This window comes from Pholis gunnellus, assembly GCF_910591455.1.
Source record: "Pholis gunnellus genome assembly, chromosome: 9".
In the NCBI taxonomy this organism is placed as follows: Eukaryota; Metazoa; Chordata; class Actinopteri; order Perciformes; family Pholidae; genus Pholis; species Pholis gunnellus.
In genome coordinates, this window is record NC_136535.1 from 6,629,387 (window position 1) to 6,751,780 (window position 122,394).

General features: G+C 44.5%; 3 protein-coding genes across 8 annotated transcripts; 1 reads left to right on the top strand and 2 right to left on the bottom strand.

Annotated features, from left to right (window-relative positions):
• Positions 1–10,925: 10,925 nt before the first annotated feature.
• Positions 10,926–38,782, top strand: axl (AXL receptor tyrosine kinase). Its single transcript, XM_079166336.1, has 20 exons — positions 10,926–11,485; positions 15,320–15,530; positions 15,974–16,074; positions 16,189–16,371; positions 20,085–20,165; positions 20,259–20,374; positions 22,582–22,780; positions 27,297–27,436; positions 27,559–27,703; positions 27,860–27,877; positions 28,776–28,905; positions 29,085–29,176; positions 31,138–31,233; positions 31,445–31,522; positions 32,003–32,095; positions 32,523–32,644; positions 33,288–33,397; positions 33,657–33,816; positions 35,079–35,215; positions 35,977–38,782. The coding sequence occupies exons 1-20, from the start codon at positions 11,332–11,334 to the stop codon at positions 36,434–36,436; spliced, it is 2,826 nt and encodes a 941-aa protein (XP_079022462.1). The 5' UTR covers positions 10,926–11,331; the 3' UTR covers positions 36,437–38,782.
• A 25-nt stretch (positions 38,783–38,807) lies between these two features.
• LOC306701095 (galectin-4-like) lies at positions 38,808–44,177 on the bottom strand. Its single transcript, XM_079166337.1, has 13 exons — positions 44,092–44,177; positions 43,215–43,303; positions 42,057–42,261; positions 41,819–41,932; positions 41,103–41,129; positions 40,939–40,986; positions 40,830–40,856; positions 40,654–40,689; positions 40,488–40,514; positions 40,368–40,397; positions 39,475–39,563; positions 39,220–39,385; positions 38,808–39,128 (listed from the first exon to the last, which is right to left on the bottom strand). The coding sequence occupies exons 1-13, from the start codon at positions 44,134–44,136 to the stop codon at positions 38,982–38,984; spliced, it is 1,050 nt and encodes a 349-aa protein (XP_079022463.1). The 5' UTR covers positions 44,137–44,177; the 3' UTR covers positions 38,808–38,981.
• A 2,418-nt stretch (positions 44,178–46,595) lies between these two features.
• Positions 46,596–119,471, bottom strand: ryr1b (ryanodine receptor 1b (skeletal)). Of its 6 annotated transcripts, XM_079166247.1 has the most exons (106): positions 119,275–119,471; positions 107,406–107,528; positions 107,192–107,293; positions 103,598–103,672; positions 103,402–103,480; positions 102,537–102,649; positions 102,321–102,420; positions 102,141–102,237; positions 101,978–102,052; positions 101,106–101,262; positions 100,798–100,962; positions 99,855–99,976; positions 99,501–99,687; positions 98,219–98,354; positions 98,027–98,122; positions 97,526–97,644; positions 97,170–97,303; positions 96,816–97,057; positions 96,537–96,729; positions 95,785–96,001; positions 95,591–95,695; positions 95,190–95,293; positions 95,005–95,088; positions 94,759–94,918; positions 94,401–94,548; positions 94,102–94,307; positions 93,595–93,769; positions 93,243–93,451; positions 92,812–93,158; positions 92,308–92,443; positions 91,930–92,090; positions 90,569–90,731; positions 90,349–90,435; positions 89,734–89,960; positions 89,155–89,599; positions 88,505–89,068; positions 88,168–88,368; positions 87,854–87,965; positions 87,589–87,735; positions 87,164–87,437; positions 86,132–86,249; positions 85,871–86,003; positions 85,516–85,610; positions 85,278–85,413; positions 85,012–85,195; positions 84,641–84,752; positions 84,425–84,545; positions 84,146–84,321; positions 83,810–84,030; positions 83,384–83,474; positions 82,966–83,106; positions 82,689–82,852; positions 82,307–82,385; positions 82,110–82,199; positions 81,791–81,928; positions 80,881–80,958; positions 80,705–80,780; positions 80,480–80,603; positions 79,696–79,811; positions 79,527–79,594; positions 79,316–79,437; positions 79,028–79,077; positions 77,159–77,219; positions 76,935–77,061; positions 76,735–76,843; positions 76,530–76,611; positions 76,189–76,319; positions 75,773–76,093; positions 75,421–75,661; positions 74,544–74,631; positions 74,348–74,440; positions 73,937–73,951; positions 72,140–72,310; positions 72,000–72,059; positions 70,943–71,077; positions 70,692–70,804; positions 70,502–70,598; positions 70,293–70,399; positions 70,146–70,197; positions 69,836–69,916; positions 66,012–66,111; positions 64,833–64,912; positions 64,307–64,383; positions 64,091–64,164; positions 63,652–63,669; positions 60,014–60,094; positions 59,783–59,871; positions 59,362–59,490; positions 58,917–59,021; positions 56,245–56,326; positions 54,834–56,146; positions 54,657–54,745; positions 53,766–53,940; positions 53,478–53,564; positions 52,468–52,734; positions 52,230–52,360; positions 51,203–51,245; positions 50,975–51,108; positions 50,829–50,889; positions 50,604–50,750; positions 50,385–50,519; positions 50,123–50,279; positions 49,447–49,511; positions 49,242–49,342; positions 48,381–48,432; positions 46,596–48,288 (listed from the first exon to the last, which is right to left on the bottom strand). In XM_079166247.1, the coding sequence occupies exons 1-106, from the start codon at positions 119,320–119,322 to the stop codon at positions 48,193–48,195; spliced, it is 15,240 nt and encodes a 5,079-aa protein (XP_079022373.1). In that variant the 5' UTR covers positions 119,323–119,471; the 3' UTR covers positions 46,596–48,192. The 6 variants fall into 6 exon arrangements, with proteins under 6 accessions (XP_079022373.1, XP_079022376.1, XP_079022374.1 ...); XM_079166250.1 differs by lacking the exon at positions 73,937–73,951 and having other exon boundaries at positions 69,854–69,916; XM_079166248.1 differs by lacking the exon at positions 73,937–73,951.
• Positions 119,472–122,394: the final 2,923 nt, after the last annotated feature.

Consider the following 122,394-nt stretch of genomic DNA (forward strand, 5'->3'; position numbering starts at 1 on the left):
AGTATTCAGTGACGTGAGAATCGCAAGAAGAAGTTACAATCATTAGATGTCTTGAATAGTAGGAACAAATGTGTATGTTTAGGCCTATATCTCATGAATAATTCATACATTTAACAGGAAGTTGGTAGGAGCACGACATTTTGTGAAAGCTGTACTGAGGTGTAATAGCATAGGTTTTGGTTAATTATGTAAAGTGAGAATATATAAGAATCTGAGCACAATATCAACTTTAAACTAGATTTGAATTCATTTTAAAGCTTTAAAGACAGAGACGCAACACCCACCCGTGCTTTAGTTGTGCACATTCTCAAACGTGAATTTTAAAAAAGTATTGAGCAACAAGGCTTTACATAACAGGCATCATATGAAATATACAAGTGATGTATGTGGTTAAAAAAAAGAAAAAGACAAGATGATCAAAAATGACTTCAAAGCAGAAATATTCATTGTAGGAGGGGAAATCTTCCCTTGTATCGGACAAAGGAAGACAGCAAGAAGGCTTGCTCCATCTTTCACTCAGTGGTTTGTGAGCAGAATGTTGATCTCAGCACTTATCGCCCATTCCGGTGTACAAACCGAGAGTGGATTCACAACACATATACACAAGTCCACGTCCAGCAGCACCTGGGATATAAACCCAAGAGACTATTCTTCATAGAAGCCATTCAGCCCCCCCCCCCCCTTCTCTATTGTGCTGGTCTGCTCCATCATCCCTCCTCTCCAAGCCTCAAATCTCGGCCCTGCCGTCTGCACGGGCCGCTCAGCAAACACCAGATGGATGTAGAGAAGAAAAAAAAAATGCACGGTCATGGTGATAGCAGGATTTATTTAGAGCTCACCTTTGGAATGCATTTCAGGTTATGTGCAGGCGGTGGGTAATGGAGGTCATTTCTGAAAGTGGGGCAAAAGCAAAGTGCCAATGAAATGGAGAGAATGATGAGGAGAGAATATTCACAGAGGTCAAACTTTAAAAAACAAACAAAATATAAAGTAGAAAATGAACACAGCGACGAGAGACAATGAGCGGAGAAACACAGCCTCACAAACATCTGTCACTAACGTCTGTCTGGAATCATTCCTCTGCTCCCTCAGCCGTCCTGTGGCATGGAAAGACTGACACTGACAGTGCTCGAGAGTCAAGGTCATGAATGATTACCTGAGGAGCATGGGCACAAGGCCAGGAAGAACACCTTCATTCATTTATAAACTAGACGCGTCGATAACAAACGAGTGATTACTTGATGCCCTTGTGTTATAAAAGGGAATACCACAAAAGGATGAGAAGAAAGGGTTTCTCAAACAGTCTCTCTCTCTCTCTCTCTCTCTTTCGCGTCAAAACTAAAAAGCAAATCCTCCACAGTCAAATGCATCAAAGTCGGAGTCCCCCTCGAAGTCGAAGCTGTTGAAGTGGGGGGAGTCGACGTCCTGGCTGCAGGCGTGGAAGGAGCCTCCCGCGGGGAGCTCGGAGAAGCCCCCCCCGCCGTGAGCGATCTCCGGGGCTCTGCTGGCGAGGGGGGAGGACGGGGAGCAGGAGTTGAGGTAGCCCAGGGCGGAGGAGGCCGCCGCCCCTCCCATCAGCAGGCACACCGCCCTCACCGCCCGGGCGTCGCTGCTGTTGCCGTGGCGAAGACAATCCGACGTGCGGTGAGGGGGGGCCCCGGAGACGCTGCGCAGGGGCCGCCGGGGTCCACCCACTGTAGAAGTAATTTGAAACAATTATGAGCAATACATATTACTGGATATAATTAAATATATGAATTCTTTTTTTTATTATTATTAAAAAACACAAAATGAGTGATTTATCCAGACTGTGTCAGCCATTCCCCTTTAATCTGAGACACGTGGGATCAAGTAGCAGCGAGCGACCGCTTTGGACTCAACATACACACTAATATCAGCCGTAATATATTAGTTCATCAACTAATGATGAGCCACTTTCCAATAGTGTCTGTGTTCATCAGATCACATCAAGAGCTAAGAGCGGCAGGTGAAGAGTGTAAACCCTTTGAAATAAAGAAGTAACAAAGTAAGTAAGTAAATAAATGAATAATAGTATAATGGTGATAATAATAATAGTATTTTACTAGTCCTTGTTAAATAAACTTCTGTGTGTTTCTTTATGCCATAAATGTCGCCAAATCATTGAATGTGTTTCTCTTATGTTCTATTTACATGTTGCACTTTTTCCCCCCTAAACGCAACCTTTGAGTTGTTTCAGTTGTTCTCTTTGTTTGCTTTTTTTTTCTCCCTCTAAAATGACGTGTGTGCATTGAGCTCTCTCAGCCACCGTACTACACGCCCTCATGCAGCTCTATGTTGGGAGTCGTTACATCTGGATGACCTGATGGCGGACCTTGGCTTTGGCCTCTGTCTTTGAAGGAGCCTCCCCGCTCCGTGACTCGAGACAGGGGAGGGGTGCCCTCGCTGACCCTGGGCGACCCGGGGTCTTTGTCGCTGGAGGAGTCGGGCAGCGGGTCTCTGTCGGTGATGCAGGGGGTGATGCTGCGCTGTCTCTGCAGGGTCAGGGGTGACATGACGCCCTAGAGAATATGAATAAGAACAGTAGATATTACACGTGTTGTGAACATTGTTTTTCAGATATTCTTAGAAACCGTATGTAGAAACACACTACTGGAACTGAGAGGTGAGGTGTTGGGACGATGACGAGGCTGAATGAGGCGAAAGCACGCAGGAGGACAAGAGTCAAGTCGAAACTGCCGACTCACCTCTCTCACTTTCCTGATCAAGTTCAGCCACAGACTGTGAAAGGTCAAATAAAAAGTGGGAGTCATTATGTTTGAACCAGATCCAGGCCTGCAGAGTCTTTATGGGGACACAAGAGAAGGTGCAGTATTGTCCCTGATAGCCCTGTGCAGTAAACATGTCTGATAACGAATGGGGCAAAGGACATGAATCCTGTGTGTGTGTGTGTGTGTGTGTGTGTGTGTGTGTGTGTGACAGAGCGAGAGAGAGACTCACTTGCAGTCCTCTGGGTTTTCAGTGAGAAGCAGCAGGAACTTGTTCTGCGGCAGGATGAGGGCGAAGCAGCAGTCCCTCCTGCCCCCTGGAGGCAACCTGGGCAGGTCGAGGATTTCCCGGCCCTCTGCGATGGACTCGCAGTTGGTCTGCAGTGCGACCACCTGGTCCGGGGGGGACTCTGCGTCGCGGCACACCAGCAGGCTCCCCTCCAGGGTCAGCACGAGGTACTTCTCCTTCCACTGCTTAAACATGAAGCCCCCTGCGGACACACAAGAGAAACGGAGGCCGTATTATTGTTTGTTTGTTTTTGCTTGTGTTATCTTGAGCGACAGAAGATAAGCTGTGGATGAAAGGTGACGTGAACATTTTGACTTGCTTTGAGCTCGATGCTAATGCTGGCATGTAGTGTGTTTGGTATCATTTTGACCACGTTCACTACACCGAGACAGCGAGCGACACGTCCAAGAAGATGATCGGTCATCTTTGAAATGACTGCCCATTTTACAGAAGCCTGTCCTGTGTCAGCATAGTGGAGACTTTGTGATTGTTTACCATTTTCTGTCATTTGTATTTTTTCGGCATCAAAAACATCTGGAATTTTGAAAGGTTCACTTGATGCTGAGGCCTCCTTTAGTTTCTTGTGAGTTGATAACATGTTTGGAAGCTGCTTGACTGCACTCTATAATGATAAAACATCATTATGAATACACATACAGTGACCAATACAGTGCACATTAATACAAAAACACAACAGCACAAACCACAGCCTCAAAAACATGACCTCACACTGAATAATCCCATCTCTGTCAACAACGGAATTTAGCATTTGTAAAATAGCAGTTGTTTAACACTGGACAAGAGGTGCTTCTTCAGCAGGAAATAATCTGTAGCAAACATGGTGCTGCTTGAATGTAAACTTGAATATGAAAATGACAAATAGGAAAAGGAAAAGGCAACTACACGCGCCCTGAAAATCCAAAATATCGAGCACAGAGCTGCGTGTATGAAAGTTACATGTCAATAATCATAATATAAATCTCCTTGTTTCCGGACCGTTTAGGGCAACGTTAACTTGTATCAATAAAATGAGAAGCCTCTGTTTTTAAAACACGATGCCGTTAGATTGTAAGTGTCCCAGACGGCCGTCCACGCTGTAATAACGGTAATAGATGGGCAGCGCACGTTGATGATCGGGGGAGATCTGCTTTATTTCTCCACACAGAGGATTAGAGATGAACAGGTGAGTTTCGTATTTCACTATTAGAAGTTCACAGTTAAGAGAGAAAGATTTTTCATTTTCAATCTGAACTGCTGACATAGAAAGCTGTATCTTCTGCCTCTGTCCCCTGAGCCCCCATGACGCCACTATCAAATAAATCCAATGAGATATGAAACAGATGTAACATAAGCACAAAGAAATTAGATGTTGGCTGAGTCCTGCAGTCTGACTTGGCTTTGTGAGTGAACATCTCGTCATTCTGTTAAAGAAAAGAGAATACACATCTGGGAGCGATGATATCACACAAAGTGACTCTCAGATCGGTGCCACTCCTCTTCCAGTTGGAGTGTTGATCTGAGGCAGTTTTCCTCTTCACTCATTGTTCTTCGAGGAATAAATACCAAATATGTATTAGTCCATGTGGGGGGGATATAACAAGCACAAGTCTAAAAGTGTCAACTGAAGATGACGTCCTTCAAGAAGTGTAATCATTTGTTTTCATTTTGGCTGTCGATGTTGGAAGAGAAGTACAACTGATCTTTAGCTGTCTGCTTGTGTTGCACTGTGCATTCCAGTAACCTATATTTAATGGTACAACAAGACAAAATGTATGTTATGGAATGAGCACAAACATGAAGCAAACAACAACGGCCCGTTGCTGAAGGCCGAGAAGAACTGCACACGGTTGAGGGAGTCAAAGCAGGCTTACCGTATTTCCTGAGGAAGCCCCGATGGATGCCCGCCGCACTCATGCCTGTGTTCATCGCAGCAACAGGGACTAAATGACAGGCAGAGCATTAGATACTGAAAATAGGATGAGAAAGAAAGAGGGGTGGGGGGAGAGAGAGAGAGAGAGAGAGAGAATAATCCCCACTATTTAGGCCTTCCTTCCTTAAACCCGGGCTGTTGTGACTGGAATTGGAACCGTCCCCGCTTATGCACACGTGAACATCATACGAGCGTAAAAGCCAAAATAATCATAACAGCGATGGATAAATCCCACCGCAGAGATCACGATGATTTTCGTGGCGGCCATCGCCAGATGTCACGCTAGACTCTTCCCCCGATTCGTCTCCTCTCTTAGGAAAAGCACGCGCAGACCTTTAAGCCTCTGTTTGCGGTCTTGCGCGCGACATATGGGCGATTCGTAATAACTTATCATTAAACTGCCATCAAACCGTTGTGTCCCAGTGTATCTACGGGACCTTGGACGGCCTCCAGACCAGGGCACGGGTCACCTCCCTGCTCAAGCAGATTAAAACAGAGGGATTATTATTGCTGCACAGCTGGAGGCCTGTTGTTGCAGTGTGCTGGATAGGCCCAACCAAGATTTGTAATCTACTCAGACCTGGGATATATGTGCCCTCACACAAGCAGCAACCGCCAAGATATTAACAAAATGTTTAAATCATGGATCCAAGCGGGATTAAACGCCACTCATTGTGTTGGCATGCGCTTGTTCATCATAATGAGGATAATATTATATAACACGAGGGATCTAGGAGAAACACCAACACACCAGAAGCAAATCCTCACCGAGGTCGCTGAACGGGATCGATACAGAAGCGACATACCTCAAGATCGTTTACTTCGGATCTTTGGAAGCACACATGTCCCGCCTGTTTACTGTAATCCAGTTCATTTTCTTTAGGGTTTGGGACATAAAAGTGCTGCCTATTATAACATATTTCCCTAGGACACCCCCAGAAGTGTCTTCAACAGAACGCAAATGGACTTTTTCTTTTGGACTTTGGCTTATTGTAGAAAATAATTGATTTCTGTGGGAGAACACAGAGGCCAAAGAACAAAGGAAAATGCGCCGGTACATGTAGTGAATGACTGACTGGGGAAGTGGGAACAGGTGAGCAGGAGGTCCAGACAGCACAGTGCTAGGGACAGGTGAAACTAGTCAGGGCGGGGCAGCCAATCAAAACCGGCGGGAAAACACACACACACACACACACACACACACACACACACACACACACACACACACACACACACACACACACACACACACACACACACACACACACACACACACACACACACACACACAAAGGCAGGAAGTGAAGTGATCTGAAGCGAGTGGAGAGGTGAGTAGTAAAATAATAATATGAATGAAACAAAAGAAAACATGTCAGCTGGTTGAGACAGAAATGCACTTCCTCCCGACGATGTAAAACATCCAATGAAATAAGGTACATTAAGTCTAATTTAGAAATCTGCTTTTATACTAACGAAGGTTGGTTTACTGGTGTCACAGTGTTAAAGGAATCATGCAGCACTCACTTGGAAACACTTTTAATAGACTGCGAACCATTTTATTCACCGCGGGGGTTTTCCTCATTCATTCAGGTCGGTGTTTACATCCTCAGGCCTGTGTGAGTGAGGCGCTCCAACACCTGGCTGAGCAGATCACCAACATGGAGCACAGACATCCGGACTCCCTGCTCATTGTTCTTGGGGACTTCAACAGAGCAAACCTCAGCAAAGAACTGCCAAAATACAGACAACATATTGAGTGTAGCACCAGGGACAAAAACACACTGGGCCACTGTTACACTGTAATATGTATATATATATATATATATATATATACAGGACTGTCTCAGAAAATTAGAATATTGTGATAATCCCCATACGTGTGATTTAGTTTACTGAACCAAGCTGAGTGTTTTTCAAGGCTCAGGAAACCCTTGCAGGTGTTTCGAGTTAATTAGACGATTCAAGTGATTAGTTGAATACCCTACTAGTATACTTTTTCATGATATTCTAATATTTAGAGATAGGATATTTGAGTTTTCTTAAGCTGTAAGCCATAATCAGCAATATTAAAAGAATAAAAGGCTTGCAATATTTCAGTTGATTTGTAATGAATCCAGAATGCATGACATTTTTGTTTTTTTAATTGCATTATACAAAATAAAGAACTTTATCACAATATTCTAATTTTCTGAGACAGTCCTGTATATAAGGATGCATATCATTCAGTCCCCCTGCAGCTTTGGCACTCTCTGATCACTGTCTGGTCCATCTTCTCCCGACCTATGGCAGAGATTAAAATCCGCAACGCCTGTGGTGAAGACTGTGACGAGATGGACCAACGAGGCAAAGCTGGAGCTACAGTCCTGCTTTGCCTGCACTGATTGGAGTGCTTTTGAGGCTGCTGCTACAGACCAGGATGGGCTCACTGACACTGTGACATCATACATCAGTTTTTGTGACCACATGTGTGTGCCGACTAAAACCTTCTGCACATACAACAACAATAAACCCTGGTTTAATGCAAGACTCCAAGGAGGAGGCCTACAGAAGTGGGGACACGATCCTGTAAAACCAGACCAGAAACACACTGACGAGGGAGATCAGGGTAGCAAAGAGAAGCTACACTGAAAAGCTGGAAAAAAACGTTTTCAGTCAACGACCCCTCGTCAGTGTGGAGAGGCCTGAAAGTACACCCCCCCCCCCCCCCCCCCCACCACCACCACTGACGACAATCACCAACTAGCTGACGACCTGTGAATGTGTTCTACTGCAGGTTTGATAAGCTTACTCTCACCCCCCCCCCCCCCCCCCCCCCACCTGCCCCATCATCAAACAACAATCTACACTTCGTCTTCCTCACCTCTCCCAAACGAGTTATCTCAGGAACTCCCTGGACAGACTTTCTTCAAACTTTCTTCAAACGTCCACCTGGACTCACAGATGAAGTGGTGAGATTTGTATTGTATTAAGTAGACTGACCTCATGTCGGCAATATCACAGGAACACTTTGAGGGAATTCCCTCAAAGTTGGCACACACATCCACTTGCACTGAATGTTGACCTGATTCGAATTTCACTGTGACCTCACAAAACACATTATTTGGCCATAGCTCAAGAATTCATATGTCAATCGTGACAATTTCACACAAACGTCTGAGAGAATAAAATGAAGAAGTGATGACATCTTGGACAGACTTGGATGTAAACTGCAACTTGACTGGCTGGCAGAGGCGTACAATCAGGAACCATTCTAGCGTTGGAATGAACTAGAATATGGCTTGAGCATATTTCTAAGAAATGACTCAGTATATAACAATCGTAATATTGTGTTAATATTCATTAACATAAATATTATTGTATACTTTTGTATTTTGATGCTTTTGCAACATTTAAACTCTCATGCCAATAAAGCCACATTGAATTGAATTACAGTTTGTACATCAGTTTTAACAGCTGTCGACTTGTGGTTTTCTATAGTGTAGAAACACTGTTTGTAAACCATGCATCCACTATCTTTTTGTCTGTGACTACTTTTATTGTTCTATATATGTCCCCCACCCCGCTTTAAAGTATACTCTAAACCAGGGGTCTTCAACATTTTTCAGGCCAAGTACCCCCAAACTGATAGAGAGATTGAGCAGGGACCCCCGACTAATATGTTGTATACAATTGTGTTTTATATTAAACTGGGCCTAGTGCAAAATTGTCTAATCAACCGAACATTTCACGACCCCCCTGCAGTGCCCCTGGCGGACCTCCTGTTGAAGACCTCTGCTCTAAACTATTGTTATTATGTTCCCATTTTCTATCCATACACATATTTATATGAATTGTGTTGAACTCCGTCCAAAAGTGAATTAGTTTTAACGTAACTGTGTATTTACTGAGTTATTGTAATTTCTGCCAGGGAGTGTTTGGTCTTTTTTGTAGTATGAGGGCTTTGTGTCACCAGCAGGGGGCAGAAGAGCCCCTGTAAACTTTAGCCGGTCACGTGTCATTGTAGTCCATAGAATAGAAGCAGTTTGTCTGGATGCAGCATGAAGACGATGAAGAAGAAGAGGAAGGTGTTAGCTCATTGTTAGCATGTGTAGCTGGGAGAGCAGGATGAAGGTGTTTCCCATGTCTGCCAGCCAATAGGGAGTCTTCTCCACCAACAGGTTGTTTTGTTCAGCAGGCAGTGGAGACTAATGACGAGAGTCTGCCCTAATAACTGGTGTCCATATGACTTGTTGGTTTTAAAACTGAAAGCAATAAACTCTGTTAATCCACTTTACCCAAAAGTCCCTAAGTCTTTAAGTCCGTCTGTTCGGTGAAAACAGGTTTGCTGGATTTCGGTGTGGCCTAAAAACCTAAACACTGCGGTGCTGCAGAGCCGATGCCCATCCCCCTCAAAACCCAAACACTCACTCCTTCCAGGCCCATCCAGCCCCAAAAACATTGTGTTTCAGAGTAGAACACCCCTCTTTCTTGTACAGGACCCCCTCGGTGACCCCCCCCCCCCCCCCCCCCCCACACACCCCCACCCTCTCTCTCTCTCTCCCTCTCTCTGTCTCTGTGCTTCTATCTGGGAGCAGTGAGAGCACCATTGCTCAAGCTCCCATTGAAAAGAGAGCACATACAATGGGGTCTTTCTCAGTCTCCCTCTCTTGTCTCCATTAAAGACCCTGGGAACACAACACTGTCCACAGAGCCACTCTTAAAGGGCCAGTGGGACCCAGGTCTTCGCAACCTGAGTCCCGGAACCTCCCATCGTTTTCATGGGAAAAAAACAGGAATCTACGCAGCAAATCAATTATTCATGAATGGTATGTGAACTCTCGCTGCACCACCTCCGTCCAAACACACACAATCACCTCAGACATCACAGTCTACAACAACACAGCGAGCTAACCACTGCTGATGGGAATCATTGGGGACAGCCTGCTTTTATTTAGACTACAGCTGATGATGCTTCAGTCTGTTATGGCTGAAACTGTAGATCTAACTTAAACTCTGATGACGGGATGCTGGTTATGTGGGGTTGCGCATGCAAACAGAATAGTTTGATTATCATTCCTATTACTTTACTGTAATACATTTTCCCCAGCCTCCATCACTGTAAATAAGACTGTAATAAAGGTTGGACCATTTTAAACAAAGTGACCTGACATGTTTTGTTTCTAGGCCAATGGGTGAAACCCATTGGAAGGCAGAGGTTATTGCTATAGCCAGTTTATTAATAAGCCAGTCCTTTCAAGGACTTGAGGAGCCATTTGATTTCACTCATTTCATCTTTTGTTTTTTCTTGAAAAATTAAAATCAATCAAACAGATTTGATCATCAACAGGATGTCAAATATGTAGAATAATGACAAAAGCAGAGGAAATAATGCAAAAATATGAATTCAGTGTCAAGACACATATAAACAGAGTTAACAACATACAGGTATTGAAACCAAATGACCCAGAATTAAACCTTGTGAGAATGAATGAATTAAACATGGGTACAACAAAATGAAGTTACTGCTCTTTAAACGACTAAGATGACAGATTTTAACTCAGTGTGTCTAATTTATTCTCAAGAATAATGGATCCTCTGCCATGACTTAATGTTACCTATCATGTTGTTGATCCACACACGGACAGTGCGCAGGTCCGTCTTTGCCGCAGACTGACACGCGGACTTTGTTTTCCAGCGGGAAACGGGGTGATAAACTGCGCTTTTTTACAACTTGAGGAGATTCAGTGTGTAATTAAAAAAGCTAATGGGGTGATTGTGCTGAGACAATCAGCATGCCGCAGGGTTTCTCACACCCCCTGAGAAAAAGGAGGGAGACTCAGGAGGAGGAGGAGGAGGAGGAGGAGGAGGAGGAGGAGGAGGAGGAGGAGGAGGGTGGAAAGAACTTTGAGTTGAGGAATTTGAATCCTGTTTGAAGAGGGGAGAGAGGGAATGTCTGAGGGAGTCTGAGGGAACCGGTGGGGCAGGAGAGACGAGAGGACGAGAGACTGCGGGAAACACTGTTTAAAAAAATACTCCCTCGGTTTGCTAGAAATAGATTTGGTGAAGTTTATCAGCGGCCGAAAAGTTCGGAGTGCTTTTCTTTTTTTTTAAGTTGTGCGCTTTTTCTTTCCGGGGGACGTTTAGTGGACAGTGTCGGGATCAACCAAAACAACAGCGGAAGAAGTGAAGACTTTTGAGCAGTTTTTACATTCTGTCTCCTTTTTAAAAAAAGGGGGAACCGAAACGACGGGATCCGGTTTACTCTTTGGGCTCATCGGTGGATAATCGTCACACACTTCCAGCATCGGTCGGAGTCACAGCCAAACCTTCTTCTTTTTTTTCCCACCGCACAACTTTGGCGTTCTCGGAGCTGCTGAGATGAGGTGATGGAGTCCGGGGACGTTTCCAAGATGACTGCTCTTCTTCTCGTGAAGCACATTCTCAGAGGAGGAAACACCATGAGCGGGTCGAAGTGGTCCTTTCTGCTCCTCGCCGTCTTATTCTCCGCTTGGAGGCCAGTAGCCGGCGGCACACTGACAGGTAAAGGTTTTCATTTGGCACCGAGCAGCAGCAGCAGCGGTCTTTCTCACAACTAACAATCTGTGATTAGTCAGCTTCACAGGGAAAACAAACTAACGAGCAATTAGCCCAGTCAGCATTCTGCTCTGAACTTTGCTTTGGGGTGGCTGCAGCTGGAGCCCAACATCTGGCCGACATTAAGGAATTCATTACACCCATAAAAAGGCCTTTGAGACAAGAGAACGATTAGTTTCATTGGCTCGATCAGGCTCGAGCTCCTCGTGATGGTTCAGTGACAGCACGTAAGAGGGGATGCAGGAGAGTTTGTTTCCTGGTGAAGAGGCTGGATGTTTGTTGTTTTCTAGATCAGGTGCAGCATGAACACTTCTGCATACTTTTTTTTTGGTACTCTTACTGGGAACAAACCAGTATCTACTACAGGATTCCAGTGGTGGTTTTGTTTTCCAGAATACTGTGGAATTTTCGAGAGATGCATTCCAGGCAGGGAAAGAGCTTAAAATAAATCCTGCTGGGAAGTGAGAGAATCACAACACTGGAAACTCAGTTCACAGGCATGTAGCAGAGCAACAAGGAGAGAGGTTTTGTTCTACAGAAAACCAGACTGTGGACTCCTGCTTGTCTACATAGTCAGTTGTGTGTAAAATAATCTTCACAAGTATGTAAATAATGAGTCATTTTTAATGCAGAAATGGCAGAAAAGGCTGTTTTCAGCATCTGAAACACGGAGATCTACTAGTTTTTCCTATTGTCTGACATTTTACAGAGCAAACTCGAGAAAATAACGGTCAGATAAATTGATAATGAAAATAATGGTCAGTAGCAGCCTCAGTGGTCGAACCAACCATCACTCAGAAGTCCTGATCTGTTCTTACAATCAAGTCAGGCGGCTACAACCGCAGTGGGTCGAAAACACGGGGCCCCCACAGGGGCCTCCACCTGTCGGCTCATGTGTTTTGACCATCACGGTCACGCTGTCTCTGCGGGAGCTGCGCTTCTGCCCTCAGCAGATGTACGACCGAGAGGGACAGACATTACGAGACACCGCAGAGATTTATAAGCTCAGGCCGACGCTCTCAAACTGATTTTTTTTTTACAGACGTCTCAGTTCCTATTTGGATGCAGGGATGGCTGTGGCCCAGGAGTGAGAGGGGATGTAAGGGATGAAGAGGGTGGGTGTGTGTGTGTGTGGGTGGGTGGGGGGGTGAATGCTTTGGTTTGTGAGTCAGAGCCGGTCTGACTCAGACCCAAGCATCGGAATGATGGATGGGGTAAAAAGGGGGCAAGAGCGGAGGGGAGGTGGCAAAAATGCGCAGCGATGAATCCGAAGAATGGCATGAAAAGGGAGGCCAAATGAGAAAAGGGCAGAGGCCCGGCAGTGAATGGAGGGGCCTGAGTTACGTATAGCGTTAAAAAGCCAGAAAGATAAAAGGAGTGAGAGAGGGGAGGATAAATGCTCGGACTGTGTCGGGTATTTTTGGTGTGTTTATGTCCACTGACATTTCACTTTTTCACTTTTTCAAGAGAGAGAGAGAGAGAGAGAGAGAGAGAGAGAGAGAGAGAAAGTCAGTAGGAGCAGAGACGGGGTGGAAGGAGGGAGATCATGAAAAAAGAGTGTGGGACCTCGAGGGAATTCTGGGGACAAAAGGGAGGAGATGGAGTAGTGAAGCACAAATGAATCACGGGAGACGGGCCACACACACACACACACACACACACACACACACACACACACACACACACACACACACACACACACACACAGAGTTTAACCAGGGCCTGCTCTCTCTACCGGCTACCTCTGCATTCTCATAAAAAGGTTTTAGGAGCTTATTATGATATGAATGCAGCTCTCAGAGACAGAGAAAGAAAGTAGGGCTGCTTTTGTCCAACATGGCACCGAGACAAAAAAAGACAAACAGAGTCAGGGCCACGCTGATTAATGAAAGGGCTCGGCCAAGCTTAAAAATAAAAGGGAGGAATGACTTTTAACGCCAAAGAAAATCACACAGAGGCGGAGAGGCGGTGAGGCAGGGACCCAGAGGGCCCCCTTCATCTATCGCCCAGAAGGAGCTTCTCTGAACGCTCATTTACAGAACCGAGGGCGCGTTCAGCTCACGGGTAAAACGAGTGCTGTCAAAGTGTGCTGTTTACGCTACATGTCTGTTGTCAGCGGCTGAATTATGTGTCTGCGTGAGATGGGCTGCAGCGGAGTCCTCTGGGGAAGGGGGGGGGGGGGGGTCAGAGGTCGAAGGTCGGCCATGAAACAGACTAGGAGGGCGGGTTGACAAGCTTGAGAAAATCTTCATGGGCGTCGCTCGGTGAAACAAGGGGTGATTTAGTGTCGTCCTGAACTTCACGATGCAAAGGTCAAGTTTGCACATTCTCCTAATATTTTATCGAGGAGTTAAGGAGAGCCTTGGCATGCTCTGTGGACGCTTAACATTTTTAGTTGATGCTGTAGAGGAAAGATTCCTGCAGGAGAGATCCATGCCCATGCCTCCTTGCCAACTTTGTGTTTCGGATCGAGGCCGTGGCGGCCTTTTGACAAAGCGCGCGCGCCTCAGCATCATCAGGAATGCCTCTCGTTTCTGTTGAATGTCTCAAAGTTAAGAAAAGGCACAACCTTTTTTAAAGGATGTTGAACAGATTCACAGGCCCATCTTTGCGGTTCGAGAGAAACCCTGAATACGCTCAGTGTTTGTGTTTAGCCCTCTGTGCTCCGACACTGAGCGAGCGGTCGTCCTCCAACAAGGAGCCTTTGTCCCAGTATCAACTCGGTCCTCCTCAGGTCAGCCCCTCTGTTAGCGGGCACAAGAGGACGGGACTCAGTGTGGCGGGGGGGGGGGGGGGGGATAAACACACCTGTCTGTTATCACGTGTTATCAAGTCAAACCTGTCCACCACAAATAAAAGTTGACGTTTTTAGCGACGAGGAGATCAGCTGGTTAATTGATGAGTCAACAACAACTTTGGTAATCGATTCAGCCGTTAAGCCGTTCATGACACCAACAGTGGGATGGTTACAGCTTCTCAAATGTCAAGGTTGGCTTCTTCTCTGTGTTTTTGTGTCACTATAAATCGAACAAAACTAACTATTTGATTTGACTGTGTTCACAAGAGTCCTTACGAATAAGCCAATGTTTTAAAAAATGTATTTTCTTTTTTATAATTAAGGAAAAAACACAAAAAAACTTGCTTTCCAGTATCAAATTTGAATGTCATTTCTACGAGCCAGCATAACCTCGGATCTAACAGCATAGGATTCTTTCTTTTCTTCTGCACATGAAGACACACATAAATGCATCGGCCCAGCCCAGTCACCCTCTCCCTCTGTCAGTCATCTTCACCTAAATGAAAATACAATAAATAATAACAGCAATAATGAAATTAACTGAGACATTATCTAGAAAGCCAAAGAGTTAAATATCCTCAAGAAAAAATACCACTACTTATAAAATCAAAAAATAGAAATTAATCACAATAAGTTAAATGGATACAAGAGGCATATTACATGTAAAGTGGTGAATGAAAAAGTTGGTGTCACTCTTTGAGGTCACCTTTTTATAGTAACAGGAGGAAATCTGGCTGTTGTTTTAAAATACGGCAGTAAAAAATGCTTCCATTATAAATGTGTACTCTGTATGTAAAGTTTAACGCAACCACTGACAGAAACAAGTCTTTATTTATCCTTTTAGTTAACCTCTAATCCTGATTCCTCTCTCTCTCTCTCTCTCCTCTCTCTCTCTCTCTCTCTCTTCTCTCTCTCTCTCTCTCTCTCTCTCTCTCTCTCTCTCTCTCTCTCTCTCTCTCTCTCTCTCTCTCTCTTAATCAAAGATCTGGAGTTCGAGCGGAGCCCCAAAACCGTCATCTCCTCGCTGGGCAAACCCGTCAAAATGCACTGCACCCTGAAGGGCACGGGGGGCGAGGAGGAGGACCCCCCCGATGTGCTCTGGCTGAGAGACGGTGTGCCGCTGCTGTACGCCGACACCAACCAGTTCCAAGTCCACACCGGCAGCGACAGCTGGACGATCATGAGCACGCTCAGGTAGGCGGCGATTCTTTACTCTGCTGTGCACCTCAACCCACAATCTGCTTTTGTCGTGAGATTCAAAAGATAAAGGTTCGTCCGTCTGTAAGGACAGCCACACCTGGCCTAAAAATGTCCCTCATGCCTCTGCTGTGATTAGATTTATTTCCTGTTCCTCCACCTTATCCTTTCAGCTAGCTTAACCAGTACTGTTGCTGGATTACATCACCACGTTGACTTCCAGCTGCTGCGGAGCAGTTTGAAATGAAGTCTGAAAGAAATGACATAACCCAAGCAAAAAAACACATATTTAATTACTCCTGGTACGATTGCACTGCAAAGAAAGTCATCAGGGTCTGACCGTGTTTCTGCCTCTATCATCCAGTTTTTGATCAGTTTGGTTTGTCTTTGCTTTATCTTTATATCACCTATTAAATCATTCCTTTTCGTGCACACAACAGTATTGAGAAGGTCCAGCTTCCCGACATGGGCGCCTATCGATGTGCTGTTCTATCCGAAAGCCACCAGACCATGTCTGAGGAGGGGAGCGTTCAGCTGGAGGGTGAGTTCATCTGGGGCTCTCTGGTGTACACAGAGACAGCTACAACAATAAGCACCACGGCTGTATTTGGAAGTTGAGTCGAGACCCTGATTCAGCGAATCTATTCTATCTCAGGCCTTCCTCATTTCTCCGTGGAGCCCCAGCACATGTCTATAGTGGCCAACATATCCCTGAGCCTGAGCTGTGTGGCCCACGGACCTCCAGAGCCGGTCAGAGTCATCTGGCTGCAGGACGGCGCTCCTCTCAACTCCCTGGAGGACCCGGTGGCTCTGTCGCCCTCCACGCTCAACCTCACAGGTAACGTCTGTCGCCCTCTGGTAGCTGAGCGGTCGAGTCACACTCATTAAAACATGCAGCCTCAATCAACTCCTCGAGGGTTAAATGATCAGCCAACAGTAACACAGTCCGGGACTGCGTTTGTTGAAACGAGATCGGGAGCATTTCTATTGCCTCCACGCGGCTCTCAATGTGGGGGCGGCTGAGCCGGCGGCTCGCAGCTAACAGCGCTAATTACGACAAAACATTGTTTACCTGAGGGGGAACCAGAGGGTGGGCGCCACCTTTCCGTGATGGCGCCGTTGGTCGCGACACCGTTATCAGCTGTAACCGTCGCCGGGAGCTCGCCAGTGGGACCCCGAGGATCCAAAACACAAAGATGTTCAGTTTACAATTAGGTTCAAAACAAAAACAAAGTTGGAATCAGAACGTTTTTGCTCGATAATAGAGTTAAACAATGAATTGACAATCAAAACTATTGACGATTACTTAATTAATCGACTCATTTCAGTACTACATTAGTCAAGTAAGACGTCGCTGTCAGCAGCTTGTGGCCCCAAGTAGCAGAGTTTTAAAATGACTAGAAACAAAGACAATTTCAAAATGATCGGTTTTTAATTGAATGTATTTAGACTATATCATAGATTATAAAGCACTGCCTCAAAAGCTACACAGCAACTATCCTCTATATAGGTTCAAACGCTTTCAAATCCCCCCCTCGCTGGTATAAACAAATCCACCAAAATAACCACCCTCCCACGGGGAGAGCCGGTTGGCTGGCACGGTGCCATCGGATCCATTTGGGGGACGTGTCTTGTGGTCGTGTGGTTGACGGGTTAAGGCAGAGAAGCGGGCGCAAGAGGGCCTACTGGAGGGAGATAAATAGATGGGCAGAAGGAGATAAAAGACAGAAGCTTGAATGCAAACAGCTGCCTGCCAGATAGCTGGCCTGTGTTGAGTCCATTGGACGGGAAGAGCGGGCTGAGTCAGAGGGAGGGAGGGAGGAGCAGGAGGCAGCGGTCGGTTGAAGGGTCTGGCTTGACTCATCGGAGCATCGGAGTGATGACCAGAGCCCGCTTGATGGTAACCTACACTCACTCACGTCTCTGGAATGGAAAGCTGCTCTGGCTGACCACAGGTCCAAAGACAAATAATCGTATTATGCTGTAAACCGTAAAAAGAAACGGCTCAACGTACATTTCAAACATTAATAAGAAGTCCAGGGCAACACTTCTCCCTGTAGCTTCAAGCCATACGGTGGTTTCCAACCACATCTGATGGACAGTGAAGCAACCACAGCTCTTTGTGTGCCTTGTCCAGAAGCTTTAGGGCAGAGAGCACGTAAACAACTTCAGTTGTACAATAATAGAGGGTTTAAAATCCCAGAGAAGCACAGATTCATCTGCATTTTGGTCAGAGTGACAACAATCAAGAACACAATGGTTTGGGCCCAAAAACTATTTTTGGGTCGCTGTTGATCAGACAAAACCAACAATTTGAAGACATCAGCTCTTGGTATTTGTGATGGGTGTTAAACTCACCGAAAAAATGGTTCAACTAAAGCTTGGCTCGTCACATTGGAGCAACCAGCAAGAGTTCGCTAGATTCTCTAAATCATCCATCTTAAAAAACACCCAGCCCAGTGTTGCCAACTGTTTTCCAATGACAGTAGCTACAGCAGCACTCGCTCCAAAAGTCACTGAATCTAACAAGAAAGTCGCCACGTCGGCAAAAACTGCCAGCCCGTCTCTTCAGGCCTCCCTCCAAAGCCACTCTCCCCCTGAAATCGTCATGAAAGTGAGAATGATGGATTTCAACAAATCTAACAAAAAACAGTTTGTAAACAACAAGATTAGTTGCAGCTTTGAATCCAATATGCTGGAGTACAGAAACAAAACAATGATGAGCTCAGTGAGTCACGGTCCCAATACGCTAGTCACGATAAAGGAAGCACCAGGCCTGTCGTCTGTCGTGCCCAGCTGACAATAACACCGTTGGTCACCACTGTGATGCTCGTGAGCTCAGGAGTTCTTCCCAGTGACCAATTATGACATGTTCAGCTGGTCGGGGGGGATGTTGTGTTGCGGTTTTTCTGATGGGGAAGGAAAAGAGTCAGAAGGGCGAGTGGCGCAATCTCGAGATGGCCCGATGAGCACTTCATTCTCCCACACGGCCAGCGGTCATCCCTCACCCCTCACCCCTCACCCCTCCCTCCTCTTCCTCTCTCACAATCCTCCCGCTTCACCCAGCGAGGATCGTACCCCCTGTTCTTTTTCCGGCCGCAGCACAATGGAGGCATGGTGCCGTCAGCGCAGAGCGACACACACTGTTCTGTGAGAGTCTCAGCTCGTGGCTGATTGACGATGTCGGCGTGTTAGATAACCAGTGGTTAAAAACATGAGTGTCACATGTTTCAGTATGTGTGTGTGTGTGTGTGTGTGTGAGCCTGTGTTGTGTTGTGGAAGGGTTTGAGTGTGTGAGCACGCTGTGAGTCACTTTGTGAGAGTACTCATTCACTGTTGAATGTCAGTGTGTGTGTGTGTGTGTGTGTGTGTGTGTGTGTGTGTGTGTGTGTGTGTGTGTGTGTGTGTCACAGTGCGTTTCGCCCCCTTCAGAGGAGCCCCGGCCTCACGAAGGCAGCAACTCAGCCTTTTTTTACACCTGGACCCTCAACACGACCGCTCTCTTTGTTCTCAAAAGCACACGGCGGGAAAAGATTCGCTGCAAGAGCGAAGGACCACAACCAATGCGGTGTTTTTAGGAAAAAGAGATTCTTGAGTTTAAGAGGGAGTGCAGGGCTTTTGATACAAAGTGAAGTTCGACATTCTAAGACTTTACGCGAAGATGGTTTAAGAAGACAGTCTTCTTCACCCTGAAAGGGATTTGAAGGTCAAAAGACAACTTCGCCCCAAGTTTGGTTGAAGAATTTGTAGACGTCGTAGAAATAACAATAACAATGTTTGGACAGTATGTAACAGAAATAAATAAATGAAATTGTGCTGAAACAACAGTTAAATGTAACCCGGACGAAACCGTTTCAACCAAATGTAGCACATTCAACCCAGACATCTTGTGATCTGCAAATCACCAAATCAGTGCTCACCGTGCACGCTTGCATCGATTATTTTCCAGTTATGTTTATCTTCTACATCAGTGTTCAGACAACGTAGCAGGATTTTTGAAAGTCTTAAAACAGTGAAAATGTGTCCGGATCAAGGCTTTGCATTACAGCTCGGGTGGGTAAGGTGTTTTAGAAATTCTCTTTACATCCCAACATCAAACGACATATCAACTGCTGTGAGAATATGTATGTTTTAATCTGCTATCTGTGACTGTTGTGGGACCTGTTGAATCACATGTTTTACAGAAACTTCCCAGGACAGGTCTCTTCCTTTCAATGACCGTGACTGCTCCGGTTTTGACGAAATGCCGGATTTGATATGTTTATTGTGCAGGAAAATCTCTCAAACATGCACTTTCACATCCACAAACGCACGCTGACGTCCGGAACGAATCACAACACTGTTGACAGAGAGTTCACCTGACCTTATGGAAACTGTTACCCTCACATTATTCTCACTCCAGTCTGAACTATCACACCGCTTCTCACGCTGACTTAGTGTGCAACTCAGCATGCTGAGCAAGGACTCTTGGTTTTAACCCCCCCCCCCCCCCCCCCCGCAATGTCCCCCGATTCACACACCCATGTTGTCTCTTTTTTTTTGTCTGTGCAGGTTTGAACCGAACCAGCACTTTTTCTTGTGAGGCCCATAACCGCAAAGGAGTGGCCACCTCTGGATCTGGTACCATCACTGGTAGGTGTCACAGCCTTCATTCCCGTTTGAACGTTGTTGTGGTTGTATCTTTATTTTAATTTTTTTATAATGTCTTTTCGTGTCTTTCTTTAGTCCTCCCGTCCAAGCCTCAGAACCTGAGAGCCGTGGAGATCACACCGACCAGCCTCCGCTTAACATGGCAGCCCGCTTTTGGAGGCGACTACCCGATAGTCCGCTGCACTGTCCAGGTGAGATGAACGTGAGAGGAGGAGAGAATACAACAACTAGCTGAGAAAACGAGTCACAGCTGAGTCTGACCTGCATGTTAAACTACCCCCCCCCCCCCCCCCCCCCCCCTTTATTTGCGGAACTCTCTGCTCTCTCTACCTTTTGCGGGCCCTACCTTTTAAAGAAGAGAGGAGCTTGCTTTTCTTTTCTTCTCTTAACTCATCCTCTACCCCTCCCTGCTTTATTCGTGTTCCAGTGGATCAGGTTTCGCTCTCAGAGAGTGGCCTCCTGGACTAATCTTGTGCACCACTCCCTCTCTCTCCCTCTCTCTCTCTCTCTGTCAGTGTCTCTCTACCACTCTTCTGCTCTGCGGCCACTGCAGCTCGTAGCTGAGAGAGAGAGGGGGGGGGGGGGCATTTTCCCCTGGAGAAGGGAGCAGTGCAGCAGCAACACCCCTAAACGTCTGGTTCTAATAAAGCTGCCCCCTATACCTCTCGTCTGTTCTTGCCCCCCCCCCTCCGCACTGGGGAACAAGGCGAGGGGCCGGCTTCGGCAGAAACGGGGAAAAAATCTGAATTTAACAGTTCATTGTGGGGCCGAGAGAGAGAAACGGGGGGGGGGAAAGCTACAGAGCAGAGAGATGTTACTGTGCTGCACAAAGGAGACATAACAAACAGAAAGAAAGACAATAAGAAGGAAAGGAAGAAGGAAACAGGGGAAGTGCAGTGACAGCAGGTATTGTGGGTCTGAGCCATACGAGGGGAATGCAGGCTCAAGCGTGACTCAGAGCCGAGCCGCACAATTAGATTAAACACACTTGTTTGCAGGCGGGACGGTGATTCACCGAGTCGGGAATGACTCGCTCTCTCGTACACACATTTCTTTCACAGTCCTCATTCACGCAACTTAATATTCCTCGGGACGTCACACCACCAAACTCACGCCATGTGTGAAGAACGCTCCCACCCGGCTCCCTCTGAATACTTGTGTTGTTTTCAAAAAGGCATTGTCAAAAGCAGAGCACAGCAGCACCAGCTGAACACACACCCACCTGATCTGTTTGTGTGGTTATTATAGACCTGTTCCCAGCTCTTACTGTAAAGCCCACCCTGTGAAGTGCAGCCAGTAGCCTGCAGGAGCCATAATAATGCTCCAGACCGGCAACTTTAATGTGGTTTTTAAGAGTGCTGCAATCCAGGATTTTTTTTCTCCCCCTTCTCCCTTTGTGTTCCTCTTTAAACATGTTTACCACAGTGAGTTTGCAGAGACAGCAGGTTTCTGACTGTGATTTTTAGCCGACGGGTTCTGCTTTCAGTGCACCTCACGAGCCTGGCTCACGTTCGACACAACAACGGGGCAGATTTTGCACTATCTCTGGCAATTAACACTCATTGACCATCACCCACCGCCATTAAGCACAGGGACTCCAACCTCCCACATTTCTTCCACAGTACCTCCAAAACATATTGAGCCTACAGAAACAGGAATTCATAGTTTCTCTTCACTATCAACGTAAATCATTTCGGGGACATATCATGAAGACCTCACTTATTTCGTGCTTATCGATGTACATTTGGGTTTCTGGAGCGCCTACCAAACTACAAACTGTAAAATAAGACGACCCAGTTCTCTTTGAACACTAAAGCCTGTTCTAGTAGAGACCAAAATACAAGTGTGAACCTGAAATGTGTCTCCTTTAAAAGCTGTGACATATTCTTTACAAAAATAAGTATCTCCTGCTGACCAACTCCAATCTACACATTTAGTTAAATATTATCAAATGTCGATTTCTAACATGCGCAAGTAATTTGAATTATATATTGTCAGCACTAATGTAACCATTTTTCAATGCAATTGTTTTATTGCTAATAAAAATAGTGATAATTAAGAAGTATATAATTGATGGTATTGATTAAGGCCACACTTTCCATTTGAATCCATTACAAAAATGATATTTCTACATGTTGCTCTGCTCAAAATGATGAACCAGTTCTTCTTCTACTGTATTTGCCTCTTACTATTGGCTCTTAAAAAAACAGCGTCCTCTTCCTGTTTGTGCCAAAAAGCAATGAAACCGATCACAATCATTATCTGGTCACACAATCTGAAATCCACTGTAACGGTTGCCCAACTCGCAGTACATAAGATGTAGCAGCACATTTTATATTAGGGGGTAAAGATTATTAAACAATGTAACAAAATTAAGTTTATTATCTAAATGTTCCAGGCCAAACATTCGGGAGAGTCCGCAGCAGCAGCAGGCCCGGATAAGATGATCCACAACCAGAATGTGAACGTCCCACCAGCCGCGCACTTCATCGGGGAGCTGGAGCCCCACAGCCTCTACGCTGTCAGGGTGGCCTGCCACAGCAGCCAGGGCCCATCTGACTGGTCGCCCTGGTTGGAGCTGCGCACCAAAGAAGGAGGTGAGGCCTCCGGCTGACTGAGGAGATGTTTGTTTTCACCCTGGAAGTGTGTGTGTGTCTGTCGGGTCACTGCCTCTGAAGTGAGTCCAGGTCAAGGCTGTGCTATCTGGCTCGTGATTGAGTCTAAGTCTCCTCCCACTCCTGCTGTGGACTGTAACCAGTGCAAGACACATGCTACGCTGCAGCTAGCAGGCACCATTGAGCTGCTTTTAAGGCCTTTTTGGCCCGTGCCAAGGATCATTTTATTGAACTAAGTATTAGGTACGCAGTCGCGTATCCTATATAAAATGGATGTACCATCTGCTTCTTCTCTCTTGTGTTCAGAGGCTAATTGCAACTGATGCAGCATTTGAACATTTCAAAGCTGTGTTAGTGTATTTTACATCTAAGACAAGTAACTTCAATGTGCAGGCCTAATGATTAAATATTACAGATGCCTGTTGCTTTCTTATTGCCTCCAGATTTTACGAGATCAAAATGGTGAAAGTATAAATTAAAGGGTAACTTCTGTATTTTTCAGCCTGGACCCTATTTTTCCATGTTTCTTTTGTCTCAGTGACGAATGGAGACGATAATGTTTTTAATTGGTCCAGTACTGCAGACGGCAGCATACTCACCCCATGAAACGTGCTACAATGTAATCGCTCGGGGGCAACTCCTCACCATCAAAGCACGTCCACTTTTTCAATCTGGACCCTATTTTTTGACTAATGGAGGCAACATTTCTTTAAATTGGTCCAGTTGGTCACTGGCAAAAACAAGCACGTTTGTACATTGACGACGGGGAGTTGCCCCGAGCGATTCAATTGCAGCCTGTTTAGCAGTTGTCGACCACAGCGTTCAATACTGGACCAATTTAAAAAATTGGTGTCCTCATTACTCTAATTCAAGCTTCCATTGGTTCCAAAAAGTCAGTGACAGCGGCCGGTCAGGGATGCAATAGTCTTTTCTTGTTTGTTTTTTGCCTAAAGGCACATATTTTCTGAGCTTGTTTTGAGGTGAATCGACTGCAGCTTTAATTCTTCCGACTGCTTTTCAGCTTGATTCAGCAGGATAAGAAAGGAGTCAGAGAGTCAAGTTACAGTGCACTGTTAGTCATTACGTTCCTTCCTGTGCCCCTTCAACTTAAGTCTGTGTTTATGAAGAATACCAGACACCAGTCACTGTACCTCTACGAGCTTTCAAATGTAAACTCTTGACGTGGAAGGCTGACTGGGACTGCAGGGACAGAGTAGGCGGAGACGGGAAGAGGGAGAGGGTGGACGTTAAAATAATCCTGAAAGGCCTCAGTTAGGATCGCAACGCTCCGTCCAAACTGGAACGCTAGGCTGCCGTGTGTTGGAGTTTAAACTGAGGTGGGATTTTCCATGCCAGCTCATGCCGTCTCTATCCCTGGATGAATAGGAATGGAAACCGCTAAGAGGAGAGATGTGCCACAGGAGGGATGATGGGGGCTTTCCATCATGGAAGCCGCTCACAATCCGAAAAGCACTAAGCACATAGTGTTTCACATAAATAGGAAAATGGAGAAGTAGCAACTCCTACTGTAAAGGAGAAGGACAAAAAGTGGTTTTGAGATACCCTGGTTTCAGTCGGAATGTTGAAGTTTCAGTTCTCTATTCTATTCGTTTCAGTGGAAAACAAAATCCTCTGCTTCGCCAATTTATGTAACATCCCTTTTGACCATTTGTGTTTCATCTCCGGGCAGCTGTCTCTGCACTTGTTCTTATGAGTCAGAAGATGAAAAAAAAAAAGCAGAAGATAAGATTCAGCTGGTGGTCAAAGATGGTTCAGGAGGCGTTGAAGGTCAGAGGGAGTGAGCGAGTGAAGGGGAGAGGTAGACTGCTCAGACTATATACCACGTCTCTCTCTTTGGTTTCAGGGCTGCAGACTGTTTGAACTCCCATAAGGCTCTACTGTCTTTCTTTCTTCGTCTCTCATGAAGAAATTGTGCAGACATGTCTCTTCACTATCTCTTTACGTGTCTCATTCTGGCACAGACTGTCCCCATTTGCTGTTCCTCCCTTAAATTCTCAAGTTTTTCACTTCATTACAGACTCTTCTCCTGCCAGCTCTTTTTTTTGTTCTCATACCCAACCCCCCATTTCCCTCAAGTAGACGCTGCTAGCATGCTCTCATTTTGTTGCAGTAGTCTTTTTCCAACCTCAAATCCTACACACGGCTCTGTGGAACTTATTTTCCTTCATCAAACAAGCAAACAACAAGTTTCTTCACTCCTTCATCTTTCATTCCCCCCCCCCCTTTTCTTGACCTCAGATGACCTCTGATTTCCCTTTCCAGAGCACACAGCAATAGGCACTGTGGGAAAAAAAAAAGAAAAGCGGGTTGATGGTGGGAGAAGGCAAGGAATGGTTAGAAGAGCAAGGAAACGAGGGAAGTGGGCGTTTTGAGAAAGCACTCATTTAGCTATTTTCCCAAAGCTCACTATTTTCCACGGAGGATGACAGAACATAAAGAGAAGGGGGGGGGGGGAGTGAGGACCTGTGTCACCCCCTAAATCCTAAAAGCTGCGACGGCATTATGTTTGATGTATTTATTCCGTAAACACATCCAGAAATGCCTCTTTCCATGAAACAAACAAAATGAATGGACAAAGAGTTATTATGTACTTTTTAAGTAGTTTGTTGAGGCAGATTCTCTCTACACATCTGTCTGCACCCCTGAAGTGACGCCAGAATTAATCCAGAGTTACTGGACACCCGAACCCACCGCCCTGATGGGAGTGAGTCACGACGACGACGCGGGACAAATGTGTCACATTTAATCTTGTTTAATAAGACTGCCAGCTAAAAAAAATACAAAGGACTCAGTTTGCCAAAGACAGTCTGCCATAGAAGTTTAAACGGGACTTTTTTTGATGACACCAACATTCGTGCTCTGACTGATCTCCAAAACATGTTTTTCCAGGGTAGGGCTGAGTTTCTTTTCATTTATGGAGACCAGATCCCAGGGTTATGAGTCAAGGCTTTTGGCTGAGGGGTGACCCTTTTCCAGGACGAGATGAAGCGCACAGAAAGAGAAGCGATGTTCTCCGATAGCTTGAAACAGCAGTCGTGAAGCCATGCAGCCGGTCAGATGTTAACCACGTCTGCTGTGAACTAATTGTGGCTCAAAAGTGTTTATTTCTCAGCCTCTGGCCAAGCGGCTGCTTTCATGTGGAAGACAAAGGAACAACAGGGTTTTTCTCTGTAGTTTCTGCATTTCAGAACCAGCGGCACACGTGTAGTTTTTGGGTTTTCCTTTTCAAACTCCCCAAATCTCTCAACTGGAGCTTTTTCAACAGTTTTTCCCCCTTTAATACACTAAGTTTTACGTCAACAGTAACAGATCTCTCATTGCTCCATGACAAAAAAAGAGAGAGAGAGAGGCATTACCACAGAGAAGGCAGCGAGGGAGAAGAAAGGACTTGGAAAGGAGGAGATGGAATCATGTTGGATGGGAGGGAGGGAGGGAGGGAGGGAGAGACGAAGAGGGAAGGAGAAAGGGGGAATGGGAACAAAGGGGTGGAGAAGGAGGCAGAGAGAGAGGGAGATGACGGATCATAGGTGGAGGCGATGCACTCGGAGGTTGTTTTTGCTGCTGCTGGCAGGCAGAGCAGGGGCCGCATGTGGAAACAATCATCCGCCAAACGCTTCCTGATAACATCATCCATATAGGCTGGGCCATGTTTCCCAAACTCACACTGACTTTGAGTATTTGTGTGTGGGTGTGTGTGTGTGTGTGTGTGTGTGTGTGTGTGTGTGTGTGTGTGTGTCCAGCTAGTTTGTGTGACTTTGTAGAGACAAAGACAGCCCCAACTCACACGGCAATAAAGGAAATTAGCGATGTCGTCTCCTCGCAAGAAGATTGTTGGATTTATGTGTTGCTCAGAGCGTCAATCACACACACCCACACACACACACACACCCACACACACACACACACACACACACACATTCCTCTCACTACTTCTAGCATTTCTTCAGCTAGGTTGTCTCTCCTGGGTGTTTCTGCTGCCAGCAGCCTTTTTTTTCACTCTCTGCTCCAAAGAGCCAGAAGAGAAAAAGCCAGACCAAAGAGAGTGAAGCAGAAATAGGGATGGACAGAAGAAGGGGGTCAGCATGAAGGAGGGGGACACAGCGTGCGTCCACCCGAGGCCGTCCAACCACGGCTTCTGAATTCGGCTAATCGCCACTTAGCTTTTAGTCTCTCTTGTCCTAATGAAGCTGAATTCCCCACATTCTCTGTTCATCTTCTCCCTCCAGCTGCTGTAGTTGTCCACACCCTCGAGGCTGCAGGCTGTCAAAACAGCACACGCCTGGCTACCCCCCCCCCCCCTCCCCCAGCCCCCCAGCCCACTGGCCCCGGGCCACCACAGTCACAGCACTGCGGGCTCCTCATTCAGAGTCTTTTTCGACACGTACGCCGCCACGCCCTGAGAGCAAGTTAAAAACCCATGCAACTGGGTGAGAAGTGAAAGGCCTTCAAGTTGTGCTTTTGCCGCTTTGTGTTTCAGTGCCAGAAAACCCTCCGGTCAACGTGAGCGCGGCGCTGAATGGGACGGAGGTGCTGGTGACGTGGGAAGGGCCTCCGGGGAAGCTGAACGGAGAGCTCCAGGGCTACCTTGTGGAGTACAGCACGCCTGCAACGCAGCAGGTCAGTCTGGGACGCTCATAAACTAAACACACGAGGCGATGGTGTCTTGACGTCGCTCCGAAAGATACAAAGAAAGTGTTTAATCTGCTTCATTACGACCGTTTCCCTCTTGCTGTTGACAGTTTATCGTGAACACCGCCCTGGACACAGAGCTGTCAATCAACGTGTCCGTCCCCCTCTCCAATGTGTCTTTTCGAGTGTGCGCCTATACGGGGGCGGGGCAAGGACCCTGGACCCTCACACAGACCCTGACTCTTATTGATCCCGGTGAGTGACAAGAAGTGTCAAAACTGTCAATGAAAGTATATGCAAAATAACTTTTTAAGTCTGACCTTAACTTTAGTAGCATTTTAAAATGTTTGTGCCACAAAACAAAAAAGTGCCACAATATTGACATGGGCTGTTTTTTTTTTACTCCCACAGAAATGGAGGAACTTAAGGGTGAGTAATGACCGGCTTTACACACACAAACCTGCTGTGACCTCTCAGAGTGACACATAATGACACAGTGAGCTCATGGCAGGTTGTTTTTTCACCACAGGACTTCTCTTTTCTTATTCTCTGTCTCTGGGTTCCTCCGTGAGCCTGAGAGTTCCTTCCTGTGTATCTCAGGGAAAAAAAGGGGAAGGGAGAGAAAAAAAGAGAAGAGAGGACCTCAGAGAGAGAGAGATGGGAAAGGGGGGGAGAGAGGGGTGAATGGGGAGACGCATCATAAATATTTATAACGGGCAGAAACAGTGCAGCATCTCTGTTTGCTTAGTCTAATAGAGCCAGACAGACAATTCAAACAACAAGAATGGCAGATAAAAAAAGGAGGCAAGGGAAGTTGGGGGAGGGGGAGGGGGAGGGGGGGGGGGGGATGTGAATTCAGAGGACAAGTTGAAAACTGTGGGTGGAGGTTGTGAAAGAATAGTAGCGGCTTTGGGGACATGGGACAGCTCGAAGACAAAGTACATGTTTTGAGAGTGAGGAAAAAAAGGATGATACTTTTAGTCAGTAGAGATTGTTTCCATGTAGCTCAACAAACATGGAGGGCAGGAATGACATCACCTGAAACATCATTTTCCCCACAATAATGCTGCGTATGTGTGTGAAAAGCACACGTTGTTTTCTTTACAAGCCTTGCGAGAAGATATCACAAACATGTAATAACCATGGAATGAAGAAAGGGAATTTATTTTCAAATTGTACACGGGCTCCGTGGAACCCCAAGAAGCCGTTCAGTTGATCAAATAAATCAAAACATAATCCCTTCTTTTTGTCCATCATCCTTAAAAAGACCCACATGACTAAACCCTCATCCGTCTCTGTCCACACGCCCTTCCCTTCCCCCCTTCAGGTCCATCCTCGCCCCCGGCCTTTTCCTGGCACTGGTGGTATGTGGTGATGGCCGTCGCCGGCGCTGTGTCCATAGCTGTGCTCATGGCCGTTTACGTGGCCAAGCTGCGGCGCAAGGAGACGCGTTTTGGGTGCGTATATGGGCTGCTGCTGGCGCTCCTCCTGGGTGAAAGGGAGGGACGCGATAGCAGTGCCAAACCCCAAAAAAATCAGTTGCCTCACTTTTGTATGCATGCTGATGCAGTAGAAGACAGCTGTGTTTACACAATCTGTCAGGAAGAGGCCTCTCATTGTGTTTTTGCGTTCGCAGGGAGGCGTTCGAACCCATGATGGAGAGCGGAGAGCTGGTGGTCAGGTACCGCGCTCGCCGCACCTACAGCCGCAGGACCACAGAGGCAACACGTGAGTTCCCCCTTTCCTGCCCCTGCATGTCAGTGAGGAGGACTTCTAATCCCTCCTGACTGTCCCTAAAGCAGCAAGAGACGAGTCTCTCAGCGTGCCCAAACCTGCCTCTGTCCCCGGGATAGATAGTGATACACAAAAACAAAGATAGCAGAACAGCATCATCTCTCATGCTCTGGGCTTCAATCTGACAGTTCAATGGAAGGCTCTCCTTTGGCACACAGTGACGGTTCTGTTCTCCGCGTTTCGAGACGGGATTTGCGGTTCTTTGGTTGATCAAAAGGCAGGAACGCGAACAACGCAGCCCCACAGCTGTGAAAGCAGCCCTGGAGTGATCAAGTCAGCTGATCTACTCCACAACAACACTGTGCCCCTTATGATCTGTAAAGCAACGTTTCATCTTTTTCATAGTCACATCGATTAGATGTGCAGTAAATCCATTGGTGGAGCTGTATGACCAGGCGTGAACGTTAAATTTGGCTACATTTTAGGATCTTTTACTGTCGGGGCTATGAAAGATGAAATGAAGACAACATCGACGTACCACTCCTGACATTTCAGATTTAAAGCAGCCTGTAACAACAGACGAGGTGGGACTTGACCTGCCATGACCGGAGGTCACGTCACCTCTGGGGTGGGTTTAAAGGTCTCGTCCAGGTGGAGCTACGACCTTGTACTGGTGGAGGAAAAAGCATGTGGTTCGTGTGCCATCGCCAGCAAGCAGGCCCCCCCCCCTTGCGAAGTCCTCGTGATTACAGACAGAGATACGTACCTGTGAACACAGCGCGCACACTCAAATTTCACACAGCTGGGTCACATTAGAGGCCGTGACATTGTCCCAGGTGTATGTGCAATATTTGTGTCGAACCTCTCGTAGGCAAGTCTCAGCTTGCCGCAGCCACAAAGAGGCCAGGGGAAAGGCAAAAAAAGTGATTCAGTGCGTAAAATGAGACCAGCCCCGAAAAAAAGAAAAAAAGAAAAAAAGAAAAAGAGACGTTGAGATAATTTGTACTCAGAGTGAATGGAGGGGGGTGGGGGAGCGCGCTGGGAATAAAAGAAGGGGTCGGATTGGAGGGATTTGGAGCGGGATTTACGCTGCTAATGTTGACCAGTGATTTGGGGCCAATTCTCAGGACACAGTCGAGAAAAAAACTCCAGAGGCTCCGGTTCATGGCATGCAACGGCTAATAACTGGTCGCTCCAGCATGTGTTGGAACATGCCTGTGGACTGAGCACATTGTTGTCGGGACGCATTGGCAGATTGATAGTGTAGCAGCAGAGCAGCAGCTGGACGAGGGATCTCCGGTGCATGTCGTTGCCTTGTCATACACCGGCCCAGATGTGGAAACAGAGCTAGCGTCTGCACGCCAACGTAGAGCTCACTGACAGCCAGCTGGTTGAAGAGAGCCAGGGATGTTTTCTAAGCAGCTCAAATCCTCTGACCTCAGCTCCCCAACCGGGTCCCCTGCGGGATCGCATGGTCACGTGTCCCGCGCCTCAACAGTCAGACACGCTCTGCACAATTGACTTTTTAAAGTTTTTGAGTTTGAGTTAGTCTTTATTTTTGTTTTACTTTTACAAAATCTTTGTTTGATTTTTTTAGTAAGATATAATAATTGACATTTAATTAAAGTATTTTTGGAACAGGACTTTGTGCATTAAAATACAGAATAATTTATTACATTAATAAAAAGCCAAATAATGTAATGTTAGGCCCACGTTAACCATGATTCTTCTGCAGTTAAATGTTTTACAAGTAGACAGGGTGGTTTTAGTTTAGTTATAGTCCTATTTCCATTGTTATCCAAGCTGCCAGTGTCTATCAACACTTTGTTTTTGGCTTAGCGTCGTGCATTGTGGTTTTACAATCAGGCTGTTTTTCTCTCTTTTCTGCGATGTTCATTAAATTGCTTCGAGTCTCACACACCATTAAAATTCCTCTTTTTTCCCCCTCTGCTCAGTGAACAGCCTGGGCATCAGTGACGAGTTGAAGCAGAAGCTCCAGGATGTGATGGTGGACAGACATAAACTAACCCTGGGAAAGACGCTGGGAGAAGGTACGGCTTTGTTCTGGTCGGTTGTGTCACACTTATTACAAGGAAAGACTGGGGTTGATATGTAACGTGGCGTAATATGTTAGGGTTGGTATATAGTCAGGTACTATCCGCCATAGCACTAATGTTGGCTTTCCACTTATCTCAAGTCATTTCCGTCTTTGATGTTGCTTCTAAACTGGCTGTTTGATTGCGTCTTCCTCTCTCTCTTCAGGGGAGTTTGGCTCTGTGATGGAGGGGCTGCTGACTCAGGAGGAGGCTGTTCTCAAAGTTGCTGTGAAGACTATGAAGAGTGAGTAGACAGTGAAAGTACTCAGCAATCACCACAATGAATCCCTTCATCTTGGGAAACACAGGCCAATTGATGGACATCCCCTCGGGTCGGAGATTAAGTGTTGGGGGGCAAAAAATTTCAAAACAGACAGCGATGCAGCTTGTGAAGAATATTGGCGGAAGAAAAAGTTGACCCCCACATTGACATTGAATCGCAGTGGAAAAGTAAAGACAATTGTGTAAGAACTCCAAAGTTGAGGGGGAAAAAGATAATTTTTTAGGGATAGAAGATTGGGAAAATTTGCCATTTCTGCCAGTTTCAACTTACTTCGTGGTAAAAACTACTAACAGAATTAGAATCAAGTTAAATACACTTTGCAGCCAAAACATCCTGTGAAATTAAAGCATATTTCTGACGCTGGCAACTTCACAGCCTGGCAGCGTGTGCAGCGAGTCATACAACAAAACTGTCTCACCACATATATCGTCTCTTCCCCAGTTGCCATCTGCACCCGCTCAGAGATGGAAGATTTCCTCCGCGAGGCGGCCTGCATGAAAGAGTTTGACCACGCCAACGTCATGAGGCTTCTAGGTGAGTAGGGATTCATTCTGCCCAGCACGGCATGGGTCAGCTCTTGAGGATTCTTCAGGTTCCCTTATAAATTACACTACACACTGTGAACAGTTTTAAATGGAACTACATTCTACCGAAAAAAATAGTCTCGGTTTGCATTTTCTGTAGATAATCGAGAGTAACAAGGACGCTGTCCGTGTAAAGACTAAATGTTTGAGACAGAAAGCTGGGCAAATAAAACCATAACTATGTGCAGGATTAAATACCACTAAAAGTAAGTGAGAACATGTTTATTTTTTGTAATTTGGGTGAACTGACCCTTTAAAATACAGACTTCTTTAATTAGCAAATCCAAGACTGAGCTGTTTTGAGACATTGTGTTAACTTCTATAAGCACAGAAGATGTATGCAGTGTGTATAATACTGAGCCGCTGTGTTTTCACAGGTGTGTGTCTGCAGACTGTGGAGAGTGAAGGTTACCCCTCCCCCGTGGTCATCCTGCCCTATATGAAACACGGAGACCTGCACAGCTATCTGCTCTACTCAAGGCTGGGAGACTGTCCCGTGGTAAGTCCAATCTCACACAATAAAAGCCATGAAAGCAGCGCACACACACACACACACACACACACATCCACACCCGTACAAACGCAGGCAGTCGCACACACACACACAGTCCCACACTAACAGCTTAATGGGTTCAGGGTTTATAAGTTCACATGAATGTCTGTCAGCAAAAAGGGATCCAAAGGGCAACAAAAACGTCAAGTACAGTATTTTTTTACAGTCCCCACATACACCTTTTTTTTCTTGGCAGCCCGTACGCTGTGAGATCATGAAAACACAAGATATGTGTCTGTCGTTGCTCTCTGCAGCTTCACTTATTAACGGATGAGATGGTTTTTTTGGAATGGAGAACTATTACACGCATTACGTCCCCGGAGAGCCGGGGTTGAGAAACACAAGCCTAATCAAAACAAGAATCCTGCAGAATGTTGAAACATCCATGCGTTTCTGGAATCGTTCACAAAACACAGCGGCGCCGAGCCTCGCTCTTCCCACAGGAGGCGGCTAGTACCCGGAGCAGAGAGCATTCAGTTCAGAGAGTCGGACTCTGGCTCCCTCTACTGTACAGGAAAGAAATGTCAGCTGTGTGTGTGTGTGTGTGTGTGTGTGACTAAAACCCTGTTGTCTCTGTGCTGTCCTGCAGTACCTCCCGTCTCAAATGCTGGTTAAGTTCATGACCGATATTGCCCGAGGGATGGAGTACCTCGGCAGGAAGAACTTCATCCACAGAGACCTTGCCGCTCGCAACTGCATGTAAGCACAACAACCTCACCCCGCTTCCACTTTTCTCTCGGTTCCTGTTTGTCTCATCACTTTCTATTTCTCTTGAAGAACTGATTAAACAGAACCAAAAGTAGACCCCCCCCCCCAAAAAAAAAGACTGTGTCTAAAGCAACATTTTGGGAGAAGCGAGAAGCGAAGTCGTGGCACTTTTGCGTGTACTATTTTATTTTCCACCATTCCTCTTTTCCCAACAATGCAGCGCTGTAACACTGCGGTTTCTTTGCCTCAGGCTGAACGAGAACATGAATGTCTGTGTGGCCGACTTTGGCCTCTCCAAGAAGATCTACAACGGAGACTACTACAGGCAGGGCCGGATCTCAAAGATGCCCGTCAAATGGATCGCTATCGAAAGCTTGGCCGATCGCGTCTACACAACCAAGAGCGACGTGGTGAGTTCACCTGCTGCGTGTTTGTTTGTGTTTGTGTGTGTGTGTGTGTGTGTGCGTGTGCCTGTTTTAGACCCAAAATCAGTTCAACATTGTGGGGACTCCCCTCCCATCAGGGGACCGGTCCCCACAAGGTTAACAATATATTTTAGGCTTGAGTTTATGGTTTATGGTTAGGATTAAGATAAAGTGACTCTTCTAGCAAAATATATCTTTTGAGGTTCAAAAAGACCTGACATCGTTGCTAAAAGTGGATTGTTTTAGTGGTGGTTCATTTCACAGCTGAAACAAAAATCAAAACCTCCATCTAATGGTTTTGTAGGTTGAAAATGACAGAGTCTGACAGAGCGTTTAAAAAAAGAAATGTGCTCGGCAAAACACCGACTTAGTGCTAACATTAGCTTAACACAAGCCATGAACTGTTCGTCACCTGATGTCCCACTGTAACTACGGTTGGTAATCTCATGTAGCTCCAGGTATCCAGCAATAATCACCACAATGTGCACAAAACACCAGTGACTTCAGCTACTTCTCTGCTCCGAGTTGAATTGTTTTCAACTGGACGTGTTGCGGGGCGCTCTTGCTAAAGCATGAGACGCATAGAGCGGATAAACACGAGGCGCTCGGCAGCGCATAAACACTTCACTCTCATTTAAAAACAATGACCCGCCCCCAGGCTGCTAGCATGTGCTCTGTCTGAACAGGGCCTAAAGCATCCTACTCTACAGCTCATTTGCACGCGGTATTGTTTCCTAATCAATCATTATTTCACCGGTACATGATTAATTACATTACTTTCAGGCAAATATTTGGAGTTTCAAGGAGAGTGACAGCACCAAACGGAAGCACTGTATTTTATCCATATTTTAACCACTAGTGTTTTAAACATAGAGCATTTCTGTGCAAGTTGTTTCCACTGTCACAACTGATATCTATTGGAATAGTTCTCTGACATGGAAGAAAGTACTGTGCAAACCTTTAACAGCCACCTTTCATGTCTACAGGGGCTGAGTGTAGTACAAAGAAGACGTTGGGTGACTGTTGCTTCAAGGTTACAGTGATGTTAAAGGGATAAGTGAGGCATGAAGCTGTTATAGTAAAGTTTACCCTCCAGAAAATCAATGCAAAGTTACAAAAACAATAGAGTTTGAGTCATTTTTACTCTTTAAAAACTGAGAAGTGTGTGGCAAGGTGTGTAAAAGCTAAAGGTAGCTCAAACCTCTTTAACCCTTCCCTCTCCCCTCTTCACTCTCTGTCTCTCTCAGTGGTCGTTTGGAGTCACCATGTGGGAGATCGCCACGCGGGGCCAGACTCCGTACCCCGGCGTGGAAAACAGTGAGATTTATGATTACTTGAGACAAGGAAACCGTCTCAAACAGCCTCCAGACTGTCTGGACAGCATGTGAGTGTCGCCTCCTTCACTCTCACATTCCACACAAGACGCACTCTGATAGCTGGCAGCTGATAATTAAGTACCTTGGAAATCTTTTGCCTTCTGATTAGAAATACCCTTTTAAAGCAGTCATGGCTATAGAGGCTAAAAACAGTCTAAAGTCGCTCTGCTCTTCATAGATGATGCTTCGTAAAGATTCTTTGATAAACACTTTACTGAACCATTTCTTTCAAATATCGATTCTTCCAATTTGAAAATCTTGCACCCTTCCTCATAATATGCTTGAGACTGGTATTTTAATGATTTTGTTAAATTACATTTTGAAAATGTATTTCACCTTAAACTGTTAAACAGCACTTTGAAAAGCAGCTTTTATTAACGATGTCCTCGGAATATTCCGGAGAAGGGAATATGTAATTTGGTGTTAATTATAGGAAAGATTCAGGTTACTTTCAAAGCCAGCAAGTTCCTCCCCATACATTTGTGAAGTTTGTAAAAAGCATGAAAAGATAGTTAAAAGTAATTAAAATAGAAGACATAGAATTGGTATTGGAGAAATCCAGGTATATTAATAACAATAAATCGTAATAAATTTGCAATAAATAATATATTATTGGGAAGTTTGTGAAAAAAAAAAAGATGAACTATAATTTGTGCCGTCTTGTCCAAACAAAATTCCATACAAAATATTAGGCAATGACTGGACCAACACAGTGAAGTGTTTTTCACATGTTTTGAGTATGAAGTTAACATTTCCTCGTCCTCTCCAGCTACGCCCTGATGTTTTCCTGCTGGCTGCTAAGCCCCAAGGACCGCCCCTCATTCGAGGCCCTGTGCTGCGAGCTGGAAAAGGCCCTCGAGGATCTGCCGGACACTCAGGACCCGGACGAGATCCTGTACGTCAACATGGACGAGTCCTCCATGGAGCTAGGGGCCGTCGGCGGCCGCGACCCTGTCGGAGGGCCGTCCCCTCTTTGCCTGAAGGGCCTGGACTCCGTGACCACCGTGGAGGTCCACCAGCCCAACCGCTACGTCCTCTGTCCCCAGCACGAGACCAACCGAGCCCTCTCGGACTCCCTGGAGAGCCTGGACATGCCGGTGTCGTCCTCCACAGCCACGCTGCCTCTACAACCATCCTGCCACTCCACTCCCAACCCCACGCCAGCTCCCACCCCGACTGTGGAGCTGCTGGAGGACAGGGAAACGTCCAGGAAAATGCCCTGGCAGTGACGGCTCCACTCTTCAAACATGAGTCGTCACTGCCAAAGCGTGCGGTCCCTTTACCCCTAGTCCAAGAACCGAGATCCAGCCTCTTGCTACTGACTGTAAGAAACCCCAATGTGCCCCGACGTAGAGATTTTTTGCACAAATGCACACACAGCTGAAGGCATTCCGAGGAAGTGAAGCACATTTTCTAAGTGGGTGTAAAAGTAAGTCATAGTGGGTGACCAGGTTTAAAGTACATATTGTTGCCCACGAACACTGCAGCACAATCAGAGAAATGCATTCCCATTCGCTATAGCAATAAAAGACCGGATCTGCACAGCTACTGCAGATCGATCTCCTCCATGTGATTAAGCTACAACAAGTCTCTGTGAAACCAGCTCAGACACTGCCAGGCTGAATCCACAACCAAACACACTCAGAGGCCTGAACGCTAACGCGGAGGACTCGCACCGGCCGAGGAAAGTGTTCCTTTGACGGAGAACCCTCCACCCATCCGAGCTCCTGCTTCTGTGCAACTCAAAAGCAGAAAAATGGCGGGAAAAGACAGGAAGAAGCCGCAGAGTCTCTTTCACTGACGATGTCATCATCTGATGAAGACCACTGGCTGCTCTACGGTTATATTTCTTCATGAAGGACAGTAAGAAGAGTTTAACGACAGGAATCCCTCAACTGAAGTTCACTAAACCTGAAGTTAGAAGACTTTCCCCCGATAGCAGCAACAGAATATGAATGAAATTATCTTTTTTTTAAATAAGAAATAACAAAAGAATTAAGAGACCAAAATGTACAAAGATAATACCATTCCACTGCAGGCTTTTGGGACTTTTTCGTTTGAAGCCGTTTTGAATGAGGAGTCTACCAGCCACAGTAGTTTGTATGATAGCCTAGCATAGCGCTCTGGGTCGTACTGCTAGTTGCACATTAAGCACAACGAGCCGTTTACAGGTCACACAAGGCTTTCGTCCCGAGCAGGAGAGACGCCTGTGAAAGTCCTGATTCAACCAGTCTTCACTTCTTTTGTCATAACTCAGGAACCTGAGACGTTGCTCGACAGGGACAGAGGTACTGTTCTAACAATGAGGGACAGAGGTACTAGTCTAACAATGAGAGACATAGGTCCTGGTCTAACAATGAGAGACAGAGGTACTGTTCTAACAATGAGGGACAGAGGTACTAGTCTAACAATGAGGGACAGAGGTACTAGTCTAACAATGAGGGACAGAGGTCCTGGTCTAACAAAGAGGGTACGAACAATCAGAGGCAGGAGGATGGACTGATGGACGGTACAGACATGGTGGAGTAACCCAGGGCAAACGGCAGGATAAGCTCCTCGCCTTTGCTTTTGGCTCAAGCACAGTGTTATTACACATTTTGTAATTATTTTTTTTAATGCTGATTTTTGTATTTCTACAACTTTGCACTAATGTTTTTTTATATATATATATATCATTGTATGTTTGTTTATAATTTGTATATCTTTTTTATGCTTTTTTTTTCATTTGATGTCATAAATACTTTCTGTTCAGTCCTGCAGACGCCTCTCATGAAATCAGTTCACAGGGAAGGACTTGCATATTCATAAAGGCAGAGAATAAAAGCCTGCTAAAGCATCGCAGGGCGTCCAGTTCTCCGCAAGGGAGGCCGGGGGGGCGGGGCCAGGGAACGCGATGCACTTCGCCACCTGACGTCGTCCTGCCACTCTCTCTTATTCTGGGCTGTTCTTCTTTCTCGAGGTTTAGCATTGTAAATACAAGTCTGGCACCAGCAGAGTCGAGGAGGAGGAGGAGGAGACAGAAAGCAGCAGCGAGCGTGATCTGCTTTCAGGTTCACTAGCTGCAACTTTGCATCATGCATGCACTTATTTTTATGTATATATATATATATATATATATATATATATACATACATCTTTGCTTTAGTTCATCCTTTTGTCATTGGAATGGAATATAGTCCAACACACATTTTTGGGAGATCATTTGTTCCAAATAAGGCGCCGTGTTTCTCAGATGTATACATATATATATATATATATATATATATATATATATATATATATATAAAAAATGATCCTCCGAGCAACTCCCTCTTCAGTTCAGCCTTAAACCTCAGAATGTCACAACTTTACCTTCAGTGCCTTTCAGAGAGCCAGTATTTTGCATTCCAGTAAATGTGTGTGTGCGTATTCCCCCGGTGTGTTGCATTGGGAGAAGACTGTACTATAACTGCCTTTATACTGTCGCTCATTTGTAAACAAAAGTTTTATACAGTACCCACAGTATTTTGTATAAGAAATAAACGTGTTCATCGAGAATGAGCTCTCTCCCTGAGCTTCGATGGAGCCAATGTTAATCTCATCCGCATCACGTGTGTTCGTTCATGTTTATTGAGTCAATACAGCCGATGATGAGATAAATAATTCATATTCATGATCAAACAGCAGGCTGACATATCCTTTTGAAAAGATCATCCCGCAGCTGGAAAAAAACACATGAAATAGCTGAGTAATGTACAGAATGTATAGTTCCTATAGGGGTGTGTGTGTGTGGTCTCAGAAGTGGATGTAGGAGATCTGCACGTCGCCGTCTATCTCCAGCTTGTCGATCTCGTTGAAGGACTGCAGGCGGTGGAAGAAGTCGAACAGGTGCTGCCCGTTCACGAACACCTTGAACCTCTGGTCCCCGCAGCGGATGGACATCTGAGGCCCCGAGGACAGGGATGTTAGGGACGTCAAGACACGGCCGAGTCGAAATGATTTGAAACACACACGAAGGACGGACAATACTTACGTCGAAGTACTGTCCCTCAGTGAAGGGGCTCATGCTGAGCTCTCTGTCCTCCTGGCCCCAGTTACCTCCGATCAAGCTGTTCCTCACCACGACGCCCTCCCTCACCCTGGGGTTCATGTGGAAGGCGATGTCCCGAGATCGGCTCACCACGAAGTTGATGCTAATTCTGCAACACACACACGAAGGAGGTGTAATCCGGGTCTGTTAGCAGCATTCACACTATAGTGATGGCGGTGTATGTCTACACTCACACACCTGTCTGCTCCATAGGGCAGCATGCCTCTGATGATGATGGTCCTCTTAGGGTACATCCCTCCTGGGATCATGTTGGAGTAGGGCACCGGCTTTAAACACACAACACACACAAAATAAAAGCAATGAGACAGGCGACATCATAACAAGACTGAAACTCCACTCTTCCCCTGTGAGGAACTAGTACTTTGTTACCTAAATCCAAAAGCGTTTGAGAACACACACTCATCTTGTCAGGCTCAGTTCTACGTTGTTAGACTCAGCTTAGCTCTAAAGTGCAGCTGTGCTTGGAGCTGAATGTTAACATTCCTGCTGTAGTTAGAACAGTTAAATGAAAAAACAAAGATCTTATCCCCTCCATTTTTAAGTATAGGTGTATAAGTATAAGTGTTAGTTTGGTAGCATTGATAACTAGGCTAACATAATCAGTGTTCATTTGACTACTGCTTTTTTTTAACCATGATTTCGCCAACAAAGCAGATTTTGATTTGAAAAGCTTGCCAGCACCAGTGGTAACTTGTAATTAGTGTCATGGAGGCCTGAGTCTGAGAAGCTTGCTATCACTTTAATTGTGTGTTTTTTTCTTTTTGGGGATCAAATTTAATGTGTTGCAGTTCCTCTTTGTGGCCACTAGATGGTCTAAATCAACTCTACTCAACTCTAAATTAAAAAAAACTCGCTTAATAGTACAAAGTGAGGATTTAGCAAATAGTGCTAATACTATGAGAACAGTGATGCGTAATTTATCTATTTGTTTACCCAGAATCCCCATTACTGTCAAGATAGAAATGACTCTTCCTGGGGTTCAAACAAAAACACTACATACAAATGGGAAATAGAAAAAAAAAACATTAAATTAAAATCCAAAGCAAACAAAGGGAACACATTGTACTTACAGGGTTGTAGACCGGCTGCCCGCCCATCCCCTACAATCACAACAACAGATTCATATTGGATTAGCAGACAGTCTCACACACTGAGGGCTTTATGAAGGTGTAGTCATGCAGCGTTCTCACCGGCAGGGTTGATCCTGGGAATCCTCCCTGACAGGAGAAGAAATAAAGCTATTTGTACAAACACTGAATACACACTATTATTTACATGCAAACTAATGAGCTTGGCTTAGTTAAGTTTAGAAAAGGTGTGAAAAACACAAAAGGACCATTATAACAGGTTTCATACCTCCATACCACCTCCCATGCCTCCTGGATATCCACCCTGTGAAGAAGCACAATGTTTCATAAAGAGAGACTTTATATATGATTTTGTCATTTATTGTGAAGTAGCTCGTCCTTGGTAGGCGTCATTTCTTTTAAATTAAATGATTGAATACAAAATAAATAGAAGACTTTATTCACCCCCGTGCCACCTCCTGGACGTCCTCCCTGTTAAAATGGGTTGAACATGTTAAATACTGTTTAATGATGCCGTTAACTGAATTTTGATCGTCATCCTAAGTATACTTACTCCCATGCCTCCTCCCATGCCTCCTCCCATGCCTCCTGGGTATCCTCCCTAGGTATCATTTAGAAGGAGCAGGCTTACAGTAAATATGTTCAATGTATTTCACTATATTTTATATTTTAAGTAACATTTAAGGGAAACTGCACTTAAATACTAAAACAACATACCCCCATGCCACCTCCTGGATATCCTCCCTGTTGAAAAGAAGTGACCGTTTTAAATCCTGTACAACGCTGTGTTGAATTTCATTGTTATTTTTAAAATACGCATACTTACTCCCATTCCTCCTCCCATTCCTCCTCCCATTCCTCCTCCCACTCCTCCTCCCTATAAACACCAAATAGAAGTGTAAGACTAAACAGATGACAAACCTCATTAACATACATTCTATTCAGCATTGTAAAAAGTAGTTGTACTTTTTTAACAGAGCAGATGATGTTGTTGTTTACCTACCAGGAACAAACACACTGTTGCTGATACCACATTACTACATACTACTGCGACTTCTACCACTGGTACTGGTACTAGTTTTGGTTTTTATTACAGCTTGTAAAAACAAGGTAATAATAGGGTAACATCTTGTAATAGCGGTGGAATAACGAGGTAATAACAGGTCATTTCAAGGTTCCTGGTCAAGTTTCAGGTTTACTCTCATGTGTGCTGTCTTCATTTCCACGAGTGAGCGACACCCTTAGCAGCCATTAATAACACCCTTAGCAGCCATTAATAACACTCTAGTAACTTATAGTAGGAGCCCAATAAGGTTTCAGCTGTGCTCAAGCTTAAAGTAATAAACATTTTTTCAGAAAACATTTGAATCCAGCAAAACCCTCAGCAAAGCCCAAAGCATCGGGCTGACAGCTTCGGGGTCGGTGAGCCTCACCCCGATGATGTTGATCGTCTGGATGCAAACGTCTCCGGCGATCTGCATCGCACGGACTCTCTCCAGAGGGAGGCGGTGTTCGAAGGTGTAGAAGTCATTCCCGTTGACTTTGAACTGCAACGGGATCACGTCAAATGTCAAGCAGAGTGTGTGACATGTGTTCCAATGATGAACTATTGTGTATACGTTCATAGAATATTGTTTGCAGGTATATGCGTGGACCTCTGGTTGGTCTCACCTGGTAGCCCTGAGAAGTGGCCATGATGACCATTTCAAAGGCCTGGCCCTTGCAGAAGGGCATGTCGCGGATCTTGTCCTCAGACCCCCAGGACCCCTCCTGACAGGAGTTGAAGACCACCTTGTCCCTGCCGTCAAAGCGAGGGTTGAAGTGGAGGGCGATGTCGCTGGACTCGGACTCATCGCAGAGCAGGTTGAGAAAGAACCTGCCACAAGTAACAGCAGGTGAACCTCAGACATTACGGGTAAAGCAAAGAAAAGCAAACAGTGCAGGTGGGAACGATTGTAAAAAATGTTTTAAAAGAGTTAAAGGTGTAAGGATAAAGTGAGGTATGTGCAGTGTTTGCTTTGTCCGGTAATGGCCTGTAAAAGTACCTCAGTATGTTGCTACGGGGAGGGTTGGCTGATAACAATGGAGCTGTGTGTTTCACACATGTTCTGATATGCAACAATACAAAGAAACCTGCTCCACCCAGATTTGAGCTTACACAAGGTGTTCCCAGAAATGTAATAAAAGTCCCATTGCTAATAGCTCACACAAGTGGACCTTGTGTTAACATGATCCTTTTTGTGGAACTATTTTAAGACAAATATACCGTTCAGAGGTTTGGGATCGCCTTGACTCGCTTCAGTCAGATGTCTCGATGGTCTTTTAGGCTTTTAGTGTGTAGAAAGTCATCTTTACAAATAGATGTTGTGCTATTTTGTGCGAAGGGTTTGTTTTGTACACGCAGATTGACAGCTGGAAGGGCAGAAAGAGACAAAGATCTCTCAGAGCAACAGTTGAATGAGAACAGAGGAAATCAGCAGTCATTAGTGAAAGAAACTGGAAGCTTAGCATCAAAATGTGAGCAGGTTCAAACAGGAACCGCTTCCTGTTTCTGTGTCGATGGTTTCAATATAATGCAGCTTCAAAAAGCTGGAATATTAACAGGCGTGTTGCTTAGCACTATGTGAACGTCAGCTGGACGTACTATGGACGGACAAGTGAAAGTTTAAACGGCTTCCCCAAAGGAATTAGTGGTCCAATAATGATTGAGGTTCACTTATGCTTTTCTGAACAAGAAATAGATATTATTAACGGAAAGAAGTACAGCAGTATATACTGTGTATATACATATATATATATATATATATATATATATATATATACACTCACCTGGTAATGTCCTCAGGAATGGACCCCTGGATGTAGATGGACACTCCTTCCCTCAGGCCTCCATAAATGGGCCCCAGGTAGGGAATTTTCTGTACGGTGCACAAAAAACATTCATCCATCCACACTGCACCACAAAGCTCACCACACATCTCATGATTACACAGCAAATCAAAGATTCACCAAGTCAGCATCTGGAGGATGTTATTTAGATAAAACTAAGTGTTGATTTCACTGTTTATACCCTGGGATTCACTGGTGGGAAGAAGTATTTACTCAAGTACTATTTTTAAATCACTTCTTAAAACACATTTTTACAGACTGGCTTTTATGTGATGTCGTCGCTTTTCTGTTTTATTTGTATTTGTCGATTTTACTAAATTCATTTTCTTTTCTTTATTTCTCAGTTTATTTCTATCGCATCGACTGTCTCACTGAGTTTTCTGTTATTATTGCCTTGCTTTTGCTGCTTTGTCTGTCAAAGCACTTTTATAAACTCTGTTTTTAAAGGTGCTATATAAATTAAGTTATTATTATTATTATTACTACTGTGCTGTATTAATGAATGCACTGAATCCTATAATGGTAATGAAATCGATGAATATCTAGAATCCAATGACGACTATCCAGAATTATAATCAACCAAGGAGCTCACACAATTTTGAAATCTTGATACGTTCATTAATGTGGACAAACACATCAGAAATGAGACATCTGAAATATAGATATTTTCATCTGGCGTATATGCACAAACAATATTCAATATGTGTCAATTTTAGGTCATATTGTTGTCCAGAGTGCAACATAATTCTGTACCAAAGTGTAACCCCTCTGCATTAGTGCAACGCATGACCCAGCAGCAGTCAGGGCAGATACTCACAGGGCCGTAGACGGGCTGATAGCCAGGAGGAGCAACAAACGACATGACAGCAGCGGTGTGAGACGGACGGCCGGACGGAATCGGGAGGGTTTTGTCAGGAAGTGGTCTCTGATGGAGGCCCAGTTTTATACCAGGGATGAGGGAGGAGCAGAGCAGCGGACCCAACCCAGGCCCGCATCACCGTGTTGACTTTGGAGGCACGAGATGCACACTAACTGTTGGCCCAGCAGAGGAGTGGCACGGTGCAACAAAAGACTGGAGCAGCTAATGAAGCGACGAGGAGAGGAAGTACTCGGATGCTTTAAGTCAAAGTAACAATATATAAATACTACATTACAAGTAGTATTCATATCACTTGAGTAAAAGTACTTTTAAAGTATCAAAAGCACTAATACGACAGAAACAGTGTCACACCAGTAGTGGAATTTTATTAACAATGTATGAGACTGGTCCAGATGGACATGATTTGAGCTGGTTCATGGGGAGTTTAATCTACGAAAGCTCATAAACAAACTCCCAATCTGTACAGTAACTAGTACTTAAAGCTGTCAAATGCGTGTAGTAGAATAAAAACCATCCCTCGCAATATTAATGGAGTAGAAGTAATAAGCATGAAATAGAAGTACTCAAGTAAAGCGCCTCAGATTTGTACTGAACATGTACTTTACTTTCTTTACTTTCCACCACTGCTTTGAGATTATTTCTTCATTCATAATTACTGCTTTAGAACACTTCCTTACTCTAACACAGTAACCCATTCTGACATGATACAATCTGTACGTTACCACTGTCCGTTTACTTCTCCTTGGTGGTGGAAAAGACGACATACATATGTTGTATTTTCTGAAGTGTGTATCTGTGTAGATGATCTCAGCACATTAATTGAGAAACCAGACAGAATTGTAGGAGGGTCTGTCTATGATTCATAACATATCTAACCCAGCCTGCCTATCTAAGGCAAACAGAAACACAAGTAACCCTTATCTGGCACTCATGCCTGCGAGCATACACTAACTTTATATACATATTTCATGGAGGCCAGAGGTTACTTCAACAAATGCTACAGAGTAAACATACACGTTCATATACCCACAGACACACAATCTGTCAGGGGGACAAAGGCTGTTTCAGGGATACATGGGTGTTTCCTGACAGGCTTAAAGCGTAACAATGCACTTCTGATATTTGATTAAGATTAAAATGTTGCCTAAGCCGCCAAGACACTGCAACGCAGACGCCTGATGGGGGACATTTGATTCACTTAGTTCACTATCGAGTGCAACAGCAGGCGTCTTCATAATGTCATTTCAAGAGGAGTGTCACAGTCAGTGCTGTAAAGGCCCAATAACCAGCTAAAGATATATATATATATATATATATATATATATATATATATATATATATATATATATATATATATACAGTTTAGAACGGAATCATACCTCGAAAGAACATTTTTCAGTGACACTTTCTATGCGGCCATGTCTATAATGCATTATAAACATATTTATAGTGTACAGTTCAATAAACAGGCTATAACTGATTATAAGCACTCTTTAACACTCATAATGCTTTATAACAACATATTATAAAGCATTGTATAGTGACTCAAGGTCAAGTATGATTCCATGATTGTTTTTTGTGAATAGATCATTTTAAGTCCCATGGTTGTAGTACATTTTAGTTTTTATAATACATTATAATCACTGTTATAATCCAATTATAAGTTACTCTAAAAGGTCATTACTTGCTTTACGTAAAGTTAAAATCAGATATGTTTTGCATGTTGTTCATAGATTTAACCACATTTTACTGATTTATTATTATCACATTATAAATGATTTATAATACATTATAATGTCTTAGTTTTATAGGAATAATAAAACACTATTTTTGGAAAAAGACAAATGTCAGCGAGTGACCAAAGGTATCTTGATACTTGACCTTATCAGTCATTATAAAATGCTTTATAATGCGTTTGATTGTTATAAACCACTATCAATATTTAGGAGTGCTATTAATTATGCAGTGCTATAAGAAGATACCGCATTATAAATATGTTTATAAGGCCTGTAGACATGGCCGTCATAGAAAGTGTAACCACATGTTCTTATTTATAGAGGATATTATGGGGAATTAAATCCTAATGTAATTTTACTTAAACTACTAAATATTATTGTTTGAATATACTGTAAATGCATTTGAAAGATGTCATTGTGCATATAAATGGAAATATTAAGGGACAAATTTGTCAGAAAAAACCCACCATGCTCACAACATTTACAATACACCTCAGGGACGCAATATCTTCATACTTAAAACTGGTCCTCATAAAAGATGGAACAAGCGCGCGCACACACACACACACACACACACACACTCACACTCACACTCACACTCACACTCACACACACACACACACACACACACACACACACACACACACACACACACACACACACACACAGTGAGCATGTAAATGAGGACACATGTCCCAGTTGTCCTTAAAATAATCTGTTTATTCTGTATTGAAACACAGGGTTCAGTCAGAGGACACTCAGTCAGGTGGAAAGTCGAGATCTCCAGTCAGCCGCCTCCGCGTGGACCACAGCGGCAAGTACACACTTCAGAGTCATCGGCACACAAAACACTGCTCTGCCTCTGGCAGAGTGAGTCGAGACATATCGATGCGAGATGGAGAGTTTGTATGCGGTCCGTCAAAGGATTAGTGAGACAGGCCTGTCTGAGATCGACGCAGCGCACGTGACCCGGAGAAAAAGAACCGATCTATCATAAAAACCTAAACTAGCAAAAACAAAAATGTGCACTTCTGACTGCAAACTGGGCATTAACTTCAGTGTGAGAACGAGTCTCTCCACCGCTGTGGGTTTTTCACAAACAGGGACACGCGACGTGTTCCAAGTCCGACGGAGAAGAACGATCGCTCAAATTCCCCAAAGCCCTAAAGAAAAATAAATATATGTATTTATGTAAAATATGTCTTTTCATCAAAAGGCCTCTAAGCAGCCCAGACGTTACTCCGTTATACACATGACACTGTGGCCAAGATGTACACAATAAATACATTCACTAGTTATTTCAATGCACAGACAAAAACTTATTTGTGCATAAAGTGTCATAAAACAGACTGTTGGCCAGAAATACAGACGGGCTAAAACGGTCGTCTTCAGAAGATCTGATCTGCATATAAAGAAGAAATAAATACCCTTGGCATCCTCCTCTACTGCACGTGTGTACATCATCACTGCCTTATATGGCACAGAGACACCAGTGGAGAGAGGGGACCACATACGTCCAGGGACGCGTTGTAAGACTTCAGAGTGCAAACTGGGTTTGTCTATACAGCCGATTCACATCGGTATGCGTCGCGTACGCAGAGGACACTTTATTATCTCGGTGAGTTTTCGTTCACGATCGCTTGTTTGTCGACTGGTTTTCTTTCGAGAGGGAGAGAAAAGAAGAAAAGGAAGCGAGACGGGGCCTAAAAACATTCACTGCTCCCTCGAGGATCTCGGAGGTACGACCGTGAGCAGCTGATTTATTTTAGTTTCAGAACGCTCGCTCTCATTGAAACTCCAGAAATTTAGAAATGAAATATCAAATGGCAACAGCCACATACAAAAACACAAACAACTCCCAACCTTACAAACAATATAAATAAAACGTATCCACTCTAATCTCAAATAAAAGTCTTAAAGCTAAAAAGCAGTGACATTGCTATAGGCACTAAAACGTTTACAGCGGTAGCGACTGAAAGAGCCCGTTTTGTATAAATGCACTGATAACAAGGCAGTCTATGATTATTTTACACCAAAAAGGCCTTGTAGTGTTTTCATAGCGCGGTAAAAAGGCCCCGGTCTGTTTATGCCTCTTGATATTATTCTTCTGCTTTCCTCAAACCTCTCTCGTCGACGTCGTGCTGCGGGTGGTACAGCAGTGCAGTCAAAGTGTGCATAGCTTCAAGATAGGAGAAACTAAGAAAATAGATGTGTTCAGAGTCTACATTTTGTATCTTTCCTCCCTCCTCTCCTCTCCTCTCCTCTCCTCTCCTTCTCCCTCAGACGTTAAGGATGCAGGACGTTATTGGAGCTGATCCTCATACTGCTTCCTGAAGCAGTCTCCAGCGGGGAAGAAGTCCCAGCATCGCTCCTGGTACAGCTTCCACACGTAGGACTCCTGATACACAGAGTTGTAAAAAATGTTTTATGATTTTATGAACAAAAAAAACAATGTATGCCAACCGACCTTATGCATGTCTGTTTACTGACCTGTCCTGTGTGTTCTGTTTCATCTTTATTGATGAGATACATCAGGAAGAACCTGAAGGTGAAATAGAGAAAACAAGTCAAACATGATAACAGGGTTATTTCCACCTACATTTTAAACAGTAAAGGTGCACTAAAAATAGGCGATAGACTCCTTTGCCATCGTCCGTAGACGAGCGTGCCTTTTTCTGGTGTCGTGATTGACGTCATGAACACGGTGGTTCACTTCTTTTTATATCTGTCACTTATTCAGTCTCTCTTTCAAACTCTGAAACCAGAGTTGGAGATTGTTGGAACAGCAGTAAGACAAAACACTGTTTTAATGCGTTTTATTTTATTTCTGTCACGTTTGTTTGTTTCTATGTTTCCATGATCAGTGAGTTAAAATGACTGTTTTTCTGACTGGAGTCTGGTGGCTTTGTACATCAATAAACTATTCAAACTGCCGAAGTCCCTGCTGATCATATATATGTTGTCATGTATTCACTTTAATGCATGTCGCATAGCAATGCACTGGAAAAGGGGGAATAAAGGAGTGTGTCCCCCGGGTGTCATCTGTCCCGGAAATGAACACTGACTGAAGACAAGGCCAGATGTTGGTGTGTGTTAGAAGACTGAAGCCTCTTTCCCACTGGACAACAACATTAACACTGCAGATGTCTGTCACACCGTTTTTTTCTTGTCATGTCAAGTCATGTGTCATATGCTGCTATGTTTTAATAATAGAGGTTCAATACTCGTTTGATGCCTATTTCTAAAATGATCAAACCCTCAGGGGGTTTCGAGGACATCTGGAACTTTGGAAGTAAAAGGTAAATGAGTGGAAACAGGAAGGTCACATCTGCACTCTGCCAGGTAACTCACATGTAGTTGGCCAAGTTATGTTCTTCTAAGGTGTGCGTCTCGAAGCCGTGCGGCGTCGTGTCAAAGTAGTCGCTTCCAATTCCACAGATGAAGCACTTAGTCTGGAGGGAGACGGGACAGTTCAGGTGAAACACGCTCTCGCCTTGTAACCGAAGGAGAATAAGTGAGGTGAGGTGTTAAATCCCCCTGAAAGTCATCATCTTACCTCCATGTCCTCTCTGACCTGCTCCTGCTGGTCTCTCAGCTCTCCAAAGGCATCGATGATCAAACCTGAGAGACAAACACAGGATTTGTTACGAGTCTGAAGATCAGAGGTCTTCTCAACAAAGTTACCATTTCTAACGAGGTCTGTGTGTGAGCTTTTGGACGGATTTTTTCCATCAGATTTAGAATTCGAGACGGTGAACTTTAGGTCACAAAAAAACCTCTCTTTTCCAGAAATGTCTTCTCTTATTTCTTAGATTTTCCAATGTTTCCAAGTCTCTGCCCCTGTTCACTCAGTCAGGAGGCTTTCCTCACATCACATCAGAAAACACAGGACATTTTTCGGAGGTAGCTCTCTATTATGTGTTTAAATCTGTGATTATAGCACTTTGAAATGATTCTATTGACACAAGTTTTTGTTTGAGACAATCCAGGTGAACACTGATGCAATCTTCCTCCAGTCCCTCACTGCTCTCTGCCTCGGCGTACACGACCACAGGCAGGCACCGAGTAGTGACTTTCAATTGAACTTTTTTTGTATTTCTACAGCGACATTTTACGACACAAAAGAACCAGCAGAAAAAAATGTACACACCAAACTTTACTGTATTGGCATTTTTCTCAGGTTTTGCTTGTATCTACACTAAAGTTGTGTGTAGTCAGTCATATAAACATACCCTGGATGATAGCCAGCAAGATGACAATGACGAAGAAGAAGAAGGTGATGTCAAAGACCACTCGGTAGAGCTCGTACTCGTCACCGGCCGGGTCCTCAATTTCATCTCCGATGCCACCACCAGCGCGCACGCCAACGTACATGTGGAACAGGTAACACTGCGGGAGAGAGCGGCGAAAATCATGTTTCATAACACAGAGTAGAGTGGACCCCTCCCGATACCACGGTCCTACAGGCATCTATCGCTCTGCCCCGCCACTCACAGTCATCATGTCGTCACACTTCATGTCCGGCTCGTCCTCGTCCTCGCTCATGTTGTAGAACTTGCGGAAGAAGTTGAAGGCCACCACGGTGTACAGGTACACCACCACGGCCAGCAGACCCACCGTCATCATCAGCTGTGAGGGACAAGGTTTATGGGACATTAGTGTGCGGTGTGCAGAGAGCCTCGTCACGCGTCATTACGGTGGAAATGTGCAGACCTGTTTGCCGTTGTGAGTAACAGAGGACAGGATGGTGCGCAGGGTTTTGACCCCCATGGCGATGTCCAGAAGATGACAGGCAAAGAAGAAGTTGTTGTAGTGTCCGAGCAGAGACATCAACGTGTACCAGACCAGGTAGAGGAAGGTCTAAATATATGAGAGAGGGCTGTCAGTCACACTCAAGTTCTCATTGTCATCAAACCTTGAGCTGCTTCCTTAACTCACATTGTCTGTGAAAATAACACCAAACTTCCAGATCTGGTACTTGATGTCAATGGCGGTCATCCTACGGAGAGGAGGACAGGTTTGTTCTCTGATATTATGCTCTTTAAACCCTGAATGGCTCATGTAGAGAGTGAACAGCAACATACCAGCTCAACATTGAGGTGTCTGGTTCAGGCTTCTTTTCATGAGTCATGGCGCTGACGTCCAGAGAAGCCAAGTCCATACCGAGCAGCTCCGCAATCCTCTCTCTGCCGTAGATGTCCCCATATTTATCCAGCACCTGGGTGTCACACACACACACCGATGTCATTCCACTGCAAGAAAATATCCCTGACATGTCAAATCAAAGCTGTCAGGAAAAAAAACCAACTCACCTTTCTTTTCACAAACTTGTCCCAGTAATTGTTCGGGAAGGATCTGCATTGAGAAACAAAAAGCATTTGCCTTATATTAGAAGTCTGCAACCTGACCAGAGCGTGAGCTCCCTGCAACATGAACCCTCCAGGCTCCATCATCATCGGCAGTACAAAAACCGACATAAGTGTGTGTGTGTGTGTTTGATTTATAGGACAATATTTTAAGCGCTGTCATCTGATGTTATTATACATTTAGTACTTACTTTGACATGCTATCGTGCTGCTAACATGTAAACTAACATGCTTTATCTATATACTTAGATGTTACTTTTAATCAGGTTTCACATTTTTTATTTTATTTTAATTCTGTTGTCATCCCTTTAAGGCTTATTTTAACTAATAATAATAATAGTGTACAATCTGTGATACCCCTAAATCAAGGGCAATATGAAGAGTTAAAGGTGGAGTAAGCAACTTTGGAGAAACCAGAATTAAACCAAGACAAACATAGATTTTGAAAGTATCCAACTGAGAAAACCCCAGCCCCTCCCTCAAGGGCTCCCTTTGAAGCCACTCCCCCAAAACACACAGCGCACACACAGCCGGACTGCTGCCGGAGAGGAGGTTAGCTCGTCGTTATCGGTAGCGTGTCCAACTAACTCATGTTTCACATTTATGAAAACGCCAAACAATGAACGTAAACAAACGTGGCTATTGTTAGCACTCCCATCTAGGAGCAGCGAACAACCACATTTTGTTTAGAAAAACAACATTTCTGGTAGACAGGCAGTTCTAAATGATTGGACGGGCTTATTTCAGGCCTCTGACAGTCACAGGTACAGGATATGTTATATCTTATTTTGTCAGAGCATTTTGTCATCATGTCTTCACAGAACGAAGTGGTGAGTCAGTTTCATTAAACAGGTGTTAACAGGTCTGTTATTCTGAATATCTTAGGAGAGAGAGTTTGATGCTGAAATGTCGGGTTTGGGCTGGAATGAATCAGGAGAGTTGATGAAATCTGATGATGTAACAGGGCTCTTACGGAGTGTTGAGCACCAGTCTGTCCCACTGGCCCTTGATGTCGTCGTCCTCAGGCTGCTCAGTGACATAGACGCCATCAAACTCCAGCTTTCTGGCCAGCTCCTTCTCTCTCTTGAAGATAACCAGAGGGACCTGAAGGGTAAAGAGGGAAAAAAAGACACGCTGCTTGAAACCCACAATCGGACACAAAATATCCCCACGTGTGTCTTTTTTTTTTTTGTGGTGCAAACACCGCGTACCTTGAGGCAGTTGTAGCCGATGATGCAGAGGAAGGAGAGGATGGTGTGGACGATACCGAAGAAAGCCATGGCTGGCTCCATGTAGCCTGTGCTCTCTTCCAAGAAGTAGTACAAGGGACTGTCCTCTTCGTCATCTTCTCCTCCGTCATCTAATCCGGACCCATCCTCCTCAGCACCGGAGCCTTCAAACAGGCCGCCAGAGCCCTCAAACATAGCAGAACCCTCGAACGGTTCCGGGTCCACCATGCCTGGAGGACTTTCAGACACCTGGACAGGTCAGACACAGAATGAGTCTTTTAATTGTTGGTTTAATTGCGCAGCATGAAGGCAAAATTAAGAAAAAGTCAAGGGCACAAATTACTTTTCAATACAGTACGGTGGTAATAAAAAAAACATTTCAAATAACTTGCAACTTTAGTCATTATACATTAAAAACTACCTCCTGGGGGCCATTTTTTGTGATCACATTTTTATTGAGATAAGGATATGCATTGGAAATGCAAATAAAATAAATCACAAATAAATCAAATAATTTATATACCCAATCGTCAGTAGATCCACCTCAAATTTGAACATTGAGCCCATCTTGGGCAAGAAGAGTTCCTTAATAAACTCTTTAAAAACATGTGCATGAGCCATCTCTTTTTTGGAAAATAGTGTGCTCCTTATTGACTGAGATCTTGACTTATGTAGTGCCGTGTGCCTCAACTGTATTATTGCTCCTGAATGTACTCCTAACAGCCGCAGAGAAGATGCTAGCAGTGTGTTGGAGTCCTCCACACACGCTCACACAATGTCAGTGGTTATGTGTTTCTCTATGTTGTTGGTATGGAACTTTCAGCAGCTATATGGTGATTAAGAGAAAACCATCTGATCCTGGACAAAAGAGTTTATGTAACTTTACTGTAACACATGCCTCAGTGTGTTTTATGGAGATTTATTTGGGGGGTGGGTATCGCCATGAGTTGATACCGTGTGTGTCGTCTAACGTTCGTTACAGATGCACAGACCTTGTAGAAGAGCAGGATGAAATTGAGAGCGAAGGCGATAAACAGGGCCAAGAACCGAAAGTTGTAGAAGTTGCGAGAAAGGTAGTTCTGTGAAGAAAACAACGGTACAGCCTTCTGAGTGACAATCATCCGGTCCAAACCAAATGAAATCAACATCTCAGTCTCCATTTCTACCTCACTTCAATACTTAAAAATACCAATATGTCACAGAACATGTCAGACTGCAGCCCCATGTGGTGGCGAACAAGAAAATTCCTAAAATATTGACTGTAATAGAGAGCTCCTCACCATGAATTTAATCCTCTGAACCTCCAGCTCATTCCACAGCTCGAAGCCCTCCTCGGCCGGTTTCTTTTCCTTCTTCGACTTCGTCTTCACCGTCTTTTCCTCTTTCACCTCAGGCTCCTCCTCCTTTACCTCTGGTTCAGGCTTGGCCTCCTTCTCCTTCTCTCCATTCTCGGTGCTGGACGAGACACATCAGGTGAACAACTTTATTCTCTGGACGGTTCAAACATGATAAAGCTGCCTGGATATGTACAATGGCGTATTAAGGGTATTGTAGTAAATAGTTATTATTATTGCAGAGCTGTGGGAGGGGGGCTTATATTCCCCAAAACAAGATTCAGTTATAAATTCACAAGAAAAAAAAAAGTTGCACACATTGCATCGTGTTCATAAAATAACAGAAAGAACATGAAGCATAGCCAGCATCTATTATCTTTGTAATCTAAATTTCTTCTTGTAAATTTGAATTTCTTTCTTTGGAATGAACCACACGAATCACAGAGAATACCACATTTTTTTCTCATAGATTTACAACTTTAATTTTGGTTATTGGAGTTTTTTTTCTGAGACTATGAGCTCTCTCCCACAGCTCTGTAATAATAATAATTATTTTGTACCTACAGTGGCCCTAATACATTGTTGTACTGTAGATATGTGATCATGTGAACACTGAAGATGTCTCTACACATTTCTGTACAAAAAGTGAATTCAAGATGATTCATAATTACTGATCAAATTTACTCTTAAATGTGTGAACTCTAAATGTACATTTACTAAATTTGTCAATTAGCTGACATGGCTGTACATCTTAGCTGAGAGTGAATCAATATTCGCCTCATCTTTAGCAGAAGCAGCTCAGTTTGGATGTTGATTCTCAGCAGGCAGCCAACTTACTCTGCTTTCTCGGTCTCCAGAGGAACCTCTTCTTCAGGTTGAACAGGTTGAACAGGTTGCTCTTCCTCTCCTCCCACTGTGGCTTCCAACTGTTTCAATAATTGTGTTGCGGTTAGTTAACGGATTAATGGAGAGCGTGCACGTTAATAAACAACAGTAACAGACACAACGCCTCACCAATTTCCTCTTCAGCAGCGGCGTGCCCTCTGGAGTCGGAGGCTCCTCAGTTGTCGTCTCGCCAAAGTCTCCGAGTCCTCCAGGAGCACTAAAGCCAGGCAGGCGTCCACCTTCCCCTCTCTCCTCGCTATCCTCCTCTTCCTCCTCTCCCCCCACAACATCCAAGAGGTCCGACCCTCCTTCTGCGTCTTGGAGCTCTCGAGCCCCCGGTTCGGGCGGCAGGTCCTCGTGAACTTCGTCCTGCGTGGGATCGGGCATGCTGGCTAGGATCTCCGTCACCGTGATCTTCTTGGCGCCCTCCACTAAGCCTCCGCCGAACAGCGCCTTCCATATGAGTGTGAAGAAGCCTTTGCATATGCCGTACACGAACATCAGGATGCCCATCACGACGGTGTAGATAAACGTGACCAAGCCGATCACCATCTCCTTCACCGTCATTTTTCTTAGCTTGCGGTACCGACGCCGCAGGTTACGGAAGGTGAACATGTTGAAGAAGTCAAGCACGCTCCGCAGGAACTCCGCAAAGGCTGAGGCGGCCTCTGGAGGTGCTTCTTCTCCATTTTCTTCATCGCCCTCCGCAGACTCTCCCTGATCTTCCACGACCTCTTCTTCCTCCTCGTCGTCCTCCTCTTCCGCGCCGTCTCCCTCGGGCTCGGAGATCGACGCGGCGATGTTCATCTCAAAGATGGTGTCCTCGCAGAAGTTCACGAACATCTCCATCTTCTCGCTCTCCTGGCCCTCGTTGACCACGTCAAAGATGAACTGCCGCTTGGACTCTCGGACCTGCGGCATTTCCCACTGGTTGCGGTTCGCCTCGCTGATTTCAAAGTAGATGCGCTCGATCTTCCTGCTGGCTCCCATGATCTCAATTCGGCCGAGGAAAGGGCGGAAGTAGTTGATCACGCTGTCGGCCTGCTCCAGGAAGTTCTGAAGGCGGGTGTCGTGGGGCACGTGCTCCGACAGGTTCGTGAGCAGGACGGCGATATTGAAGCCGATGTCTTTGGCCGGCTCCTGGAACCGATCGGCGAATTCCTCGAAGTTGATCATCTCGTTCTCGTCGGCCTCCGAGCAGGAGAGGAGGAACTGGATTTCTGAGGGAGAGTACTGCTTCTGGCTGTCCATGGCCTTGGAAAAGTCCTTCTTGGAGATTAGCCCGCGGGGGTCGGTCACGTAGTCCCGGAAGGCGTCGGACGCCACTATGTCCTTGAGCTTGAGGAACATGTCGAAGAACTTGAGGATCATCTCCACGTTGCTGGAGGACTCCACCAGCATGTCAACCATCTGCCTGGCGATGGTGCCGTTCACCACATTGCCTGCAAGGAGCGGAACAAGGACGAGAGGAGATGAGAAATGTATAGAAAGCACGCAACGGAACGCAAAGGACGTCACTAGACTGGGACGGACATCGTACCCTCAAGCAGAGACAGAAGCATCACCACCATGTCCTTCTGCAGATCCAACAGCTCCTTCAACAGGCCAATTTGACTGGAGTCCTACAACAAGACCAAAAACACAAAGCAAAACACAAAGAGTGGAGAAATATGTTCTTAACATGTGTGCTGATGGATGATATATTACAGTTTGAGAGGATATGTGCATCTTTCTGAGACAAAAAAACGGGGAGAGTAGCTACCTCAGAGTGTGCTCTACTCCAAAAATGATCCTGGGTTTGCATTTTTAAATAAAGAACATGCATTTTTATCATCACAAATAGTACACTTAATGTGACGGACAGTAAGACAAACGCATTGGAAACACAGGCAGGTATGAGAGGAGGGAAGAAAAAAAGCCTCTGCTAGACAGCAACACCTTTCCCCTTCATCTGAAAGAGCGGCTGCAGCATTAGAGCGAGGAAGACGAACAGAACTGCAGACGCTGATCTTAGCGCTCCTGAAGACCGCCACCAGTAGATAACAAGAGCTGCTAAATTGTTTAGACAGTCTAAAGTGGCAGTCGGGCTGATGAAGGTCTAGAGGAACAAAGCTTTCGGGACGTGCAAGCATCAGCCACCTGCAAAATGGCATTGGCACCTTTTAATACCTCTACGACAGAAACAGCAGAAATACAGCGAAATGAAAAGAAGCAAAGCGAGACATTTAGATGCTTAAGGCAACAATGTGAAAGGAGTCTCATAAATTAGGAAGGAATAATTAACTAGCGGGTTTTTTTCATGAATAAATTGGTTATATTTGTTGTATACCACTTTTAACAAGGGAATAACATCTAAGAATGCGATTACATTTACCTCGTCAATCTTTATTCAAGCCGTCTCTGAACGGACAGATATCAGGGACAATATCTACGGTAATTGAATTTATGGCTTGTTAGAACACCTAAACAATATTACGGAGGGAAATGGAAATGATTTGGGTATTCAGCTGCGTAATAAATGATGTGATGAAGCATAAGATCTTAATAAAAATGTTTTAAAAAAAAAAAAGCTTAACGGGCCTCTAAATGAGATGGCGCTGGCAGAGAGACACATTCTTACGCCATTTCGTTGTCCAGGATCGGGGTGCATCTAACAGGGTTACAGATGGAAATAAAAATGTTATCCATCAACATTTTTACTTTGTTTTTGTATTTGTCTAAACCTGGACGGGCCAAAATGTTCTGATTTGACGCTGCTTCTTATCCAGTACAAACACATCAGACAGGACACATTCAGTGCAGATGTTAAAGCTCATTTTTAGTCTCAACAGAGTTTCTGAAAATGTATTTATAAACCTCAGATGAGTTCATCTGAAAGTGCTGATCCAAACGTTATTATAGCTTACCTTTTTAATAAAAAAAAACTAATAACCTACCATTTGAAAGATATTCAAGATATGCAAATACAAAAATGCATTTTAAACAGCAGCATCAGTAGCAATCCACACAGACTGAGCAGAACACCACGGCTCTTTGTTAGGTCAGACAAGTTACAGACCGCAGGCACACATTATTCAAAGCAAACACACGTTCAACCCCTAATCACTGGTCAGTACTACCACGTGAATCTACACGTAGATAAGGTGAGGTGGATTAACTGTATGATAGACAATCACAAATAAAATGAGAGAACTGTTTTTCCTCAAATTGTTTCTGCCATCTGAACTTGAATTCATGTTGTTGACAACCTGAATGCGGTGAACTGATCAGTTTATGAGGGACACGGTGACAGTGTGCCATCATTCAGCAGCACACTGATAAATTGATATGATGTATAAAAAAAAGCTAAATTTAAAAAAGACTATTTCAAATCAATTAACATAGCTCGTAAAAACAACATGGCTACAGAGAAATGAAAACAGTATTTAGTGAGTTGATATAAATTCTACATTATATATTTGTAATTGAGTGTCTGTGGCGACATTTCCGGACAGAAAATGCTGTGTGAAGTTACTGCTCATGCAAACTTTCCTACTGCTGCAGCTTCACATTAAATGCATTTAACCGGCGAAACACGAGTTGACTTTTATTTTGAAGTGGCCACGGGCCGCATCGATGCACGGATTCCTCATTTAGTTAAATTTGGTCATGCCTGGTGCAGCGCAAAAACGATCACGGTGGCTCACAGTTGGTTAGAAAAACTTTATTATAATGTCTATAGTCTATAGTTTGTTTTGCTGCCCCCCCCCCCCGGCATTCTAGGACTTGTAGTCTTAAAGCACATTTGCTGTTCCATCAGTAAAATCTTTAGGATTACCACCGTAAACATCAAACGGCTGAGCAGAGAGGCAGAAACAATCGGACAAAGAAAATAGGGGAAAAGCTGAAGATATAAAAATGAATTCATTAAACAAAATAATCACAGATATAAAAAAGAAAAGAAAAGAAGAATAAAAAAAAGACATACTTTACTCTGCAGGAACCATGAGAGAGACAGTTCACATAATTAGTATACTCAAAGAGGACTAACGAACTGAACTATATCCTTTTGAAATGTGTACACTTCTATTTGATATTGCTTTCATCTTTTGGTCAACTGAAACACAACAAACACATTATTCTTGATTCTCTACAGGAACGATCCATGATATACGAAGGGAAATACATCGGAAGGCCACAAAAAGGTTAATAATGAGTCGGGATGTTTCTTACCTGAGCAAGTTTCATCATCATGTGAGCAAAGACGTGCAGGAAGCCCACCACAGCGTCCCACAACCTGCTGTGGGCCAGAGACTGCTGGTTTCCAGTACAGGGACCCTGACAGACACAGAAACAAGGTGGACAATGGAGATGAAATCCCAGTGCTGACATCATGTTAGGAGATATATTTTAACATACTGTTTTTCAAAGTAAATGTTCTGAAACAAACATCTGGCTTTAAAGTAAAGGGTGGATAGTTTCAGTGTGGACAGAAGTTTAAATTCTAGCTTTACGGTTTCATTTCATTAACTACAGTGTCTTGTTTTATTTTTAGTTAGTTATTATTCTGGATGTGGAGAAAGTAGGTTTCATAGTTTTATTTTTAAAGAAAAGACTTCCTGCATTTCCTTTCCTACAAAGACGGCGTTACGTGCACAGTGTTCAGGGGCTCTCTCACCTGGATGTACTCAGTCAAGCTGTTGAAGACCTGCTTGGCCACAGTCATTGCTTTGGAGAAATTCCTCTTACCAGGATCATCAATAATGTCTTTTCCTGAGTAGTACCAGTAAAAGTCACTGATCGACTCCTGCACACAGGAAGGAGGAGGAAAACAAAAACTTTGAAATTCTACCGTATTATTACATTGACTGAAAAATGTAGTCTTAGTAGGACATTTGTACAATTAAAGTCATCTTTACCTCACTTGAGTTAGTATACCAAATAAAAAGACCATATTTTCTGAAATAAATGTATGTGTACTGGTTGAGTAAACCTCTCAGTGATAATAACATGAAACAGAGCAGGTATTCACAAAAGGAGCTACAGTCTGGAGAAAGTGGGACAAAGATCAGAGAACCACAGTCGGTATTCAGAGTGACCTGAAGTCTCAGCAGGTAGTCCACCGTGCAGATGATGATGTTGATGGTAGTGGTGCTGCCAGTCTGAGTTCTCAAGTAGTTCTGAAAATCTGGAGACAGAAAGAAAGGTGCGCTTCAAATGGAGTTTTCAACAACTGAAACGTCATAATTTACAGTGCTATATAAATGAGCAAGCGCGCTCCTATAGCTGGAGCTTCATTTGAACACACTCTGGCTCCAGCTTTGACTCACCGTTGTTGTGGCCCTCACAAAGAAGCTGCAGGAAGCGGAAGATGTCACACGTAAATTCATCGTCCGCCATCACTTTCTCATCTGGCAAGAGGGACACAGGAAATGCAAATGATTGATGTTGAAAAGTCTTTCTGCTGTGTTATCCTGTTAGAATACACAGCGGCAAAAACAAAGAGAAGCACAAGGTATTACATGTGTTAAAAGGAAACACCAGTGTATTTAACTTGTTTTTAAACTGAACACTTCATCCCATGATTTAACATTTTCATTTTCATTGCTTCACTGTCTACATACACACTCTATCTATGGGCACAGCGACATGACAAAGATCTGCAGAGACAAAACATTTCACCAATAAAATCGAGTGCAAATTATGATTTACTATTCCCTTGCTGTTTATTAAGGTATATTAAGTTATTACTAAAAGGAAGAAGTAATAGAACAATACACTAGTACATGTCTCCATCTGAACAAGTCATTTTTTAAAATCTATTTTTGAATCTAAAGGCAAAATAATTCTGCTTCTCAGGCAAAACTATTTCACCAGTTCCAAAGACAAAATCAACTTTTTACATAATAGTCATTTTATTGAAGCTAGCGCAGAGATCCTTCCCCTTTCTAAATATAACAAATATATATATATAAAAACTATTTTAACAAGCAAAACTGCACGGGGAATTAGAGTTTAATTATCGTTTTCATAATGTTATAAAACAAAAAGGCTAAATCTGAAAACAGGCGACGTGTTAAAACAGAATAATCAGTATTCAGATTAGGCATCAACTGTGTTATTCTGGTGAAATGGTGATTATGGTTATCCAATATAACGTCACACATCACATTACTGATACACACTTAACACTGCACAATGTTACAGAGGCAGATTTAGTAGTGAAATATTATCGATAAGCAACAAAAAAAAAACTTACCTGCAACAGTAGATGAAACTAAAGCAGAGTGTGTGGTGACGCTGATTAGTGCAGCGTGACTGTACACACATGTGCATTGTAAGAACAGTAAACGTGTAAGTACCATCACTTCACTCCCCTTTCATTAGAATGAGTTAGAATGTGTTTGTCAGCAGGAAAGGGAGGCCGAGAAAACGTTACCTCCGTCTAGCACTCCAGATAGTGTTTTACAGAAAACCTCTATTCAACAAAACTCAGACACGGACAGCAGATCAAACACCGGTCATCACGTTTAAATGGACATGGGATACACAGATAAATGTCACCAGGAAACCAGGGAATAATAACAGATACAGATACAAATCACAAATGAAGACGGTGAACACACAAATACAGAGATAAGTTCAAGGCACTCCGGCATGCAGGACAGATCTACTGAACTCTGCATGTATGGATGTGTATGGGTGTGTATGGGTGTGTATGGATGTGTATGGGTGTGTATGGGTGTGTATGGGTGTGTATGGATGTGTATGGATGTGTATGGGTGTGTATGGGTGTGTATGGATGTGTATGGATGTGTATGGATGTGTATGGATGTGTATGGGTGTGTATGGGTGTGTATGGGTGTGTATGGATGTGTATGGGTGTGTATGGGTGTGTATGGGTGTGTATGGGTGTGTATGGATGTGTATGGATGTGTATGGGTGTGTATGGGTGTGTATGGGTGTGTATGGGTGTGTATGGATGTGTATGGGTGTGTATGGGTGTGTATGGGTGTGTATGGGTGTGTATGGATGTGTATGGATGTGTATGGATGTGTATGGATGTGTATGGGTGTGTATGGGTGTGTATGGGTGTGTATGGGTGTGTATGGGTGTGTATGGGTGTGTATGGGTGTGTATGGATGTGTATGGGTGTGTATGGGTGTGTATGGATGTGTATGGATGTGTATGGGTGTGTATGGGTGTGTATGGGTGTGTATGGATGTGTATGGGTGTGTATGGGTGTGTATGGATGTGTATGGATGTGTATGGATGTGTATGGATGTGTATGGGTGTGTATGGGTGTGTATGGGTGTGTATGGGTGTGTATGGATGTGTATGGGTGTGTATGGGTGTGTATGGATGTGTATGGATGCGTATGGATGCGTATGGATGCGTATGGATGCGTATGGATGCGTATGGATGCGTATGGATGCGTATGGATGCGTATGGATGCGTATGGATGCGTATGGATGCGTATGGATGTGTATGGGTGTTGGAGGAACAATAGATGTCGAATTGTGAGTTAACCGCTGTTGTCAGGGTGGAAGTAAAGGATGTCAACTCATCTCACAGGACGCGAGTAGCTTTTTAAGTGTGGTCATTTCAGAATCTTTTGACTGAAATATGTTTTACTTCATTTGATTTTAAATCCCATCCATTACAAAATACACACTTTACAGCTCTCTATTGGCATGCCATCAGAAAGTGCATACTTGGAAAAACTGTCTTAGTCAAAAATGCACAAGCATGCTCAGATGTACTCATGACAGAAGAACAGAAACGTGGCGGTGGAGTAGGCAGAGTACAACAGAGTACACAATGCATACAGTAATTACAGGAACATGAGTCAGCAATAGTGCTTGAAGCTCTTTAAAAAAGCAAAACTTGTTATTTCATTACTCTAACAGACTATTGCATATGAACAAGTATGCATATATATTACACTTTTAACACCCGTCTCAAACTATGGCTGATGGCATTTGGTCTTTTCTACTTGTGTTTTACATGTTTGTATCCGTTTGTGTTGCTCTTTTGGTTCGCTGCCTAGATGGATGTAAATTTGTATTCTTGGTAACTCTGGCATGTTCACATCTTGTATTTTTTAACATGCTCTGTGCAAATCAAATAAAAGACTAAATAAATACATTTAAATGCACTAATACAATTACTATTACAATTACAATTACTAGAAAGCATTTTGTTTTTCTCTCTTATCTCGACTCTTTTCTCATTATTATCCAGTTATTTGTTCCCCTTATGATCCACTCTTTGTCCTGATGGGACAAAGGACTGAGGAGAGAGCCCTTCCCATCTTCCGTGTAATAAAACGCTCTGCTGGATCAGCAACAGGCTTTTAGTTGTTGCTCTTTTTTTTTTACTTCAATGTACACTGGAAAGCTGTCGAGTTGAGTTTTTCCAACAACGAGGCCACAATTAAATGTTGCTGTCGTGCAAAAGCAGAACTCGATGAGAACATTTTAGGGAGAGAGAGGATTTATATGCAGTGACTTCACACAGATGGTCGAGCTGTGTGGGTCAAACTACATTTAAATGATGTGAATGAGAGCGATACAGGGCTTAGAGAGTCCCTGCTGCTGCTGCAATTCATTTCAGAGTTTCTAGGACACAGGGTCAGTGTAGTTCTCTACGTTCTACTGGAGAGAACTGAGTGGGAAAGGAGGAACGAGGTTACTGCCTCTCCTTCCCAATGATCAGTCACAAGACTGAGTGTCAGAGTTACAGTAGATCTGTGATTAAAAACACTCAAGGACGAAAATCAAACCTTACAAGTGACTGTAAAGTTTGACTTCACTCGGTCCTTGAGTGTGAAATGAAATGCATATTAAAGGTCACAGCAAGGAAAAGACTAGTCGGGTGATCGAGAGCTAAAGAAAAAAGAAAAAAAAGGGACAGAGAGGACAGAAAAGGAGGGACAGAAAGAAAGCAAATATATGAGATCATTTACCACGTTCTAGCTTCTTATCTGAGAACCGTGAGAACAGCAAATTGACGGGTTGGGAGAGAGACATGAGCATGGAGGGGGAAAGGGTCGAAAACGGGCAAAGTGAACAAGATGAGGGAGAGAGAAAGACAAAGAGACGCAGTGAGTCCAGGAATCTCAAGACTGTCCGCGGCTGATAAAACAGATTCACAGATCAATAGTCACAATGCTGCGTTTAATGCTCCAACACTCCTAGAACACACGTTCATGAAAACATACCTGCATTCTCAAACAGGCAAACTCAGACACTCACTAGAACTAGAAACATGTCACAATATGTCTCAAACCAATGCACAATGACGTAGGAGAACAGGGATGTGACAGTGTGTGTGTGTGTGTGGCAGTCTGTGGGGCAGTGTGTTCAGATAGTGTGTGGCAGTAAGAAGCCGTAGACCATACTCACTAGTGCCTTCCTCTGAAACCATCCCAAGTCCCTCGGCCTTGTTTTGTCTCTCAAAAGCATTCAAGTCCAAAACGCTGTGAACATGAAGTATTCGGTCAGTTTAGGACGATGCAGTTCTACAAACTTTACTCACAATAAGCCCTTTTACTCTAAACATTGTTTAGAGAGCAACGATCAAAAAACGAGAGAGGTCAAGAACAGAAATCCACGACAGACCTGCAGGTCTGCATCAGAGCCTGAACGCTAAGGAAGAATCCCACATCCTTTTTATCCTTCAGATAGTCCAGCATTCTCTGCACACAATCAACAAAAGAAGATTAAGATGTTGAGTAGCATCCTAGTAGAACATTCAGTTGAGCTTTAGTCTTCACGCCATCTGAGAAGCTGTCATTGCAAACTGTTTGGAAAACATATTTTTTCCCTCTCCTGTTCAGATGGAACTGATGCTATCGCACCATCTCCGCTAACATCTTCAGGACATTGTTGTGTTGAACAAACAGTTCCCTCTCTGTGTAGCTTCACATACACCTAAATCACAGCCGGAGCTGCCAGCAGCTCTTCACAGGCCTCTGATTGGTCCGGACACAAACTCACTACTTGAAGATTTTCGTCCGATATGTGATCCTGCAAATAATCGCGTGACCTCGTGATATCGTGAAAATCCAGCTGCCGTGATTTATTCCAGCTGTCTAGTGAAAGATGTAATCGTCTAAAATGGATGTAAAACTCTCAGAGTACTTACCTGCTGTACGTCACAGTTGCCTCCATTGAGGATGGAGATTCCCAGTTTGAGTGTGGAAGAAACCATGACTCCAGGTTCACCTGCAATCAGACGAGACATCAGTGGTGGAAGTAAAAGTACCAACACAACAGTGTGCAAATGCTCTGCTACAAGTAAAGCATTCAACATTTGACTTCAGTAGAAGTACTAAATATTAGCGGCAAAATACCCAAAGTAAAAGTGTTAATCGTGCAGAACGGTCCGTTTCAGAAGGAAATATGATTTGTTTATTTTGACGCATTAATGAGTTTCACCTTATTGTTGAAGCTGGTAAAAGTGGGTCTAATTTGTACTACTTTATTGTATATTAGGATGTATTTGTTGATTTAATTAATTAATAACGTGAAGCTGAAAGTACATTTTATTATTTCCAGCATTTCATTCAAAAAACAAAACCTTTTTCTTGTCTACTTGCAATAAAAAATTAAAAATCGGTGGTGGAATGTAACTAAATACATTTACTCAAGAACCGTACTTGAGCACAATTTTAAGGTAATTTACTTGAGTATTTCCATTTTCTGTTATTTTATTCTTCTAATTTACGACCGTTCAGAAGCAAAGTTATTTGACAGCTTTAGTTACTTTGAAGACTCAGTTTAACAATTATAAAAAATATATAAAATCAACTAATAACTGATGCATGTTAATAGATTAAGCTACCCAGCAGTATATAAAGTGATTAAAATGACCCCGACCTTTACCAGCTACAACATGATGCATATTAATTATAATCCATCTATATATTATTCTAAAACTGTCCATTCAGCATAATACTTTTACTTTTGGTCCTTTAGGTATCCTCTGATGCTAAATACCTTTGTACCATTTTGAATGCAGGACTTTGACTTGTAACTGATTCTCACTCCTCGAGGCAAAGTGCAGCATCAGCATCATTTGCTGTTCAGTGTCTCAAACACCACTCTATCCTTGAAGTCAGTTAACTGGCTGAGGGGAACTGTAATATCACACAGCTCCAAAAAATAACTATTTATCACCGATTAGCCCCGATCGGTCATTCATCATTCTGAGATAAGGACGGCCTATAGTGACATTATTTAAAGTCAATATAATATCCGCACAAGTGACACAACCATGTGAGTGACAGTGTGTGAGTGTGTGTGTGTGTGTGTGTGTAGCTACCTTTACAGGCACTGATCATCTGCAGCACCATCTCTGCAGCCCCGCGGTTGTGCAGACGCGACTGCTGGTACAGAAGCCGCTGTTTCTCCATCTCCTTGTCCTGTGGAGAGCAGAGCAAGAGGGACACAGCTGTAACCCTGCCAACTGGGACTGCACTGCCCCCCGCACTCTCTCGCACATATACACACACACACACACACACACACACACACACACACACACACACACCCTTATAATTCTATCCTAATTATGACCATCCATTGACTGCACAGAGACGTTTCTAATGGAGCTAAAGCTGATGACGACATACAACACATCCAAATGAACATTTCTGTTCGCTACAGACTAGATACAAAAAAGGTAGCGGTACATAAGTAAGAAAATATTTTTGAGAAATAACTACTGTATCTCGTCAGGCCTGTCCTTTAAAAGTCTTTAAAAAAAACACTGTCTTAGTCATGAAAAGATTTGGGCTCAGGCGCTGGCTGCAGCCCTGGACCTTTATTTATCTAAAATACTAAAACTACTATTAATTCTCACAAAGATAGAGATACAGGAACACACACACACACACACACACACACACACACACACACACACACACACACACAGTCTCTCTCTTTCAATGGAACACAATGTGTGTTAGTGATGGAGACAGTTATTCCAGCTCTTGACATCTTCCAGAGGCAGCAAACCGTCGATGGCAGCAGACATTTCTTCCCCGGGCATCCCACAACACACCACACATTTCACACATTCTTACGAGGAAGCAACAGCAGTCGTCTGAGTAACACAGCATGCAGATCCCGCTATCCAACAGTACAAACCCAGAGCCCTTCAGTTGTGCTACCTGCAGCAGCATCATGTGGTTCCTCTCGGTCTCTAAGTTTAAACACGGGACACTAAGTCTGTAAACCTGAGCTGAAATGAACTTAATTGACTAGGAGTATCATAAAGTTTAAAAAATATATTTGGGATTTCAATAGTTAATGTTCTAAATTTGTGCTTGCAAGTCTGGGCAATTTTCAGATGAATGTCTAATAAATCAACTAGAGGTTTTGATTTGATAAAAAGGATGATTATTAGGATTACCAGCCAGAGGAGAAGGGTCACATTCAGTGGGAAAAAAAACAGATATTTAGTAAATTATAAGGTCATACATTTCCAAGAAATAAACGTTTTTGTCAAACCACCTCACTTCCCCTCAATTTGCAAGGTTGGATCAACCTCCTCACACCACAGACGCCACCGTTTAACACTGTGAGCCAGTGAGTGCAAAATATAATATATTAGTATCTATTCATGTTCATATATTTATCTTTCAGTACCTTCGCCTCGCTCAGAGGCTCCCTGACCATGATAACACTACTTTAGGCCGGGCGGCAACCTCCGGTTCTGAAAAGTGAAGCCAATGCGGATGAAATGACTCAACTTCTCACTTGATTTATTACCCCAGTAAATATTGTTGAGTTTATGGTCTCAATCTCTAGTTTCAAGTCTTCTTCATTACGGCATGATGTTCATTTAGCAAATTAGGGTCCCATTTAGAGTAAAATAGACCATAAAGTGGAGTTTGATTTAGGGCGGGGCTACCTTGTGATAGACAGGTCATTACCGCTACCAGAGCCGTATACCGCGTCTCTACGTCACTCCTCCTCAGTCCAAATATGGGGATAAAAAAATCCCACTTTTATAATCTCAGAGAATATTTAAGGTTTTTTGCTCGTAAATGTGAGTTTTTTTCTCAGAATATTACCCCGTCCTCTGGCTTCATTATTATGTTTTTTAACCTAAAATGGCCCAAATATGTCAGCTTATATATCAAATAGCAAGAAACAATTGAGTTTTTCTTTATACAAAATAAAATCATATTATTGAATACGTTTGCAGATATTGTTTACTGTTGCCAATATAAAGTACATAACACGTAGACCTGATTGAAATTGAAAACTGTACAGTGTCATACTATATTATACTACTTTAATACTGCTACCTAGTACTGTATTCTACTTCACTGCAATACCCACTGTACTGCACTGTCCTATTATACTACATTAATCCCTTTGTTACAAATAAAACAGTACAGCTGATACGAACAGCTATCCTCTCAACACAAGAGGTTAGATTTGACCCTCCCTCTTCACACCATGCGTAAAGCCTCCGCCCAAAGCACCCAGAACGGGAGCTACCCCTCCCTCTGCCCCCCCCCCCCCCCTCCCTCCTAAGCCTGACTGTTTTTAAAAAGAGTGGAACTTTTCTCTACTTACAGAGGTTCTGCTCATCTTTTTTCGAGCAAACTATGTGTCTTTGTGATGAGTGAGAAGAGGTCGAATGTGGCTGAGGGTGTGAGTGTGTCTGCATGCGAGTCAGTGTATGATTGCATGAGTGGCTTTGGGACAGTGTATGTACGGCTGACTGTGCAGGCTTTTACTGTAGTCCTTGGTGAGCACAGAGAGGGAGACTTGTTAACATCGTCCAATTCAAAAATAAAGACAAACAAAATCGGTTACTTTGCCGGTTAGATTTCAAGTTATTAGGCGAGTCCATAAGGGTGAACGCAGCCCGATTAGCAGGTGAGTACAGGAGGGTGTGAGTCAGGAAAGGGTGGTGCAAGCCTGGGGGAGCCTGACCACGGACACACAAGAGAGCTGGTTCCACTGTCAGGAAACCTGCTGCGTGGCTTCATAACTTATCGGTTTCTAAAAATAGCTGCTTGTCTTGGATGACAACATCACATCTCTGAGCACATATCAGCTACCATAAGAGGCTCTTATGGTAGCTGATATGGTTCACTCTTTTCTCATGAATATCATGAAGGAATAGAAATGAAAATAACCCTGAATGAGGATCAACGCTGAACTCATTGAAGAGGTTCTTGTAGTACACTGAGGCTGCTTTCACACCAAGTCGGGCGTTAAGTGGACCATGTGAGTTTTACCCACAACGCCTGATTTGGTGTGAAAGAGATTCGCAGTGCAAATGAATGTTATGCTGCCCTCCAGGAAAAGCCATCGATCTCTATACCTACAGCATCAGTGTCCAAACCTGGCTTTTGAAGCAAAACAAATCATTGAGCTGCTCAATTCAAATGACCAGACATAGTAAGGGGTTGATTTACCTTTGGGTGCTGCTGAGCACATTTGTCCATATGAAATGTGCAGTTAAAATATATTTTGTGCAGGCAAAGTGATAGCGGCACTGCTAAATGGTGGCCTTACTAGATCTGTTAACAACAGACATGAAGGTGTATTTTATTTTGGAAAACTTTAAACAAAAAACCCCGAACAAAATTTGAGAGATTGCTTTTTTATATATCCAGGTAGGCATTTCAAATTCAAACATTTTAGGATTAATAATATCCTGTATGTTTAGATATGTTTTAAGTAGATGTACTAAACCGTACTAGGATTTGGTCATTTGCTGTAAACTTCAAACAACCCCTAAACAAATTGAGAAGCACATCAGGCTTGGAAACTGTGATTCTATGACACCTAGCAAAGACTCAGTGGTCTGTTTTGACCTCTGTTTCATTTTGTTGTCTTTAGCTGCACCGACTCTCTGCACCCAAGTCATGCAATTTAGGAAATATAACAACTCAAGTCCACAACATTGAACCGACTGGTGGGCAGAGTCCAGCAAAGGCATGCACAGGTCAGTCCACAATAGCAGGAAATACACAAGTGTTGTGAGTGGACGAGAGAAAAGAGAAGATTTGTGGTGGGGGGGGTTGTGCCGAGTGTGTTTTCAAGGTGTGGTCACTCAGTGCGTGGGGAGTTGCTTCTCCGCTGACTCCCCCTGCCTCCCTTCCCCTGGTCTCCCCATACCATCTCTGTCTGTCGCACCTCAAAGGCTGGCTCCTCCCCCTCCTGATCTCCCCCTTCGTCCTCCTCACCAATGTGGCAGCTCTGGAGGGAGATGACAGCAAGTGCAAGACCACATCAGATTTAGCAATCACACATTCACAATAATTGTTGTTGAAGGCAAATGTAACAACCAACACCAGACTTTCTGTTGTGCAATTCCAATCTATTATTTTCAGCTGTATGTCATTCAGTTGTTCTTTCTATCCATTTATTCACATCCACACAATTCACATCCAGAGCATTTAAAGATGCTGCTCACTGACTGTCTTACCTTTGCCATAATATCAGCATAAGACATATAGAGATGGTCAACGTCAAGTTTACTGTAATGAGAAAACACAGGACAGAACTCAACGAGAGTCAGTGAGGGAACGGGTCATTAAAGAGGCGAGTCGCAGACGCAGCAAAACGCCCTCACCTCTTCTCTGTGAGAGCTGTGCGGCTGAAATGAAGAATCAGCTGATGAAGGGGGTCAGGCTTCGTCTCGGTCTCCTCTTCCTCTTCCTCCTCTTCCTCCAAGGCTTTCTAATTATTGGAGTTAACGTACGACCGGCATTAAGGACATATTGCCCACAATGTGTAGGTTGATCTTGTGATTCACGCGTTTAAAAAGGGAGGATGACTTACTGACAAGTCGTCGATCATCTTGTCCTCAAATGAGTAACCTTCAGTCTCTAACCAGTTACGTTTGTAGGCGTCCAAGAACATGTTGGTTGCCCTGTGCCTGTGAGAGGAGAGGAGAGGAGACGGTTGTAATGGCTCATGTAAAGCCTTCAGATTATTTTATTGAGCGTTTTTGTTTGAGGGGAATCATTACGCGGGGACGTTGTACAGGGGCGTCATCCTGAAACAGGCCACCACGGCCCTGCGACGCTGTTTGGACAGCAGCTTGTGCCACACCATTTTCTTTGACTTGAAGGGATGCTCCGTCTAGAGAGAGAGAGAAAAAAGCGTTGACCGAACAAATCCTCATTTTTGCAGCAAAAGCTTGTCAAGTCAATGCCTTCAATGTGTGTACAGTCATGTGTGTTTGCTCGCAGAGCACTTGAGCTTGTGTCCTTTACTCACCACCTCAATGTGGTAAAGGACAGCAGACACCTCTTGAACCCTTTTCACCACCTTCTCAGGGTCCTCAGCATCCTCAGCCTTTCCGGACAACTCCTTATAAAGGGACATCTGCCAGCGCATAGCCGGGTCCTCCACCTGAAACCAAAGGGCAAATATGTAGGCTGCGTGTTACATAGCCCAAAGGGATGAAATCCTATTGTTTCTGAGCTTAGTTATTATTATTACTAAGTTGAGTCAGGAGGACGATGCATGATCAGGCCTGTAGTTATTTCTCATATATCCTGCTAACTCATACTTTCATTGCTGTCATTGTTTGGGTTGTCAGTCATGAAATCAGCTGTTCTCATCATCCTTTGAACTCACCTGACTATATTTGCCTTCTGAAACACACGTTTCGACATCTCCTGAACTGTAGGTCTGATTGCTACAAAACATTTCTGTGGCTCATTATTGGACCAAATTTTGCATAAAGCTTGACACACAGAAGTCTAAAAGGACTCAGCACATAATCGACCTAACTTCACAACCATTGGGCCAATCATCGCAAAACTGGCAGGATGTTTCCACATAAGTACCTGAATCGTACCATAAGGAGTGCTATGAATGCAAAGAATGGGCGTGACAAAACACAAATCAGAAAATATATCAGAAATAGTTTGTCCAATCATTACAAAACTCGCAGGATAGGTTTCCTCACAATGTTGACCACCGCGTGTAAAACCATTATGAAATTGTTCAATAGGGGTCACCACCAGTTCCAAACATGTGCAAGGCAAACATTAGTTTGTCCAAACATCCCCAAATTTAGGGAATGTTTTTAATCTGTTTAAAATGTCCCCAAAATTTCGACATTGACCAATTGGGGGTGAAGGTCGTGGCCCAGCAAAGATTTTGACAGAAACAAATGAGCGCCTCATCCAATCGTCATAAATCCTGTTAGTTATCTTTAATGTAGGAGTTGGAAAGGTGTCTGTATTGGCCTGAACCCCGGAATTGCCGCTTGCGGTTATTTTCACTATCATCTTCAATATGTAACATAATTGAATGGTCTACTCACCTTGCCTTGCAGATGCAGATTGTTGTTCAAGAACTCCCTCACCTCTTCATCTGTGTCTTTCTACAAGGGAAGAGACCAAGATTCAGGCGACATTCAGAATGTATTTGTTCAAAAAGTTGACTTCGAACACTTCAAAGTACCAGTGAGTATCTGAGCTTGGCGAGGTTGATGAGCTCCTGGTCTGCCGGAGAGCACATGTTGAGGCCGATAGGAAGCATCTTTTTTAACGCTGCAACGATAAGAGAGGTCTGCACGGAGTAGCGATCCCCCCGCCGCTTCTTCTTGGTACGCTCCTGCTCTGAGCCTCCAGACTAAAGACAGAAAGAAAAGTTCAGACCGATCCATCACTGTTCCACTTACAAGCCCCTGCGCCTCAAACATTTCCTTTTCAGAAAATATTTTTGTGACATCGGAGGCTTTTCGAGAATATTAGACAAAAAAAAATGACGTAAGACTACTTCTAACACAAAACATAACAGAAAATGGACACAATGAGAAGCCAAGAACCAACTGTCGAGTAACATTTTACGCACAACATGCTGATGAAGTGAATCGACAAGTGAAAGTAATTATTCATCTGCTGAAATCAAACAACACGTTTTTCTCATGAATATCAACTCGTGGCGGTGCTTCAGGTGCTTCACTGCTGCATCAGCTGCAGTCCATACACACAATGCAGCCTCACTGTTAGTAGTGCAGTGGCCAGACAGGGCACATCCTGTTCCACTGGACAGCACGCAGAATAGCACAAGTCTATATGGGGGGGGGGGGGGGGGGGGGTCAGCTCCGTCGCCCTGGAGCTCTTCTCACACGCTCCTGTCCTGCTGAGGCGGCCAGCGCTCATTACCGACTGTTGCCTGGCCTTTACAGCAGCCCCTCTGCCCTCAGCGCAGTGTGCCTCTGTGGGTCCAAACTGCTCTTTGGCCAGAGAGAGGCGTTGTGATGATCAGGCAACAGAAGCTCACAGTAATGCCCATCTGATAGCCCAGGAGAGGAGGTTTTTCATTTTCATCTTACAGCAACCACAAAAAGGAAAAACATGAGATACTTAACGATTTAACTTTTTAATGGTGTCAATGAATTAGATATGGAGGGACGAGTCCAGTTAGTAAATGACTGGTGATGTCGAGCTAGCTTCAGTTTCCCCTCCCCGACACACGCTGCTGATGGATCAAGCGAATGGTGCCAGTGAAGAATGGTCGTTTTTTTTTTGGGGGTGTAAACAGGTAGTGAAGACGAAGCCGCCGATAATATTCAAAAGAGAAGAGTCCCCCTGCGCAGGAATCTTTACCACAAGAAGCTGAAAGAAATCCAACGTCAATAACAACGTCTCAACATCACAGATGGCACAGTAGCGTGGGCTCCACGACTGTGTCCAACGGGGACGATCTGAAGGCAAACTGTTTATTAATCAAAAAAGACAGGTAGGGGGTGATGGCGCTCAGCTGCAGGAGTGCACGCTCCAAAAAAAGACATACGCAGCAGCTCAGCCGAGCGCCATGAAACCTCTCAGGCCACTACGATCTACGGCAAAGAGCTTTCATCAAGCCGCTCCAGACCCCTACTCACACATATACACAAACATAAAAACACACGCGCTCATGTCGCTAACACACGCCCAGTCACGCTCAACATCACTCAAATATGTCCCACTCGCAGAAAACATTCATTACAGAAGCAGTTTCAACTAAACCTACATCTACACACTATCATCTCACCCATTGATCTGCATTATCGGAACATTGCTATTACTGGCTATTGTTCTGATTCTTCCACTGATAGTGTTTATAACCCTATGTGTGTCTGTATGTGTGTGAATATTGGGGTCTGTGCTTTTAAGAAGTGTGGAGGTTCCATGGGAGCGCTTGATGAAATGCCTCCCAAAACTCAGGGTGCCATGCGATCAGCACAGCGCTCGTGCACAAACACAGTCTAACCTCTCCATCTCCGGCCTAGAGGCCCAGCGTCCAACCCCGACACAGGATATAAGGAGAAAACACAGTTAGCAACACTCCTGCTACTGCCTGGACACTACGTACTGCCACTTACATGGTCCTGGAAGAGGAGGGTATTAGTGACGTAAAGGCAGAGTACTCTAACAATTCTAGAAAAGGATTATTATTTACCTGACGTTCTTATCCATTTAAAGAAAGAAAGGAAATAACAGCTGAGAATGGATAAAGAGGGGTTTCATTTAAAGTCTTACCCGCTTGGAATGGGTGGTGTTAGTGAAATATGAATTATTAGAGTTTGTGTTACAGCTCAAGATATGGAGTGAGTGAATAAAACATCTTATTGAGTAAAAGGCGATGTTCTTCTTGGCCATTTGTCTGCTTGTCCGCTCTCACCTTGCTCATCTTGCTCTTACTGTCAGCGGTCAGGAAGGACATGTTGTTGATCTCATTCATCACCACAAAGTTCTGCTCCTCCCTCTTAAAGTTCTGTAATGAATAACACAAAGGAAGGTGGTAGACGGCAAAGGACAGACACAATTCACCAAGTAGAAAGAAAAAAAAAAAGACCACGGAACACAGAGAGACTCACATGGGATTTGGACCAGAAAATGAAGACTTCTCCCACCATCCTGAAAAGCTCCTCAGCATCTGGGTCTGGACAGGTCAGCCACCTCGCCCTGCAGGCAGAGACAGCAATGGATACATTCAAGCACTCGAATCAAAGTCTGCAAGTCCTACTCAAGAGATGGGTAAGGGTCAGACAATGGACCAAACTGGATTTATTTGTACTAGATAATATTTTACTCTCTATTCTGCAAACAAGTCAAATGCCTTATATATGTCCTTTTCACAGATAGGAGTTGAATTACAATGGAAACCGCTCAGTTATAATATTGATCCGCTTAGAGCTGCAGACGTGATTTCTATGAGCAGTTTCCACAGTATCTTTAAACTTGCTTCAGGGAACCACAAGCACCACCAACTGCAAATACTGAAAGTTTTCCCTTTTTGTACTTTGTACTTAAACATGCCCATGACAAGGTTGCTCAATGTGGTTTCTTTTTTGTGCTCTTGGACAGAAATAATCTGATCACATACATGATTTTTGTAAATATACCTAGAATAATTTATCTAAATGAATCCAGAATAACTACTCTACTTTGGTAGATATATTGTATTCCAGGTTTTCCATTTGTCTGTTTAAAACTGTAATTTGATGAAGTCTGAAGCTTTGCCACTTGTCGCCATGCTGATGAAGCACTGAACACTAATACATCTTTTTCAGTCAAAGACGTGCTTTAGTCTCCAAATTGAATACAGTAATAGTATTCTTAAAGAAAAACAATGCTCATTGATTGTAAGTCACTCAGGACAAAAGTGTCAACTAAATCTCAGACTGTGATACTAACGATATACAGCAATAATGCGTTTTACACATTAATCGTGTCCTCGGTGAGTTCAGCTACCTGTTATTGTCCACGTAGCGGATGAGCAAGGGGTAGAGAGCATACAGGTCCCGACACAGCACAGCGAACTCGTCTCTGATGGTCCCGTTTTCGCTGTCCACCTCTATCTTGCCCTCCATGCGCAGCTGATCCTCCTCCGCCACCACCTTACCTGTGCGCTTCTTCAGCTTTTCCATGGTGGGGATGAAGTGGGATTTAAGCATCTCTGGTTTAGCCCTGCTGACAATGGGCTGGGCAAACACTGGACAAGGGGGCGCACAGGAAACAGCAGTAAGAGTCTGCATGGTCTTCTCCAAATAGGAGATGAACAACGTGTGAAAAAGAAGATGTTTCGCATCTTCCGCCCACTGACCTGCCAATCTCTTCATCCAGGAGGCCTCGTCTATGCCCAGGTTGTTAACCACAATCTTCATGATGCTGCCCAGCAGCTGGTTCAGCTGCTCGGAGGTGATGGAGGTGCACAGCTGGCCCTCCATGTCGGGGAAGTTCTCCAGGCCCCTCTCCCACCAGCGTGGGAGGTAGTTACACAGCATGGGCAGGGTGATCTCAATCACGTGGGGCATTTCTGTGTAGCGAGCCCCGGACTCAGCCAGGTCATGGATCTCCTTCATCAGGACCTCCAGCTCTGGGATGTCCGTGCACAGCTCCTCCACTTGGTTGGGAAGACCCAGAACTGAAGACGGAGAGAGTAGACGGACGAAATACAAGGTAGGGAAACCAATTCTGGGGTAATGTTGTGCTGGGGAGGAAAACAAAGCGAAAACTCACTGGTTCTCTCTCTGGGAGTCTTGGTGGTATAAACAGAAAACATGTTGAACTCATTCAGCGATGGCTCAAGGAAGGCCACCGGCATAGCAGCTGCTAAGTGGGCCAGACACTCGCCGAGAGCTGGTCGCTGTCTGCAGAAGAGAAAGATAATATAATCTTTGAAAGCATGCTATTTTTTCCCTGTTTAATGATCTTTACGCAGTTTTTCCTGTGAATGAAGGGAATCAGGATTGAGGGCGTGTGGATTTTGTGCCATTTAAATTATAATCACTTGACAATCAAATCCTATAGAAAAGCAAATTGCTAAAGACGCTTTCATAGATCCAGAGGTCTCTACTCACTTCTCTACATGTGGAGTCTTCACTGTGCCCAGAGAGTAGATACTGCACATCAAACGGTAGCAGGATATTTGCAGGTCGTCCACTGAGGATGCAGAGAAGAGAGGCATTGCATTAGCTACGAGTCGCCCCTTTGCGTCGCCGAGTCAAGAGCCACGACGGGCGAGCCGTGACCCGTTAACTCAACGGAGAGGAGCGCTTCACTCACACATGACGTCGTCCCCAAACTGGTGCTGGGCGATGTGGTCGAACAGTGAGGTGAGGACTGGCAGCAGGGCATTGGTGGTGTAGTTGATGTTCTGGGACACACCCTTAACCTACAGGAACACACACACACATATACACATATCCGCTCAAAAGGAAGATTAACATGTAAAAAAAACAAAGCGGATGGGAGCCGCCTCTCACCTGGTTCCGACTGGACACTTTGCCCAGTTTCAGATTCTCAACCATCTTCTCAATGTCATCGGCAGCACTCTCAAAGAACTGGCGCAGGACGGCCTTGACAATCTCAGGGCCCGATTTCATAACGGTCCTTAAAAATGAGGACACAAAATATCAGCATCAATCAGATGGTTTGTTTCCATTTTCTTTCTGCCTGGGGTTTGTGATATGGATAGCTTGTGAGTTACCTGGCATCCAGCGACCGTGAGAGGATGTGCAGACAGTTTACCACTGCGCTTGCATCTGTTCCTGAAAACAACAGCGCAAAGATGTGTTGTCAGAGACGTCCACCTCCTAATAGAGCTCAATGTATTGTAAAGGACAGATTTATTCATAGAGTTAAGAGTTAAGCACTCCACTAATAACAGAAAGCACAAACAGTTACACTACGCACGTTAAAAATACAACAACCAAACTCAGAATTACATTAAAACCATTCATTTTTACTCATTACATAACTGAGACAACTTAAACACGTAATTATGAAACAGTTGAACCATACATTGCTATAGTGTGCTATGCGCTCCATTTAAAACTTTACAGTTCGTCTGCAGTTTTGCATTGACTATCATGTACTTGCGAGTGTCTATTAGAGATGCATGGTGGTGAAGATGGAGAATGAGGTTAAAGCACACACTGCCTCACATAAGCCGAGCTGACAACACTTCACAGAGCTGCAGCGCAATGCTGTCCTACCTGACACCACTACAGACATTCATGCTCAAATCCCTCTCAGTTATGAGTGACACTCTGGGGTTTGTTTTTTGCTCAGTGTTGTAGTCAAGACAAGCTAAAACAAGAAAGGTTTAAAGTCTATCGTGACCAAGACTTTGAAGGGTTGAGACCGAGTCAAGACCAGTCCCACACTAGCGTGACACACTTCAGATAAAATGTTGAATAGGCAAACCAGAGATTCCTCAAATGTATCTAAAAGATCCACATTTCTGATAAAAACACGCACAGAAAACACCTCTTTTGATGCCACATGTACGGTCTATGTGTGCATGTATGAGAGAACCATAAGAAATGTCTTGATAAAGTCATTAAAAGGCATCTTCTTTGTTTTCTATGAGCAATCACAGTAATGACGTTAACTAATAAATCAGACAATGCTCAGGCAGTTTTGTCATATCCCTGAAGTTGTGGTCTTAAAATAAACAAGCAAGACTTTCAAAAAGAGGTCTTGAGACCAATCGAGTAATACAACACTGAAAGGTACAACTGTATAAACACCTGGGCCCAGATGTGTGAACGATGCGTACGCACTAAAAGCATGCATACGGCACTTGGAATTTATAAAAGAAGAAAGCGCGGCGAGAATGTGCCTCACTGCTGGTGAAATGATAAGCTGGACATGAAATATAAGATGATGTCACCTTATAGTGAAACATTTTGTAGGTTATTTTTCAGTTTTCCAATTTTTTTTCTGTAAAATGTCAATCTGAGGCATCCAAGCCATCGTCTCAGTTAATGGTCGTTTAGCTTTGTCCTGAAGATGAGCTCAATGAATTAGTCATTGGTCATCTGTGAGGTGTTCAATAATGAAGACTGACGTACCACCACGATGATTGTTTTCAGATACGTGTGATTAATGTATGCTATTTGCGCTATAAATAGTCATAGCCGTCTGTAAAGGTCGCAGGTAACTGGAGAAACTTGACTTGCACTACTTTGCTGTTCTTCTCATTGACGGATGTAATAAGTGGTGGAGCAGGCTCAAGAATTACTCCATCCATTCATGGCTACTCGTATGAGAACCAATGAGGCTTGTGCACGATTGAGATTTATAAAACACAATCAGGCTGAGCAGAAGTTGAGCTTAAGACAGAGCAGCATTAGATCCTGTAAGCAGTAAGGGAGGGATGAGAGTGTGGGGAGGACAGAATGTGTGACACAATGTACGGAATAACATCATGACATATATAAAGGGCAAGGTAGGAAGGAAGAGGGAGTGAAAAATCATCTGACGAAATAAAAACTATTCAGAAAGGGAAAACTGATTCAACAGAGGGACAGAGATGGTGAGAGGGCATAACGCCACCATGCAGGTTCCTTACCAAAAAGAGAAACTCTGTGCCTCACCAAAGCCCCCAACTTACAGAAGATACTGAGGTCGGAGGAGAAAAGGTGGAGAAGGAGGGAGAACGGTCGAGGGAAACAGGGCAGGAAAGATGTTTGAAGTGACACAGAAAGCAAAAGGGAGGTCAAGGATTTTTAACTGGATATTGCACAACAGGAGAGAGATGGAGACACAGGGAAGAGGAATCGACACAGTCACAGTACTGTACTAGAGGAAAGCTAGAACAGGTCATTCAGAGAACAGACCAGTCTTTTACCGCACATACCTTGCAATCATCTCCTTCTCCTTGTTGGAGGAATGCCCTCCACTACCCAAGACTTTAGCGGGAGTGGAGAGGAAGTACAGGCAGTGGTTCTTGAAGTATTGATTGACCAGCGGCAGGAGGATCTATACAAAATAACCAGGTGAAATAAGAACATTTCACCAAGACTGCATCCCTACACAGGTTAGCTTCTGTACAGTTTCAAACAGCTCACCTTGGCAAAGAATTTGATCTCTTGTTCATGCGGCGACTTCTCCACTCTACCACTGCTGACCACAGCCTCTGTTCAAACAAACGGAGTCAGAATCAAGACAGCCCTCAAAAGGTGCATGTTGGTTAAACAGTGCGCAGTTAAAAGTTAGAAGTCTCTCAAACCACAGTACCGAGATGAGCGATGAACTCCTGGGCGATGTCCATCCATTTAAGAAGCTTCTGGAGGAAGCCGTAGGCGAAACGCTTCTCAATGGAGGAGATGTCCTGCTCCATGTCCTTCAGTCCCCTGAAGAGAGAGGAATAATGAAATATAGAGAGAGGGGGAAACATGGACAGAACTGGGGCGTTCCTGTTATGCAGCAACATTTCTGTCCCCATGAATTACTACGTTACATTTTCTTTAAAACGTGTCAAATATTTATAATAAAATTATAGCTGCTGTTTGCTTGTTTTGACCATTTTACTTCATTTACTGTGTGTCTCTGAAGTAATCTCATCAAAAGAAAGAAAAGACGACGACACTTGGGAGGGAACTCAAAGGTGTAAAGTTGGGTGAGTATACATTTTCACTCATGTCATTTTCCCCCATGTTTCATGGTGTTATCTGTTTGTCGCACTCAACAATTTCCATCCTGTTCGGCTAAATTATGAAGAAAGTTACATCTGATATAGGCCTAGTTATAAAAGTTCTGTTGATGTTTAGACGGCTAGCTCGCTAAATCTAGATCACTCACAGAGCTAAGGCTAACTCAGCTCAAAATGTTTAAACCAGTAATAGTCATTATTATTTGAGCGATATATATTGTTCCTATATAATGCAAAACACATGAAAAATCTCTTTTCTCCTAAAGTTATGTGGCCAAAATGTTGCTGCACAACAGGGAGAACCCTGCTATCAGAGGAAACCGTTCTACGCTCTAATCTTAAATGAACTGGTGAGAACATCCTGCTTACCTCGTCACAGAATATCCATTGAGCTGCAGGAACTTGAGCAGGTCCTGGGCCTTCTCCCTGTCCCTGGCCTTCTCCTTAGCCGTCAGGGTGTCATACGGCACGAGCAGAGGATGGGTGCCACCACCTAACAGAGGTCATTTTTGGACTCAACAGATTGCAAACTAGCAATGATCACTCAAAACAAACTCTTCAGATGAGGATGTGTCATAGAAAACCCCCTCTTACCTTTGGACTGTAGCTCCAGCTTCTTCTTCCTGCCCCAGGTGTTGTGGTAGTTCTCAGCCAGCTGCTCGGCCATAGACTACACGGTGAGGGTGACAACATTATATAGTCAGGCTCCTGACAGTCCAACCGAACTATGAGACCTACAGTTACCTGTGCTGTGACAGAAAGATACGCACCTGCAGCTCTCTGGACAGGGCCATTCCTGCGATATCAATTGGCTGAGGGTTGTAGCCGTGACTGGGATCATAAGTGGCCTGAAGACAGAAAACACATCATACAGAGATGTGGTTCTCCGTGTGAGGTTTAGGGACCTCCAGAGGACTCCAGGAGGTTCCCACAAAAAGACAAGTGCTTTAATTTTGTTTCCCCCATTTAAGTTATGCACAAGTGCAGCACGTTTAAGAATACTGATTTCAATGGGTCACAAGTGTGTACTGTGAACAGATAGGTCGGATTATTTTCACCCCTTTTTTAAACCTGGAGGGACAGCTAAGTTTAACATTATCACAATATTCAAGCCAATTTTATTGATATAGTCCAATGTCACAAATCACAAATCTGCTTCAGGGGTTTTACAGTCGGTACAACATTAGACATGTTCTGTCCTAAGACCCTCAGAGCAGATAAGGAAAAAAAAAACAAATAAACCCTTAAACAGGGAAAGAAAAAAATGGAGGAAACCTCAGGAAGAGTAATTGAGAAGGGATCCCTCCCACAGGAAAGACGTGCAATAGATGCCGTGTGTATAGAGTAATATAATCAAATTACAACATAAGCAACTCATATGACAAATGACACATATAACAGAACATGAATGAATGTATGAACAGATAATACAGGAGGATGTTAAGCAGCTTCCTGGTGTCACCAAACAGATGGAGTCACGCAACCTCCTCACCGCTATGCAGCCTGGAAAGAGGACAGGCGACACAAAAGAAACGTGGCTTTCCAGAGCCACTTACCACGTATGATTCCAAAAAGGGAACAATAAGTCCAGAACAAAAATCCATCTCAAAGTCAATTCCTTTCCCTTCAGGAACAGCGTATTCTAATACCTCGTGGTCTTTTCACTCCTCTCTCTTGTACCTGAGCAGTTTGGGAGATCTTGCGTGTGGCCTTCTTCTCCACTTCTCCCTCCCCGTCCCTGGCTTTATCCAAGGTCCACTCCCAGGCCAGCATGGCTTTGACGGATTCTTTGAAGGGCCAACGATAAATCTCCTTGTCCTGAGAAACAGAGAGAAGAGGGTCTGGAAATGAACAGTGAGCCTGTCAACAACACACTGTATGTCGTGAATCAAGAGATGAGACGTTCATGGCTCAGGAATACTTGTTTAATCCTGCTTAGCTAAAGTTCAGTACCCGTGTGCAGATGATCAGGATTCAGACTAGACAGAAGAATCGTTACCTTTTCAGAGAAGGTTTTGTATGGCCGCAGCATGGGGTGAGTCTTAGCATTCTCATCCAACACCTCTCCGTAGGTCCAGTTGTTCTGAATCTGAAAATAGATTTAACCATTGAGATAATTAATACAAAGTGTAAAACCATTTCAAAAAGACAAACGGGCACTTCCATGTCTGGTGATTTACATGTTTCGTGACTGACCTTCTCAAAGGCCCATCTGTCGTGAGTGTGCTCTGCAAACTTGTTGATGAAGGCGTCCAGCCTCTCTGGGATGATGGTGCTGTGAATGAGTTGTATTCATATTTAGTGTGAGGTCATGAACACCATCCACTATTGTGGATTACGTTTGTAATTCCCTGTTCGTGCTCAGGTCCTGTCACCTCACCTGTCTTCCTCACAGTTACTTCTTTTTATTTTTTTATTGTGAGAAATCACATCAAATTGCACAAAAAAAAGTTTTTCTTCAAGGTAACCTGCGGTGAATATTTGATTAAACAAATGCTCATTGTGTAACGTATTCCTTTAAAGAACGATAAGTATTGGAACTTGTGTGAACTATTTTTGTACTGTCTTGTCTGCTCACTTGGTGGTCTCCACTGGTTTGGGGTCGAAGTTGCCTTCAGCATCCACAGAGGCCTTCTTCTCCACGTGAGAGGAGTAGGTGGCGTCCACGTAGTCGGGCGGGATGGCTCCTGCTATGGCACAGAGGCAGGGCATGGCGATCTTGAAGAGCTCTGCGTCGTATTTCTGGAATTTCGGATGACAGCGGAGACGTCACGTTGATAATGACACGAGCTTTAAACCTGCGCGATCACTCGGTTTGAACACTGTGCGCGGACACCAAGAGATTCCTCTCTCACCTTGTGCGCCAGAGACTCAAAGATCCCCCAAAAGAGTTTACGAGACAGATGCAGCTCCTCCTCTGAAGTCACCCCGAAATTAGCCCATCCGTTAGGCAAGCAGTAGTACTTCCAGCAGCGCTCATAGTGATTGGTCAACAGCTGAAACAATTAAATTACAGACCGAAATAAAATATATATTTAATATATTCCCAAGGAAGCTATTTACTGGTAATTACTGTAACAACTGAACAAGAAAATGCAATAATCACTGTGATGTAGTCTTTGCTAGTAATGCATACATGTTTGTGTTTGAATTGATTGTTTGTTAAACTCAGATTGGGTGTATATATGTTGCATTTCTTTTTGTTTCTATAAAAGTTCTAATAATATAAGTTTTCATTGTTACAAATACAATAGAATTAAATGTCAGGCCAACCTTGAGAGGCATCTTTGCATATTCGTTGAGGATGGGCACATCAAATACCAGCCGTCTGAGCAGATGCTGCAGCATGGAGGGTCGAAGGTACCTGTGAATGTCACCACAGTGCTTCATGAGGAATCGAGCTGTTTGGAAATGGATGTTGTTTCTTTCGGGGTTCTATATTTATTGCGAAAGATGTTTAAAATTCAATCTTTTTATTGTTAAAAGAGTTGGGTACCGATCACATTTGAACCAATATCTGGAATTCGGTACGCCTACCCAGTGGTGCTACGGTACTTTACTCTCTCTGTAATACCGAAAGATATAGATTTAGTTGAAAGTTTGGTTGAATTCTGTACCCAACCCTAACTATTACAACCATTCAGATGCCCAATTATCATTCACGTGTTTCCAAACAGAGAGATGGGTTTTGGTACTGACTTGCAGAGCGACATGAGGCACTCCTCGATGACGTCCCTCTGAGCCTTGGTGAGGGCTCGGCCGCGGGACAGCCGGTAGATGGTGTGGAGCATGGAGTCGATCATGATGGCCCGGTGGTCCGTCCCAGCAAACAACGGGGCGCACTTGGTGAGCAGAGGCAACACAGCCGAACAGAGGTAGCGGTTCAGGGCCAGGGCCATTTCAGTCGTACTGAATGACACCTAGAATCACAGAGGGAGACAGAACAGCCATTTGTGACCCTGTGTAATACTTTGGAGACGGATGGAGTAGTAAGTAACATCTCTTTGCTGTTTCGCTGTGTCTTGTCATAGTCACCGTGTCCAGAGAGGCTGCAGCTCTCATGTCAGGCAGGAAGCCAACCTCCAGCACATGAAGCAAGAAGTCCTGGTTGTCGATACCGTACACTCTGTCGAGGAACAGCACCATGGAGGCCTTGTGGTCCGGCACAAAACTGGCGGACATCTTAGGCTCAATGATCTGCCCGTCTGCGGCTTTGGACAGAAGAAATCAGATGCAGGAGAGTCACAAAACGTGTCCCAAATATTGCACACTTGCACAGCGCATCCATACATGACTCCAACTTAAGTGTCTTACCTTTCCCAAAGGCAGGAATCTGGACGGATAAGCTGATGACTCCCACCAGATCCTCTATGGGCACCAGAGACCTCAGGATGGCCCTGATTCTGAGCGCTTCACCTTTGCCTGCTTGGATCAGCTGTAGACGTGAACATTTACGACACACCGTGTGAGACCAACCGCCGCTCTGAGCCCAAGCGCCCGGAGGAAATTGTGAAAAGCCGCTCTACTCACGTGCATCTCGGGGGCGCAGCGACCCAGCAGATCGATGAGGGCCGAGTAGAAGGACATGATGGCGTTTCCCAGATGGACACGGTTCTCCTCTTGCTGTTCCTCACCACCGAACCTGCCAATCAAGAGAACATGATTACATAGCTTTATACTAATGTCCATTAAATCATTTGTCTAAATTGTTATTTGTTGAGTCAAACGGTGCAGCCCGTATCAAGGGATGTTTGGTTGATTTTGCATTTGTTAGCCCGATACTCATTAACCGGTGACTAACTAAAAAAAACTAAAAAAAACGTGACATGAAAGAGGTGCTTTCTTTTTACTCCGGCGCTTCACTGTGTAAAGGGTTAATGCTCTCTTGTGCCGACACTTACATGAAGCGTCTGTCTTTTTTGACAGTGGGTCCGTCCCTCGCCGGGTCCTCTGAGATCTTGATGGCCTCCTCCATGGCAGCCAGCAGACCATTCCCACCCTCTCCTCTCAGGGCCGGGCCGAAGCACTCGGGCCGCCGGATGAGCAGACGCACCACGACGTTGGCATTCTCCTCCACGCTCTCTCCTGTGAGGGCGTGCGAATGTCAGTGACGGTTACAGTCAACTCAAAGCAACAAATGCAAATCGGTACACGGACGGTTGCTGACCGTTAACGAAGACAGCAAAGCGGAGGAAGTCCAGGTATCTCTCTCCTCCACAGGGGTTCCAGCCGATGTCAGGGTAGCCCTTAGAGAGGAGCATTGGACACATCTGCAGCCCGCAGCCCGCCAGGTATGTCACCACCTGCATCACCGCGCATGTGAGGAGACACAGAGAGAGGCTATATGAGCTAACAAGGCCATTCATGCGTTTCTTTCTTGTCGTCTTTTTTTGATTTTCTCATACCATTTCCAGGTCCTGCTCTTGTAGAGCCAAGGCCAGCTCATTGTTGTCAATGCAAGAAGCCGCAGCCACATCCAGAGGCGTGGACCCACGCATGCCTGCAAATGTAAAACAAGGAAGTCTGCATGTGTTTGTTCTTAAGATACAGGCTCGTCATTCTATCTTGTTCTATATGTTTTCTACTGTCAGGGGAAACTTTCACAGGGTTATAAAAGAAAAAACTTTTAATCTTTTCCTTACTTTTTTTTTTACATAGTTTTCAAATATTCAACAACCAATGAATTCATATTTCCAAATAGAATCTGGAAGAAGTTGCTCTATCTACAGTACAGTCAACAGTGTAATAGCAGATACTGACCCAAGCCGATGCCGCTGTTCTGTAGCAGGTAGCTCAGATGGTCAAACATGGAGCGCTGGTTCTGTCGGCTGATGCGACAGAAGTAGCACAGGAAACGACAGCAGTTGGTCACCATTTGGGGGAATCGAATCTCCTGGAGAGAAATGGTGAAAAGATCAGGTCAGTCTAGTCTGGGCTGTAATTAATTAAAATGTCCAACAGCACAATTATACCGTTTAGACTGAATAAGAAGATAAACTAAGACTGAAAATCATCAGTTACCTTTGAGTCTCCTCCTCCACCCAGCACATTGACCATCACTTCCATGACAGTCTCATGCATACCAAGAGCTCTCATCAGATTGGGGTGTTGGTAGAACACCTTGTTGTTCATGATGTTCCTGAAAGAATAACACAAAAATAATTTTTGGTTAAATTCTGATGGGTAACTTTTTGGGAGAGGCACACATAAGCAATGAAAAAATCTGTCGGGGGGGGGACTTAAAAGAGAATGGAATAGAAGTCGATGAGGTTTGCTGAGCTAAAACAACGTTACAGGTCATTCATTCCATATCTCCACAAAATTAGACCGTAAGGGTTTTACATATCTGAACCACATAGACGTCATTTACTATATCTATCCACTCTTGTATCGTGGAGGGGTTCAGGAATCAAGCGGTTATTAAAATGCCAAACATGTATTCATCTGGACGCCTTGTTTGAAAATCTATTTTTCCTAAAGATAATGTAGAAAATAACAGGGGGCAGGTCAGTGTTAGGTATGCTTTTTAATGCTTTGTAAAACTCTGCCCAGAAAGGTTTTATCACTGGAAACTCCCAAAATATATGCCAGTGATTTGCTTCCCGAGCCCCACACCGTCTCCAGCGTGTGGCATCGAACTCCAGCAAAATGTGCTTTCTGCTTCGGAGTAATAAAGAAACGAATAACAAATTCCCCCCACATGTGAGAGTTGGTGCATTTCCACTGAAATGTACACACATCCAACCAGTCCTTATTTGACATTAAGAGGTTACCTTCTCTTTCCCATTTTGCTATAACATATTCTAAAGTGTAGGATTTTCTTGTCATAAGGCCTTTATAGAATCTAGAGAAATCACCCTTGTTTGAATGATTTTGGTAGGCACCAAAAAATATTCTCAATATTGGATCATCAAGGTAATGTTATGTTCAAAATGATTGCGTATCTGGAGGTAAATATATTCTAAAAGTTACGAAATAGGATATCAAAACAATGATATCCATATCACATGTGCCATCCTGATCACAACTACTGATGCATGAGCTCATACTGACCCGATGCTCTGGATCATGAGCCGCTCCTCCTCCGGGCCCATCTGGACAATGAGCAGCGACCGGATCTGTCCCAAGCACTCGAGTAGGTCCATGGTGTCCTGAACGGACACGGCGTTGATGGCGTAGGCTTTGGGCAGCGCTCGGATCAGCTCGCCGAGGCCGTCGTACTGCCGGTGGAGCAGGCTGAACATCAAGCGCACCAGCTCGGGGTTCTGAATGAACGACTCCTGGGCCCAGTGGATCATGGTGTGGGAGATCAGTTCCTGAAGGGAGCCTTATTGGAGTGGACACAAACAGGTACAGTGTGTGTGTTATGTAATATCATGTGTTAAGTTGTTATGGATTCATAAAAGGCTGATTTTGCTAATTTTTTGGGACTGAAGTTGCCAATTAATCGAGTCCGTCAATTCGGCTGCTCCTCTTACTGGGCTTTGCTTCCTCCTCGACCTCCTGCTTCTCCTCCTCCTCCTTCTTCTTGCGCAAGCTCCGGATCATATCGACCAGACTGATGAGTCTGCCCCTCAGCGAGGAGTCCACCTCCTCTTCCTCCGTCTCCTCCTCAATATGTATGCCTGAGAGTGAAATGGGAAGTCAGCACTAAGAGCTCAAAACACTTAAATATTAAAAGTCACACACACCTGCAGAGTAAAAAAAAACCAAAACACGCAGGCTCTTTAAAGGACTTCTCACCGCAGTGAAGAAGGAGGTCAGTGTGGAACTCTGCCAGAGTGTCCCGCACCTCCTCGGGCACTGGACTGTTCTCATCCTCTGGACTGTGCTTAAAGTTGGTCAGCAAGAGAACCTTGAGAAGGAACACAGTAAGATAACCCCATCAGCATATCTAGCCTCCTCTGGTTTTGAACGAGGTACTTCATTTCATACATCTCCAAAGGTCTCTTAGGGTTAAAATACAGTTCTCACTTTCCTAATAAATAACCTGTCAAAAGTAAAAACTGTACTTCAAACCCCATGGCTCACAATGAATAATTGTGGTTCATCAGTACCTGGTCCTGTGGGGGTGAACGGAACTCGCGTGTCTTGCGTGCAGTCTCAGCAGCCGACATGGTGAAGGCTCTCATTAACAGGTTGTAGCGAACGCGCTGGTTCTTCTGAATGTCGTTGACGAACTGGTCGGAGTAAGCCACGATGCCCTCCACTCTGTGTCGCAGCTCGCAGTCACAGAAGTACTGCAGGAGTGTGCACATCTGAGAGAGGTAGAGGAGATGGGACGAAGGGTTTAAGATGTAGAATACGTAAACATTTAACAGACATTGTAAGGATGTGAGTACTGTGCAGATGCATACAGATGAATAGCAGTGTTTGAATATAAAATATAATGACCTGCAGTTTGACAGACTCCGGTAGCTTCATCTGGAGCAACCCCTCCTCCAGACCCTCCTCTTCTTCTTTCAATTCTGCCTCCAATGCCTCGGCCTCCTTCTCTTCCTCTGCCTTCTCTACATCCAGCTTTACTCCTTTGGCCTCTCCCTCCTCCTCCTCCTCCTCCACCTCTCCTTCCTCCTTAGGCTCAGCATCCGCCTCCTTATGCTCTCCTCCTACATCTTTCAGCTCCTCTTCCTCGTCACCGACCCCTTCATCCTCTAAATCGGCATCGGCGTCCTCCTCTTCCTTTGCTTCATCAGCATCTCCACCCTCCTCAGCTTTCTCTCCCTCCTCCTCCTCCTCCTCCTCCACCTCCTTTCCACTGAAAACATTTGGATCGATCATCTTGAGGATGTGCTTCGTGTCCTCGTCGTTGAAGATTCCCATCATGAGCAGCGTACTGATCAGCTTCAGGATTGGGACGAAGTGGAACTCCACGCTGCCTCCTACTGGATCCCGCATGGCCTGGCTCCCATCCAGCACGGCCTCTGTTAACATGCTAATCGCTCTGGTCTTCAGCTCCTACAGGGGGAATGACAAGAATATCAGCAAAATGCAACTGAAGTTTCATTACATTTGTCCAACGCATCCCGTCTCTTGTCTCTTACCTGCAGGGGGAAAACAGGACTGAGGGTGTACAAGTCAGGGTCCGTGCCGACGAAGTTGATGGACGAGAAATGCAGCTTGGGCCGCAAGCAGGTGGTTAGGCCGACACCGGGGAGAGAATGGGCCCTCTTCGCATCGGGATAGAGGTGGATGCTGAGCGTCTCCGCAGACATGGGGACGATAAACTCCCTGTTGGTGCCCAGGCGTGCCCGCTTGGCCGACTCCAGGTGGATGCTGATGAGCAGGTCGTAGTAGCCGCTGCGGAGGGGTCCGGGCAGGTAGGTGTTCTCGGTGGAGTAGAAGAGCTGGGACTCATCCACGTGGCTACACAGCGCGTGGGCCACTCGGTTGTTGCCGAGTGCACACACGGCGCAGTAGAGCATGAGGGTGTGGTAGTGGAACTTCATCAGATCCTGACGCTCCGACAGCTCCAGGATGTCAATACACCTGAGAGACAAGGACAGACTCAAGGATCAAAACTGATCACGGTGAGCAGTCATCAAAACCCTGAGAAAGAAAAAACAACAACCTGCTATTTCCCCCCCTATAACTAACCCGCTGCCGGGGCTACCGTCTCTGACCTGTTCTCCTCTGGGATGTGCAGAGCCATCATGATGAGAGGCTCAGTACACTCCACCATCCAGCCCAACCTCTCGCTCACTCTGCCCACCTCCGGGTTGAGGAAGTGATTGGGCATACGACTCCAGATAACCGGGGTCAGCATCTGGACATCCAGCCTGGGAGGGCACTGGGGGACCGGGTTGTTACGCTCGCTGCGGAACATGGCGGCCGAGATGGGCATGATGTTCTGAGAGGGAGAACGAGCGAGAGGGTAGGAGGTACCGATGATCATAGAGGAAAAAAAACAGTGAGACTTTAAAAGAAGGAAAGAGAGAAAACGCGCCAATTAAACAAACGCAAGAAATAAAAGAATGGGGCTTTTGGGAGGTAGGTTCAAACTGGTTAGCAGAGACTCGTCAGCAGCGTAGTTCCATGCACTTTACTGATACATCTTATAATTACACATATTAACATGAAAAAGAAACGGTACATTTCACTTCTTTCCAGCTACCTTTCCGTACGTCTAAAATCTATATGATTACATTAATGAGATGCATTGTCCATCGCGTTAAACCATGGTCGAGGGTCGATGACTCGCGTGTTTCTGTAGTGCGTGAGCAAAGGTAGTGTCGTACCTTGAGTTTGCCCAGCTCCAGCTGCACCATGTTCTGATTGGAGGGCTGAACGAAGACGGCAGGGAACAGCTTGGTGTTGGGCTCCACCTGAAACAAAACATCTCTGGTTTTACAGCTCCACAGTGCAAAATAACTCACCCGACTCATTTGAAGGAGAGCTGGAAAAAACAGATAAAAATACACACACGCACACAAACTATGCTGTGTAGCCTTTCCTTACCTGGTAGAAGGCGTTGATCTCTTTTCCGTTGGCTGTAAAGGTCATGAGGCCTGTTGCCAGGTCGACCAAGCAGCCAATCACCATGTCCTCCTGGCTGAAGCGGGTCTGCTGATTGCTGACCAGGTCTCCTCCCCACACCATGTAACAGTTACTGTGCTTCATACTGCAGAGAAACAGCAAACACTACGTTAAAACTCATCTCGTTTTCTTTCTCTCATGCAGCTGACACATTATACAGATGACCCGAAGTGCCCAGTTACACCACAGACAGACAACAACAAAACAAAGGTGAGAATCAGTTAAGTTGAAACAGGGTTTCCCCTCCATCCTCCTACAGAGAACTTATAATACTGTAATACTTATAAGTCTGTTTGCAGTCTGCAAATGAATCAGGCATTTCAACAGGAGAAGCAATTAAAAGCTTATAACTTCCCTTTTTAACCAAAGTTTGTAGCTATCAAAACTCTATTTAGATAACTTTCAAGATATTTTTCTAAATAACAGACCATTTACTGTTCACTTTCTTGTACACACACAATGGACTGCACAGTGCACACCAATACAATCTGGAAACTTCCAGCTTTGGGGCTTCAGTTGCCTGATTATTATTGTGAATAATCAGAGCTGCACCACTTTTCCAGCACATGATTTGGTGAACAAACGTCAATCAATAAAACAAACAATCAGCACCATAGAACATAGAACAGTCCCGCCTCCTCATCCAGTGTCCTTTCCTGACAATGCCTATGTGCAGAGCGTTTTAAAACATTTTTTTGTGCAAGTCACTAAAAAGCGCACACTACCCTCAACCGTCATTTAAAGCTATGAAATAGAGTGCTGCAGGGATGACGTGTTTTTGTAGGGCAACTCAAGAAGTTAGCATCGCACTGGTTCTCTTGGCAAAAAGCAAACATCATTTTTCTAATGGATTTTAGATGATTGCAGAAAATAAACTCTGTGGCAAACACAATTTTATGATACTTACACGCTTTGTCGTCCAGCAAGACAATCTGACAAACAAGACTTTTATGATTTTTTGAAGGGTGAATGCAATCACCAGAAGTAAAACACATCGTAGAAAGAGACATGTTTTGTCCTTACTCCAACCCGCGTGTGAATGAATCACATTACTCACATTTTATAAAATGGGGCAACGTTTAAGAATTGGACACATGCTCCAAATAAATAGGGGACGGCATTTCACCTCTACTGCTGGGTCCACATAATCCATTTTCCAGTCAGCGGTTATAAACAGCGTAATAATAAATATAATAATAATAATTTGCTAAACTAATTCGCCCACAGGAGAGCAGCAGCAGCTCCCGTTAGTATAATACCATTCAGATGAGGGAAATACTAACCTGTCATGTATGTTGCCTTTGTCATCTCCCACGGTAACAGTGACACTGCGCACTTTGGTGAGGTCAAAGGTTGGATCGTACTGGTGGTAGTCAGGAGTGACCCAGCCGACCCACACACCAGACGGCTCCTGCCCAGCAAAGATCCTCAACGAGTAGTAATACTGGAAATAGAGTGAGACATTTAGGAGCAGTAATATTGGATTATCTAGAGATCCTAAGATGACTTTGAATAGAATGATGGTACCTAATATACCGTTAGGTCCGTATGAGCAGGCTCAGCAGTTTGTGCCAGCCTTACCCAGGGACTTTGCACAAACAGGAGGGATCATTTTAAAGTGCTGTAAATCCAGCATTAGCAGTGGATAGTGTTCAGCTTACAGTGGTGGTATTCAGGATGAACTCAGGGTCATCTCTGTCATCAGGGACCACATCTTCCATCAAACGGGGCACCAACGCAGGAGGAGGAGGAGGGGAAAGAGGCGTCATGGCAACCTTCTTGGCCTTGAAGAAGAATCTAATGTGCAAAAAGGATGACGAATATTTGGACGCTCACTGTGAAATGTTTTCAAAGGTAATGCTTGAAGAACTGATCTGAAACCACATAATGTCACATCAGCGAACTGCACGTAGCACAAGCAACAGGATCAAAAACAAAGGGAAAACAAGGAAAAGAGGAAAAACTGTAGATTGTTGAGTTTGTCATTTTATATTAATAGCAAACTGAGCAACTCCACAGAGTCTCAATTAGTGGAGAAGGGACGCTCCTCTCTGGCCCATGTTTTGTCTTTGTACAGAGAAGATGGATGAATTCTTTCCATAATAACCTGCACCTTTAATGCTCTGCCGGCTTGTTCCTCTCCTCTAAAAAGACTCCACACTTACCCTTTTTTCTTTCCCTTTTCTGACATTGTGTCCTTCTCGTTCTCCACAGAGAGCTCCTTCGGTACAGATGGCTCCTTCTTTTCATCGTCCTGCTCCTTGCGGCCGGCCGACTTCTTCAGAACCTCGAACTCCGAGTCGGGCTCCACCACTGTCACTTCCTCCTCTGGTATGGTGAGGGCCCGGGTGAGAGGGGTCGTGCCCGCCTGGAACTTGAAGATCTCGTGGAACTGGACGGGCATGCTGAGTCGGAGGAACATCATATCTGTGTTGGCATTCTGCGAGCCAAAGGTCCTGTGGGTCAGCTTCAGACAGGGGGCGCTGTCCACAGTCCCGTCCACGCGGGAGACCTGGGAGAAAGCATGTTTAAAAGATGGATAAATGATCCGGTTTTATTTATTCATTAGACATTAAAAGTGTCACTGAGTAATCACCTCAATATGATTGTGATCGGTGGGTACAGGCACGAACTGGGGCAGACTTTTACTGAACCACATGGTAATGTCTCGCTTCATGTTGATGGCAAAAGGTTCGAATCCTTCCTGCAGGCCACAGATGGCAAAGTAGCGCAAGCTGCTGACATTCTGCCCAAGATTAATCCTTCCAACCTGAGACAGGCCCAGGGTACACACCGGTATAAAACCTGAGGGGTATAAACACAGGAAGGTTATTGTAGAGTATTTACTATGTAACTGTGAAGTTGTGCTAATATCCTGTAAGTTTTATGTCAGACTGATACTTCCTTTCCGTTACTGCTACTAATGCTGATCGCATAGTGACTCTTACCTTCCCCAATTTCAATGTCTTTGAACGCCATGTCCGAGCCCGAGTCACTGATCAGCATCTCTCCGTTAAGTGTGAACATGATGTTCATCTCAGTCAGGTCGATCATACAGCCGACTACGTCACCAGACAGCCACTGGCGACCGAAGGAATCATTGCCAACGTGCCATCTTTGAGCCTGGAAAGGGTTCAATAAATGATTTATAAAATACTACTTCAAATTTCCCTTCAAAAAATAAAAACCGAGACATCACTGTCCGGCTACGGTGTGCTCTAGTAATCCTTAGACCTGTCTTGGTGTTGCCCAGCTGAATGTTGGACTTGATGACACTGAGGTTTGGTTTATTTTCAAGCCACACGTACAATTTAAGGGACTGCACATATTCAATTCTTCTTTTTAGTTTGAACCGATGAGATATGAATCAAAGTTTTGGAAAGAACTTTAGACAGCTCACTATCTATTAAATCACACGGACACTGATTTAATTTGGGTGAAAGTAGCGGACTGACCTTGTTGCCGTTGAAGACGTAGGCCAGCTCGTCTGCTCCCAGCTCGGTGTCAGAGCGGACACTCGGACGGGCCCAGCCCACTCTCATCTCCCCCGTGGTCACAGCCTCAAACTCAAAGTACCACTTCCCTTGGGTGACGGCGTACGACCTCTCTGCCCTGAAGATCCGTACCTTGTCCCCGCGGGTGTTCTCCAGGCCGTGGCCGGCTGCAGGGGAAAGATGACAGGTAAGATTAAGAAGGATGGAGATATTTGAGGCGTCAATGAGATTCAGTATTAAATAAACACATGTCGACTCACTGCTCTCCTGATCTGGAGGCTCAATGTTGTAGCCATAGCCGATGAGGGTGCGGACGGCGTTGTTGACGCTGTCCCGGTTGGTTTTCTTAGTTCTCTCGTCCAGCAGGTTGTAAGGTACCAGACGAGGGTTTCGCTTATTCAGGATGTCCTGAGAAGCGTAGCAGAATACGACTTGATGTAAAAACAGAACAAAAATCTTTAACACTGGAATGGCACCAGGGCTTAGCCTACATTGGATTCTACCCATAAATGGACATGGTCTTAAATAAGAGAATTAAGAGAATTGAGGTGATATAAATAAAACTCCAAAGACTAAAAGTGAAAATAAAAAGATTGATTACAATTTTGAAGTTGATACCTGCACAATACTGTAGGTCCATCCTTGTCGTACCCGGTCCCTTGCCCAAACGTTATGCCCATTTTCTGCCAGTTTTTCTACAAGCTGGTTCTGGTTTGGCGTCAGTTTGACATGGTTGAGGTCAAGGGGGGCAGGCTTGAATGAATTGCTCATCACATAGCTAGAGGACAGACAGAAAGTTCATATTCAGACAAACAGAAAAGACCACGTGGAACGTTTATACAACTATAATATCTGTCGTCGTACGTCTTGGGCAGCTTGATCTTCTTGAGATTCTCCTCTGCTTTCTCGTCACCCATACCAACGTGGCAACCCAGCGCCAAGAGAGTCCTGTGGTAAAAACAAGGCACAACATCAACGATTGTGAGGGTAGGAGGACACATTTCATCTCTCAGACAGAAACCTCCACAGAACCTCCATCACAAACTCACTTGAGAGTCTCGCCAGACATCTGCAGGTTGTAGTTCCTCTCTGGTTCAGGGAGACTCTGGAAGTCCACCAGACAAGGATGGAGTTTCTTATTGTCATCTCTGAACTGTGGAGGAAGATGAATGTAGATTACTCACAACGAGATATTTGAAATCATTGTTCTCATCGTCTATCTGAGTCCTGTGTTTATTTGTCAAACTGTGAAGCCACACTCACATACTGGGCCCCTATAGATTATAAACTACGGTCTGAACCTTTATTGTAAAATGAATACACACCGTAGCATTTTGAACTATTACTCCCACATTACTCAAGAGCTCCAAATCATCTAAATGTGAGGTTGTAAAATCAATACTCTAATATTCTGTTTGCGTCTGTGCCGCAGTGCTGGCTCAGTACTCACGTTCCCATAGGTCCAGCCCTGCTCAATGCGGGTGACAGCCCAGAGCTCGTGAATGTTCTCTGCCAGCTTCTCTCGGATACGCTCCAAGTGGGGTGGCAACACAATCTAAAGGACAAAGGAAAGTCAGCAAACGCAAAGAAACGATTACATTAGGCACTCTAACGACAGTCTCATTTGAGGTTTGGAGCCGTTACCTGAACAGTGTCCACGGGGCAGGGGGTGAACGAGGTGTGGGTGAGGGACAGCGTGGGACCCAGCAGGTTGCGCACGCCTTGGAAGTCGTGCTTGTACTCCTTGATGGGTTCAATACGCATCCTGTCTCTGGGCAGCAGGGCCTCGTAGCACGGGGCGTAGCCGGGGGGGGGCATGAACTTGAAGTCGCCATGCCGACCGCCGAGGAGGAACCGAGCCCTGAGGTGACAGAAGTAGATATTTATATGCTACTTAAACCCTTTATGGCAACAGTGCCCTGATCTTTACAAGACTCGTAATGAAGGAATAATTGATTCATTCTCTGTGTCAATTCCTGAGCCTGTGTTTCCCTCCCTGCTCTCGTCAGTCAATTAACCAATAGCCCCATGTCAGCACAGTGACGATCATCACACACACACACACACACACACACACACACACACACACACACACACACACACAGCAGCTGTAAAATCTCTTCTGTGGGACACTGCAGATTTTAGAGGGATTATTTGAGAGATCATTTAGAGGATTTAAACAATTAATTGAATTAGAGGTCATGTAAAACATTTTTAAAAAGGACAACCTGAGAAACTGCATAATTGCATTGCATTCATATTTGTTACATTCATTTACTGTTGTACTGGTTAAATAAAGACATTAACATGTGAATCGATAAAGTTAGCAAGTAATAACCCAACACAAATGAGAAATAAAATGTATAGGATACAGGAACGCAATCTTTATTCCTTACTTGACTCCAGCAGAGAAGCTGATGACGGGGAAGAAGAGGCCGTCCACGTTGAAGTTCTCAAACATGCCCTGGACTGGGTGGCCGTTAATACGGAAGGAGATGCTGGGCACGCTCAGATCCAGACAGCAGCTGATGACGTCGTCTGCAGCCAGGGCGTGTGCGCTGGGCGCAGCCACCTGGCGAGGTACGGTGCCTGAACGGCAGAGAACGAGCGAGTCAAAGAACCAGACGTACAGCATCGTGGGAAATGGAGTGAATAAGTCAGGGGAATCATCTCACCTGACCAGAGATGCAGTCCATCGTAGCCATAGGAGTAGAGGTCATCTCCCACACCGTTGCCTCCCCAGCCTTCTCCTCCTCCAGGGTAGGGGCTGTAGCCCTCGGTCATAGCCCAGCCCACACGCAGGTGGCTGGCCTGCGCCGTCACAAAGGGTTCCACATAGTCTACCATCATCTCAAAGTACCACTTCTTGTACTGCGTGGACCCCTCGCATGTACCCAGGAAGATGTTGGGTCTCAAACTGAGCGTAGAAGAGAAATTACATTTACTTTTTCAGACAACTACCATTTGGCTGAGGGGTTGATGACCTTGTTTTCACAAGAAAAAGACCCCGACAACTAACATTCAAGTACCTGGTGACATAGTTTACGATGTTGGTCTGCAGCAAGAGGTCACGACCCGGCAGCAGGTTTTCAGTGATGAGGTTCTGGTTGGACCTCACAGCGACACCATTACACACACACAGAGAGCGCAGGACATCCAGGACCTAAAGACAGGCATTACAATCACCTCTATGTTTAAATGTGGTGTTCACTGGCTGCAATTGCTGAAGGAATTCCACAACCAAGAAGGGTTTTTATGAGTCAAATACGCTTTCAGGATGCTATAACTTTCTAAATCACCCGCCTGCAAAAGTGTCGGTTAAGTAGGCAACCGTGCCAGAGACGTTACTCCCCCGCCCGGTTCCTGGCAGTGAGAAGAGACAAACCTTGTGGTTCCTTCCGTGCTTGTCCAGGAGAGAGATGATCGATTTGATGTGGTTCTCCTGGATGATGTTCAGAACCTCAGGGCTTTCAATTAGCACACAGTACAGCACCTCAAGAATACCTACGTGCATAGAGAGGAGGAATATGATCAATTATTTTTGTAGATCACTTTATAACAGCAGTAACAGTTAAAAATAGACATTAATGAAGTAATAAAGCTATTCAATTAAAACACATCACTAATGAGAATACGGTTCAAAAGAAATAAATGGCTCAACCATAACAACACTTCCTAACTAAGTGCATACAAGTCAAGTCATTATCTATTCTGTTAAGAATTATATTTGTTTTTAGGATCTCATTAGCTCACAAAAGTCTACAGGTTTAAGCTGCAGTAATAACTACAGGAGGTGCGGCCAACCCCTTAAAAGCAAATAGCCAGTTCTAAAGATCATCTTTAAGTTGGGAGGGGTATCAGTGAACATGTGAGGCACACTGGGTACCTGAGGAGGCCTCCAGACGGTCCAGCTTGCTGACCAGCCAGTCCAGGTTGTCACAGAACAACGCGCAATTAGAGCGGTTCCCCCTGATTAGAGAAGCTGTTCAGCAGGAAACACAGAGTGTGAGTTCATGTTACTTTACTCAGCACGGATAGCATATCATTTGTACTTTTACGTTCATAGAGATTGTTCTACCCAGCAGCTCGTAAAGAAGGTTGACAATCTCCTTCCAGGACTCTGCAGCTTCCTCCCCGGCAAATTCAGAGAAGTGGGCGGCGGTGTTGTACACGTTCAGCCGGTCGATGCACTCCAGCACGATGGTGATCATTCCCTGAGAGAGAAAAACACAAACACGAGGGGGAGGGCAGAAAGGTTATGCACATCGGGTTTTTTATATATATATGTGTTTTGTTTATATTGCTGGCAGTAGTGTGGCTTTAGTGTTGAGGTTAGAATTAGGTCTATATTAAGGTTAATCAACTGTTGGGGTTTGGCATGACCTTGTGATGTTCAAGTGAGGGTAAAACGCTGATCATTATTTCAATTAGGGTCCTCACTAGGTATTATTTTACCCAAAAATTTGACATTTTCTGAGCACACCATCCCAGGACACTGATTTTTAGGTATAACTTCAGCTCCAGTCAAAACGCATCGGTCATATTTCAAGCAAAGCTAAATGCAACAAGGAGAAATATGCATAAACCTGTGGGTCCCCAAACTGACCACTTTAATGTATGATTTGGTGGTATGAATAATCATTTAGGCAAAAGAACACCATTGATGTTAATCAACATTAGAATGATCATAAACTTGGCATGCAGCTTGAACTTTGCTATAGCTGTTAACTGTCCGCTCTGAACAGCCTGATGGATGTGATATTCAACAATATCTCATTGTATTGACAAACGAAGTTCGTTAAAGCAAATTATAAGGCGTTTTTTTTAAGTCATTCTATTAAGCTGAGACGGATTGCGTATTCTGTTGGCGTTCAGAGGCTGCGGATGCAGAGTCCTCTGTAATAGCCGAGCAATGTTACATACTGTACAGAAATAAAATCAATCTCTCAAAGTTAAAACATTTCTGTATTCTAACTTCAGCATTTCAAACATTGTGCATCTAAACCAACACAATGGGTTAAATATAGAGCAATATGCAAAACGTCAGTGCTAGTAGAATAAATCCATTTGGTTTGCCAAATAGTTTTGCATCCCTGCCACTTGAGTTAAGACTTGGAATTTGGTCAAAGTTAGAGTTGCAGGTTAAGGATTTGGTTATGGTAAACCTCCAGGGATTAAATGTAAGTGTTTGGTTAAATAAAGTTAACAAAACTGCATGAGGGCATAAAAGTCCTCAGTGCTGTCGAAGTGCAAGTTCCCCTTTGCGAAGTGAATTTATTTTAGTTATAGGAGCAGACGGTGAAATCATCAAAGACTTGTAATAGTGCGTGTGAGGCTTTGCAGATAGCTCGCAGATTAACCTCCTCTTGGAAGAGGTTCTGTCGGTTGCGGAGGGAGCGAAGTTTGGTCTGCTTCTCCTCGTGCTCCAGCTCCTCCTCGGGAGGACGAAAGTAGAAGATGAGATCCTGAAGAGAGAGGATGACCCCCTCCAGAGGAAGAGACGCAGCCCCTGGTGACTTGTTCTTCCCTTTCAGAGCATCCAAACCCCTGGAAGAATACAAACAAGAAATGTCAAACATTTCTTTATCCCACTTCATAGTTTGCAGGTTTCAGATCAAAACATGGTCACATCAACAATTATGAACATCACTGTATCCTGTAGAGAAGAAGAATGTTCTACTCACCCCCCCTTATTTGAAAATGTATACACTTACTTGTTGAACAGCCTGAAGAGGCCCATAGTGCTGAAAATCATTCGAGCAGCCTGAGACTCTTCAGTCTGGGAGCGGGACACAGTAAGGGCGTCGTCCATATGGCCCTCCTGGTGCAGAATGACCTGGGGACACGGACGACATCATCATTAAAGTATCTCACGGTGACTGCTGATGTGGAGAGTTGAATCGCTACAGGCCGCCCGATGACAACCGGCACAGTCGCTGTTACTTAGTTGAGCTTCAATCACACACACTCTGCCATTTGTACAGCATCATGAACCACGGCAAATAATAACAAGTTATCGAAGAAATTATCATTATTTCACTTTGCTACGGTTTAAGTGATGAAAAATAAAGAGTTGGACCACAACTCACATAACCCTAATTACTCAAATGATCTATAATCAAGTCAATTTATTACAATGTTCTTAGACAAAGGACTGCACACCAACTAAATCCAGAGTCTTCTCACTCGGTGGCCTTTTTCAACAATTATACCTCACAGTTCTCTCCGTCCTTCTCCTACAACGTCTGTTTCTGGTGGCTGTGTCAATTAAGTATGCTAATGCTGTCCTTAAGACACTCAGACAGTTAGAGAGCTCTGCTTTATGTCATACATCCCAAAGATCTAGGTCCAGCTCTTGCATCAGTTTTATACATGTTACTAGTCATTTTGTATTCCTTTTCTACATCATTAAACAACACAGCTTCAGCCAAGAAACCTCAAAGACAAATATCTGTTTCATGCAAACTCTTCCGGTGTTAAGGTGGTACCATTACTTTAGTTTACTTCTTACCTTTATTGTTGTATGACTATCAATGTTATTAAAAGTCTGGACATAACCATTGCAATACCGTTGTACACATAATCAGCACTAACTTAGTTTGGCTGATACATTGAGACAGTTAAACTGTATTTTTGATCCCCAGTGAAGATCCTGACCTTTCTCTTCATCATTCCCAAACGAGCCGCTTTGGCATCCAAGGCGGCATATGTGAGCCACAGGGCTGTGGACACATGCTGGACAAAGCACATGGACTCTCCATATTTTATCTCTGGAATGCCCATCCCCTCAACATCACGCTTCTGAGCCACCTCCACCTTGTCCTGCTCGGGAGAACCAAAAGGGGGAAAAGAGGGATGGGAGGAAATCACAGAGAGGTCAATGAGAGAAGAAATCAAAGCCAAAAAAACAGATGGACAGAAACCAAAGGCAAGACACCAGAGAAACTCAGAATGTTAATTCTGACCTTTGTAGCACGGAAGCAGAAAGCGGAGTCCTTGGTTTTGGCCTTCTCTGGGTCGACCACCAACAGACCCTTATCCTCATCCAGACACAGGTACCGGCCTGTTGTGATGTGACGAATACGGAAAGACTGACCCCACTTCATGTGGCTTCCACTCCAGCTGCAGGAAGACATCAGGGGGGGAAACAACATATTAAAAAGCCAACAAAGTCTTCCAATTACTGTGATATCATTATTATCATTCTCTGCTGTCTGTTGTTAAAAAGTGTGCTTGTAGCCTAGTAGTGTAAATGTCACCACTACATCCATGGAATCAGTTTGATTATGTTAGGAGACTTGTTGCATGTCATCCTCTTCTTGCTCTCCTCACATTTCTTTTCTTTTTGTATCTTATATTCTTATGCAGATGATACCCAATCATGTCTATTGATCAAGCCAGATGAAACCAACCAGGTAGCTAAACTCCAAGTATGCCTTCAGGACATAAAAACTTAATGACCTGCAATTTTCTTGTATATATTGTACTTTGCACCAAACACCTCCGAAACAAGTTGTCTTATGATATAGTTCCTCTCGATGGCATTGCCCTGGCCTCCAGCACAACCCTAAAGAATCTCAGAGTTATCTTTGATTGGTGTATGTCCTTTTACTCCCACATTAGAAACTAAATTAAAAGGACAGTCTTTTATCACCTGTGTTACATTGCAAACATCTGGCACATCCTGTCTCCAAATTATGCAGAAATCCATGCATTTGTTACTTGAAGTGCCAGACTCTCTCCAGTCAGAAGAGAGCTTTCTCCCATATTGGCTTCTCTGCACCAGCAAAAATAATTCTGTAAACAAAGTTTTTCTGGCATAAAACAATTAAACCACCTGATTCTGAGAGGCTCCAACCTCCACAGGGAACGAGCCTGACTGCACACAGCACCGCCTTCATAGCTAGCCATCCTGTAGCAGAGACACATTCGATCATATGGCATCAGCTTGACAAGATATTTTGCTGCTCAGAAACACTCCCATGTCCTCTTCCGCTCACCTGCGCTTCTCCTCTCCTTCCTCTGGAGTAGAGATGGCCAGACACTCGTCCATGTGGCCGTGGAACAGCCTAAGAACGTGACCTCCTGTCAGGAACCCTGGGAGGAGGAATACGCACCACAGTGAGTGTGCAAATGTCTCTTTGTTATCTTAGAGCAAAATGTGTGAAGCAGGTTTGTACCCTCAGCAAGTTCGCATCCTGAAGTGATCGGATTCATGTTCCACAGAGTCTGCATGAAGGAGGCGTCCACCATCAGATCTCCACTGGCGTAGGAAAGGTGCTGAGGACGGAGGAGAAGAAGAAGAGGAGCGGAAAAGATGGAGTTTAGCACAGATTAACCACGTCTTAACCTTCCATTGTTTAACATCACAGTGGAAGGAGTATGAGGAGTGTTACCAGGTATCTCTCAGAGGACACGCTGACCAGGATGAGGTCGTCACCCACCCGGACCTTTTCACCTTCTGACCTTTGCTTGGAGGCTGGATGGATGGTCCACCAACATGCCTCACCTGCAAGAAGAAGAAGAACAAACAGAGATCGTGACTTGCAACTGATATCCTCACTCAAAGTGTATTGAAACAAAAAACAAAGGCCTTGACAGTTAACCTACAACATACTGTAAGCCTGTCACGATCATTAGGTTAGCGACTTATTGTACGATATATGGACATGAGCTCAATCATTTTTGCTGACTTAGCTATTGCCCGTTGTGTTTACGTGTGTGTTTTTTTACATAAGAATGTCGCTAACATTTCAGCCAACATGATAGCAGAATAAACGGGGTTTTCCCTACAATTATAAGACTTGAGCCGAAGAGTCCATTTTATTTATTGTTGTGGTTGTGTGATTTGATTTAATTTAAGTTTGATTTATTTGGGGATATTTAGGAACAAAAATACATTCCAAATATTTTAACATGTAAGAATTAAAAGTCCAGTGCTCTTTGCAAGGGTGTCCTTGCATTGTTATGAAACTATATATTGTCATTATATCAGTGGTATAAATGGTCTTAAATTGACTTCTAACACTGAGACAACATGTTGCCCGACAAAAGTAGTGATCATGATTTGTGACAGGCCGTATGCACTGCAATAGAAGATTATGCACTGCTGGCTTCATTTGTGTCAATAGTTTAAGTGGCCAACTCGGCGAAATTCAAAAACCATATCATCACCAAAAAAAATGTAACAACGCTACCGGAGGATAGTGAGTTTCAGCTCAGAAAAAAAGCTTGAAAAAGAATTTCCAAATGTGGTTTTACCAATGGCGTCTTCTTGTAAGCCCACGTCAAAGGCCAGCTTGTCCGTGAGAGACCGAGACGAAGTCAAACAGCTCAGGTACTGGGGAGAAAGTTTATATTCAGGACATCACCACTACTTTGCTACAAAAAAAGCCAAATGAGGCTGTAAACCACAGTAAAGAAAGTGGAACTAAACCATCCTATATTATTTTCTTACCATGCTTGAGTGGTAGTGTCTCAGAAGGATGGCGTGACCGTACAGTAAGGTACGATGACCCCCACCTTGGGACGACTGGAGGGGAAGAAGATGGAGAGATATTTAACAGACCATCCTGTCAAGACTGACTACACAGTTTGAATATAGGAGGGAAAAAATGATATATTTTAGAAGGTGCAGAGATCGGAGGAGCACACTGAGAGTCTAGACTGTAAATAACTGAAATCATAACACATCATGACCAACTTGCACCGACACTTTTGTTATTGAGGCTGTATTTTTTTGTTCTATGTTGTATGTAGCACAGTATGTCAAATATAACATATGTTGCATGTGACATAAAACAGACCGATAAAACATCTACTGTCATTTTATTGTAGAGACGGAGATACAGGAGAGATTAGAATGGGACGGATGGGAAGGATGGGCAAAGTGAATGTAAACAATAGTGGCAATTTACAACATTTACCGCGGTAACATCCCTGAAAAGAATACTGTAGTGAGTCACTTGTGCACAATAACTATTAAACAATTTCATTTAACAGCTCCACGTCGCTGAACAATGACTCTTTCCCAAAACAAATACCGTACAGGACGTGTCGGGGTCCATTCTTATGCAAATACAAGAAAAAATAACAAGAACCACATCAATAGCAAAGCAGTGTGGAGACATTGCTGAAACTGGGAAGATGCTCTGCTGAAAAATCATAATTCTCAGAGAAGGCATCACAATGACGGGACTGACAAAGCAAAACAAATCACCACAGATTATAATCTCACATAAACAGCAAACATAACATTAATCCATCCTACCTTTTCTCAACATCCAGCAAGGATGGAACAAGAAAACACAATTACTGGGAGAGTTATAGATAGATTAGCCAAAACAACCATTTAGTGGAGCCCACAGGAGGAGAATGCTAAACCCTTCTGTAGGGTTAAGCACCCATAATCCACTGGGACGAGTCGGGGGCCGGTGTGTCAAGTGGCAACGCTATACCATTAGCCCTGGTGTGCATAAGGACCGGGTGGTGGTGGTAGCGGTGTGTGTTAAGGAGGGGGATAGGCCTGTCCAGTGCTCTGGGGGGTGTCGGGTTTCCCCATCCAGCCCTGAGAGAGGCGGGCGGGACCCTCCACTGGGCTGCATGCCACGCAATTCTCAATCCCCGGCTCACCAGTTCAAAGGCCTGGCTGGTCCACAACTCCCAACTCCTGTGAGGCCAGGAACTGACCAAACCAGCCACCATAATGAAACTAATAAAATGCAGCAACTCGAGAGCCTCTCTAGAGTTCCATTAGCCTCAGCCAGAGAAGGTTTCTGTCATCTATCTTGTGAAAAAACTGAAATATGACATTTCTGTCCACATTTTCAGTTAAAACTGTCTCTATTATTATACGTTCTAGACTTTCATGGCGGGGTCCGCCCCATGTTCCCTCAGCATCACCCTGGGCCCGTGTTCAAATCTGTGCATTACTTTTTGAGAAAGATCGCGCTAACGATATCCGATAAGAGACAGGTCTGATTATTACTCGTTGCCTTTGTTGGTCGGGTCGGTTAGGTTTAGGCATGAGGAGTGAGATTGGTTCGGGTTAGGGATGAAATATCAGGGTGAGCCAATCAGAGGCAGAGTAGGGCGGGTCATGCCTTTGCCATAGTAGGGAAAGAAAATATAAATACGGTCTGGTGAGTTCATTGTGCTTAATAATTGGCCATGTGCTTCTGTTTGTTGCACTTTCGGAGCAATGGGCCTGCGGAACAATGGCCATTTGTTTTCGGGATAAATGGGCTTTCAGTCCAATTGGACATATTTAGGACTATGTCAGAATAATGAAAGAATGAAACCTTTTTGCTTTAAATTATAGTCTTTTGTTTTAGAAAAGGGAGTGACACTAAAAACACAATAAGTCTTGTCTTGAGGTTGGTGTCAATTGGTAAACTGATAAATACGTAAACTTTTGACAAACAATCATTTAGTGAGAAAATCCTTGAGATTCAGGGACTTGCATTCAAAGACAGATAGCAAATATATCAGAATTACATGATTTTTAATATGTTTGGCAAGTTATCCATCGGAAAAGAAAAATACACCAACAAACAAACAAACTTTTTGCCATATTAAACTGGGATTGCTTGGATTTCCATGTTTTTAAAGGAAGCTAAGTTGGAGTCATTTTCTGCAGCAGTGTGAAAACATGTTCTGTATACAAAGGGGAACAGAAATCAACTCGACGTCGACAAAGAACAAATGTGGCTGAAACAAAAAGGAACATGAAGCAGGGTGAGCTACCGTCACGTGTATGAGGCAAGAAGACAAATGTGCTGGTGATATTTCTGCATGAAGCACAAATGAATGATGCATTGTGACACCTCGCTAGATCAAATGTTTCAATTAAGCTTCTTTGTTGTTATTTCCCATCTTTCCAGGAACCCGTTTTTAACATCAGCATAACAGACGTATCTAAAGACAGTGGACGGGTATGAGTGGAGATGTGTGAATGACACAGCACTACTTCATTCAATAGGACAGTGAGTGGGGCAACAGGAGAGGAACCAGGACGAGTCGCCGGGTTGGTCGGCACACACGTGACAGGAAGACACACACATTAACAGACATACCCATTGGTCCAAATCGACTGCCTGCTCGGCAGAGAGCAAGAAGGGAAGCGGAGGGGAGGGTGTCAGATAAAGGTTTTTAAGAAATCATAGGAAAATAAAAGCAGAGTTCATCTATGGCGCTCACATAGACTGAAGGATCATGATGTACAGGAAAATGCCCAATCTGTGATCCATATTTAAACAAAAAGCCCCTCCAAACAAAACACAGGGCTGGAACCTGAAACCTAAATCCTTTAATCCATGTTGGTGCTGGTCCAGGTTTGAGTACAGTTAGTAGATATAATGATAAAGACAGGCATACATTTTAAATTATAAATCAGTTGAAGGAACACATTAAAGTCTTATTTATCATCTGTAAAGCAACATCTTCTGTGTAAACCTTGTATATGTAATGTATTGGAATATTAGTGGAATAAAATTGGGTTACAAGTTGAAGCTTCATAGCTGGGGTAAGCGGATTAAAGCTGATTAAAAGTAAAAAATAAAAGAAATATGCTTGGTGGCCCTCTCACCAACAGTCACATGATCAATAACAAAATTATAAATCTGATATGCGACACGTAAAAAGGATCGTTTTTAAATGTATGGAAGGCACTTTTGTTGGAGCTTCCAGGTTTTTGTGCTAAGCTAAGCACTTTTTTTGTTACATACTGGACATAGAGATTAAATTGGTGTTTGTTTTCTTATGTAAAACAGCAAAGATACATATTTCCATAGATGTCGTAGTGTTCCTCTTAGTAAAAAGCTATTGAGGAACACTAAACTTAAAGAAAACGGTGTGCTTAAGCAAATCTGTCAACAAAACTAGATAGTCGATCCCATTATAAAACGAACAGATTTAGTTTTCATCAGTCAGAAATATTCTTTATACCAAAGTGTATTTCATTATTTGTCATTCATTCAAAAAGAAGGTCCAGCCTCCATCCCCTTTCCAAACATTCATTGCTCATTTCTTTGTTCCCGTTTTGGAGTCCTACCTCGGTCATTTCCACCGTGTTGGCCAACATCTCCTGCAGAGCGCGGACCGACAGGGACTGCACCAGAACGAAGCTGCATATGGCCAGGTCCGGGGGCACATTCTGCCCAACGTACACACAGCACAGAGGGGAAAACAAAGAGTTGATGAACACACGGTGTACATACAGTACAGGACGGACAAAAAGAGAGAGAGAGAGAGAGAGAGACTCTTACCTGAGCGTTGGATGTGGTTTCCAGGAAGCAGAGACGGTTCCCGAAGCCCTCGCAGGACAGACAGAGCTTAATCTGCTGCTCCTTCAGGATGGAGGCAGTGCACTGCAGAACCACCTGGTCATCCTGCAGCCGACACACAAACACGACACTTTTATAAATCACTGGCCTTTCATTTTGCAGGACACGTTGTTTTATGTTCACACTACTGAGTTCAGTTCCCGTAGATCTTTGCTGCTGCTTGTCCCTGAAACGCCCACTTTGTCATCTTTTTGACATTTGGTGCAGGCAATGTTGTTTACAATACTGACCTTTCATTGACCACACAGTGACATGCTTCATAAGGAGTGCTGAAGAGGAAAACCTGCCTGCAGCACATAATGGAAAAAATAGAAACTTGCTGTGCAGGAGACATTTTCATTGTTTGCTCTTTCTTTTCCAATGCATTTACTATCTAGTTGTGTGTCTTTTGATATTAAATAATATTGTTATTTTGTCTGGCAGCGTTTGTTTCAAAAGAAACTCATACTTTTCATTGCTGCTAGTGGTTATTAAAGCCATGATGTACATTTCTTGAATGCATTTTCTTGCTTTCATTTGCACACCGTACGGACACCAACTAGCAAACACTTGCTTTACTTATGTAACCCGTCACAGTAGAGTCTGCATTAGTTTCTGTCAAAGTTATGTCATTGTGCGTTTTATGCAACGCCACACAACAAGAGAAGAACTTAAGACAGTCACGATGCTCACTGTTACAAGAATATATCAAAAATCAACAGCTGATTGCAGAGTATGAAAGATGCATTTAAATAAAGGGATATTCAAAGATTTATATTTTTAAGTGACGAGCTGAGAAGGCCACAAACAGCTGTTTGCTCAGTACAAAAGACACACGCAACTCAGTTGCACAAGCAGAATGCTAACGGACAGCAATTTGTTGCTCCTCGTCAGACCCCGGACCCTCCAGAGGCCGCTGTAAACACGGCAATAAACACTGTGAAACCCACACCTGACCCTCAACATTCTCAGCTGCTCCTTCTACTCTGCCACTCGGTGGATGCATCACTTAACCCGATTCAATATTCCTCTCTACAGTTCTGGACAGATCCCTGACTTATCTCCCCTCTCACCCAACAAATAATGAATCATTCTGTCTCCACGCTCTTGACCCGTTCACTGTCTGCCCCGATGATTCAGCGCCACCGATGCGCCGTGACTTATATCGTTCAGGAGAACAGGTTGGACAGCGCGGGAGTATGCGTGTTTATGAGAATGGAAAGTGATGCAGATCAGTGTCCTCATAAGATCGACTCCTCTCTTATACCCAGAGGCCTCTCGTGTTTCTTTAGCTGAAGAGAGTCCCCTCTTCCTTCGGCCGGGCTGTCATCTATCTCTCCTCAGCCTTGAAATGTCTCCTCCTGTCCCGTCCTCTTTGCACTCTGGAAAGTGGAGCAATGCGCCCTCTTCTCCTTCACTGCAGACACGAGCAACACAACTCCATATGCGACTCAAGTGCTACTAAAAAAGCGCACATGGACAGTGGCAACGTGGGGGCTTTCGGGCACAATCTGTAAATCTCAAGGAGGTATTGTGCAAAAAGAGGGATCAAGTTTCCGCGTTAAAGCAAAGTGGTGGGATTTATACAACATCTACCTCTTACACTACTTCAAAGCTGAGATCAATACGCACTACGGCGACATGGAGGATGTTCTGAGACGAGAAGTTGTAACTGGGCTGAGCGAGGAGGCTAAAATGGGCCAAACAGGCCCAGGTTTTTGGAGGACAGTGCATACGGACTCAGACTGCAGTCCCCATTAAGAGACAGGGCTGAGCTTGTGGCTGTCTAAAAGCAGACTGAAGTAACCGAGTGACTCACCGCTCCGAGACGAGATGTACGATCGGATGACAGCCGTGGACGATGTATGCCCCAATGTTCATCCATCCATCTATTTCTACAGATTTACTTCGCTCTAACCTCTCTAGGCAAGATCAAAAAGGGAAGAGGACCCAGAGAATACCTCGTTCCTGTATACATGTTTCATCAATGCAAATCATTCTGTAAATATGTTCTTGAAAGTGTTCTAAAAATAAGGACTTTTATTCTTTTATAGAAATATGTGATCTGGATTTTGATTGACTGCTGAACCAGCTACAAATCCTCTGGGTAAGTGACCGTGGGAGCGTTTGTAGGAAGCCATTAATATAATGGAGTATAGGGTGTTTTATTGGTCTGACGTCATACAACAAATTATTATCAAGGTAAAGAGGGACGAGGAAACAACCTCTCATTCATCAAATGAACAGAGTGGACTTTGAAACTTGGGCTGCGGTCGATCACGGTCGAACCACTTTTCCTTGAGCTTATTAATGGAAAACGTCATGAGGTCAAGGAAAGATGTGAGGGAGGATTTATAAGGATTTAGGAAAAGACAACCGCAGTGCTCAGAGGATCCGGCTGGGCAGATAGATGTTGCTTGCTTTTCTTCTTTTTTTTTTCAGCAACTGATAGAAAATGGAAGATGGCTACAGTGACAAACTCCACGCTGTTCAGTTCAAGTATTCCTGTCCAAAACAGAACCACACTTCCTGGAAGGATGTTTTCAATCAATCCATAAATACACGACTATAACAGCGACGGCAGTTGGTGTGACGCTTCAAATGTGGCCGCAGCAAGGAATTGTGGGACGGCAATAACGCCTTTCATACAGGATGGTCCAGTGTACCCTCTGCTAAAGGAGGCACCTTTCCCTGGCGCTTAGAGTATTTGAACAGTTCGTATCACGGCTGACACTTTACACTTTTGGACCATTTCACTCAGTTAGGAACCGTCCGAAGCTATTGGACCACAGCCTTGGATTATTTCACAGACTCAACCAGTCAAGTATGATATTGGGCAGAAGACAGAACCTTGAGAGGACCGGCTGACGGAGCAGATAAACACAAAAGCCTCAGCCAGCATTTGCCAGCACTTGGTCCACGGCTGGACGGACTTTTAATAGTCCTCTGACAAGTGCATCGGCAGCTACAGAGCTGTGTCCTTACAAGAGTCGCACTGTGAACCACTTCCAATGTGACCATGTGAAAAGCTGACACACACACCCCCCGGGCTTAACTCACCCTCATATTAATAGAGGCAGCTTTCAGGGTGTGCACCTGACCCTTTATTGGGAGCCGAGCACATCTCCTTGATTATTTGTTGATCTCACGTGACTGTATCTGAGCCGAGGCAGGTAGGCCGCACCGGGCGAAAGCCTGGGCCGTGCTGGGCAAAGACCTGAAACCCATGTGATGTCCCATCAGGCACGGTGGGTGTAGAGTTACAGCGGCGGCTAAAGCATCCGGGCTATGTGGACGTTTGGGGTCAGAGGGAGAGGAAGAGGCAATTGGATGTAAACTGACAGACGGTCAGACAAACAAACACTACTGTGCACAAATAGAGGTGTGTAATGCAGCGGGGATTAACAGCCAGGGCACGGATAGCGCCTGAAAGCAGACACCTTTGTGTATTCTCTAGGGCCCCGACTGTTGGTGCACATGCAGAAAGAGGGTAGCCAGGGTTCCCCAGACGAGCAGGCACGCTGCCCGTCCCGCACAGGAAGCAGACCGATGCAAAATGGTGAGTATATATCCGCCCCCTCCGATCCATTCCTCCTCCTCCTCCTTCCTCAGGCTTGTGACCTGGAAATCGATCTCAGCGCTCCATCTTGATGGACATCCCAATTCCTTAAAATGCTCGAGGAGCAAGGAGGCTTGTCGGACGGAGCTATAAGCGAGGAAACACCAGTGCATCCTTTGCGAAAGACTTTCCTGCACCTGTGACGTATAAAAAGAGGCGTGACACTGAAGCTGTGCAACATGCCATTTAACTGACGGGCTCCGAGGCGGGGGTGTCTCATTTTGCTAAAAGCCTGTTTGACTCCTCTCTCCTCGCGTCTCTTCCTCGCCTCCTGTGCTCGCATCTCTCGTGGGCGGGACTAAGACGGGGAGGAGAGGAGGCGAGGAAAGGAATCCAGGATGTACAAATTGGGAAATGGGACCCATGGCTGACACAAGTCTTCTCACCGGCAGGTAATCAGCTGGTTCATGTATCTGTCTGCAAGTTGAAAGGGTTGTTTTTAAAATATTGTTTACAGTTTGGACCAGATTTGTTTACATCTTGGTTCACGACTGATTTCTGAATATTTTCATCTCAGCATTGGTTCCACCTTTTCACACCATACTCTCTAATTCTGTGACACAGTGCCACTGCATCGCCTGCCCGGAAACCAAATCCCTCTAATCAAACGAATAATGACGAAATAACAATGTCCAGTCTTTGTTTACGTTCCAGATTTCTGCCCCACGCTCTGACCGCGGTGTGCTGATACAGGCCATCGATTGTGTTTCTGTGGACATAAAAAGAGAGAGGGGCAGCACATTGCACGGTACGTGGGTGGAGGAGAAGGGAGAGCGGTGATGGGGTTTCCCTTTGAAAACTGGCAGAGACCATGCAGGTGCACTATCAGGATCCTCCTTCACAGACTGCAGTTTGAAGGCCCCCCCCCCCCCCGCTTTCCTCAGCCATGTGCTCTCTCTCATGTTTTAATGATACCTGCCTATTTACTCTTTGACCCTTATTTTGAGTCTTTCTTTCAAACATTTCTCATTTGTAACATCATTCACCCCCCCCCCCCCCCCCCCCAAAAAAAAACACTGTAGGGTGAGAGTTAAGGGTCTGTGCCGCTCGAGGATACAAAAAGTGTGAATATAAAAAGGTCTGGCTCAGAGTTTAGGTTACACACACTACGCACCGTCTCCTGCATATCACCTCGGAAATAGCCAAACCATCTCCTTAATTCCCCACCAGTGTCAACAGATACGGATATAGTTTAGGAGAAGTCAGGCTTTTTTACTGCAGGTAACTACTGCTGCCTCTCTACCTCAACCCAGAGTCCAGCCAGGACAACATACATATATATATATATATATATACAGTATATATAGAAAAATGTTGCAGACAACATCTGAATTTGTAGGTAAACATTTCAACCAAAGTCTCCAGGAATGTATTCTCTCTCTCTCTCTCTTTAGATTGCTAAATGTGTATCTGTGCCTGTGTGTGTCTGCTGAGTGATATGTGGTATAATGTGCTATGAATGACGGGGATCTGTTATGACTATTGTGCCGCTGAGAAACCCTTCAACTGCACACAGAAGGGCTTTCGTCTTTCTCGCAGTCAGCTTCTTCTGCCGTCGCTCACGCTACTTTGTCTCGACGTTCTCCGTCATCTCTCCGTGCTCCCCCTCGTTATTCCGTGTGCAGGCCTCTTTTTCTCTCCCGTTACCTCTGCCCGCTCTGCCCTGGGCCTTCCCCCTCGGCTCCTCTCCTATTTTAGGTGGCTGCACCTGTCACTATCACATTCCCTCCTTCTGCTGACCGGCAGATACTTGGAGCCCTCACTCGGGAGAGAGAGCACTCTCTCCTGCTCACAGGGAAGGCATTGAGCAGAGGAAGGCAGAGGCGATTAGATTATTGATTCCACTTCTGAAAAATCAGCCAATCACTTCCCAAAAAAAAAGCAGATTACTTTTGAGTTACTGAAGTAGGGAAATTGAAAGGACAAGGCCATTGTATGTCTCAAAGCGTATTGGGTTCCAAGTTTCAGCAGCGCTGGTAAGAGAATTAGGGTTCAAATCAAGAACAAAATATCCAGTTTCACTCTGAACTGAGCTGCCGGGTCCTCTGGGCTGAAACAGCGATCATTCACAAATTAGATTGGAAGACCCACCGATGTTGATTTTCATTGACACGCATTGTTTTGACAGCCCACACACACACACACACACACACACACACACACACACACACACAGGCTTCATTCCCCTCCGGCTCAGTTAAACTGCTGCTACTACGCCGCCGCCTCTGTCTTTTTAAAGACAATCAGTCTGTCAGACAGCAGCAATTCAAAGGAAAACACTGGTGTACATAAATGATATTCTGGCCTGAATCCAAAATCAATTCCTTTAAAAGAAAAGAAAAAAGGTCTATTCGCCATAGAGGTAAGCAAAGACGAGCAACATCAACAGCCTGAGAAAAAACAAATCAAAGTACAAACAGCCGATCCTTGAACCTCTCTTGAAGCACACAGTTGGTCTTCATAGGTTCATCTCAGCCTTCGCTCAAGCTCCTTCATCAATAACAGCATATTGTCTGATTTATTTTCTGCAGCACAAATGAATGACTGAGCCGTGGATCCAAAATATTTTTCCTCTCCGGCAGAACTCGCACATTCTGGACGATTTTGGGCGTCTTGGAACAAAGGCAGTGAGAATGATGAAGTAAACATTGGGCGTCTGGACTCGTTTAGCTACAACACACGTTATGCTGCATTAGCTTCTAAAAGGGCTCTTAAAGAAGAAGAAAGGGACCAATGCCAGTGTTTTACATTTACAACAAATCACATCGATCACTGCCAGCGACTGTGAACACAGAGCTGCTTTGTTGCAGAAAGTTGGTTTCCAATAACTCCTGAATACAATATGAAAAACTATTAATAGAACAGGCAACAATGACACAAACTAACATGGATTTGTTCGATGTCTACTGTCCATCCAGAGATCGCTGGATCTTTAGAGTTGTAAAAGGTGACACACACACACACACACACACACACACACACACACACACACACACACACACACACACAAACAACGTTGCATAACAGTTTTGTCACTTTGCTTCTGCAGGATTCCCCCCTCTCTCTCTCTCTCTCTCTGTCTGTGTTTGTGTCTCGTGCCTGAGAGAGCAGACCACCTGCTTATTGTGTACACTGCTGTGACCAAAGCAGGGAGACTAACAGGTGCTGTTAGAGTGTGTGTGTGTGTGTGTGTGTGTGTGTGTGTTCGTGGCCCCGCTGCCGACGTGTTCATCTCCTGGGCTCATCACTTCACCCCCCCCTCCCCTCACCTGCTGCCTTTATAGCTCACTGATGATCACACAGTAAGCGTGTAAATGTGTGTGTGAAATAGCGAGAGGGGACAAAGACATCGGGATAAGGGGGGTGGACTCAGCAGCAGTACAGCCAGATAACATATGTAGCTGTCATCTCAACTGTCGAATAGAGAAATCAGCATCCCAAAGAAAAAGAGAGAGTGATGAAAAGAGGGTAAGAGGTCAGAGGTGGAGTTTAAAGGTGAATTCTATTGCCTCCACACGGCTCTCAACATGGCGGAGCAGCTAACGGTGCTAACAGCACGAACAGTGCAAACAATGGCAACAGTGCTGCTGACAGAGCTAACGATGTTAGCCTGAGGGGGAAGTGAAAGGGTGGTCGTTACGCGTCCGGGACGCCGTTATTGGGCGCTAACCGCCATAACAGAGAAGTGCAGAGAGGCGGCCATGAGCTGGCCAGTGAGGCGCAACCGAGACTCACATGCACTAAAATGCACAGAAGGCTGAATAAACAAGAGAAGCTCCGCTTAAAGCAAGCAGACAGAAAGATACTCCACTATATCTTTACATGGCACCAAGGTGTTTGCTGCTTTATGAATCCTCTGAACTTCAAACTAAGCACCTTTAACGTTTGGATACCTCGTGGGGGCAGCGGTGGTGAGAGACCTGCTTTGATACCTTTCTGATGGTCAGGCAGAGTACTGAGGACTGTTCGACGACTTAATGACCAGTTGAAGAAATGAATCGGCTCACAGGCAGACAAGCGGCGGCATGTGCTGATGAGGAATGAGGTGATTGGAGGACAGATGGGCGTGGCAGTTTTCTTTTTTAAATGAAAAGGGAAGTGTGAGGGCATCTAGTGGACAGGTACAGAATAACACTGAAGGAGTCTGGGAAATGTGTGTGCGCAGAGAGGCTGAATGAGCAGGAACCCACAGAACCATTGTGACAGATGAAGGCAGGTCAGAGATAACGTTTCATCGCCTAAAGCCAGGGTTGAATTCACTCATCCAATCAGAATGCATCCAAATACCAGATTCAGTCTATTCAAGGTGAACGTTCACTGACTTTAAGAATGAGAGTGTTGAATAGATATGTACAAACACTCCAAAGTTTTTGCCTAATAGATTACCGGCTATCTGAACCCAACCCTAGAAAGCACCACCTACGAAGTCACCGGTGGAGCATCTGACACACACCTTATAACCTCAACGTCCTCAATGCAGCCAGGAACCCTCTGTATCTCTACCATCCATGAAGTACAGGCAGAGTTAAAGACAATAAAGTCACGCTAAAGAACAACAACATAAAACCCCTCAAATCATCCAATCCTGCTCAGGAAACCCGACAACGTAAATCCTCCCGGTGAGCACCGAACTCTTCATTTGTGGGTCAAAAGACGTCTATATGTCTCCATCAAGTCTGGGATCAAATGTGTTAATAATTCAAAAACAACAAGGTTGTATTTCAAAGACTTCACTTCAATGTGTAGCGGGACCTGTATGTTATTGAAATACAAATGTTTGAAAGTTGTTAAAACATTGGTTGAATGTAACCTTGGCATTTCAAATAAACGTTCTTCTGGTAACCTTTTAACCTGCAAATCACCAAATCAGTAACTCCTGCTAACATTCTGACAATATCACTACTGTCCATCGACAGTCACAACAATGAACAAGATCTCTGTTCGGGGTACGAGCACACAACCACATCCACACACACACACCGCATCTCCCGAAGGATGCTGGCAAGTAGGACACCGACTCCTCTGGTTTCTCCCTCCAGAGTGTGCGCTCTCATAGTGGCAGGCTAAAAAAAGGAAAGCGCTGTTGCAGGCCGGATCTGGAAATACCCCTTCAAACTCTCTCGCCCCTGCGTGATTCACACACACACACACACCGCGTCGTGTGGCATCGTGAAACAGTGACACAGCTTTCGCCGTCGCCAGCGAGGAGACAACGCCGTTGTCTGAACTCTGGGTTCCCTGATGTAGACTCTTGTGTGTTTCAGCAGCCTGCGTTACTGTTCAGGCTGTTTCTAAAGAGAAAGGGTAACACTGCTGGCTATTGGGAGCTAAGCGGATCTCTTGACAGCTAATGTGGGGGCTCAAGTGCTTGCAGGTGGGGTTTTTTTTGAAAGAGGAGGTTGAAAATGAGATACCTGTTAATCAACATGGAAAGAGCATGTAATGTCTAAGCCCCACCAGCCAGTGTGTGGACTGTACAACTCTTCAAGCCACACTGTGTGAGTCACAGGCCCTGGGCCGCATTAGAATAACACAATGAAACCCAGAATAGACTCGAGCAGCGCTGCTGAGTAATCGGTGTGTGGCCGATCACTGGAGATGTGAGGAAGAAGAGCAAAATGCACAACATCGTTCCCCATCTGTCCCACTGGACAGGATTCAGCATTTACAGGATCCAGACCGCATCGCCTTAGTCCCAAACTCACACAAAGCGTTCCATCTGATTTGGAGGATTCCCAGCAGGGATGAAAAACAAAAGAAAAAGGATCAACAGTGAAAGAACTGACAGGATTACAGTGCTATCATCTTTATTAGATTCTTCCTCACAGAGACAACAATGACTTTCTCAGACTGGAGGTAATCACTTTGACAGGGGAGGAGCCTGTAGAGTCTGTGTGTTTGTTGCACCATTACACTCAAGAGCCTGGCTAAACGTTTTAACACTGTGGGGAAATGATTGATTCCGTAGCTCATGAGCATGACCAGTCTAATCTTGTACCATCATGACATAAGAGAGCCGATCATAAAGAGCAGGGGTGAACTACGTTACTATGGATTCATGGTGCTCGAGCACCGATATGAGTTAACCTAAGGTGAAAAACAACACCCAAGACGGCATTTCAAACGTGCTATTTGAGTGACGTTATGTAACCGTTGTGTGGCCGGTATCCACAACGTCCACCCTTCCTGCTTGGTCTTATTCCAGTGAAGAAGAAGCATTTTCTGGACAGCGTGCTTATTTTGTGAAAATAATTTAAAAAAACAAATCCTCAAAGCCCCCTGCACACTGAAACACCTGCACGCTAGTTATCGATAAGCAGTAGAAATGAGCTCACAAAAGCTGTAATTTGGAAAAACAAAGATCTTTTCTGTGCACACAATATAGTTTGAATATATTGAGTTTTCTTGAACGTGAGCTGGAAGGCTGTTATCCTAAACTAGACCCTGCGGTGTGATGAGAGGACACTTCTGTTTAAGAGCCTCATTTGTTCATTTTCAGAGGATTTCATTAAATTGTTATTAGATAACGACCTCTGGAGGAAAGTGCTGAAGGCGCTGAGCTAAACCCCCGCTGAGCCTGAGCGTACACATGTGTGTACAGCTGTAAAAAAGACGACATCAGCTGAACGTATGAGGACAGTCTGCTGGCCCCGGCTGGTCCAGGTGAGCTAACGGCTCCTCCACTACACAAAACAGCTGACTCCCATCACTGGCCTCTCATTAAAAGGCGAACAGCGTGGACCGTTTGGCGGACGCTTTGAGATTCTCGCAGCACCACGAGCGCTTACGTTTTTGGCCCCTTTGTTGGAACCCCTGACCCCCACAGCGCTCGTGTCCTTTGAAGTGCACGAGTCGTTAATAATTCACCTGGGCGGCATTGTTTTTTCCTTTTGAAGTGTTTGGTGTCTAATAGCTTCATCCTCACTCGAGCCTCCTGGACCAAAAGGACAAAACCCCGCTGAGGGCATTCAAAGTGTCTCACTGCTCATGTGAAGAGAGGAAAACTCCGTTTATAGTTTTGTAACAGAAGCTACAGCCGCGCTGCTCTGTAATGCTCACGTCCTTTAGGGACACTGTGCGCTGACAGGAACCCACGTCCGTCAACGTGGTGTGCTTTTATTGTTATGAACTATTATTTGCACTGCTAACTAGATTCATGTGGCGGACGAGGTAAACGCCACAGCCGCGCTGGGTGAAGCTCCACTTCAAGAGGAACGCGTTTCACTGTGGAGGTGTTTTGTCGATGCAGAGACGAAGACGAGTGTCTTCATTTCAATTCATTGGAATTGTATCATGTTATCGTTAAAAAACGTCCACTCAATGTTTGGACTAAAATCAATGATTTCAAGCAAATTGTCACTGTCAGAAAAGAAAAGAAAAATAATAGATTCAGTTCAGTTGTGATGTGGATCTGATACTGCACGCTTACAGTGAAACCCACTTCACCAGCTCAGCTCTTTTAGGTCATTTTCTTTTTTCTTCTCCCGAGGAAAGACGTGCAGCCAGCTGTCCCCTGAGGGCCCGGGGCAGCTTGTTGCTCTGCCTCCTCACCCCTCACTGACGGGCTCTACTTTCCTCAGATAAAAATAGATAATGCTGCTAACAGATGCACCAGCCCCTGTCTATCTATCTGGGCTCTCACACACACACACACACACACACACACACACACACACACACACACATGCATAAACTGTCACCTATCCTTAAGCCCAGAACATTCTGGACGTAATATGAAAGAGATTAGGCGAGACAATGAGCAGTGCATTCTGAAAATGATCAAAATACGATGAGGTAATGTAGGTTAGATTCCTGCTCTCACACGGGATAAAAGAAAATTAAAAAAATCAATTAGCAGGTTTAAAGAGAGCCACTGATAAGCGGGTCATGGCACATTCAGCGCACCGCAAAAATAGTCCACCATATAGAGAAGCGGGTCCTTGGCTCTGAGAACTGCAACTACACATTTGACTGAAATACCCGATGCCAGAAAAAGCAAAAGTGATACAAGTGGAGGAGCTGTGAAACCGAAGAACGCCGAAGTAGATCATGAGACAATTTTAGATCACGAGTTGAATCACTTCTCTTTGGCAAAATAATAGTCTAATTATCTTCCTCGCTGTTCTCATAACTCCTCGTCTCCTCTGGCAGCCGGTGCAGGTTTCCCAAAAAAGGAAAGTGAGCAGGACTCACCGTTCGCAGGAACTGGATCTCCTCCTCTCCCTCTCCCCCTTCTGCCATCCTTCTCCGAGGGTTATTCGCAGCTCCTCGGGAGAAAAGACAAAATCCTTCTGTTCAGGATTTGGATTTTTCAATTTTTTTTTTTAAGTCCTTTGCTACGTCCCCCTCCCTCTCCAGTCCACGTTGCACCTCTCTCCCTCCTTTCTGTACCCCCCCTCCTCTCTCTCTCTCTCTCTCTCTCTCTCTCTCTCACACACACACAGTGTCTCTCGCTCTGGTGTGTGTGTGGGCGTGCTGGAGGACAGCGTGAGTCCTGTGGCTCTCACGGTGTTGTGAGAGAGAGTGACGGCTCGGCGAGGCTCTCCCCGGCTCCCCTCTCCTCTCCGGCCCGGCATCCCCCCCCAGACCGCAGGGAGGGGAGGGGGAGGGAGGGGAGGGGAGGGGAGGGGGGAGGGAGAGGAGGGGCAGGCACCTAGTCACACAGTTACACGGCACCCATCCCATCGTGCTGTAGAAGTGGGCCACTCCTTCACACAGGCTGACCCCCTCCAACACACACACACACACACACACACACCTCCCTCCACATGTCTGAGGCTATAAAAGGAAAGGGGGTGAAGACTGGCCTTTAGGGAGTGTGCAGTAAGAACAGATGCACGCACACACACACACACACATACACACACACTTTAACTCTTCAAAGTGTATAAGTCAGCTGCACTGTACAAAAACACCCTCAGAACGCTACATCATCTGCTCCGCCCCCAGATGTTTAGACCACTCAGACATCTCCATCACCTGACGGTCAGCTGACCAGGTTCTGTCAGTTGTATGTCCTGATGTGTCTCAGATTCAGCAGAGATGCATGATGGGGAATTTGTACAGAGCTGACTTACTGATAGGACTTAGCCCTATTTTCTATTACTATTATTAATTGATTAAATAAACTTGATGTGAACAAGTGAAGTGTACGAATTCTGGAAAACTTGGTTTCAAATAATGACATATTTGTGATATTATATACAACAATCAAAGATGAATTTAAAGACAAAAACATTCTTAGTTTAAAAAAAATAATAGGTGATAAGTGACTAAGATTATACTGTCAAATTCAGATCGGTCAGTGCATAGAAATACTTGACAGCTCCACTTTAAACTCACTTTAAATCAGCGAGACAAAACACAGATACAGCACTCAATGTGTTCATGACTCGATCACTCCTACCTTAGACTTTATAGGCGTTATAAAATACCACACATGTCTAACACCTCGTGCTTTCAGAGCCCTAAGTTAAGTCTGCAGATTGTTTATGTTGTCTAAACAACGTACAAACTCAAAGAGAATCATTTAACAATGAGATGATGCAGAGAAAAGCTGCAGTTTGTGTTTTGGTATTTTTGCTTGATAGAAGACTTGGTCAATTAAAAATCTAAAAGTGTTGTCCATAATTCCCCGTTGAGCGCAAGAAATGAATTGAATAATAATTTCATCTTCGGTGTTTCACCTCCAGCTCGGCACATTGGGTGCAGTGGATGCCGGCGATGTCTTCTAATCAATAACAGGATGAGTCTCTCTGACAGGAGATCAGGCTCTTAATTAGCTCCGTGCTCTTTCACATTTACACAATACAATTACACATGTTGTGCTTTGAACTTCCTGCTCAATTAAACGTGCCAATACCCCCCCCCCCTCTAGTCATGCAAGACAAATCTTTTGCAGTGATTTCAAAGGGATGGACCTGTCCTGTGTCTGAACGCCTGGGCATCAATCCAAAAAACGTCAATACGTTGACACATTTCACCATCAGGACTTTATTCGACCACTATTATGTTGTGATTGTATTCTTTGTGTGTCAGCAGTGTGATTGGAAGGTATGAACAGTGACTGACCAGCAGCCAATTCATTCCACTCTTAATTAACTGTGTAAAATCGATTACCAAGCAAAAAATGTCTAACACATGTTGCAGGTTGCAGCTCCTGAAACGCGAGGATTCATTCCTGCAAGGACTGACTGTAGATCAGATGTAACAAGCAATTTGAAGGTGTCACCTTGGGCATGTAGGACACTATGATGGGCATTAGTAGCATTTCTCTTATTATAGACACCAAACCTCCAGTTTAATGTATCTGAAGAAAGGTGTCCATCCAGCTTCTCTGTCAGTCTCCTTACAGCCTGAATAAAATCCCCTGAGTCATATTTCAGCTCTGAAAAGATATATTATACCTCGACACCAAAATGCAAATAGATCTATGATGAGACGGTGTAGCAGACAATCGTCCTGGCAGAATACAAAAGCCAAAGATACTATCTTCTCTCAGTAACCACAGCTCTGTCTGGGCAGCCTGCATCCCTGAAGGAAGCAGTGGACGAGTGTCAGTGGCACACCCCTCCTGGTCACATCGGGCAGCAGGGATGCACCAGACAGAACATCACACAGGAACGGCGACCGTCCTCTAGACAGTGTTCACATACACACCTACACACCTACACACACACACACACACACACACACACACATAAACACACACACCACACACCCGTACCTCCTCAGTGCCCATCTGGCATCCTTCAGCATGCTCTCCTTCTCGCCCATCTCCCTCCACGCTGCAACGGCAGCTGGCAGCGGATACGAAGATGTTTTGTGACGCCGGGATACAACTCCGTCCAGCGGGTAAAGCAGAGCGAGGAGGAGGCGGAGAGGAGGTGACACGCCACTGAAGCAGAACTGACGTGAATTCTGGGAGTATGAGTCCTGGTTCAGAAGTGACCTGCTGGTGCCGGTTTTTTGTTTTTTTTTGCCAACTCACGAATCCGCCTGCACGTGCTGTTGCGTCGCCGCGCCTGAGGGTGGCGACATCGTACCGAGAAATGAAGTCAAATTGTGTGCACGGTGATCTCCACGATTCTGACCTGTGATTGAGACTCCAAAATGAGCACTAATTAGCAAAAGCTTTCAAGACAGTCACGGCACCATCCCGAGCAAACGATGCTAAGCCTTGGCTGATGGTCTATTGCAGTTACTTTGTTGCTTCTTTGACATTTAATTAAAACAAACGGAGGAAAATAAATGATATCTCCAAAAGACCGCAACGTAACGCTAACGTCCCATCATGACGGTAGAGCTATATGC

Bases quoted from the DNA above. Each gene is read 5' to 3' on its own strand.
- axl (XM_079166336.1), top strand. From the start codon at position 11,332: ATGGAGTCCGGGGACGTTTCCAAGATGACTGCTCTTCTTCTCGTGAAG. The intron at 31,523-32,002 runs GTGAGTAGACAG...TCTCTTCCCCAG, and splicing joins TGCTGTGAAGACTATGAAGA to TTGCCATCTGCACCCGCTCA. The intron at 35,216-35,976 runs GTGAGTGTCGCC...CGTCCTCTCCAG, and splicing joins CCAGACTGTCTGGACAGCAT to CTACGCCCTGATGTTTTCCT.
- LOC306701095 (XM_079166337.1), bottom strand. From the start codon at position 44,136: ATGTCGTTTGTTGCTCCTCCTGGCTATCAGCCCGTCTACGGCCCT. The intron at 41,933-42,056 runs GTGAGACCAACC...ATCCCGTTGCAG, and splicing joins CCACTTCTCAGGGCTACCAG to TTCAAAGTCAACGGGAATGA. The intron at 40,398-40,487 runs GTGAGAACGCTG...TTGTGATTGTAG, and splicing joins TCCCAGGATCAACCCTGCCG to GGGATGGGCGGGCAGCCGGT.
- ryr1b (XM_079166247.1), bottom strand. From the start codon at position 119,322: ATGGCAGAAGGGGGAGAGGGAGAGGAGGAGATCCAGTTCCTGCGAACG. The intron at 84,753-85,011 runs GTAAGTGTCGGC...CTTGATTGGCAG, and splicing joins AAAAAAGACAGACGCTTCAT to GTTCGGTGGTGAGGAACAGC. The intron at 76,320-76,529 runs GTGAGTAGAGAC...TCTCTTCTGCAG, and splicing joins AAGACTCCACATGTAGAGAA to ACAGCGACCAGCTCTCGGCG.